At 40.3% G+C, this 130,685-nt stretch overlaps 2 protein-coding genes across 3 annotated transcripts; one reads left to right on the top strand and one right to left on the bottom strand.

Annotated features, from left to right (window-relative positions):
• Positions 1-14,877: 14,877 nt before the first annotated feature.
• Positions 14,878-76,049, bottom strand: Septin10 (septin 10). 2 transcript variants are annotated; one of them, XM_090336262.1, is made up of 12 exons: positions 75,863-76,049; positions 50,097-50,159; positions 44,923-45,040; positions 44,469-44,664; positions 40,929-41,115; positions 31,765-31,926; positions 29,422-29,518; positions 25,682-25,850; positions 21,541-21,673; positions 17,302-17,489; positions 16,657-16,811; positions 14,878-15,829 (listed from the first exon to the last, which is right to left on the bottom strand). In XM_090336262.1, exons 1-11 carry the CDS (start codon positions 75,986-75,988, stop codon positions 16,691-16,693), a joined length of 1,560 nt encoding a protein of 519 aa, XP_090192388.1. In that variant the 5' UTR covers positions 75,989-76,049; the 3' UTR covers positions 14,878-15,829; positions 16,657-16,690. The 2 variants fall into 2 exon arrangements, with proteins under 2 accessions (XP_090192388.1, XP_090192389.1); XM_090336263.1 differs by lacking the exon at positions 16,657-16,811 and having other exon boundaries at positions 75,863-76,048.
• A 567-nt stretch (positions 76,050-76,616) lies between these two features.
• Positions 76,617-80,312, top strand: Sowahc (sosondowah ankyrin repeat domain family member C). The gene has a single exon (XM_090336261.1). It carries the CDS (start codon positions 76,698-76,700, stop codon positions 78,222-78,224), a length of 1,527 nt encoding a protein of 508 aa, XP_090192387.1. The 5' UTR covers positions 76,617-76,697; the 3' UTR covers positions 78,225-80,312.
• The last annotated feature ends 50,373 nt before the right edge of the window (positions 80,313-130,685 follow it).

The raw sequence follows: 130,685 nt of genomic DNA, 5'->3' as shown, positions 1-130,685 counted from the left end.
TGCAGAGCTTGTACTGCAATAGCTGACAAGGGTCTGACCGAGTATGTGAGAAAACTACTCATGGCTAGGTTCACCAGCATGATGTTGGGTCAGGTGGAACTCTCCTGGAAATGACAAGAGATGTAGTATTCACTGGGCTCTCAGAAACCAACAAGAAGCTATTATACCCTCAGAAGGGATAGCTACCATAGCCTGACCCGAGCAAAGCTGCTTGGATCTGGCATAAATACCAATTTCAAAATTATTAAACTGGTTTCAAACAATTTAGCAATGTCTACATAAAGAATAGAACAAACTCCAGTGTGCCATTGCAATAGTGTCAATTTGACTTGGTCTGAAATCCAATAAAGAAATACTTATCAAAGGAAATATTAAAACATGACACACATAATATTAACAAAAGAATCAATCAGTAGGAGAAGGGCCTGGGGGAGAGAAATGGTAGAAAAAGGAGAGAGGGAGTAACAATGTTTGACATGAAATGTATCATTGCCTTACTTATGTAACTGTAACCCCCCTGTACAACACCTTTGCAATAAACTGAAATTAACTTTTAAATTATTAAAAAAATCAATCAGTAGTAACAGCCCAAGAGAGACAATTTATAGATGTAATAAATAAAAATACTTAAATTATTGTGAGAAAAAATATCCTACACATTTAAAATAATAAAGATAAGTACAAACACAGTAGAAAAAGAAATGGAAGGTTTCTTTTAAATACACACATGGATCATACAGAGATAATGAAACCCATCTGAAATGAAAAAGGAAACCACAACCATCTAAGACAAAACAATATTAATTCTAAACAGACTCTCAGAAAGTTGAAAAGGATGTGATAGTTCCCAACTAATTTTGCAAAGCTAGAAAAACACTGATACCAAAATCAAAGTCATTTGGAGACATGAACATTTCAGTCTGATAGTGCTAATAAACACAGATGCAAGAATTCTTTTTTAAAACTTAGCAAAAATTAGATCCAAACAGTACAAAAGCGAGGACTCAATACTTGCATACCCAATGTTATGGACATGGTATTGGAAATAAAAACACAACTACATAGACATAAAAACCTATGACTCTATAGACATGATGTTTTATTTCATAAATTAATATGTATCTATGATATACAAACCCTTAGCCTAATTTTGATTATGTTCTAAAAACTAAGTGCCAGTGATTGTGTACAGAGATTCTGTTCTTGAACACTTTGTTTGTTAAACATGTCATTTGAAATATGATGTAAAAATTAAGGTTAATCAATTCTTTAATTAAAAAAAACAGCAAAAGAAAATCAGCCATCTACAAAAAGAACAGTCCGTGGAGAATAATGACATGTATTCCAGGAATGTACTCGCCCAGTCTCAGCAGGGGAGGTAGCCCAGGACCTCAGGAAGCCAAAGGCAGAGGAAGAAATAAATTAAATAAATAAATGTACGCTGAGGGCCCAGTTCCTGGAAGAGTGCCCTGTCCTCTAGAGGACCAGGTCAGATGCAGGCTCTGTTTTAATTTGTCAGAAGCTGAACAAGTAAATAAGCAAGCCGATGAAAAAATACACTGCTCTTGCCTGATACGTGTGCTCATCGCTCCCATACTGTGGACGTGCTGGGCCAGCCATCCTGATACTGCCTTTCAGCCTCCAAATCCCCCTTCATCACCTGCCCCTGTGACAACACTTCACGAGGTGCACGAGCAGGCTTGATCTTTTTGTGTGCAAGTACCAGGGCTTGAAGTCCATGTGCTGCACTCTCACTTGGCTTTTTTCTACCCTAGACTGACCCAATACCACTCGAACCACACACAGCTCCACTCTCAGCTCTTTGCTGGTTCATTAGGGTAAGAGTCTCATGGACTTTTTTCTTTTCCAGCTGAGCTGGAGTTGGAATTGGCATTCTCAGGTCTCAGCTTTCTGAGTAGCTGGGATTACAGCCATGAGGCATCGGCGCCTGCCTGGGTATTTCATTTTCCCTTCACATTTTTTATTAGCATTCATCAGTTGTTCAAGAGTGTTTCCTAAGAACACATCTGTAAATGCATACATGGCACCTTCGTCCTCCCTTCACGAGCCAGTCTCAACAAGCTTCACTGCCCCAGGTCCACGCATACGTGTCTTCTGACTGTGTTCACTCTCCACCTGCTCGTCACCCTCTTCCTTCTCGCTAGGTCACACCCCGAGACAGGACCTGCTTTCCACTCCTGTCATTCACTGGGTTTCGACTGCAGGCTAACCCCAGGTAGTTTTAGAGAGCTTTCTGGTGCAAGATCTGTGCCAGATGCCCTCAGGTCCTCATGGTGGGAAGGGCCAGGCACTTGTTGAACTCTTACCTCAGGGCAGGAATAATGGCTGCTGCCAGCAGAGCTCTTTCTACACACTTGTGTGTTCTGTTGTACTAGCCAACTCCTCTTTTCTCTAGCAGAGAAATTACTGCACTTGTTTCTGTCTTCTAACTAGTCCTATAATATCTGTTAGGAACACTTTTTCCCCCTCTGGCCATTTGTGGGGAAAAAAAACAAAAAACATTTCTGTCATTTTAAACAGCGGCAGCTTGGTTGCCATTGGCATAGCTGTTGTGAGTGGGCTGTGAGTTGGACCCTGGAACAAGCCTCAGTCTGGCAGAAGCCCAAGAACCCACCTAGACCCCTAGCTGGGCACTGCTATCCCAGCGGTGAGTTCTTTTCTCCCTGCAGAATAGAATCCCTGAGGCTTCTTTCAGGTTCCTGCCAGGACCTCTTCAGCCTTTGTCCTGGTGATGAGGAGCTGACCAGCAGAAGACAAAGGACCAGCTGACATGCATGCATCCAGAGGGGAGGGGTGGTGGCTGGGCAGAGGGACTGGGCGCAGCCTTGGGCCTGTGGGGACAAGCCCCCTTCAGGTGAACAATGAAGGCTGCAGGCTGTTGACTCCTATTTGTCCTCCTGCCCAAGTTCATAACGCCAGAAGTAAAGCTGCCGCTCGGTCCTCTCACACTTCCCCTTGGCACCTAGATCACAGCGGGGTCCCCCTTCCCCTCCTCAGTCATTCCGCCTCCTCCCCCTAGCTGTAATTCTTACCCTGACGCCGCCTAGCCTGGGGGAAGGCTGAAACAAATCTGGACTTAGGAAAGACGAGGAAATAAAAGATTTCTGTGAAAGGGCAGGGCTCTTGCCCTGGGGAGGATGAGCTGACCACAGGCCTGCTGGTACCTCAAGGGCTTTCCGCTGCAGCGTGAGCAAGGAAGGCTGACAGAGTGGCTGCAGGGAAGCAAGGCAAAGAGCAGCAGGAAGAGATGGTTTCCCCCCATGGAAGCCCATTCTCAGGAGGAGGGCTGTATACTACTCAGACTGAGGTATCTGTGATGGTGCCCTAGGGAGGGAAAGGGATTTTTAGATACGTTTTTTGTTGTTGTTGTAATGTACAGAGGGGTTACAGTGATATTTGCCAGACAGGTGCATTACTTCTCACCCACTGATATCCCTTCTTAGGTTTTTGTCCCCATTTTCCTTCCCCCACCCCCTCCCAATCATCTTGTTTCCCCTCCCTTCCCTTTGCTATTTCAAATAAACATATATATATATATATATATATGTAATATGCCAGGTAACAAAGTCAGATAGAGTAACAGTAAGAGATTAACCAAAGGGCAACAAGAGGAGAGAAATAACAGTACATTAAGAAAACAATCGCAGAAGATAAAGCTCTTGTTTCCATATCCTAGAGATCCTTTCATTTAGCCTCATCCTTTATGATCTTTTTCAGACAAGTTTCGTAAGTTAGCCTTGAATTCCACTGGATCTGTGGAGGTGCATTTCAGGTATCTATTTTTTTTTCTGCCAGTCATGGCCTGGACACTGTCCTTGGGCTTTCTCACGTGAGCCACAGCACCACTTCTGTATTTGTTTGTGGTACCAAGGAATTGAACCCAGGGCTTCGTGAATGCTAGACAAGCACTTGACCACTAGGTCACGATCCCAGCCACTCAGGTAGTCATGTATGAAACAAAGAGTTTGGCTTTGGAGGGTCTGTATGCTGGGCCTGTCCGGGTAGACAAGGAGCACTACCTCTTGAGTCTAAGTCACAGGGGGTAGGAAGGCATCAGTCATCTGGAGCCGAAAGGGAGAATGGATTTCTTTCCCTTTGCTATTTTGCAGGAGCAGGGGGCTGTCACTTTTCTCTTTGATGTTCTCTTGGGTGGGAGCCCGTGAAGACAGGAATGGATGGGGAGAGGACTCGGTGTGTCCTGAGTGCTCACAGCCTCACTGTAGCCACTCTCACACATCCCAACACTTTGAGGGAGATTGCGCCTGACTAAGAGCTCACACCTCACCCTAGCTGACCCTAGGTTGAAGTTCTGGCGGCTTCCAGTCAAGGTACTAGCAGAGGCAGATGGACAGGGGTAAGAGAGCCTACAACCCCTTTAACAAAACGCTGAGAGGAAGAAGAACTCTAGAGAATGGGGGAACCAGGTGGATGTGAGGGAGACAACCCTCATCCGCTAGATGAGGGACACAGGAAGAGGGACGGAATGTATTGAATGCCGAGTTGGGACCACTGAATTTCTCCGTGAAGAACATCTGTGGGCCAGCAGATCTTGGATCTTGAAGGAGGGGGAAAGCCTGAGGCACAGAGTAGCTGTTGGCATGGGGCTGAGATGGAAAGCCCAGGAGTGCCGTAGCTCCCCTGACAAGCTGGTCCAGCCCAGCAGGTGGAGAAAGGGTAATTGAGGGGTGATTGAGAATAGGTCTTGATTTTCCTGAACTTGTCTGTTCATCATTTAAAGGGAGAAAAAAGGAATTGCTTTTTGGAGTATCTTGAGAATTACTGAAATCGTCCTATAACACAGATAATATCTCACACATATTGTGTTAACCAGCACTGTAACATAGCAAAGTTGGGAAACAATGGATTTTTCACTTCATTCATTCCTATTCCTGTAAACCCAAGTAGGAAATACACTCCATGAGTACATGAAGTGGGAAGTTAGTCATTGAGCAAACGGATGGCTGGACAATTATTAATCAATCTTGATACATCAGAGAGAATCTTCAGAGTGAATCACTTATCTCCAAGTCAAGATTCATATTAATTATGCATGTCAGGTACTATTTCAGTTCATGTGTGACACTTAGGTATAAAGAAATCATGCATCTGATTCCTATCTAAATGGCATATTTCTCCAACAGTCCGCGATCTCTGAGAATATTCTATTATGATCTGTAACATTTCAAAAATCTCTCTGGTATTATCTGGACAATTTTCAGGTGATTTACTAAAACCTCACCTATCTTAAATTGTCATTATTCTCTCCAACCCTAGAAAACCCGACATCTGTCCAGACATTTTCAGAAATCCTTGCTTCTCGTAGACAACTGCCTTGATGGCCTGAGTTTACAGGCCCACCTGTGACTCAATGCGATCTCTTAGCAACATCTGCTGGTGGGAGTGGGAAAAACCTCAGTTTGAAGAGGGAATTATTTTGGTGATAGCAAATTGTAGGCATTTTCACTAGAAAAATTCCACAAACATAGATCTTACTTTACTGCTTATTGTTGGGAAGAAAGATAACAAGGAAGCTTCACCCTTCACTTAATTCTTAAGCAAATATTAAAATCTACTATATCAACTGGTGACTCAGGCTATAATCCTAGCTACTCAGGAGGCTAAGAGTTGAGGCTGAAGTTTGAAACCAACTTGGGCAGAAAAGACTGAGACTGTTATCTCCAAATAAACAGCAGAAAGCTGAAGTGGAGGCCTGACTCAAGTGGTAGAGCACTAACCTTGAGCAAAGAAGCCCAAGGCCCTACATTCCAGCCCTAGACCAACACACAAAGAAATGTAACATACCAATTCATCTTACCCGTACCTGGGCGGATATCCACACAGCAGTGGGCAAAGGAGGGATTCCCGTTACTGGGCCCTGAACGGTGTACCAACAGGGCAGTAACAAGACATCGATTCAGCTCGTTGGTACTGTATTTTTCTGTGCACCGGAAAACATCTATCTTGTGGGGCTTGAACTCAGGGCCTTATACTCTGGTTTAGCTTTTTCAACAAGGCAGGCATTCTGTCACTTGAGACACATCTTCACTTCCAACTGTTTGCTGGTTAATTGGAGATAAGTCCTGGATTTGTCTTCCCCGGCTGACTTCAAACTATGATCCTTGGATCGAGCCTCCTGAGGCTCCAGTGTCCTGAGAAACATCTGTCTTCTAAGAAGCAGAATTTTGGAGTACAATTCCATGGGCATTTCTCAAGTAGAATTCCATGAAAAATACTGAAAGACCCATAGGCCCCAAAGTGTCTAGAGGGGAAAACTTAAGTCACATGGATGCATTACAGTAATATTCCAACAATATTTTGTCACATTTATAGGTCAATATTTTAACAGAATAAGCTTTCCTAAAGGATTTTTATAAAGGAAAATAAGCTGTCAGCAAGGGGCAATCAAAGGATAGACATTAAGATTCATTATGTTCATATACAACTTCATTGAATGGCAACTCTTGGGTACAACTACTTACAGATAAAAATAAAAGAATTAGTGTGCTTGGAAAAAAAAGAATTAGTGTGCGTGTTGTTCTTAATGTACTATGTTATTTCTCTTCTCTTTTTTGACCTTTGGTTAATCTCATATTGTTACTATATCTGACTTACTGGTGTATTGCATATAAGTTTATTTGAAATAGGAAACAGAAGGGGAAAAACAAGATGATTGGGAGGGGGTGGGAGAGAGACATGGGGACAAAACTCTGAGAATGTGTGAGAAGTAATACACCTACTACCTGGCAAATGTAACTGTAACCCCTCTATACATTACACTGACAATAAAAGAAAAAGAATTAGGGGTACAGCATTAGGAAACCAAGTTCACGGAATTCATGTGAGAGGCAGAGGGGTTCTTAGGGAATCCTGGAACATTACCCAAACATCTACCCATGTTTGTAGTCCCCACGATTATAGTAATCACACGTGTGGTCAGATGACTGCAGACTTTCTCTAGAATCCAGCTAGGGTGGAGGCTGTGCTGGCCACCTTCAAGTCCAGACCAGCTTTCTGGCCTGTAACAGCCTCATATTGTGCTAACTACAAACCCATGCAGTAGGCCTGCAGGTAAGCCCCCAACACTATAGGAAAACAGCCTTTTTTATTATTGAATTTGATAATCTGGAAGGTCCTGGGAGATTTTTCTCAAAATTCCCCCGCTTCCTGGTTTCCTGAAAAATCCCATCATTCAAATACATTGGTCTTAAAAACTACTCAGAGCTCCATGTAGAGCAACAGCTAACACTGAAACGAGGAATTAACTCCTGAGAACTTGGATGGGGTGGAATACACCAGTCAAGGACTGATCTGGTAAATATTGCACGCAGCCTTTGTGCTCTGCTTCCCTTGTCCACTCTGAAGGACAGAGAAGCCCTGCTCCTACATGTCTTCCCTCAGCTCAGCCTGAAGGGGCCCGCCTGTATAAGGCCTATGTAACTATGGAAGACTCACACAGCCACAGTCCGTGGACTGTGGACTACTTTGCTCTGTTGGGAAACGTATGTCTGGTTTGCTTAGCCTGGAAGGGTGACTGGGGAGGGTGATTCTAATTAAGTTCATGCCACTGCATCCAATTCATCCGTGCCCATGGTAACTAAATGCCACAGCCACACTAGAATAAAAAACCACATTTAAGTCAGTGTTACTGTCCAAGTATTTGGTTCTTCACCTCCCCTGAATAACCATTACTTGGACTTCTGGCTCCATGAATTTGGTGCAGGCAGGTGTCCCATGCGTTGGCTGAACTGCAGTTACCTTCCCACTTATTGGCTTGGGCTGCCTTTTCTCACCATGTGGGAAGAAGTACAGGTAGGTTGGGAAGGGTGGTGGGCCTTCGGCTTGGCTTGTGAGTAAAAGGGTAAACCAGCCCGGCTCTGGGCTTCTCACCATATACACATTCCACATCAAGTCTGTTAGGATGATGTTTCTGGCCTCCAGTTGCTACTCTTGTTTCTTTCAGAACCAAGATGAGAAAGATGGGTGCTATGAACAGTTGTAACCCTTAGGGACGAGTTAGGAAGTGAGGGGCGACCAAGGAAATGGAGGATACACACTAGGAGACCTGCAAAAAACAACTTTGTGACAGCCGGAGGGCATGGACTCAGCATCTGGACAATCTTCTCATCTTTATTTCTTCTTCATTCCTATTTTTTAAAAGACAGCGTCTCACTACGTAGCCTAAACTGTTCTTGAACTTGCTACCTTCCTGCCTTAGCCACCCATGTACTGGGACATAGGAAACACTGTATATCTGAGTGGACAGTTTAATGAGTTTTAAACATCAGGATTTGGACATGTCCCTGTACCAGTATCTCCAACTGCCTTCCTGTCCTGCTCATTGCTTAGAGACCTGTAGCTTGGTGTCCCATGGACATTGAGGCCATGTAGGTTGTTTCTGAGTTGTGCAGTAGGCTTCCCACTTCTTAACCTGGGGTAGATGATGATTTGGGGTCCATGCTGCCTTCACCTGTTGGGTAATACCTGCCTGTGCTGACTCCACAGGGAGTGATTAGACCTCCAGAGGCAGGGACTCAAGGCTGGGACTTAGGGGATGCTGCCAGGGCATTAGCAAAGGCAACAGGGTCATACACTGAGGCTATTATTTCGCACAAAGGAATGTAGAATTGTTCATCCCTCACTGGAAGCATCAGTCTTTGCTTTTAGAATATTAGACTTCCCATTAGCTTCTGGTTAGTTTGTAGGATGTATCCTTTCTTATCTTCTTTAAAAACCTATGTATACTACAAACATCTATATTTACATGGCAGTGGATCTAAATCTACCATGACATTCTATACTTTCTGCTTGTTGCACCTGCTCCGTTTCCTGTTTTCTTTTGGATTGTTATTTTGTTGTTGGTAGGTCAGCAGTTCACCATGTTAGAGATGATTTCCTGCCTTGGTTCCTTGGCGACCTTTAGGAACCCTGGAACGTTGGGTTTTCCCTACCCACTCTACTTCTAATTTTCTGTAACTTCAGCTCTAAAAGATATTGTAATTTTTCAGTCATTTATTTGAATTTACTTCACAGTTACGATTTCATTACTTCCGTCTCACTATTTTTTAATAGTCCTTAGGTGAGCATGCTGTGTGTTCAGTATTAACATCGGGACTAGACTAGTCTGCTGTCCTCCAGTGAGTCAGACACTGCCCCAGATTAGATTCCACCTGCTTTATCACAAACAACGGAGGGATAATCTGCCTTGTGGGGTCAAATCTCCAAAGGCTCTTCATAAACATTTTTTTTTTTTGCTTTTTTGGCCAGTGCAGGGGTGTGAACTTAGGACCTGGGAGTTATCCCTGAGCCTTTGTGTGCTCAAGGCTAGTGCTCTATCACTTGAGCCACAGAGCCATGTCCAGCTATAAACCCTTCTTGGATACAGTCCTTATGTACCTATCAAAACTAACCCTTGCTCTCCCACACTTGCTTTTCTAGAGTGCACAAGGTTTTCCTAGCAATATTCTCAAGGTATTGTTATGCTCTAATTCTAGGCATTCATGAAGAAGATTTGGAGGACAGCAGCTGGAGACCAGTCCTGACAGAAAAGTTTGATACCCTCTCCAAAAATAACTGGCCAAAAGCTAGGCTTGCAGTGTGACTCAGGTGACAGAGCACTAGCCAGTTCAGCAAGCAAAAAGCCCTGAGTTCAAACCCCCATTTGACTAAAACATACAACAACAAAAACATGCTGCTTTTTGTACCAGGTCTGCTTTCTTCCTTTCATTTATTGGATAATCTGCCCATACCCCTTTAAGACCTAGTCAAGTCCGTGGATGATTCCCTGGGGAGCTGTGAACAGGCAGGAATGTTTTTGAGAAAATCTTACACAAATATCTGCTCACTTGGCCATATGGTCTGTTTGTTCAGTGATGGCATGGGTAAGTTGGATTGTGTTTGTCCCCCGCCCCCCCCACCCCATTTCCTAGGCCAACAGGAGAAAAACAGGGTCTAAATGCATTCATCTACAAAGATCTCTAATACTAAGCTCTCTACTTTTTTAAATTTATTTCACAGTCTATGTATGAGAACTTGAAACCCAGTGGAGTATATATGAAGATTAACAGCTGTTGGCCACAGTCAATCCTCTTTTGTATGCTTAATGGGAGAAAAAAAAGACTAGATTTATTTTGTTCAGGTTTATTAATTTAAGCATCAGTGGGTAACAGAACCCATTTTTTTAAACCTTGTACTTAAATAGTTGAGAATAAACTAGCTTTATAATGTTAAGAAGATCTTGAACTTTATAGGGTAATAGTTTGAAATGGTTTTCTCTGTATGATAACTCTTAAAACCTTATGTGGAACTTCAGGTATTGAAAGTATATTAGAAATTCCCACTGTGGCTGAAGGAGTGAGGCTTCTGTATACCAGAGTCATCAGTGGTACAAAACCATTGTCTCACTGTTGGGCTTGGACAGGTCTCTATCATTTTTTTCAACTAGAAACTTGAACTAATTGGTTACCATGCCAATATGCCATCTGGCATCTAAAGGTAAACGTAATATGATTAAGGAGAGCTGCTGAACATTCAGCTGGAACTAACAGAGTTATATAACATCTCTGAGTTCTTCCAAGGAGCTTTCTGCTTAGCTACTGTGCACCAAGCACTATGCATTTGTCTGGCTCCATATCACTTACCACTTGCCTTCAGGGAATCCCAATCCATCAAAAAACTGGATGTCAGTGAGCCTGGGGAGAAACTTGTGATGCTTGCTATTTAATTTATTAGAAAAGGTTGAAATATATCTATGGATTTCAACTATAACAAAGACATTTAAATGTTTGTTCAAATAAACTGTACTATGAAATAAAAAGGTTACTTACAACATATACAACTTTATGTAAAAATGCACTGCTAACATAGATTAAGTAAAACATTTTGATGTCTGAAAACACTAGTAAAGTACCTCATGGCTTAAATAATCGAAGTACAGTTTGTCTGGTTATCTGAATTGGTGAAGCAATCTTTACCAATTCAGCTCAGGGCTGGCAGCTATACTAAGGAACTCTTAGTGAAGCTCAAACATAATTAAATGAACTAATTTTTATTAAATGTTTCATAAGGTAATAGCCTGTGCCAAGTACAGGTTCTTATGCTTATAAGCTAAACTATTCAGGAGACAGATCTGGAAGATCCTGACTGAAAGTCAGTCTGGGCAGAAAATTATACAAGATCCCCTATACAAAATAACCAGCAAGAGGCAGAATTAGAGGTGTGGCTCAAGTGATAGAGTACCAGCAGAGCAAGTGTGAGGCCCTGAGTTCAAACCCTGGTACCTCAAAAAAAAAAATAATACAACCAACAAAGCTTGCAAAGAAGGAAAAGAGCAAGGGCAGGGGAGACTGATGAAGAACATTGGACAACATCGAGAATGTGGAAGACTAAGACAGTCCCAGAGAAAAAGGAGGAGTCTGCTTCCTCCACACCATACCCTTTTCCAGGATTAGGTTAGAGCCAAGATAGACATCTCCTTAGCTTTCTAAAGGCCTTCAGAGCTGCTGCAAACAATGGAATCTTATGGACTCACAGGCTAAGTCTGGAAAATTGCTAGTTCGTGTAGCTGTGTGGCTCCAGAGTGGGGAAAAGTACAGTGACATTCCAGATTGATAGTTTCAGCTCAATGTCATTTAGAATTGGATCCACTGCTCAAGTGTGTTCTGTCTGGGGGGCTAATAGCCAACAAAGTAGCTCCATTCTTGAGATTCCACTGTTATTCCATCATGTTCACACAGGGGACACAGCCCAAAATGTCCCCAGAGGTTTCAGTGTAGGCCTATGAGAAAGGATGGAATCCCCAGCTTTCAAACCCAATGGAGCCCCATCCCCTAGGAAGCAGGAAGACATGCAGAGAACACAGCTGTGGCCAGACATGCTAGAACATACATCCATCTACAACTAGGTAGAAGTATGGCCCTGACTGAGATCCTGCTATACAGGTGACCAGATCACAGTGCCTACATGTGCACATGCTAAATCTGACAGCTAGCCAGGCAGCAGTACCACTGAATTCTATACAAATGTTTTGTTTTGTTTTGTTTGCCTGTGCCCTAGATGTTGCCTCTCAGCTTTTTGCTCAGGGCTGGCAGTCTACCATTTGATTTTCAGCTCTACTTCTGGCCTTTTGATGATTAATGGGAGATAAGAGTCTCACAGATTTTTCTGCCCAAGCTGGCTTTGAACCTTGATTCTCAGAAGCTAGGATTGCAGATATGAGAAACTAAGAATATGAGAATCGTAAGAAACTAGGATTATAGATGAGCCACCAGCGTCCAGCTTCTACCCAATCTTTAAATAACTAAAGCCAATTCTCAAATAATTCTGAAAGAAATGAAAGGCAAGACATTTTCCCAAAGTCATTCTATCAAACTGGCATTAGCCTTATATCAGATGTTAACCAACAAAGAAAAGTATAGACCAACATCCTGATATAAAAATTCTCAACAAAGGGGCTGGGAGTGTGGCCTAGTGGTAGAGTGCTTGCCTTAGCATGCATGAAGCCCTGGATTCGAGTCTTTGGTACTACATACACAAAAAAATCCAGAATTGGTGGTGGCTCAGGTGATAGAGTGAAAGCTCACGGACAGTCCCCAGGCCCTGAGTTTAAGCCCCCAGGAGTGGCAAAAAAAAATTCTCAACAAAATTTAGCAAATTGAAGCCAATAGTATATCATAAAGATTATACATCATGATCAAGTAGGATTTATGCCCCAGAGGCAAGACTAGTTCAACAAAAAATGAATAAATGTGATATATCTCATCCACAAAATGAAGAACAAAAATCAAATGATCACTCCAACAGATGGAGAAAAAGCACTTAATAAAATCCACTGTTACTTCATGAAGTTTTACAACAAATCTAGGACTATATCTCAGCACAAGACCACATATTACAAAACATACTAAAAAGATATAGAAACCAAAAACAGCACAGTACAGACCACTGAAACAGATTAATCAGAACGAACTCATATACAAATAATTCAGAGCCAAATGATTTCTTTAAAAAGTAAAACCAGCAACAATATCCATTAGTGAAGTCTCCTTTTTAGTCAGGAAAAACTGAATATCCACATGAAGAAGAAAGAATCTATTTCCCTATGATTCACCATCTACATAAAAGTCAACCTAAGAAAAATACTGAACTTGAAGTTATAAAAACACTAGGAGAAAAAAATAGAATCACTTCAGTGTAGTGTCTTAGCAAACATTTTCATGACTATGACTCCAAAAGCACATGTGAGATAACCAAAGTACAACCAGAAGCAATGCAAGCAAAACAATACAGTTTAAAAATGAGCAAGGAGGGGCTGGAGTTTGGCCTACTGGTAGAGTGTTTGCCTGGCGTGTATGAAGACTCCTCAGTACCACATACATAGAAAAAAGCTGGAAGTGGTGCTGAGGTTCAAGTGGTAGAGCTCTAACCTTGAGAAAGTCCAAGGACAGTGCTCAGGCCCTGAGCTTAAGCCCAGGACTGGCAAACAAAAAACAAATAAATAAAATAAAAATGAGCAAAGAATCTGAATAAACATTTCTCAAAGGAAGCATCCAAACCCAGAGTTCAAGGCCTAGGACCTTGAAAACTAGGAATATAAATTATTGCTGTCCAAAGAAGGAATATAAATCATTAATAAGCCCATGTAAAATTATCAAAATTCCTAATCAATGAAGAAATATAATTTAGAAGCACAGTATAATATTGTACCTTGTTCTAGTTAGAAAGGTGATTATCAAAATAAAATAATAAATGCTGGTGAGAATGTAGGAACAAAGGAACTCACACTACTATTTGTGGAAATGTAAATTAAGATAGTCATTATGAAAACAATTTTCTCAAAAAAAATACTAGAAACAGAACTACCATAAATGAAATACACACTGGAATGTTGAATTTGCATTAATAGGAGTGGCACTGGAGGACATTATGCTGAACAAAGCTGGGCACAGAAAGACAAATACAACATGTTCTTACACATCTGTGGAGACTCAAAGTGAAGAACAGAAGGTTCAGTAGAGAGGAAAGGATACCAGTACGCAGCTGAATAGGAAAAATAATTTCTAGTATTTATAGCACGGTAGGACAATTGTGGTTGACAATACTTACGTACATCTTTTTAAATATCAGAGATGACAGAAAAATTACAACATGAAAACAATAAACGCCATCACTCTGATGAGATCTTCTCATTCTGTAAACAAGTACTGAAATATTTCATTGTGCTCCATAAAAATGTTTAAGTAATGTGTCAAAACATAAAAGGTAACCATGTGGAGTGGCTCAAGCCTGCAATCCTAGCTATTTAAGAGGTGGCATATAGATCTATTTGTTTATTTGAAATAGGGAAGGGAAGGGGGGAAACAAAATGATTGGGAGGGGATGGAGAGAGGAAAATGGGGACAAAAACATGAGAAGGGGTATCAATGTATGAGAAGTAACATACCTACTACCTGATGAATGTAACTGTAACCCCTCTATACATTTCCCCAACAATTAAAAAAAAAAGGAATTAAAAAAAAAAAGAGGTGGAGATCAGGGAATCTTGGATCAAGGAAGCTAAGGGCATAAAAATTTGCAAGACTCCTTCTTAATGAACGGCTGGGTACACTTATGCATATTTGTCAGCCTAGGAACAAGGAAAGTACAAATAGGAGGACTACAGAATAGACAGGCCCAAAGGCTGAGGTGTTCAATTGGTAGAGCATCTGTTTAGCAAGCAGTAAACCTTGAATTTAAATCCCCGTACTGTAAAGAAAAAGAAAAAAAGATAAAGAGAAAGAAGAGGAGGAAAAGAAGAGGAGAAAAAAGAAAAGTTAAAGTAATTTAAACATGACTTAATAAATAAATAAATAAATAAATAAATTTTGTCAAATGTGTCAGTTTTATTTAGAACATTTAAGTACAAAAATGAAAATCTATATACTTCTGACATTGAAAAGAGTTAGGAACCATTAAAACATTCTCAGGTGATTAAGGCACTGAACGCAAATATCCCTTGAAATATGACATCACATTTTTATATATTTAATATTCAGGTATTCAGTTATATTCTTTAAAAATATTTTAATAAAGATGCTTCAACTTTACTATTTTCCCTCAGAAAGAGAACAAGTATATAAGATATAATAATAAAAATAATGGAATAAAACCAGATTTGAAGATACTTTAACAGTAGATAAGAGGGTTTAAATACCTGTATGTTTTAACTCCTAAGCATGTCGTGTTTCATCATAGCACTATATCAAACACAAGAAGGCCTAAAAAGCCATCACGTTATATCATTTGTCAGAAAAGCTCAAGATATCCAACTCAGTAACTGCATCACAAATTTAAAAGTTCTATAATACTTGAGAGGTTAGAAGTTTTAGCTCTATAATATGTTCCAAAACTTTTCCTCAATTTTTTTGTTTGGGATATACACAAAAGAGAGGATGAGCCTGGAATAGAAATACAATCATATACCCACAGTATGAAGGAGATGTGCATTTTCAATGGCACAGGGCCTTTGCCCTTTTGATATAAAGAATGGCAAAGGGACAAGAACTTGGCAGCAGCACAAGTTACATATACAACAACTCAAGAGATTTCAAACAACAGTGAATATGTAAGAAAATGTACTCTGGCTTATGTATTGACCTTATACTTCTAAAATACTTTTCCATAAAAGTAATAACTGTGCCGAGTTGCCAAACAGAGGTTTGTTATAAAGCAAATAAAAACAGCAAGAAAATCAACACATACTTATAACTTTTTAATAACTTTCGCTTGTGATGACTTCTTCGCTCTGGAACTCCTATGTTACATGTAATTGGAGCTGGAAAAACACAGAAAGACCTCTTGATTAGTTACACATTTGTATTAAAAAGCAAATATACTTCTACTATATAATAGTTATGAGCTTTGAGAAAGGAAAGGAAACACAAAAGGACCTACCAAATAATTATCTTGTGTGTGTGTGTGTGTGTGTGTGTGTGTGTGTGTGTGTGTGTGAACCAGCTCCCATTTATTATGACATTTAAGCTTTTGACACAGGCCCTTCTACCCCTAGGACTGAGGATGAACTGTGAGCTTACACTTGGCTTTTAATTTGTAAGGAAAGCATAGCCCTCAAGAGAGTATGAAGACAATTTTTACAAGGTAGATTTTCTTCAATATATGGGAAAACCTGGGAAGTGTAATTTTAATAACACTGGGTTAAGATAAAGGGGTGAGAAGGTTAAAAGATCCTTTAGCAAGCACAATTCTAAGCATGTTGGAAAGCAGTACTAAATGATATTTATAGATTGTTTTTTGAAATCCAATGTTTACATAGAATATTACTGTTATATACTAACATTCATTCTTTCAACGAATAATTACATAGAATATGGGCCCTGAGAAAACTAAAGTAGAAGGCTTTTTCTGTGTAGAATACAGGAGGATATAATAATTAAGGCAGAGGCAGGTACATGAAACAGGAAAGTAGGAAAGGACCCCAAATGTAGAACAAGTTGTGGTGAGTTTTGCTCCAGTCAAATAGGTAAACAGATAAAGGGCATTTGAAGTGAAAGAAAATGAGGAGCATAGAATACAGACAGAAAATATAAAAAAGAAAGAAACGTATTTTCTAGAACTTTGATACCTTTGATTTTTAACACATACCAAAACCTACAAGCTTGAGATTATCATCCAATTGCTACTCATGCTGCCCCCTTGTACTGTAGCCCTCTCTACTTTCATCTGCATCATAACGTCCATCATTGGTTTCACAAGCTCTGACATCAAAGCACAGGAGTTCCAATCGATAGCCTGGTTCCCTTATTAAAATAAAAATTCTCACAAATCAATGATCAGTAGAATTGTTTTTTTAGAAATGAGCCTAAGAATTAGGGGTTTGTTTATCGTATATTATGTCCAAGATTAACCAACAAAGTGCTTATCTCCTACCGCCACAATAGAGAATAACTCAGGTAGGTCATTAGTCATTAGCTGTGAACTTGAGCCATGCTGGGCTATGTAGCAGGAACAGTCAACTGACTTTTTAACACTGTGATTTATTTTCATAGTACTCATTCACTCAGGTTGGTAAATACTAAGCACTTAGCATGTGCCAGATGTTGTTTATCTGCTGAGAAGACTGCAGTGACAGAGTGGGATAAGGCTGTTCTCCCAAGGAGCTGCCATGTTAGTCTCAGGAGTAAGGAAGCAAGGAAACAGAATGAGGAAGGTCAAACAGGGCAAGGACACAGGAAGTTAGGTGACAGCCAAAAAAAAATAAATAAATAAAATGGTTGCTGTGACTCTTACTTCTTGCGATCCTTCTCTTTTCTCATTGAGGTAGCTGATGTCATAAAGGACTGGTTTTGGAATATCTCAGAGGTAGCTTTCTTTTTAGAGAAAGCAATTGTTTCTTCTTCCAAAATTCTTCTTTTTTCTTCCAGTCTCATTCTTTCTTCTTGGTGTGATCTCTTAAGGTGCTCGAATTTTGCCTGCAGCTGTGAAACAAGTGCAGTTCCCCATGACTGACACAGGGTGGCAGTATAGACACAGAAACGAGCTCTGGCTTTGGCAACACACTCCCACCAGACTTTATCTTTTATGCTCAAGTAAAAGCAAGTAATATGGAATTACCATGATGGATGGATTTCATTATAAATGAGTTCTCACACAAAACCACAGCCTCATGAACAAAACAAATTCTTTTGTTTTTTTTTTGGTGGGTCATGGGGCTTGAACTCAGCCTGGGGTGCTGTCCATGAGCTCTTCAGCTCAAGGCTACCGCCCTACCCTTGAGTGGGAAGTCCAACTTCCCATTTTCTAAAGGTGAATTGGAGATAGAAGTCTCAGGTCCTTTTGTGCCCAGGCTGGCTCTGAACCTTGATCCTTAGATCTCAACCTCCTGAGTAGCTAGGATTATAGGCGTGAGACACTGGCATAATTCTTATAGGATTTTTTATTTTCTTGTTTATATTTTATCTACAAAACCTCTTTACTAGTTTCCCAAGTTCGTGCTCAATAAAAATAAGGGACACAGAAGTATAGAAGAAAATTATTAACAAGAGGGGAAAAAAAAACTTTCTTTTTCAAATAAAGATTACATGGGTGAGGAGTCTGGCCTAGTGATAGAGTGCTTGCCTGGCATGCATAAAGCCCTGGGTTCAATTCCTTATTACCACATACACAGAAAAAGCCAGAAGTTGGCTCAAGTAGTAGAGTGTTAGACTTGAGCAAAAAAAAACAAAAACAGGCTCAAGCCTGAGGAAAGAAAAATAATAATATAAACTCTACCAGAAAACATCAGTATTTATGTTAAAAAACTAAAACCATAGTTGATTTTTTGTATAGTCAGTCAACAACTTTGTGAAATTTAAACTAAATTGTAAGTTTGGATAAAGTATTATTTATGAAATATTCCCTGTGGTAAAACTAATAATGGGTTAAAGAAGCCCAAGAATCTAATTGAGATAAAGTAAGAAAAAAAAGATGTGGGAGACCACAATATGCTGATATATATATATAGTATACATATATATATTATATATATATATGATCTACTATAGAAGCTGAAGTTCAGTCACCTGAGAACTACCCTCACAACACAATTTTAACATTTAATACCAACGGACTCAATTCTCTAATCAAAAGACAGAATGCTAAATTACATCAAAAGACACAATACCTGTATTTGACAAAAACAATAGTAGTAACTCAGGCACTGGTGGCTCATGCCTATAATCCTAGCTACTCAGGAACTGAAATCTGAGGACTGAGGTTTGAAGCCAGCCCAAGCAGAAAAGTCTGTAAGACTCCTACCTCCAATTAACTGCCAAAAAAGCTAGAAGTGGAACTGTGGTTCAAGTGGTAAAGCACTAGCCGTGTGCAAAAAAGCTACAGGACAATGCCCAGGCCCTGGGTTCAAATCTAAGTAGCAGAACAAAAAGCAAACAAACTACAAAAAAAATAGCAGAAAAAAAAACCCACCAGAGGTTTAGGGTAAAAGATTGGTTAAAAAGTCTTCTAAGCAAACAGATCCAAAAGCTGGCAGGAGTAGTTATATTCTATCCAATAAAGTGCATTTCAAATTGAAATTAGAAGAGACGAAGAATGTCACTTTATATAAACAAGGAAACTCTCTATCAAGATGTAATTAACAATTCTTAACATCTATGCACAAAATATCAGGACACCCAACTTTGTTTAAGGAGCACTTATTAGACATCACACACATACATACACACACACACACATCGAGAGAGAGAGAGAGTTTTTTTTTTTTTTTAAAGTAGTGTCTTCAACAAATAGTGCTGAGAAAAAATGGATCTCTATAGGAAAAAGACTAAAAAGTGTATGGAAGATGTTAATGTAAAAACTGAAACATTGGAACTACTACAGGAAAGAGTAGGAGAAATACTGGAACTTATTGACATAGCCAGAAAAATTCCAAATAGAACTCTAGTTGCTCAATTAAACAGATTACAGAGTACTGACCATTGAGATTGGATCAAGCTTTCTAGCTTGTGTACTGCAAAGGATTTAGTCACTAAGCTAAAAAGAAAGCCTACAAAATATAAGAAAATATTTGCATTCATTTAAGATCTGAGTTCTAAAAAGAATGTTACATAATAATTAAGATTTCATTTAAAAGCAGAGAATGAAGATAGAAATCAAAGATACGTATAATCCACTACAAATGATGAAATAGGTTCTTTTTTTCCATATATTTTTATTGTAATTAATAGAAGGGGGTTACATTATATTCACCAGATGAAACAGGTTCTAAACATAAAGTAGATCATTCTGTGGAAGTGGGAGATTATGAGGATTATAAGGTTGAAAAAGATGATAAGAAAGGTTGTTTTCAGAGAAGCATTAGCTCCTTAGTATTTGTTTATTTAAGTGGTTCCCATTTTCTAAAAAAAAAAAAGTTAATGACAAGTATGTTTGCTTAGAGTAAGGCTGCCCTCATGGTGATTCAGATCTGTAGACAGGGTTTGGTTTATATAGCTCAATGGTAGATGGCTATAGAAGAAGCTATAGATTTAAGCTTTAGCTTGGAGGTTGGGAGAACAAAGAACAAAATCAAGTTAGTGACATAAGGAGTCCCAGGTCTCTGAGCATATGTGCACTTCTATAATATGGGAGAAGAGAACTCACGACTCAAACTCTGGAAAGGAGCCTCTAGGAAAAGACTGATGTAAACAGAGACAGTTTCTTTAATTATTTATATTGAAGTTACATATTGGTATGCACAGTAAAATATGCTGAAAGAGTATAGTAAGAGAATTTCATATATCATTAATGAGGATAACTAAAATTTCAAAAACAAGAAAGCTTTTGTGGAAAATATTTTTAAATATTGTTGAGAAAATGGCATCCATATTAATTTCCTTAGGTGTAGTAAGATTTACTGTATTTTTTGTTGTCTAAACTTTTCAAAATAAAATATCATAACTCAAATTGTATTTAAATCATACAAATGACTACTATTACTACTTTTGCAAAACCACTTCCTATAATGTTCATTTAATATGTACTGTAAGTACTATAAGTAGTCTAACTCTCAACCTGAATATAGCCATTTCCTTAACTGTCACTTTTGGGTTAGATTTACAGGCCATTAGGAAAACTTAAGTGGAATAAAAACAAAATCAGTACTTGAAGAATGAGGAGCAAAAGAAATAGAAAGTTCACTAATATTGTTTTCGTGTTTCAGGCCTATTCTCAAAGTCATCCAGACTAGCTGTATCCAGAACAAAGCTATTTGGGGGCCGGGAGTTTGGCCTAGTGGTAGAGTGCTTGCCTAACATGCATGAAAACCAGGGTTTGATTCCTCAGTACCACATGCATAGCAAAAAGCCGGAAGTGGTGCTGAGGCTCAAGTGGTATAGTTCTAGCCTTGAGAAAGTCCAAGGACAGTGCTCAGGCCCTGAGCTCAAGCCCAGGACTGGCAAAAAAAAGAAGAAAGCTATTTCACAGCCTTTACAGTTGCCTATTTGCCTATTTAATGCAAACAACTATCTCAACAATTCTAAAACTAACTTTTATTAAAAACAAACTTTTATTAGGGCACATCTAAATGTATATCTTTTTCTTTTTTTCCTTTTTTTCCTTTTGTGGGGCTTGAACTCTGGGCCTGGACATTGTCCCTGATCTGGCTCAAGGCTACCAGCCTACCCCTGGAGCCACAGTGCCACTTCTAGTTTTTCTAGTTGTTAACTGGAGATAATAAATAAACTCACGGACTTTAGTGCCCAAGCTGACTTTGAACCACAATCCTGAGATCTCAGCCTCCTGAGTAGTTAGGATTACGGGCATGAGCCACCATACTAAATGTATATATCTGTAATGTTACTTTTTAGTAACTTCTTTCCTAAAAGTCTATTGTAAATCATTTCTATTGGAAGAACTTCTATTGCAAGACTTTAATTATATTTAAATGATTTGAAAATAGCTGTTTTTAAAATGACACTTCATGTCTCAACTATATTCAAATACATTAGATAGGGCATCTAAGAAATGCAAGTCACATCAAACCACCATACTTGCCTCTCTCTCTGCTTCTTTCAATATAGCCTCCTTCTCCTTTACTCGTTGTACAAATGTCTGCTTCATCTCTTCTTCCTTCCTCTGGCGTTCACCACTGAATTCGTGTCTTTTAGCTTCATATGTCTCCTGAAGACTAAAAAATTATTTGTGTTAGTTTAATGTAAAACAAGATGATGCAACAAATCCGTAAAATCTTATCCATCTTTTTTTAGCCTCAGATAAACAGAACCACATCCCATTATCTTCTAACAAACATCAACCTGAAACAGACCCACTACGACCCATCTATCTCCTCATAGGAACTATGTTCTTGATTACCTCGAACAACTGAGATATAGTCTGACAAGACAATCACTCAAGTTCAGGTCCAGTTCTAAATAAGAAATGAAAACATGACCTAGGTTCAGCCTATTGGACACTTCTGGGTTTATGAATTATTAATGACATGGGCTAGCAAGGATTTCACAGTTCATTCACTCTACTCCAGAGGTAGATTCAAACTAATGTCTACTCTGTTCATCTTTCCTTTTGACTCTTTAACTTCTGTCCTTCTAACAATGGCTCATTTCATTTAATAAGTTATAAATCATAATTTCTGCATATGTATAACATAAAGCTGACCCTCAACTGCTTTCTTGACATAGTCTTCATTTGGTTTCTAACACATACTGGTTTTCTTCTTCTTCCATCCACATCTCCATCTCTTACCTGCTCATTTGGCTGAAAAATTTAATTGATAAATAACGCTGTTGCTGAGGCACCTTTCTTTGCAGATGGGCTTCTCCCTTTAAGCACTCTTGTTCTGGTTTGTATTTTCAATTAATGATCAAAATACTTATGACTCTTAAGTGTATTCTTTGATCCAGACTTTCACCACTGAGCACTAGATAAGCACTTGAAGATGCATCAAAGATATTTATCTGACACTGTCACTTGGATGTTGTAAAGGCCAGGAAAAGTCAAGAGGTCCCAAACGGAGCACACAAGCTCCATTGTGCCTCTGAACCAAACAGCTAGAGCTTTAATCAGATATAGGTCTTGAAGGGAATAATCATCTACCTACCAAAGCAACCATAAATCTGGGAGAAAAACTGTCTTATAGCACCTTCTAAATTCTCCTGCTTTTTTCCTTCTTATATCTAAGAAATCACTAAATTTCAACTGAACATTTTAGTTATGTCTCGAGTATGTCCACTTCTCTTTATTTTTAATTTTGTGACTTTGGTCCAAGAAATATTCTACATACTCTCACCTAAGCATCTCTGCACACTATTTCAATGCCTTCTTCATAATATAGTGATTAAAAAACATAAATATGGTATCTCTCCTAAGACTGCCTTCCTTTAGGACAGTCTTTAGTCCTCACTAAGGCTTCTGGGCTGTGACTCACACCTACCTGCTCAATCAAGCTTATACTGCCCCAACCCTGCTCTTCCAGAATCTTAAACATGCCATTCCTTCTCTGCCTTCAGGCTTTTCCATAGGCTTTGTTCTGTTCTTCCCAATTATTATAGCTCAACACATGCACTGCTGGAAGAAAGTCTACTAACTTTCCTTCTTAAATTTTGATCCCTCTCTCTACCTTGGGCTTTTTGTCACTCCCATTTGGTCCAGTGTAATTTACCATGTAATCTCCAGTTCCATTTCAGTCCCTTGTATCAGCCTGTAAATTCTGTGAGAGTCACCTGTGATTGAAGCACTGATGGGACATTCTCTTGCTCATTCCTGGTGTGCATACTCTGGGTATGTGCTAATAGCCAAGAAAATGACTGAAGTGCAAAAGTAAAATGTAAACGGAAGTTTTACTCTCCGGACTCAAAAGGCTGCTTATCCTAAGTATGCCATGCTTTCCACCTAGCAAAAAATGCTTCAGAATGCTACATAAAATATGGTCAAACTGATTACATGAATAGATTCAGATTTTCTATAAACATGTCTTTAAAAAATCAGTGATATGGGTAGGAATTTGGCCTAGTGGTAGAGTGCTTGCCTAGCATGCACAAAGACTTGGGTTTGATTCCTTAGTACCACATACATAGAAAAAAGCCAGAAGTGGTGCTATGGCTCAAGTGGTAGAGCTCTAGCCTTGAGAAAGCCCAAGGAGAGTACTCATGCCCTGAGCCCAAGCCCAAGACTGGCAAAAAAAAAAAAATCAGTGATATATCCCTATATAAAACTACCAAAGAAATTTACAGTAACACTGAATGTTCTAGAATGCTACATTAAATCAAATTTGCTTTAGTACACAAAGGATTAAGATTTCATGTGAACAGGTCTTTAAAAAATGTCAATAATATAGCACCATGTAAAAATTTACAGAAGAAACACTGAATGCTCTAATGACTCACAAAGCAAGATGCTTTGCTTTGTGAATTCTAAAATTCTCAAGACTATGTTGTAATATAATAAATAATCAGATTATAATAATAATCTGATCTCAGACTCCCTACAAGTGCGTTCATTCTTCCCAACAAAATGCTTGGTTAAGTTTTACTCCTCTAAAACTTGTTTCAGGGCTAAATTCCTACTGATAATGTTTTAGCTCATTAATATCACTCATGAGAAATGATTGGTGGGTGGTTAAAGTTACATGTACTTTCATTTGTTTTACATAAAAATAAAGATAAAATCAAATAATGAGGGTTTTGCTTCAGTTACTGATGACAGCATATATTGAAATGATGGCTTCTTTCTCTCTCTACTCAACTGCTTTTGAGTCAGAAGCAACAGATATAAAGGGATTGGAGAAGTACATTATTTTTTTGTCAGATGTCTACCTCATCGATGGAGATTTCCAAAATCACATTCATGTTACTCTGGATACATAAAAGAGTTATAATCTTCAAAATAAGCTGTGGCTCACATCTGTAATCCTAGCTAGTAAGGAGGCCGAGAAGCCAGTCTACACAGAAAAGTCTCTAAGACTTTTTTTTTTTTTTTGCCAGTCCTGGGTTTGAGATCAGGGCCTGAGCACTGTCACTGGACTTTCTCAAGGCTAGAGCTCTACCACTTGAGCCTCAACACCACTTGTGGCTTTTTTTCTATGTATGTGGTACCAAGGAATCGAAACTGGGTCTTCATGCATGCTAGGCAAGCACTCTACCATTAGGCCAAACTCCTGGCCCCAAGTCTTTTATCTCTAATTAGCCCACCAAAAAGCCAGAAGTAAAGATGTGGCTCAAGGGGAAGAGTGCCAACCTTGAGAACAAAAGCTAATGGTGAGGATTCTGGCCCTGAGTTCAAGCTACAGTTTGGGCACTAAAAACAAACAAACAGCCTCACTAACCTCTAAAGATGCAGAATTACATAAATTTATAATCATTAAAAACTTAGCCAAGCTGAGCCCAGTGGCTCACGCCTGTAAACCTAGCTACTCAGGAGGCTGAGATCTGAGGATCAAGGTTCAAAGCCAGCCGGGCACAAAAGGACCTGAGACTCTTATCTCCAATTAATCTCTAGAAAAGGGGAAGTGGGGCTTGGCTCAAGGGTAGGGTGGCAGCTTGAGCTGAAGGGCTCAGGGACAGCGTCCAGGCTGAGTTCAAACCCCATGTCCCCCCCCAAAAAAAAAATCCAGCTGGGCACCAATGGCTCATGCCTATAATCCTAGTGACTCAGGAAGCTGAGATCTAAGGATGGTGGTTCAAAGCCAGCCCTGGTACTAAAGTCCATGAGACTCTTATCTCCAATTAACCACCAGAAAACTGGAAGTGGTGCTGTGGCTCAAGGGGTAGGGAGGTAGACTTGAGCTGAAGAGCTCAGGGACAGCCCTCAGATTCAGAGTTCAAGTCCTATGACAAACCAAACCAAACCAAACCAAAAAAAAAAAACTTAGCTAGGAGCTGGTGATTCATGATTAGAAGCTGTCCAGGGGAGATTATCCACTAATTAACACCAAAAATCTGGAAGTAGAGCTCAAGTGGTAAAGTGCTAGCTTTGAGCAAAAAAGCTAAAGGATAGTACATAGTCCTTAAGTTCAAGCTCCAGTACCAGCATACATGGAGGTGGGGGGAGGAGGGAAGGAAAGAGGGGGAGAGGGAGAGGGGGAGCCAGGGAGACAGGGAGAGGAGGACAGGGGAAGAGGAAGAGGAAGGAGGAGGAGGAGGCGGAAGAAGAGGAATCCTAACTTCCTCTTTCTTCTTACCTGAGGATCTTGTTCTCTGGGCCAAAATCATTAAAGCCCATCTCCTCTAGTTTGCAACGCCTATACAGCTCGTAGTGTCTAGCGTGAGTTTGCTCCCGCAGATCTTCCATGTTTGTGCATATGAGCATTTCCCGGAGCTTGACAAAGTCACAGTGGTTTTCATTTTCCACTAGCCAGAAAAACATCGGAAAAGACCAATGCTAGCTTTTAACTTCTGGCACACATTAGTCAAGTAGATAAAAGATATTAAGAGACAGCAAAATGTTTAATCAGCTAACAGATACTATATATTATACAAGTAACCTTGGATGAAACTCTTACATTCTACAATGTGTTATAGGCACTGTTAATTAAGAGTGGTGGGTTTACTTTAAATTTAGTAGCTAGAGGATAATGAGAAGTAGCAAAGAAGTAACTGTTATAATGTTCCCACATGTTTGCATTACTTCATTAATATTTTGTTACTAGTTTACAAAATCATACTGAGGATATTTCACATAGTACTTTATAAAAAGCATATAACATTAATTCCTTTCAAAGTAATGAAGTCATATTTAAGAAGACTATCTGTGTAGGCTACAATAATCACATCCATTTTCTGTAATATAGCATTTTTGAACCTGTATTAAATACTAAAAATTATTGATGACACTTACATCATCCTTATGGTAATCAGAAGACTACAAATAAATAAATGCTATGGTGACCAATCGTCTTTAATGTATTTACCTATCTATTTACTCATTCATTTACTTGTTTGCTTATATGAGACAAATTCATTCTGTTACCAAGGCTGCCTCAATTTCCAAAATAGCTGGAAGGGACACCATGCTTAGCTCTTATTCTATAAATGCATTTAAAAAGTTTAGGTTTCCTCAATGTTTTGGCTTTTTTTCATGTTTTTATTGTAATTAATAGAAGGGTTACATTATATTCACCAGATATTGATACCCATTCTCATGTCATGGTCCCCATTTCCATCCGCTCCTACCCCCGCTCATCTTGATTTCCCCGCTTCACTCTCCTATTTCAAATAACCAATTAAGCATATATAAAATATATCAGCTAACAAGGTGAAATATTATGAGATAACCAAGGGACAGCTAAAGAAATGAGAAATCACATAGTACATTAAGGACAACAATCACTCATTATATGGCTTTTGTTTCTATATCCTGGAGGTCCTTACATTTAGCATCATTCTATATAGACTTACTTATCTAGATTTTGTCCTATTGTGAATCTCTGCTAGGAGAGCCCAAGGTTTCTACTGATTCTGACAAATGAGGGAAACCACTGAGCCTATGTTCCTTTGAGTCTGGCTTACTTCACTTAATATGATTTTTTCTAAGTCTTGACATTTCCTAACAAATGGGGCAATATTGTTCTTTCTGACAGCAGCATAGAATTCCATTGTGTATAAAAAAAATACCATATCTTGTTGATCCACTCATCAACTGAGGGACATCTGGGTTGGTTCCATATCTTTGCTATGGTGAATAATGCTGCAATGAACATTGTTGTGCTAGTGGATTTAGTATGTCCTTGTTTCTGGATGGTTGGGTAAATGCCAAGTAGTGGAATTGCTGGGTCATAGGGGAGTTCTATGTTTAGTCTTTTGAGGAACTGCCATACTGCTTTCCATAGTGGCTGAACGAGTTTGCACTCCCACCAACAGTGTAGTAGGGATCCCTCCTGGCCACATCCCCTCCAGCATCTGTTATCATTCGTTTTCCTTATCCTGGCCATTCTAACTGGAGTGAGGTGGAATCTTAGAGTTGCTTTGATTTGCATTTTTTTTTTATGACCAGAGAAGTTGAGCATTTTTTCATGTGTCTATAGGCCATTTTTGTTTCTTCTTCAGAGAAGACTCTCTTTAAGTCTTTGGCCCATCTTTTAATGGGATGGTTGTTACTTTAGAGATTAGTTTTGGGTTGATTCAATTTTTTGAGCTGTTGATATATTTTAGATATGAGGCCTTTGTCCATTGTATGGTTAGTGAAAATCTTCCACTCTGTAGGCTTTCTAGTTAATTTGCTAGCTATGTCCTTTGCCATACAAAAGCTCTGCAGTTTAATGCAGTCCCACTTACCAGACTTTCTCTGATTTGTTGTGTTTCTTATTCCTTATTAAGAAAGTTTCAACCTGTGCCAAGGAGACCAAGTGTATCTCCTATTCCTTCTTGTAAAGTTTTCAGTGTGTCAGCTTTTACCTCCAGGTCTTTGATCCATTTGGAGTTAATTCTAGTGCAGGGTGACAAAGAAGGATCTAACTTTAGTTTTCTGCAGGTGCTTAACCAGTTCTGCCAGCACCACTTGTTGAAGAAGCTGTCTTTCTTCCATTCTATTTTTTTTTTTGCTCACTTATCAAAGATTAGGTGGCCATAGGTCTGTGGTTTAATATCTGGGTTCTCAGTTCTATTCCATTGGTTTTCAGGCCTGTTCTTGTGCTAGTACCAAGCTGTTTTGGTTACTGTAGCTCTGTAATAGAGTATAAGTTTGGTATTGAAATTCCTCCTGCGCTGTTTTTTCTGCTCTTATTATTCCATATGAAATTTTGGATTGCCTCTTCTATTTCTTTAAAGAATGACATTGGGATATTGATGGGTATTGTGTTCAATTTGTAGATAGCCCTTGGCAAGATTGTCATTTTCATGATGTTGATTCTTCCAATCCAGGAGCATGGGAGGTTTTTCCATTTCCTCAGTTCTGTTTTAATTTCCTTTTTCAGGGTTTTCAAGTTTTCATCAAAAAGGTCCTTTACATTCTTAGTTAAGTTAATTTCTAGGTACTTTATTTTCTTTGAGGCTATTGCAAAAGGAGTTACTTTCTTGATGTTGTCTCGTTTCTCTCACTGTTGGCATAGAGGAAGGCAGCTGATTTTTGAGGGTTAATTTTATAGCCTGCTGCCTTTCTAAAGTTTTGAATCAGCTGAAAGAGCTGGGGAGTGGAATCTATAGGATTCTTTAAATACAGAATCATGTCATCTGCAAAGAGGGAGAATTTCACTTCCTCTTTCCCTATTTGGATCCCCTTTATACTTGCTTCTTGCCTTATTGCTCTGGCTAGGAATTTGAATACTATATTGAAGAGGAGCAGAGAGAGTGGGCATTCTTGTCTCTTTCATGACTTAGGGGAAATGGCTTTAGCTTTTCGCCATTAAGTATAATGCTAGCTAGGTTTGTCCTACACAGCTTTTATTATGCTGAGGAATGTTCCATGGATTCCTAGTTTCTCCAGAGCTTTTAGCTCAATATTTTGCCTTTTTAAAAATTAAACAAGTTAAGCTAGGTGCAGGTAGTTCACAAGTATAATTCTAGCTACTCAGAAGGCCGAGATCTGAGGATTGTGCTTCAAAGCCAGCCTGGGCAAAAAAGTCTATGAGACTCTTACCTCTAATAAACTAAAATTAAAAAAAAAAAGAAGTGGTGCTGTGGCTCAAGTGGTAGAGTGCTATCCTTGAGTAAAAAGCTCAGAGGCAGCGTCCAGGACCTGAGTTCAATCCCCAAGGGTGATATGCATATGTGCATGTGTGCATGTGCACTCATGCATGCACGCGCGCGCACACACACACACACACACACACACACCAGCTGGCCATGGCAGCACACACTTGCAATCCTAGCACACAGGAGAATAAGGTAGGAGTACTATAGGTTCTATGTCAGTACACAGTAAGACCCCCTCAAAAAAAAAGTCACAACACAACAAAACAAGAAAGCCATCATATATCTCACTTACCTTGGACAATCCCCCAAGGGTACTGACGAGCTTTGACCATCTTATTTCCAACTTTTACCTCATCCATACTTCCTACAACCGCAAATGGCAGATATCCCTGGAAAAAGAACCAACATATATATTTCATTCTCTCACATAAGTATAATAATTAGCTCAAAAATTATAATAGGAATTCATTAAATAACTAATACTAAAATCAAATGGGGGGAGGGGATGGGAATGTGGCCTAGGGGTAGAGTGCTTGCCTAGCATGCACAAAGCTCTAGGTTCAATTCCTTGATACCACATTCACAGTAAAAGCTGTAAGTCGTGCAGTGGCTCGACTTTGAGAAAGTTCATGGACAGTGCCTAGAGTCTGAGTTAAAAGCTCCAGGACTAGTAAAAATAAAAGTCAATCAGCTAATCAATAGATCAATCAAATGGACTTCCATGCCTCAAAGTTTAAAGCTTGGCTTTACATAACTACTAGCTAATCTACAAGAGTCATTTTTGGGGTCCTACAATGAAAATTGTATCTATTGAGCATCTCCTACTGCAAGATGTTATATTGTTGAATACAAAAGTAAGTATTTTAGGGTAGAGGTCATTTTCATCAATATTATCTCTATCATGAAAGACAAAGATAAAACTGAAGAAATTACCTAAGTAATACATATCTGCATTTAAGGTATGCATAGTACTCATTTAAAATAATTCACTATAGATTATCTCAAGTTTGTTGACATTGGGGAAATGTCTAATGTAAAAGTATAAATATTTAGTAATTAACATGGTTTCTTAGTTATATCTTTCTGGAAAATTTTTCCTAGAGAACACAAGAAATAAAGATAAAGACAGCGGGGCACAGTGGCCTATAATCCTAGCTACTCAGGAGGCTGAGATCTGAGGATCGCAGTTCAAAGCCAACCCCAAGCACTAAAGAATGTGAGGCTCTCATCTCCAATTAATCACTAGAAAACAGGAAGTGGGGCTGTGGTTCAAGGAATAGATAGGGCAGTAGCCTCGAGCAGAACAGCTCAGGGACAGTGCCCAGGCCCATAGTTCAAGCCCCATGACCTACAAAAAATAAAAGAAAAAAATTCAATACTTTGGAATCAAGATCACTTGGTTTATATCATATTATTTTTAAACATTTAATTTAGGTTTTTGAATATAACTAGGATACGAAATATCCAGTTATTGAATGCACTGCTAAACACTTAATCATGGATATATCATTAAGCCTAACAACAAGCCATAAGCTAAGTACTAGTCTAATTTAAGTACCAGGGATATTAATAATACCTACATGTGGTTAAGTCTGTGGATTTTCAAAATACAATCAGACATTTAAAAATGTGGTAGTTTGAAGAAAGAACTTAGATACAGTAAACTAAAAGTACATTTGAGGTGTCAACACTAGCTTGGAGGGACCTCCTTAAAGATTTTATAGCATTCTCAGAGGCTGTTTAGTCTTCACACGTGTTTAAAATAGGACAGAAAGGCATCTTTCCATGGCTATTAAATATGCTTACACAAAGGGTCTATTCCAGTATCACAAATGTATCATCATACTTAGGTAAAAGCAAAAAGGATAGAAAACTAACATGAAAACTTTTCATCTTATCCTTTGTCCAACTAAAAAGTGCTTCATTTTCCTATTGGAATTTTTGATGTTTAACCTTATTTTAAGTCTTTTTGGGAAATGCAAGTGTAACTACATCACAACAGTCCCTAATATTTACAAGGTGAGGCAGGTTACATGCCAACATTCCCACTGGATGCCTGTAAAGGTGTGTATATATTATATACCTTTTATATATTACGCATTTTTCTATTCATGCATGCCTGTGAGTTTGAGTTAGAAAGGAGGCATAAGAAGAAATGAATAACAACATTAAAATAGGACTATGACTATTTTAACAGTATATGAATATGATCTCTTTTCAAAACACAATCAGACATTTAAGAAATGTGGTCATTTGAGGAAATAACTTAGTTCCAATAAATTCAAAGTACATTTGAAGTATCGATATTAGCTTGGATGGACCTCCTTAAAGATTTTAAAGCATTTGCAGAGGCTGTATAGTCTTAGTGTACTATACTCACCTTTCTTGTGATGATGTTAGCTGACGCAATACCTACGTGATGAAAGACTGTCATGCTTTTCAGAAATGACATATAATTTTAAAGTTAGTAATTATTATCTCTGTATTTTTCATTTTCAGTCTACAGTTGGCTACTGGTAACTCAAACCTCAGGAAGCAGAATCTCAGACAAAAAAGCGTATTGCAGCACCAACACTAATCAGATTTTAGGTTAATTTTACCAGCAGAGTAGACTTATGCTCAATGGGGAGCTCACATTCATTGAAGCATTGATCTTAGCAGTAGTGTCGTCATCTGTTGGGAACTGGTATATTTGGACACCATTGCACACCAATTCACTCATGAGCTTGACCTTAAACTTCTGTAATTCAGTTTTAGAAATTGTATCTGCTTTGGCAATCAGTGGAATAATGTTCACCTATTAAGAAAAAAAAGGAAATCACTATCTTATCATAGGTTAATTGATTTTTACCCTAAAACTATAGTCAATCTCCAATAATAAATTTCCTTATCCTATATCAAAGACTGGGAAACTGTGATGCAGCTTGCTGCCCTCTTTTATAAATAAGTATTTGCTGAAAAAAATACATCAATTCATTGAGATTGCTTTCTCATTTAAACATATAAGGTAAGTAACTCGTCATAAGAAACCATAGGGCTGGGGGCCAGGAGTTGGCTTAGTGGTAGAGTGCTTGCCTAGCATGCACAAAGACCCGGGTTCAATTCCTCGGTACCCCACATACATAGCAAAAGGCCAGAAGTGGTGCTGAGGCTCAAGTGGTAGAGTGCTAGCCTTAAGAAAGTCCGAGGACAGTGCTCAAGCCCTGAGCCCAAGCCCAGGACTCACAAAAAAAAAAAAAAAAGAAACCATAGGGCTTAAAACTAAAACTTCAACCTGGCCCTTTACAGAAAAAGTGTGCAGATTTCTGATCAAGATAAACACACACACTTTGCACAATCATTCCATAGATGCTGGCTTTATAATCATTATATCTAAAAAGTAGAGAACATGTAAAACTAATATCCATTTGGATTTAGGCTTGGAAATCTCACATTTTCTCTATCTAATTAATTTCACTGCATACAAAATTAGTAAAATGTCATAAACAATAAGCCAAAATCACCTGCTTAAATTTATTTCTTAATAATCTAAGTACCAAATAATGAAGTGATTGATCCCTCAGGAAGATAAACAGGTGACATCTCTTTTTCTGGTTCTCATTTAAGCCCTGCCTCTATCTCAGCAGTATGTTTATCATTAGATGGCCCAGGAAGAAAACTGCCAATACCAGTAGAAAGTCTTTATGATGCAAAGGAACAATTCCTTAGCATTATTCGAGTCCAATCACTGCTAGAGAAAAAGAGATGTGGGGTCATGTGCACTACTTGTAACTCTGGTCCTGTAAGAAATTAATATACCCACACAAGATTGACATTTCCACAAACCTGGATTTTATTTTATTGTTTTGGTTTGTTTGCCTTTAATCAAAAACCAAAGGTTAACCAAATATATATGCCAAGAAGAATGAGACCACAATGGAGTTTTCAGAATAAAAGTTAAAACTTAAGTTACAATTCCTAGCCATTAATTCTGTCTTCCTTAATTTCATATTAATTCAGTGTGTATATTTGGATTGAACAGTCTTCCATAGGACTCAAAGGAGATTAATGTTTCTCCAACTATCTGTGAAGTTAATTGAGAGAAAACTTTCAAAGAATTATAAAGGTACATAAAAATTCTGATGCTAGGGCGGAAGATGGCACCGAAACAATAGGAACACTGCCTAGCTCTCTCAATTTCTTTCTCAAAGAAATCGAAACGCGAGGACCCCTCCCCACCCCTCACTGCCAGCTCCAAGCCAGGAAAGCCACGGCAGAGGGCGTCGGGCCAGGCAGCCCTGACCGCCACAGAAAACAGTATAGACCGGGCCATCAAGCGGCAGAAGCCAGATGCAGGAACCAGCACAGACCAGACCAGCAAGCAACAGAAGCCAGACGCAGACCACAGGAGGCGACTGAGATCCGAGGGGAGTGAATGACTCCCCAACACCATGGAGCAGCCCACAGCCAAACACAGAGAAGTGAGTAGCCCAGCGGGTAGCCCAACGGGTCCCCAAACCCATCGGGAAAGCAGAGCTGGTGCCAAGCTATAGAACTTAACTCAGACCCCTCCATCCCGCCCAAGAAAGACTGGCAAGGACGGGAGCAAGGAATTTAGAATCCTGTCCCTTCCCCCAACATCCCCCACCCCCAGGCCATTGACTGGAGACTGACAGGCAGCCGGGCGCTAAGACCCAGCACCCCACCAAGGGAGGCAGAGGTGTCCCAGCCCCCACTCTCCCAACAGCCTCCTCCCCCAGGCCTCTGACTGGAGACTGACAGGCAAGCGGGCGCTAAAACCCAGCACCCCACCAAAGGGGGTGGAGGTGTCCCTGCTACCACCTGCCCAACAGGTTCCTCTCCCAGGCCTTTGACTTAAGACTGACAGGCGGGCAGGCGCTAAGACCCAGCACCCCACCAAAGGGGGCAGAGGTGTCCCAGCTCACCCACCCAACAGGTTCCTCTCCCAGGCCACTGGATCTGGAGAGTGGGGGGGCGCTGAGACCCTGCTTTCCAACAGCAGGTGGGGTGCGCGGTAGTCTGGGAACCAGCATCTGACCCACTCAAATCTTGAGCTGGGCACTGTCCAGCTGGGAATCCCAAGCAACACAGCACCAAGGGACCCCCCACAGTCACAGACTTGGCCAAAGGGGCGGAAACACAGCAGGGAACTAAAGGGCAGACCAGTAGCCTAGCTCGCCTTCTGAGAATCAGAAAGGCGCGGCTCCACCCTTGGAGCTCACATCCTCTGCTGGGCCCCACCCCTGGGAACAGAGCAGACACCAGCTGGTCCAGCTGAGAGCCCCTGGAAACTCCAAAACCCCAGACCTTTGGCCGGGGGCCTGACCTTGGAAACAGCTCAGGAAAACCAACCATCCACCCAGCGCGCTGAGACTGAAGCATGCAGACCCATCCCATGGCCCACTGTGAAGCCACTGGTTGGGCTGAGAGCTAGTAGTGCAACGGCACACAGCCTCCGGGAACAGGCCAGAACACCTGCAAAAAATGCAAACTCTGACCTAGCCAGCAGCGGAATCAATCTGGCTGAGAACCACAGGTATACGCAGATTCCCAGAACTACCAGTCCTAATCCAAGTAAAGACTGACACCTACCGAGGACAGAGCGAACTACAACAACAGTTCTTGATGCCTAAAGAGTACAGAGACGAATTACGACATACATAAATAATCAAAGTCCCACACAAAGTCCAAAGGGAAACAAGAGCAAAGGGACGAGAGAGATGTCACCATCCCAAGAAATGACACCTGAAGAGACAAGAAATATGACTCAAATCAAGGAGATGATTTTGGAAATGAAGGCTGAATTCCAAAAACAAAAGTAAGAAATTTCCAAGGAACTCTCCGAATTCAAAACAGAAGTGGAAGAAAAGTTCAAGGCCCTCTCAGCAGACATAATCAGCTTGGTGTCCACACTTCAAGCAAATGACTCTTCGAGAAATAGAAACAGAAGGAGCAATACCAAACTCATTTTATGAAGCTAATATAACTCTCATCCCCAAACCAGGAAAAGACCCAACAAAAAAAGAAAAGTACAGACCTATCTCTCTAATGAACACAGATGTAAAACTCCTCAATAAAATAATAGCCAACAGAATCCAGAAACAAATTTTAAAGAATCATACACTATGATCAAGTAGGCTTCATCCCACAGATGCAACGCTGGTTTAACATTCGCAAACAATCAATATAATACATCACATCAATAGAGCTAAGGATAAGAATCATATGATAATTTCTCTGGATGCGGAGAAGGCATTTGACAAAATACAACATCCATTCATGATGAAAGCACTAGAAAAAATAAGAATAAGAGGTACATTCCTCAAAATAGTGAAAGCCATACATGAAAAACCTACAGCCAGTATTATACTAAATGGTTAAAGAATGGAACCATTCACCTTAAAATCAGGAACTAGACAGGGATGCCCACTCTCTCCACTTCTCTTCAATATAGTGCTGGAACCCTTAGCCAGAGCAATAAGGCAAGAAAAGGACATCAAAGGGATCCACATAGGGAAAGAAGAAATTAAACTATCCCTATTCGCAGATGACATGATCCTCTACTTGAGTGACCCAACAAACTCCACTCCCAAACTCCTAGAATTAATAAACTATTTTAGCAAAGTGGCAGGTTACAAAATTAACCTTCAGAAGTCAGTAGCCTTCTTGTACACCAACATACACAAACAGAAGGCCAAACCAAGAAAATGATCCCATTCGCAATAGCCCCCCAAAGAATAAAATACTTAGGAATATATTTAACCAAAGATGTAAAGGAATTATTCAATGAAAACTATAAAAGCCTAACGAAAGAAATTAAAGAGGACACTAGGAAATGGAAAGACATCCCATGCTCATGGCTAGGGAGAACCAACATAGTGAAAATGGCTATACTGCCAAAATTGATATACAAATTCAATGCAATCCCCATCAAAATCCCAAAGACATTCTTTAAGGAAATAGAAGATATAATCCAACGATTCATATGGAACAAGAAAAGACCTAGAATAGCCAAAACAATTCTAGGCAAAAAGAGCAATGCTGGTGGTATTACAATACCAGACTTCAAACTCTACTATAGAGCCATAATAACAAAAACTGCTTGGTATTAGCACAAAAACAGACCAGAAGATCAATGGAACAGAACAGAAGACCCAGAAATAGAACCACATACCTATGGTCAACTTGTATTTGACAAAGGAGCCAAAGATATACAGTGGAACAAACACAGCCTATTCAATCATTGGTGCTGGCAAAACTGGGCAGCCACAGGCAGAAAACTAAAAATTGACCCTAGCCTTTCGCCATGCACAAGCATTAACTCAAAGTGGATCAAAGACCTCAACGTCAGACCGGAAACCGTGAAACTGCTACATGATAAAGTAGGAGAGACACTGGAACTCATAGGCACAGGCAACAGATTCCTGAACAGAATCCCAGGGTCACAACAGACTGGAAAGAGACTTGATAAATGGGACTATCTAAAAATAAAAAGTTTCTGTACAGATAAAAACATAATCGCAAAGTAGAGAGACAGCCAACCAACTGGGAAAAGATATTCACCAACAATACATCTGACAAATGCTTAATATCCAGTATCTACAGGGAACTCAAGAAACTAATCCCCCACCAAACCCAATAAACCAATCACTAAATGGGCAAAGGAACTAAAAAGAGACTTATCAGAAGAAGAGATTAAAATGGCAGAAAAGCATATGAGAAAATGTTCAACATCCGTGGTCATAAAGGAAATGCAAATAAAAACAACCCTAAGATACCACCTTACCCCAACAAGAATGGCCAAGATTTTGAACTCAGACAATGACAGTTGCTGGCGGGGTTGTGGAGAAAAAAGGAACCCTACTACACTGCTGGTGGGAATGCAGACTAGTTCAGCCACTCTGGAAAGCAGTGTGGAGGTTCCTTAAAGAACTGAAAATAGACCTTCCCTATGATCCTGGCATACCACTTCTGGGCATCTATCCTGAACAGCATGACCCAGGATATTATAAAGACACCTGCTCAGCTATGCTCATCTCTGCACTATTCACAATAGCCAGGCGATGGAAACAATCCAGATGCCCTACTGCAGATGAATGGATACAGAAAATGTGGTATATATACACAATGGAATTCTTCATAGCCAACAGACAAGATAAAATAATGGCATTTGCAGGGAGATGGATGAATCTAGAGTGAATCATGTTGAGTGAGACAAGTCAAGACCTAAGGAACAAAAGGCGCATGGTATCCTTAATATGTGGCTATTAAATCCAAAGAGTACAGAGCGAGGAGTCAATAACTGCATACCCAAATCTATGGACATGGTAATGGAAATATAAACATAACTATATAGACATAAAAACCTATGACTCTATAGACATAACGTTTTATTTTATAAATTAATATGTTTCTATGACATACAAACCCTTAGCCTAATTTTGATTAAGTTCTAAATACTAAGTCCCAGTGATTGTAGAGATTCCCTCCTTGAACACTTGTTTGTTAAACTTGTCATTTAAAATATGATGTAAAAATCAATGTTAATGAATTCTTTAATAAAAAAATAAAAAAGTTAAAAATTCTGATGCTAAGTCCTTTGATTTCAATATTCTATATGCATTCAATAAATTATACCAAAATAACCTACAATTGTATCCACAATAAATTGCAAACATAGATTAAATGTCAAATATCAATGCTTACATGTTTTTCAAAAGGGTGAAATATTGTCAAGGATGGCCACTTGTTACCACTTAAATAAGGCCAAGGGCCTGGAGTGTGGCCTAGTGGTAGAGTGCTTGACCAGAATGCACCAAAACCCAGGTTCCATTCTTGGTACCACATACATTGAAAAAGCCAGAAGTGGTGCTATGGCTCAAGTGGTAGGACTTTAGCGTTGAGAATGCCCAAGGACAATGCTCAGGCCCTGAGTTCAAGCCCCAGGATTGGTTTTTAAAAAAAAAAGGCCAAATATCTTTCCCTGTCAAGTCTTCAGCTTTTAGGAGCAAAAGAAAACTCCGAGAGGAGTTTTATGGGACCCAAGAGAAGCAGCCTTGCCACCTCTGATTTTTATGTAGTATTCTTACATAAACTAGGATATCCCTAGGACTGCCAGGTGGCTTGTGGTAAATAGCTATTTCTACAAAATTACTGTGTTATTTATATTAAATGCTAAATCAAGTAAATGAAGCAAATCTCAGTTATCTTTATAAACTTCTAAGAAAGCTGTTACAGCATTCTTTGACTAGTTTGTATAAATAACTAAAGGCAGAATATTTTATTAAAATTTATCCAAAATTTAAATTTGTCAATGTGTAAGACGGAAGAGAGTAGCTACATCTTTAAATTAGTATATAATGCCAATAACTTTGACTAAAACTGTAAGAAGAAAAATTTCAATTTAGTTTGAAGGAAATGATGCTGTTCAAAAGATAATATTGAATGTCTGAGTGTAACATTCATCTTGGGCTAGTTCTTGCAAGGGTTAGCAAGTTGGATTGTGCAATAAATACTCATTATTTCCTCTGTTTAATCCTAAAAAACCACTAAGGAAACATAAACATGAAATGTTTTTGACTAACACTCAAACATTTTGTTGTTGTTGTTTTGCCAGTCCTGGGCTTAAGCTCAGGGCCTGAGCACTGCCCTTGGACTTTCTCAAGGCTAGAGCTCTACCACTTGAGCCTCAGCAGTATTTCTGGCTTTTTTCTATGTATGTGGTACCAAGGAATCAAACTCAAGTCTTCATGCATGCTAAGCAAGCACGCTACCACTAGGCCAAACTCCTGGCCCCACATTCAAACACTTTTGAAGGCTACCAGTGGCTGGGTTAGCCAGTAACTCTAATACCCACTGTGAATATTATAAGATTATATTTATTGATTAAAAAACAATAAATTTTGTGCCAGAGGTTTGGTCTAGTGGTAGAGTGCTTGCCTAGCATGTGTGAAAGACCTGGGTTCAATTCCTTGGTACCACATACATAGAAAAAAATAAAACCCGGAAGTGGTCCTGTGGCCCAAGGGCAATGCTCAGGCCCAGAGCAGAAGACTCAGGACTGGCAAAATAAACAAGCAGCCACAACAAAAAAAATTTAAGCTAACAGTATTACAAGTAAACATGTTTCTATGCACATGCATTGAGATGAACGTTTTTAAATTTGTCACAGGTGGTCTTCATAGAAGACCCAGTCTTAAAGAGTGATCTCACTAGCTCCATTTTATAAAACACAACACTGGAACCTAGGTAGGGTTGAAGTTGAATAAGGTAGTTATCAAATGTTCCGCTTTATTTTATTTTATGCTGATATGATGGCTTGAACTCAGGCCCAGGAACCCTCCATTAGCTTGTTTGCTCATAACTCCTGTTCTACCACTTAAGCCATACTTCCTGTCTGGCATTGTCTTATTTCAGTTTTTTCTGCACTAGGTATCAAACCCAAGAACTTGGGCAAGCTAGACTTGTGTTCTACTACTTACAAACTAAATATCTGGTACCAACACTGTCATCTTTTTTACTTTTTTCAAGTGAACTATTAGTATTCTCAGGACTTTCTTAAGACAGGACCTGTTTAGTTACCTAGTTGTCCTCCTATATCAGCCTCCCATGTATCTGGAATTACAGGCACTGGTCACTGCATCCAGACTTCTACTATCTATTTTATAATATGACAAAATATTGAGCCCGGTAGACCCCCTACTAACTCTGACACAATCTTTTACAGACAATAACACAAAGCAATGTACACTTTATCACACACACACACACACACACACACACACACACACACACACAAATATCTTTAAACTTTCAACGCTGGGGGAAAAAATCACATAGTACATAGTTATATATGGTTAAAACAAACATCAGTTCTATGACATACAGTTATACTCAAGATGTTGAGGGAAAAATGAATGCAAATCTATAAATTCTGCATACCACATGCATAATATAACAAAAGATTTGTACACCATCGTCTCACTCAATCTTTCAAAGTACTGTAGCAGCTAATTCTTACTATCTATTTATTACTATCTATTCATTCAATCCTCTATTTAAATGGATTAATGTAATTCATTTTCACCTTTGTACCTATTTTGTATACTGAGGAAAAGAAACTGAGGCTCAGAGGGCTAAAGGTACATGTTTAAGATTAAATAGCTAACAAGTAACAAAGCCAGTATTGAAACTAGATACACTGAAAGCAAATTCTATAATCTTTCTACACATTTCACTCTTCCTTCCTTCCAGCTAACAAAAAGTTCTATGTTCCTTTAACATATGAAACTTTATATAAACAGACTAAGCTATGAAAACGACTGGCTTTGTAAGTCCCTAAATGTACACATTTCTTTTAGCTTCAAAAATTAAAAACAGGGGTTAGGGATTTAGCTCAGTCGAGGTGTTCTTGCCTAGCAACTGCAAGGCTCTGAGTTCGATCCTTAGCTCTATAAAAATAAGATAAAACAAATAAACAAATGGTTTTTATGTTGTCGATTACTGTAATCTGTGAGAAAGCATTAACACTTTCATCTTTATGAATGAAGTACCAGAATGTAAAATCGGTGTGAATTCCATATTAAAGAGACATGCAACTGAATCACTTAAAAAGGAACTTAAACTATAATGTCTGTCTCTGTATCTTGTCTTCCAGTTTACCTAGAAAATAAGATAAACTTATCAAATGTTTTAAAGATGGAGGGAATAAAATCTATTATACACATAGCTAACACAGTGACAGTTTAATAGTTCAAAATCATAGTAAAGCTAATTAAGTTGGCTCCTTTCCAAACCCACCTTGCTATCGAGGCTTTTCATGGTCAAGAGATCCAGTGTCCTCAGGGAGTGGCCTGTGGGAGCAATGAAGTAGAGACACACATGGATGCGGGAATCATGGTAGCTGAAGAGAGAACGCTTGATCTTCAGTTCTTCTTGGAGATAGGCCTCAAACTGAGCATCTATGTAGTCAACTATTGGTTGGTAGCTGAAAAATACAACTATGTAAGTATTTAACATGACCGCTCTGATTTAATGTATCATAACATGGAAAATTATATCTATTGTGGGTCTTAGTTCATAATACAACAAAATTTACTTGGCAGATTAAGAATATTGGACCTATATTCAAGTTCACATAAAAATACTTTCATCTGCTGGGCGCGGTGGCTCACGCCTATAATCTTAGCTACTCAGGAGGCTGAAATCTGAGGTTCAAGGTTCAAAGTTAGCCCGGGAACAAAAGGACCTGACACTCTTATCTCCAATTAACCTCTAGAAAATGGGAAGTGAGGCTTAGCTCAAAGATAGGATGGAAGCCTTGAGCTGAAGATCCCAAGGACAGCACCCAGGCACAGGAGTAGGGTGGTAGCCTTGAGCTGAAGAGCTCAGGGACAGTGACCAGGCTGCGTTCAAGCCTCATGGCACACAAAATAAACAACAAACAAACAAACAAAAAATACTTTCATTTGCTGGGAGTTTGGCCTAGTGGTAGAGTGCTTGCCTAGTATATACAAAGACCTGAGTTCACGTTTTGGTTACCACATATATAGGAAAAAAGCCAGAAGTGGTGCTGTGTCTCAAGTGGTAGAGCTCTAGCCTTGAGAAAGCCCAAGGATGGTGCTCAGACCCTGAGCCCAAGGCTAGGACTGGCAAAAAAAAAAACAACAAAACAAAGCAATAAAACATTCATGTAAATATTTTTCTCTAAGATGGCAGTCTTCTTATAATTATGAATAACATTTAAAGCAAGGTGTATTTCGGTCTTTGTTTTTAACATTAGTCAAATGCATTGTACATAAATTGTCTCCATCAATAAAGCTTAGGAAACAAGACAAGAAGGAGAGGGGGAAGGAGAAATGTAGGGAGGGAAGAAAAAAGAGAACTCAAAAAGGAGTGGTCAAAAAGGTAGCCATGATTCATGTCTTTATATTAAGGATTATACTTGAAGGTCGTACTCTAACTTGTATCACAGAGTGTTCAATATATACAGAATGTTTCTTTCTGGGAAATTACTTATGATAACAAAAGTACAAACATTTCAAAAGGGCATTATTAAAATTTATTGTTTCTGCTTATTTAAATTGATAATCTTTATATGATAGGAAAAATATGGATAAGAAATAATGTCATGGCACCTTCTATTTGGCAAATATAACTGTAACCCTTCTATCAATTACAATAAAAATATATGAGAAAAGAAATAATGTCATAAAATGTAAACTAAAATTTCATTATCAAAAACATTCCTAGCCAGGTGCAAGGCCTCAGCCTGCAATCCTAGCTACTCAAGAAGCTGAGATCTGAGGATTGTGGTTCCAAGTCAGTCTGGGCACTAAAGAATGTGAGACTCTTATCTCCAACTAACCACCAGGAAACTGGAAGTGGTGCTGTGGCTCGAGCAGTAACAGTGGTCTTGAGCTCAAGAGTTCAGGGATAGTGCCCGGCCCAGAGTTCAAGCCCCACAACTGACAAAAGAAACAAACAACAACAAAACAAAAAACAAAACAAAACAAAACAAACCTTTCCTATACTGCTTGATAATGTAACTATCTATTTTAGAATTTTGCAAACAAATACAACATGCACAAAAATGCATTAGGATTCCCTTTGGCCATATCTTTACCAGCATCTGTTTACTTGATAACGGCCATTCCTACTAGAGTAAAGTAAAATCTCAATGTTGCTTTGATTTGCATTTTCTTTATAGCCAGCGATGTTGAGCATTCCTTCAAGTGTCTATTGGCCATTTTTACTTCTACTGAGAAGACTATCTTTAGCTCATTAGCCCATTTATTAATTGATTTGTTGGTTTTGAGGATCTAATATTTTAAGTTCTCTGTAATTTCTAGATATTGGACCATTGCCCAATGTCTAGCTGGAAAAAAAATCTCCCATTCTGTAAGTTATCATTTTAGCTTCTTGGCTATGTCCTTTGTCATGCAGAAACTTGCTGTGTTTCTGGATCTTTTCTTAGAAAGCTTATACCAGTGCTCAGAAGCCCTAATGTTTCCTCTACTTTTTCCTGTAATAGTTTCATGGTTTCCAATCTTACAGTGTCTTTAATCCATTTAGAATTGATGCTAGTGCAAGGTGATATATTAGGACCTGGTTTCAGTTTTCTGCATATAGATATCAAGTTTTGTCAGCAGCTTTTGCTGAAAAGGCTTTATCTTTCCAGCCTATCTTTTTGGCTGCTGGTGAACATAAACCCACAAGATGATCCAGCTATTCCACTCCTAGAAATTTACCCAAAAGATTACAAATCAGAATACAGTAAAACCACCAACATAACCACATTCATTGCAGCACTATTCACCATAACCAAGGTATGGGATCAGCCCAGAAGCCCCTCAATGGATGGGTGGACCAAGAAAATGTGGTCTATATGTTCAACGGAATTTCACTCATCCACTAGAAAGAATCTGTAAAGAAATGGAAAGACTTGGAAAAATTATGTCAAGGGAAGTAAGGCCTAGAGAAACAAAGGATTCATGTGTTCCCTTACATGTGGAAACAAGATTTAGCTTAGAAACTCATAAGTAAATATTGTTGGGTGGTATTCAAATGTATTAATTGAAATACAATAGATTCAAGAGACATCTCAAATGGTATAATTCCTTAGAAAGCCAAAATCAAAGTTCAGCAAAGTAAAACATTAGGAAACAGTTACTCAGAAGAAAGAGGTGGGGTAGGTTCAAAAGGAAAGCAGTAGATAAATGAAGAAGAGGGGAAAATGCAGACAAGAATCCAAAATATATCCTACAAAATTAAGAAGAATAAGGGAATGGGGTGGGTAGGGGAGTGATGAGTGAGAATGTGGAAGGGAGTGGTATGATCAAGATATATTGTATTTATAAACTGCTTGTTAAACGACAACTCCTTTGTACAACTAAAGATAATAATTTTTAAAATGCCCCAAATACTTGGCCATTATATATAATTTCCTTATACAGGTTGTAATTTGTTTTCTTCAATAAGAAAAGTCTAAAAATTTAAATTATTCTAAAGAAATAAGACAATTGAATAGAAAAAGAAAACCATCAATTTGTTAATAAAAAAAAATACTACTTGCCTTTCCCATCTCTCTCCCTCTCCACTACCAGAAGGTGAGCAGTCCTGTCTTATCACATTCTCTCTATCACGATGTTCTACCTTCATTCAGACTCAAAGTAATAGAATGAGCCAACCATTTACTGACTGTGAGCCGTAATATGCTTGGGAGGAGGAAAGGTAAGAATTACCAGAGAGGAAAATCAAATCAGGCTCGAAGGGCAAGAAGGGAAATGTTTTGATTTTGAAATAAGAAAATCTGTTTTACTACAAGAAGAAAACACATACCTCTCTTCTTTATTAATTTGGTCACCAAAGCCTACTGTATTCACAACAGTCAATTTCAACCGAACATTACTTTCCTGAAGTTCATATGTTTGGGCTTTCAGTCTGACATTTGGGCAAAAATGTGAGGATTCGTGTTCTTCGAAACTGGTATTAAACAATGTGTTTATCAGTGTCGATTTTCCAATTCCAGTCTCTCCTGAAAGAGATAAACGATGGCTGAGAAAAATATACCTATGAACTCCTAGAGTTGTTTCAAGGGTCCTACATCATTATCAGAGTAGAGAAATGGGTATATACTAATCTACCCAGAACTTTCAAGAGAGCACTGAAATGTTAAACAAGACTGAAAAACAAAATTAACAGTATTTAAGCAAATGATCATGACTTCAAACTGCTACCTGAAGTGAGCACAAAGAATATGAATGAAGAACTCAGGAGAGTTAGTGCTACTTACCCACACAGAGGATATTAAAACAGAAGCCTTGCTGAATGGATCTATCAACTAGCTGGTCGGGCAAACTCTCAAAACCGACATGTCCACACATATTCAAGGCACGGATATTTTCTTTTCTCTGAAGAAAACAAAGACAATAGTAAGAATTAAAAAAACAACTGTGGCTGAAATAATATATGAGAATACTTGAATGATAAATACAACTTATCGAAAGGACAAAAATAATCTCAAGATCTTTATATCTCACCTAAGATACAAGTAATTATATTAATTTGTAAAAAAAAAAAAGGTGTTCAGACCTTCAATAGGTGCAGACCTTCAAACTATACATTAATTATTCTTTCATACAGCAAAATTATAGTACAACTTATAAAATTATGACTTGTAACACTAAAACCAGGATATCTTAATAAGATATCCATGTAAACCATGTCATATTCACTCACAACACCAAGAATTTTTTAAAGTTATTAAATATGTTTTAGACCAGTTTTTTTTTTTTTTGCCAGTCCTGGGCTTGTCCCTGGATTTTTTCTCAAGGCTAGGGCTCTACCACTTGAGCCACAGCACTACTTCTGGCTTTTTTCTACATATGTGGTACTGAGGAATTGAACCCAGGTCTCGTGCATGGTAGGCAAGCACTCTGCCACTAGGCCACACTACCAGCCCCTAGACCAGTTTTTAATAACAAGGAAAACCGTACATTTAAATGTATAGTCATGGTAGAGAAACATATCAGTCCTACAGCCCTGGTATGACAATTATAATCAATGACTTCAAGTTTCAAGTCACTGGAGTGCAGGAAAAGATATGTAGACATTGAAGAGGAAAAAACAAGGCAAAACAAAAATACCTCAAGAGAAGGTAACTTATTTCCTGAGTTGAGAGTCCCCTGAGGGGACTCCAGTCCCTATGACACAGACAAGATGGGGATCAGGAAGGAACTAGCCATCTGACTGGGCTAATAAATCATTTGGGGATTTGGGCCAGGAAAGTGAGTAGAAGAATTTTAGAATGGAAGGAATCCAAATTCTATAAACAAACTCTGCTCCAACCCAGTGAAACTACCTAGCTATAGAAAGAGTACAAAGATCCCAGCAAGAGAAGAGCTGAGCACTTTTTCAGAGCATCTTCCTGAGACTTGGGCAGAATTTGAGTTTTAAGTCTTTCAATTAAAAGGGCTTGGGAAATGCTCAGGATCACTATTGAATCCTCCATGGCTCACATTTTTAGAGTAAGGACCAAATCCCCAGGAACTAGCACCCTAGTACTGAAGGAACTGAAATACGCCTGCCTAAACAAAGACAGTGATAGTGATAAAACACAACGCAATATAATACAATTCCAGTTTGAAAAAGAAAATAATATAAATTGCAATGAATAAGTAACTTGCCATATATTTGTACAATGGGGCACTAACCTAGTGATATTTACCATGACATAGATTAATTTCAAGAATAAGTATCCATTCTTACTATTTACGGTGATTTTTATCTTTACTGGGGTGCGAACACAGGGCTTCCTTCACACCTGCTGAATTCTACCACCCTAGCTATGCCCCAGTCCTCTTTTGTTTCTGTTTTGTTTTCAAATAAGGCCTTGCCTTTTGCCTGGGCTGGCCCAGATCATGATCTTCCAACTGTAGCTGGGTTGAGACTTAACCACCATGCTCAGCTTTTTTTCTTAAGGTGGGGGTTCTCACAAACTTTTTCCCCAGGTTGATCTTAAGCCACAGTCCTCTGACTTCCAACTTCAGAGTAGCTGGGATGAAAGGCTTAAGCCACAGGCATGCAGCTGGCATTCTACCACTTGACCCATGCTCCAGTTATATGTTTTCTTTGTTTTGTTTTTGGTCAGTCGTGGCACTTGAACTCTGGGCCTAGTACCTGTCCTTAAGCTCTTCAGCTCAAGGCTAGTGCTCTATCTCTTGAGACACAGCGCCACTTCTGGTTTTCTGGTGGTTAATTGGCAATAAGAGTCTCAAGGACTTTCGAGCCAAGCCTGACTTCGACCCATGATCCTTAGATCTTAGCTTCATGACTAGCTAAAATTACAGGCATAAGCCACTAGTGCCCAGACAGTTAAATATATATATACACATATATATATGTGTATATATATATATTTAAAAATTTGCACATGTTCTTCTATGTACTCAAATACGAGGGAACATGTCTCAGAGTCAACACAGTGGAGTGGACTTGGAGAATATATGAGAAATAATGGCTTTTTACTGTATACAATGGGCAAAATTATGAAACAGCCCCCCAAACTGATATAATGCACGTGCACATATATATTCTTTCACTTATTTAATGCAAAACTCCAGGGGCAACTTAGATCATTCTGGTAGGCCTGACCTAGTGAGATGAAACTTTAATATGGAAGTAGAGTATCTGCCCCAGAGACCACTCAGCTGACACCTAAAGAGTGAGCCTCTATTTTAAACAATTAAATGCACAAAAATGTGCCATACATTATATTCTCTGTAGTGTCTCGGATAAACATGCTACTGTCATAAGTTTTTGACAAGGAAGGGCTGGGCATACAATTCAAGGTAGAGTACATACTTACCAAAGGTACAAGGTACTTGGGTTGATTTCCGAAACAACACAGAAAAAAAAAATTAAAGAGAATGAAAATGCTCTAGGCTTACCATTAGCAATGTTTAAGATTAGAATATTTGCTACAATTTTTATTTCAGAAACTAGTGTTTCTTAACTAAATGGCCTCTAAGATTACAGATAATAAAATAAATAAATGGAATGAACAAATAAATGGCCTCTAGAATCCCTTGTGATCTAAAACTACATGATTTCAATGTCACAGGAAGAAAAGAAGCATTTCAAAAATGATTTACTTCAAAGTTTGGAAGAAATGAGACTAAATAGCAGTCACTCCATGGAGAAGTCACTGAAGACAACAAAGAACTGACAAGTCATCTAGGCAAAGCAATAGATTAGAAAGCAGAAAAAAAGTAATTCAAAAAGTATAGAAGATAATAAAGATGGAGTGAACATTTATCAAGGATTATCAAAACAGTGAGACCTTTGTTTGTAGAAAAGAGAAAATAAGAGAGACTTATTGGAGCATGATTTCACCAAAATTTGTTAAGAGTAACTGAATTATGTTTGCACTATAATTTTGTTTTAATTAAAATTAATAACATAAATTTATCAAATAAAAATTTCCTCTCCCCTTTTGGCCAGGTGCTTGTGGCTCTCATCTGTAATCCCAGCTACTTAAGAGGCTGAGATCTGAAAATCAGAATTCAAAACCAGCCTGTGTAAGTCCAATTAAGCAGCAAAAAGCTATAACTAGAGCTGTGCTCCAAGTAATAAGATCACTAGCCTTGAGCAAAAAAAGCTAAGAGATGTCACCCAAGCCCTGAATCAAGCCCCAACATAGGCACAAATTAAAAATAAATAAAAATTAAAATAAGCCAGGTAGTGGTGGCTCACACCTGTAATCCTAGCTACTCAGGAGGCTGAGATCTGAGGATAACAGTTCAAAGCCAGCCTGGACATGAAAATCTGTGAGATTCTTATCTCCAATTAACCACCAGAAAACCAGAAGTGGCACTGTGGCTCAAGGGGTAGGGCAGTAGCCTTGAGCTGAAGAGCTCAGGGAGAGTGCCCAGGCTCAGCGTTCAAGTGCCAAGACTAACCAAAAAAAAATAATAAAAATTATTCTGTTTTTTTAAAATGGGGTTACAGTTACATTCATGAGGAAGTGAGTACATTACTTCTTGCACCTTGTTTCCCCTTCCATGATTTTCTCCCACTTTCCTTCCCCCGCTCCTCCCGAGTTTGTGAAGTTCATTTCCAACAAATTGTTCTGTGAACATCAGTTACATTGGTTCACCCTTTGTCACATCATCTTGTTTTTCCCTTTCCCTTCCTTGATTCATATAAGAAAATAGATGTATATATAGAACATCAGGTACCAAAGTTAGATACAACAACAACAGGGGACCTGACTTCACATAGTACACCACTGACCAGGATAAATCTTTTGTTTCCCAATCTTGGAGCTCATTTCGCTTAGGCTCAATCTACATGGCCATATACACTTAAGTTTTTGAGCCATTGCACGCCTCTGCTAGAAAAATTCTAAATGTAAACCATGGGGTCTATATTCCTTTGGGTCTGACTTGCTTCACTTAATATGATTAAAAATATCCTTTTAAAATATAACTTTTAATAAAAGTTATGATCCCTGCTGCCCAGACACACTGAGAAGCACCCTGAAAGCCTGGGTTCTAATCTCCTGGCAGAAAGGAATCTGGCAAGACCCCTAATGGCTACAAGCACTCTGTCATTCCCAGGAGTTCCACCTCTATCACTCTGCAATGTACCAAGAAAATGCAACACTAGTGCCAGATGAAAGAGCACAGAAATAAAATTCTATACCTGTGAAAGCTGAGGCAGGAGGAGATTGAAGTTCAAGGTCAACCTGGGTTACAAACCAACATGATGTCTCAAAATAAATAAATAAATACAAATTTTAAAAAATGCTGGGTGCTGGTGGCTCACACCTATAATCCTAGCTACTCAGGAGGCTGAGATGTGAGGATCATGGTACAAAGCCAGCCTGGGCAGAAAAGTCTGAAAACCAGAAGTGGTGCTGTGGCTCAAGTGGTGGAGGGATAGCCTTGAGCTGAAGAGCTCAGGAACAGTGCCCAGGCCCAGATCTCAAGCCCCACAACTGTAATAAATAAATAAGGAAGGAAGGAAAGAAAGAAAGAAAAAAAGAAAGAGAGAGAAAGGAAGAAAAAAGAAAGAAAGAAAGAAAGAAAGAAAGAAAGAGAGAGAGAGAGAGAGAAAGAAAATAAACAATAAAAAAACTGCACCCATTCTTTCTAGGAATGCTGTTGAAGCACTCTTCAGAGTTTTAATCTGCTTTATAACAAACATAAAGAACCAAAAAATAAGTAACAAAAAAAATTACTCAACACCATACAAGTACATTATGAACATTTCATATCTGAATCAACAATAAAGTTAATTCATATTCAAGTCTCTGCCACAGAAGTCTGTAGGTTCTCCAAAGATTTTGAAATCATAGAAGCACTTAGAGGATAATATGCCAGCTTTCCAAAAGCAAACTCACATCCCCTTTGTACAATTACTTAAAGAAAACAAAAATTATGTAAATTAAAGAAGCAAACTCACTGTTTGTGTATCACAGTCGGACACTTGTGGGGATATGCAAGCTGATTTTTGCACCATATGAAACTGAAAGATTAGGAAGAGAAAAAAAGCATTAAAAACCGATATGCTACCTCATTAAGTCCTGTTTTAATTATAATTAAATTATAATTTATAATTAATTATATTAATATTATTAATATAATAATATTAAGCATAGGTTCTAATATTCTCATTAACTTTTTTTTCTTTTTTTGCCAGTCCCAGGGCTTGAGCTCAGGGCCTGAGCACTGTCCTTTGGTTTCTCAAGGCTAGAGCTTTACTACTTGAGCACAGCACCACTTCTAGCTTTCTCTACATATGTGGTGCCAAGGAATTGAATCTGGGTCTTTGTGCATGCTAATACGACAAACTCCCAGCCCTATCACTAACTTTGACTTGCAGTTAATACTATACTCACAGAAAATTGTGACTTTCTTACTGTATTATAATGGTTAATATATTAATATTTCACATACAAATACACAAATTAAGAAACCAGGAACTCCCATGTAAAAGCAAGAAGACACATAATATTTATATTTAAAAGACCATAGAAGCCAGGCTCTGGTGGCTCACTCCTGTAATCCAAACTACTCAGTAGGCTGAGATCTGAGAATTATGGTTCAAAGCCAGTCCAGGCAAGAAAGCCTATGAGCCTTTTTCTCTAATAACAACTCAGAAAAAAAACTGGAAGTTGTATTGTGCCCAAGGGGTAGACTGCTAGTTTTGAGCAAAAGAAGCTCAGGAACAGTAGCTAGGTCTTGACCTGAGTTCAAGCCCCAGGACCAGCAAAACAAAACGAAGCAAAACAGACTTTTTAGGAGGGAAAGAGGTAAAGTTGTAAGGCTGTAAGGTTGTGAGCAATGAGTGGTAATGATGAAAAGGGTGACAATAATCAAGATACATTACACGTATAAACTTCTTTGTTGAATGGCAACTCCTTTGCACTACCTAACGATAATTGTTAAAAGTCATTGGAAAATCGTTACTTATTTCTATGATTATCTGTGATAATTGTTGAGATGAAAGGAATTATATCATTGATCATTGTTACATTGAATAAATCAAAAGAATTTATCAGAAAAAAACTTTATAGGAAAGACTTTATAGGACTAAAAGAAAAAAAATAAGCTATTTCACTTTAAAATAAAGTCTAAGAGTCAAAGTAGCACTCAAAAATCTGTTCCCCTGGGCGGGGAGTTTGGCCTAGTGGTATAGAGTGCTTGTCTAGTATGCATGAAGACCTGGGTTAGATTCTTCAGTACCACATACATAGAAAAAGTAGAAGAGATGCCGTGGCTCAAGTGGTAGAGCTCTAACCTTGAGGAAAGCCCAAAGGCAGTGCTCAGGCCCTGAGTTCAGTCCCAGGACTAGAAAAAAAAACAAATAAACATCTGTTCCCCTGTAGTATGCCAGAGGAAAAAGAAATGTTATGATTGATGAGGGGTAGGGGTGGGGGGAAGGGAAACAGGGACCAAGACATGAGAAAGGGCATCAATGTATGTGAAGTAATGCACCTTCTATCTGGCAAATATAATGTAACCCTACTATTAATTACAATAAAAATATATGGAAAAAATTTTATGACTGTTCCAACTGAGATATAGCTAGTTAAATAGGGATTTTAACATTTGGTAAGTCAAGTTCCTTAGCTACCCAATTAAAATAAAAATTTAATTTGTCTACCACTGTGCTAACTCATTTAGGTACGTTTTCCTATTTAGTCCTTACAACACATCTGAGTTCTGCATATTTTCATTTCCATGATCTACAGCAGAATATGTATCAGAAAAGCCAATTAATCTCACAAATCTGTAGGCCATAGACAGGGATCTGATCTGACTGCAGAGTTCTTCCCACTGTCTGAACTTGTAAACCAAATCCATAGTAACTGCAGGAGAGGAACAAAGTAAGGCATACATGAACCTAATATCAAAACACTGTTGTCCAACTTTTGATCCCAGCAGTAGAAACTAAGGAAATGAAATATTTTCATATTTTCATTACAGAATGAAAGAACCTAGGCACTGTCCCTGAGCGCTTTTGCTCAATACCAGCACTCTACCACTTAAGCCACAGCTCCACTTCCAGCTTTTTGGTAATTAGAGATCACAGTCTAATGGACTTTCATGCCTGGGCTGGCTTTGAACCACAACGGTCAGATTTTAGCTTCCTGAAATCACACATGTGAGCCACAGGCCTGGCCTAAAAAGTAATATTAAAGGACTAGGAGGCATAGCTTAGTTGTGTAACATTTCCCTCCATAAACAAGGCCCTGGGTTCAATCCCCACCATTGCAAAAAAAAAAAAGATATTAACGCTGATGCAGTGTCAACACAGGACAAAGTCAGTTCCCTTGCACCCTTGATTATCTATCCTATCAGTCTCTTCCTGAGACCATCAGCCTCTTATGCATCCCTCCATACATAGAGTCTGTATAAATGCAAGTACACGTTCCTTCCACACATATAATAGCAATGGCCAGATTTTCTGCAGTGTATTTTCCAGAGGAGACTTCCTAACTATACATTTGTACCATTTTTTCTAGAGCATAATGTTCAATTCTGTGTACTATACAGAGGCAGTCCTTTCACCTGTAATTACAAAGAACTGCAATAAAACACTGCCCCCATGCGAGACTAAGGGAAGACCATACTGCTATGTTCTGTTACATCATCCCTCTATCCTCATACAAGTACACAAGTACACATCACAACTTCACACCGAAGTTTATAGATACTATAACAATCTTCTCCTACATTCTGATAAAACAAACTTTTCAGGGCCAACCTGGTAACTAAACACTACACAAACAAGTTTTCTCAAACCCTTAGTGGCTAACTGAATACATTCTTTCAACATGAAATAGCACTTGTCAGTTGGAAACTGTCCCTGTATAAAAGAATACAACACAAGCTTGTGATGAACACAAAGTACTAGCTATGCTTTCATAATCTGAAAATTATGTACTGGTATAAAGCACACACTAATTTATCTAAGGTTTGTTGTTGTTTTTTTAACTATATGCATATACTTTTCAACTTACACTAAAGTCTCTGTGCAGTACTCAAGTAGTAGGTCATGGAACTAATCCTACTATGTAGGAAAGAAAAGAAGTGAAAGCTGCTAGAAACAAACACTGGTGGTGTCATGGACATTTGGGGAGACAGAGAAGATCACAGAAGACCAGGGTAGTTTTCCAAGCAGACAGTGCTAGTGAACTTAGTTAAGAAAGTAGTAGGGGACCAAATGATCAATTAAAATGTAAAAAAAAAAAAGAAAAGAAAAGAAAAAGAAAAACACATCAGGCACTGTGGTTCACACCTGTAATCCTACCTACTCAGGAGGCTGAGATCTGAGGATCACGGTTCAAAGCCAGCTGGAGCACAAAAGGACCTGACACTCTTGTCTTCAATTAACCCTAGAAAACAGGAAGTGGGGCTTGGCCCAAGGGTAGGGTGATAGCCTTGAGCTGAAGAGTTCAAGGACAACATCCAGGCCAGAGGTAGGTGGTCTCCTTGAGCAGAAGAAAAGAACATCTCTGAATATTAAAAAGAAGAAGAGAGAATTTCTTGTGGAAACTACAAGAGAGGAGTTGATTGGTCTCAGATATTAAAGAAGTTAGGAGGAACCACAGGTAACATACAAGCAATAGATTAAACAAATCAGTGGCCACTTAGAGCCCATTCAGTGCCATAGAAGATGCTGTATGTGGTTAAAAACCTTGGTCAGAAACCTGCACGAGATGACATGGATGAGATAGGAGAACATTTCATGCTCAGTGTCACTTCCTGACATAATACACTACCTGCTCACACTGAGCATGTGACTGCCTGTGCCTGACATGCCCACATCTGATTCTACGAGGCTGTACATGTTCACATGTCAACTACAGAGCTTTCATGACAAACAATGCAAAGATATTGGCAGAAAAGTAGCTTTCTGTTTGTACTTAATGCAACCATAGCATGAGATTAGATTAGTGTGGTTTAGTAGACAGGTTGGAAAGTAAACTTTCAGAAATAATAAGATGGATTTTTATATTCATTAATCATTAAACTCAACAAAATGTAGGTAAAGTTTGTTATTTATACAGCTGAGGATTCTGTCTCTGGAGGTTTACTCTTCTATCCAAGGACAGCCTATAAGCAGTTTTCAGGAATATTTCTCAGTAGGAAAATTGTTAATCCAGAGTCCTGCTAAGAAAGAATCAAATATTTACTCATAGTTTGCTAAGGAATAAGCCATTTCTTCTGAGGGCTTCAGGACAAAGCATGTGCATTGCCCATCTCTCTGTAAACTAAGATTATAAAGATGATCTTTCTCCAACTATCTCAAATGATATCAAATATTCTAGCATTTCTTTCTGTAATTTATAAATACACTTTTACAAAAATGTGTCTAATTTTGCTAATAGTTAATAATGTATCCATTTTAATAGAGATGCTTATGCATATTATATATATATGCATATATATAAACCCTGTCTATAAATAACAAATTGATTATATAATCAAGTTCAGATTGTGAAGTCTTACCTTTGTGCTTTAGAACAACTTGTTAGAAGTTACTGTTGCTCTGAGACACATTTGTAATGTTAAGGGTCATGTTTTAACTGCTTCAGAGCCTCCAAGGTCCAGTATTATCATCTCCTTATGATGTAAGTGGTAAAGCAGATGGAATTCTACTTGCAATATTTCTCTTTTCTTTCTTTTTTTTTTTTTTTTTGCTCATGGGGTTTGAATTTAGTGCCTGGGCAATGTTCCTGAGCTCTTTTACTCAAGGCTAGCATTTTATCACTATGAAGCACAGCTCTATTTCCAGTATTCTTGTGTTTGATTGGAGATAAGAATCTCACAGACTTTCCTGTCCCAGCTGGCTTTGAACCACAATCCTCACATCTCAGCCTCTGAGTATCAAGGATCAGAGTCAAGAGCTACCAGCACTCAGCTCAGTATTTCTTTTAATATAGTGTTTAATTCTATGCTAAGGTCTCTAAGTTGTTTGAGGAATTCATTTAACACTTGTTATTTTACCATTAAATATCTTCTTACTTCTAAAATAAAACTTGTCTTAGAAATTTGACTGCCCAATTCAGAAACTCTGAAATTATTCCCTGCATTATAGCAGACCATGACAGCATAAAATTGAAACTGAACACCAATCTCCACCAAGGAAAAAAAAACTGTAACTCATGAAGACTGAACAACACATTGTTGAATCATCAGTGGGTCATTGAAAAGATCAGAACAGAAATTCAACAGTTTATGATATTTAACAAAAAGAAGAACACAAAAAAACCAACTCCTATGGGACACAGCAAAGGCAGTACTCAGAGAAAAATTTATAGCTCTGAATTCCTACATTAACAAATTGGAAAAATCTCAAACCAATAATTTAATGGTACATCTCAAGCTCTTGGAAAAAGAGCAACAAACCAATCCCAATTCTAGAAGAAGGAAACAAATTATTAAAATTAGAGCAGAATTAAATGAATTAGAATAAAAAAAAACCCAAAACCATAGAATCAACAAAACAAGGAATTGGTTCTTTGAAAAAAAAATAACAAAATTGACAGACCCTTAGCAAATCTTACCAAAAAAAGTAGGAAGCACACTCAAATAAACAAAATCATGGATGAGAATGGAAATATCATGACAGAAATTACCAAGATCCAAAGCATCATAAGGGAATACTTTTCAAATCTTTAATGCCAACAAATTTGAGAATCCTGAACAGATGGATGAATTTCTACCCAATATTAACATACCCAAATTGAACCAAGAAGACCCAAACAAATAGACCTATTTCAAATATTGAAAAAGAAATGGCAATAAGAGATCTCCCATCCAAGAAAAGGCCAGGGCCTAACGGATTCATAGCTGAATTCTCTAAGGCTTTCAAAGCAGAGCTCACACCAATACTCCTCAAACTCTTCAATGAAACTGAAAGCAAAGGCTATTTCCCAAGCTCATTTTTTTATTTATTTTTTATTTTTTTATTGTAATTAGTAAAAGGGTTACATATGATATTTGCCAGATAGAAGGTGCATTAATTCACATACATTGATACCCTTTCACATGTCTTGGTACCCATTTCCCTCCCTCCCAAGCTCATTTTATGAAGCTGGCATAACTCTCATCCCAAAACCAGACAGGTACTCATCAAAGAAACAGAACTATAGACCAGTTTCTTTAATGAACATTGATGCAAAACTTCTCAACAAAATACTGGCCAGTCGTCTTCAACAACTCATCAAAAAATTATACACTATGATCAAACAGGATTCATCATACAGATGCAAAGCTGTTTCAATATACACAAGTCAATTAACATAATTTATCACATCAACAAGACCAAGGACAAGAACCACCTGATTACCTCAATAGATGCAGAAAAGGCATTTGACAAGAATAAACAACCTTTTATGCTAAAAGCTCTGGAGAAACTAGGAATCCATGGAACATTCCTCCGCATAATAAAAGCTGTGTAGGACAAACCTAGCTAGCATTATTCTTAATGGCAAAAATCTAAAGCCATTTCCCCTAAAATCATGAAAGAGACAAGGATGGCCACTCTCTCTGCTCCTCTTCAATATAGTATTCCAATTCCTAGCCAGAGCAATAAGGCAAGAAGCAAGTATAAAGGGGATCCAAATAGGGAAACAGAAAGTGAAACGCTCCCTCTTTGCAGATGACATAATTCTGTATTTAAAGAACCCTATAGATTCCACTCTCAAATTGCTTGAGCTGATTCAAAACTTTGGCAAAGTAGCAGGGTATAAAATTAACCCTCAAAAGTCAATGGTTTTCCTGTATACCAACAAAGGGAAGAGCGAGGCAGAAATCAGGAAAGCAACTCCTTGTGCATCAGCCTCAAAGAAAATAAAATACTTAGAAATTAACTAAGAATGTAAAGGACCTTTATGATGAAAACTTTAAAACCCTGAAAAAGGAAATTAAAGCAGAACTGAGAAAATGAAAAAAAAAAAAACCTCCCATGCTCCTGGATTAGAAGAATTGACACAGTGAAAATGGCAGTTTTGCCAAGGACTATCTACAATACTCATCAATATCAAAATGTCATTCTTTAAGGAAATAGAGGAAGCAATCAAAAAATTCATAGCAAAAACAATCCTTAGCAAAAAGAACAGCACAGGAGGAATGTCAATATTAAACATTAGCCTCTATTACAGAGCTATAGTAACTAAAACAAATGGTACTGGCACAAGAATAGGCCTGAGGACCAATGGAATAGAACTGATGACCCAGAAATCAACCCACAGACCTATGGCCACCTAATCTTTGATAAGGGAGTCAAAAAAATAGAATGGAAGAATGACAGCCTCTTTCTTCAACAAGTGGTGCTGGCAGAATTGGTTAAGCACCTGCCGAAAACTAAAGTTAGATCCTTCTATGTCACCCTGCACCAGGATTAATTCCAAATGGATCAAAGACCTTGTGGTAAAAACAGATATCCTGAAAACTAGAAGAAGGAACAAGAAGTCTCCTTTGCATGGGTGAAAATTTTCTTAATAAAGACCCAGAAACACAACAAATTAAAGAAAGTTTGGACAAATGGGACTTCATTAAACTGCATAGCTTCTGTATGACAAAGGACATAGCTAGCAAGTTAAATAGAAAGCCAAGAGAGCAGGATATCCTCACTAGCCATACCACAAACAACAGGCCTCATATCTAAAATATATCTACAAGCGAGGCAAGGTGGCTCATTCCAGTAATCCTAGATACTCAGGAGGTTGAAATCTGAGGATCAAGGTTCAAAGCCAGCCCAGTCACAAAAGGACCTGAGACTTATCTCCAATTAACCTCTAGAAAATGGGAAGTGAGACTTGGCTCAAAGGTAGGGTGGTAGCCTTGAGCTGAAGAACTTAGGGACAGTGCTCAGGCTGAATTCAAGCCCCATGACTCCCAAAAAAATCAATCAATCAATCAATCAATTACATCTATAGCTAAAAACACTGAATCTCTCCAAAACAAATCTTCAAAGAAACAACCATCCCATTAAAAGATGGGCCAAAGACTCAAAGAGAGTCTTCTCTGAAGAAGTAAGAATGGCCTATAGACACATGAAGAAATGCTCAACATCTCTGGTCATAAAAGAAATGTAAATCAAAACAACTCTAAGATTCCACCTCACCCCAATAAGAATGTCTAGGATCAAGAAATCTAATAACAACATATGCTAGAGGGGATGTGGCCAGGAGGGATCTCTACTGCACTGTTGGTGGGAGTGCAAACTCGTTCAACCACTATGGAAAGCAGTGTAGCAGTGCCTCAAAAGGCTAAACATAGAACTCCCCTATGACCCAGCAATTCCACTACTTGGCATTTACCCAAATGTCCAGAAGCAAGGACATACTAAAGCAACTAGCACAATGATGTTCATTGCAGCACTATTTACCATAGCAAAGATATGGAACCAACCCAGATGCCCCTCAGTTGATGAGTGGATCAACAAGATGTGGTATTTATACACAATGGAATTCTATGCAGCTGCCAGAAAGAATGACATTGCCCCATTTGTAAGGAAATGGAAAGACTTAGAAAAAATCATATTAAGTGAAGTAAGCCAGACTCAAAGGAACATAGGCATACACATCTAGGACTCTGCTAGCAGAGGATTACAATAGCTTAAAACCTAGGTACATAAGGTCATATAGGATGAGACTAAATGAAAGGAACTCTAGGATACGGAAACCAAAGCTTTATACTGCCACTGTTGTTTTTAATGTAGTTATTTATCTTCTCTGTTTTTGCCTTCATAGTTAACCTCATATTGTTAGTGTATTTGACTTTGTAACCTCGTATATTGTATATACATTAATTTATTTGAAATAGGAAAGGGAAGGGGGAAAAACTAGATTGGAATGGGTGGAGGAAGGGAATTGGGGACAAAAACATGAGAGGGGGTATCAATGTGTGAGAAGTAATGCACCTACTATCTAGTGAATGTAACTGTAACCCCTCTATATATCATCCTGACAATTAAAAAGAAAAAGAAAAAGAAATTTGACTAGCTAAGTAGTATCAGTGGAAAATATTAAAAGTAATTATTTGCATTTCTTCTAATACAATTCATTCACTTTTCCCAATTTATGCATTGGGATTTTAACTGGGTTTTAGGCAGATATTTAAAATCACAGAATATGAATAAACACAGACACTTAGTATGATCTTAAACATAAACTTAACCTTTTTTCCCCTTTTATGCCAGTAGCAGGACATTAATTCAGTACCTTACATTCTTGCTTGGCATTTTCAATGAAGGCTGGTAATTTTCCACTTGAGCTAGTCCTCTACTTCCAATTTTTTGATAGTTAATTGGCCCTAATACTCTCATAGACTTTCTGCCCTAGGCTGAAATCTTCAGATCTTAGTCTCCTGAGCAGCTAAGATTACAGGTGTGAGCCACCAGCACCTAGGATCAGGCTTAACTTTTCCTTCAATAATCTTATTCCAATCTTTCTAACAATATAGACCATTATCACTATTTCAGTATGGATTTCATGTATATTACCTTTTTCCTATGTTTTCCTGACTTATGATGGCAGGATAATACTTTATACATTGTCAGCATGATATCAGTAGTACACTGTGATTATAATCAGTTTCACCCACTGTAGTTTGGGGATGTTCCTCCTTTACCACCCATAGGTAGCAGGAGAGCCTGCTAATTTGCCCTCTAGTTTCTTTCCTGTTTATAGTAACATTTATCTAGTGACATTAGTTTAAGACACGTGGGTGGGCTTGTATGCAACTAAGACAGATGGTAACCAGAGCCTTCTGTATTTTTTGTAGTTCTGCGGTTCTTGTGGGGTTCTGTTGTTGTTGATGCTTTTATTGGTTGTGTGTATGCTGTTCTTGCAATAAGGAGGTTCTTTATTATTGCTGCTTTCCAACCATGCCAGGTATGTTTGCATCATTTGTACATGCTGTTTATCCTCCTTTGTTTGTAGGAAAATTCCTACTTCTGCAAAGCTCTATTAAGCCTTTTTTTCTTTCTGACTGGACAGAGGTCATTGTATCCTATGTGTCTTGTCCATATTCTTAGTTACATGCACATGTCCTATGTTTCCTATCTGTGCTAAACTTCTAATTGCAAGATTTATTTAGCTTTGACCCCTCTCACATGGAGTCTGTTTCTCTGATCCTGAAATAGAAAGCCTTTTGGAAAATATTGTATTCATTTGGGGAATAAATAAAATGGGGTATTGACATACTTGCCATTATTTTCACCACAAGTATTGTCCTTTAAAAGTAGTTTCATTGAGAAACTGTTTCATCTGCCTTCCTTTTTCTCCACTTCTGTTAGATAGAACATTCCATGCTCAGCATCACTTCCTGACATAACTTATAGTCTGCTCACACTTGAACAGGTATGCTTCCTGCAATTGACATGCCACACACACCTGATTCTCTGAGGTTGTATATGTTCACTTGTCAACCAACTAAAGAGCTTTCATGACGATATATGCAAAATTTCTGGCAGGCTTTCTGTTTATAGCTAATATAATCATAGCATGTAACTAGATTGTAGACAGTGTGGTTTATTAGACTGTTGGGTTGGAAAGTAAAATTTACTTCAATAAATAAGAGGTTTTTGTACTCATTCAACATTAAACTTTGGCTACTAAAAAACTATATTTAGGGCTGGGTGTTTGGCCAAGTGGTAGAGTGCTTGCCTAGCATGCATGAAGACCCGAATTCAATTCCTTGGTACCAGATACACAGACAAAGACAGAAGTGGTGTTGTGTCTCAAATGGTAGAACTCTAGGCTTGAGAAAGCTCAAGGATAATGCTTAGGGGCTGTGTTAAAACCCCAAGTCTGGAAGAAAAAAAAAAGAGCTATATTTAGTTGTATAGAATTTTAAGGAAAATGTCCATCTTTATATAGCAGAAATATAGCAGAACTATAGGGTTAATGAAAATGTAATTTCACTATTCACTGTGTTTAAGAGTTGCTAGAATGTGGATCTATAATGTCCTCTGCAGTTTGGTTCTACTGGGAAGTAAAAGAACCTTAGCCATGGTGCTCACTGCTTATGTCATTGGGGTAGGTCCTCAAGATACATGAAACACACACCATATATAATTACATAACATACATTATATACTTTATAACATAAAATGCATAACTAAATAATAAAAACAATAACCCAATTTAAAATGGGTTAGAAACTTGAATAGACGCTTTTCCAAGGATGAAAAATCAAAACATTCAAGATACTGAATGTGAAATCACTAGCAAATACAAACTAAGAACATAATGAGATAGCACTACACATCTATGACAGTGGCTTAAAAAGTAAGCTGACAGTATCCATTACAGGCAAGGTTGCAGAACAATCTGAACTCTCATTCAGAATGCAAAACAATACAAACTTTTTGGGAAATAGTTTAGCAGTTTGTTATTAAGTACATTTAGCACACCACTCAGAGATTCTATTCCTATTGACAAAAGAGAAATTAAAATATTTTCACATAAAAGCCTGTAAGTATACTAGGATTGGGAATTTAACCCAGTGGAAGAGCACTCGCCTAGCAAGTGCAAGGCCCTCAGCTCAGTCCTCGGCTCTAAAATAATAATAATAAGAGCCTGGGAGTATAATGTTTTTTATTCCACCACTGTCAAAAACTAGAAACTGCCCAAACACTAAATGGCACAGGAATGAGCAAACTGCATTGTTAAACATTCATACAGATTACTATTCAACAATAGAGAGTGTACAGCATCCACAAACCTCAAAAAGTTTAACACTTCCCAAAGAAACCATCTCAAAGGCTCCAAGTCTCACAAATGACACTAAAAGAGGCAAAACAACAGGTACAAAAAACTAATCAGTAGCTACTCAGGCAGGAAGAGGGCACAATTCAGTTTCAACTATCTCCAGCTGGCTTGTGTAGGTATTCATCGAAATTCACACAACCCTGAATTGAAGATGGTAAAGTGCTTACCTATTGGATAAGGCCTTAACTCAAACACATACACTTTACTATACACAAATTACATTAAAATACAAAGTATCATTAAAATACAACAAAACATTCTCACTAAAATGTTAAGTAATACATTGGAAAGCAGTGGCTAACAGAGTAATGAGTGCATGTGAGAATAAATGAAATGATTTAACATAGCATGTTACATATTGTAAGCAACAAAAAATATCTAAATACAAAACAAAATTAAAGCATTTTCTACAACTGCTCAAATTTAAATAGAGTGGATTACATTCTTCTGATTTTCTAGGTGATGTGGTAGCGTTAAATTATAATTCTTTTTTTTTTTTTTTGCCAGTCCTGGAGCTTCAACTCAGGGTCTAAGCATTACCCTTGAACTTTCTGAAGGCTTGCACTCTACCACTTGAGCCACCGCACCACTTGCAGCTTTTTCTACGTATGTGATACTGAGGAATCAAACCCAGGTCTTCGTGCAAGCACTCTAACATGAAGCCAAACTCCTAGCCCCAAATTACAATTCTTTTGTGTACAACAGAATAATACTATCAGAAGTATCTCATCTTCTACTGAACAAAGAGTCTCTAGAAAGATCTCAATGACTCACACAATGGAGAAATGTAACATGACATCAGTATAAATGTATGCCTCTGAAACGGTTAGAATAATAACAGATACAAATACTGGAATACTACAAGACAAAAAAAAATCCATTTGAGAAGACCTAGGGCAAGGAGGTTCAAGAACCAAAAAACTAGATTTGACATAATTCTTATCTGAAATAAATGCTGTTAGCAGTACTCTCATTGGGGGTTGGACAACAGAACATAAAAATACAAGTATTTGCCACTCTCAATGTACTCTAGAATCTAATCACAACTAACAACCACATTGACAAATTCAGAGAAAAATACATCTTGAAGCCAGCACCAGTGTTCATGTCTATAATCCTAACTACTTAGGATGCTAAGCTCTGAGCATCCCAGGGCCAAGAGCATATAGCCTTGGTAGAGTGCTTGCTTCACATGCATGAAGCCTTAGGTTCGATTCCTTGATACCACATACACAGAAAAAGCAAAAGTGGTGGTGTGGCTCAAGTGGCAGAGCGCTAGCCTTGAGCAAAATATAAGTGTCCTCGGACAGTGCCCAGGCCCTGAGTTCAAGCCCCAGGACTGGCCAAAAAAAAAATCCCAATTCAAAGCCCATCTGATAAAAAGCAGAAAGTGGAGGCATGGCTCAAATCAAATTGCAGAGTGTCAGTTATAAACAGAATATGGAAGAAAGATTATAAGTCCCCAAGTTCAAGCCCCAATACATATTCCTTTAACATGAACAAAGATTCTTAGAAATAACTACTAAAAAGATGAAATTATACCCAAAGCTGAAAAATGTTTCCTTTTATTTTGTAAAAACTGTTATTAACTTTTTAAAGCTGCTTTTATATATATACAGCTTTATATAACTGAAAGACTTAAATTATTATAAAGCTGAGTGTATGTACGGTCAGTCTGAGACAATGAATCTTCCAATCTAAAATATGTAACCAGCTCCTCTGTACTCATCTATAGCCACCTTTACCTCCATATGGAATTGTTGTAAAAAGCCCCTCATTTAAAGCTAGTATGAAACTGTACAAAAAAAAATGTGGAGGGGATAACAACTTACATATGTAACTGTAACCTTTGTATATCATTCTGACAATAACTTTATAAATTTTTTTGTTGGTTGTGGGGCTTGGGAGCTGTCCCTGAGCTCTTCAGCTCAAGGCTACCGCCCTACTCCTTGAGCCACAGCACTTTTTATTTTCTAGTGGTTAATAGGAGATAAGAGTCTCAAGAACTTTATTGCCTGGGCTGGCTTTGAACCACAATTCTTTAGATCTCAGTCACCTGAGTAGCTAGGATTATAGGCATGAGCCACTGCGCCCGACTTAAAATTAACTTTTTTCAAAAAATGCATTTTCCAAAAGTTTATTGCAGCAAGCTTCTTACAGTTTGAATACAGACTCCTTAAGAACTGTATCATAAACACTTAAGGTTCTGAGTAGATTCACAAATGCCTTAGGTGTGAGGTAAAGAGAACTTAGTCTTAATACTGTTTTCAAAGGCAGTAGCATACTATAAAAAGAAATGTGTTTGGACCAGGAGTTCGGCCTAGTGGTAGAGTGCTTGCCTAGCATGCACGCAGACCCGGGTTCGATTCCTTGGTGCCACATACATAGCAAAAAACCGAAAGTGGTGCTGAGGCTCAAGTGGTAGAGCTCTAGCCTTGAGCAAGTCCAAGGACAGTGCTCAAGCCCTAAGCCCAAGCCCAGGATTGGCAAAAAAAAAAAAAAGAAAAAAAGAAATGTGTTTTCCCTATTTCTAGAAAAGTTAGGAATTGTAGATTATGAATTCTTAGTAAAAAGAAAAGTATTCCCACTCCTGGAGGATTCAAAATTTGATTACTGGGAAATGGAAGAAAAAAAATACAATCAATGCTCTGTAGCTTTTCAAGGCTCTAAATTATAGCTGAAAAAAAACTTTTGACTTTTTCCTGCAGGTCAAATTACACAACTATAACCAAGATAAAGATATACACCCCACCCCAGCCTTTTTTTTGTTGTTCCTGTGGGTCATGGGTCTTGAATTTGGCCTGAGCACTGTCCCTGAGCTTTTCAGCTCAAGGCTACCCCCCTATCCCTGGGTCTGGGGCACTGTCCCTGAGCTCTCTAGCTCAAGGTTACCTACCACCCTACCCTTGAGCCAAGCCCCACTTCCCGTTTTCTAGAGGTTAACTGGAGATAAGAGTGGCAGGTCCTTTTGTGCCTGGTCTGGCTTTGAACCTTCATCCTCAGATCTCAGCTTTCTGAGTATCTGGTATTACAGGCGTGAGCCACTGCACCCGGTTCCCAGCCTTTTTTTTTTTTTTTTTTTTTGCCAGTCCTGGTTTTAAGCACTGTCCTTGAACTTTCTCAAGGCTAGCATTCTACCACTTGAGCCTCGGCACCACTTCCGGCTTTTTGCTATGTATATGGTACCGAGGAATCGAACCCAGGTCTTCGTGCATGCTAGGCAAGCACTCTACCACTAGGCCAAACTCCCGGCCCCCCAGCCTTTTTTAAAGTAGAACTGGGGGAATGAAGTTGGGACCACTAACTAGCTTGATAGACAGATACTCTATTACTTGAGCCATGCTCCCTGCCATTTTTTAAAAATAGAGTCTCATGCTTATGCCCAGGACCGCATGGACTGCTATCTGCTTAGTTACACTTCTCATACTGCTAGCATGACAGATGTGCTTTTGTGTCCAACTATCCACTTAGATGGTATTGTTTATGACTTGACAGAACTTGAATAATCCTGATCCTCCTGATCACTGCCTCCCAAGTAAATAAGATTACAGATGTGAGCCACCAGCATACAGAAAATTTTATTTTAGTAATTGAGGAAAAAATATATTATACCTTTCCCAGAGGACAGATATTTAAAGACCTACTATACAGCCTATATCATATTTCAAATCTTCCTGCCTGTTTTACAAGGCACAGTTCATTCTGGTTCTACCACACACTCGAATTCATAGGATGCATGTAACACAGTCAGCCATTTCTTTGTTTCTAAGAAGTTTAAATTAGCAATAATTAACCCAATATGTTTTGTTGCATCTGTGGTACACCGAATTCATCAAGTCATACTTAAACAAATGTAAAGTGAACGATAATGGGAAGGGCTCACTATGCTGATAGTTCGGATTTTATATGGCACATGGATCTGGAAATATTTTCATTTTACTTCATATATCACAATTTCATGTATTTATTTTTCTGCAGTACTGGGGCTTGAACTCAGTGGAGGCACTCTCTTAATTTTTTCACATAAGGCTGAGGCTCTATCATTTGAGCCACAGCTTCACTTCCCAATTTTGTTGGTTAATGAGAGATAAAAGTCTCACAGATTTTCCTCGCTGGGCAAGCTTCAAACTAGGATCTGAGATCTTGGCATGCTGTATAGCTAGGATTACAGGCATGAATCCTTGAACTTCCAGCTTAATTCCTCAACTGGATATATTTCAGAGACAAACTGTTCAATTCATCCTAATTTATTTATTTTTTTTAAGTTTCAGGGTAATGCACAGAGGAGTTGGAGTTACATTCATCAGGTAGTAGGTGCATTGCTTCTTGAACCATCCTATTTTATTCTTTAGAACTGAATTTCTCCCATTAAGGAGAACCCAAAAGTTAAAAGAGGGGCTGCAAGTTTAGCCTAGTGGTGGAGTGCTTGCCTAGCATGCACGAAGACCTGGGTTCAATTCCTTGGTACCACATACCTAGAAAAAAAGCCAGAAATGGTGCTGTAGCTCAAGTGGTAGAGCTCTAGCCTTGAGAAAGCCTGTGCCCAGGCCCTGAGTACAAGGCCCAGGACTGGGGGGAAAAAAAGTTAAAATAATTTGGCCCAGTAAATTTAAGATTAATTGAATTGTTTTAATTGAATTTGGTTCAATGCTTCTTCTGAGGAAATAAGAAAGGAAAAGGTTGGAGAAGTACTACAAGCAGGTACTGGTGGCTCATGCCTATATTCCTAGCTACTTAGGAGGCTGAGATCTGAGGACTGGGTTCGAAGCCATCCCATCTCCAATTAACCACCAGAACACTGGAAGTGGTGCTGTAGCTCAAAGTGATAGAGCACTAGACTTGAGAAAAAAACACTCAGGGGCAGTGCCAGGCCCTGAGATCAAGCCCCATGACCGACCCACCCTCCCACCTACCCAAAAAGTACTACTGGAAGGTAAACCTTAAAACAGGCAAAGTTTGCACTTAGTCTTTCTGTATTTCTTTTTCTTTAGCTCTCCCCATCTTCATGTCTTAATCAAAATGACTGTATTGACCCCTAATAATCCTCTAGTTTTGTTTCCCAGGACTTTACCTGGTATCTGTTAAGATGCCTGCATTTTTTTGAGAAAAGATTTGCATTGTATTTTATTGTTGGGGTGATGTATAAAGGAGTTACAGGTATATTCATCAGGTAGTGGGTACATTACTTCTTGAACATTGATACCCTTTTCCCATGTTTTTCTCCCACTTTTCCTTCCCCAAAAGATCTTCTATGAAGTCATGCAAGGTGGATGGGATGTAGCCCAGTGTCAAGAGAGCTTACCTAGCCCTATTTAATCTCCAGAAATCAATCCATAAGTAAAAATCAACACTGCCAGGCAGTGTGATAATCGTTCAAAGCCAGCCTAGGCAGAAAAGTCCTCAAGATTCTACCTCTAACCAGCTAAAATGTCTGAACTGTCATTCATATGACAGAGGGCATCAGCTGTGCTTGAAAATGCCCTGAGTCCAGTTCCCAATTCTATGGAGGGGTTGATAATTCCATGTGTGCTTCAGCCCTAAAATACTGCCCTGAAACAGTAATTACTGATGAGGATTTCTTGGGACTACTGTTTAGGCCCATCTCCAAATGGAGAGTTCCATTTCCAAATAAACTTTCTCCTATTGGGTGAGGAGGGAGGATTTCTTCTCAGTGCCAAATAAGATGACCTTAGCCAACAATCCTCTCTATAACAAAGATGGCTTTCTATTCAAATTTCCCAAAATAAATCAAGTCATCCTGGCCTTACAGCTCAGAACTAATACCCAGTTGCTGGACACCAGTGGCACACGCCTGTAATACTGGATACTCAGGAAGCTGAGACCTAAGGATCACAGTTAAAAGCCAGATTGGGCAGGAGAGTCCATAAGACTCTTATCTGCAATTAACCATCAAAAAGCAGGAAGGGTGATGTGACTCAAGTGGTGGAGTGACAGCCTTCAGCACAAAAACTAACAGACAGTACCCAGACCCTAACTTCAAGCTTTCAAGCCCCAGTACAGCACGTGTGTGTGTGTGTGTGTGTGTGCACAATCCAGACAAAACACATATAGTGAGAGCTGTTTTCAATAAATAGTGCAAGAGGAATTAAAAACCCATACATCACAAACAATTCCCCAAGTGAAATCTGTTATCTCACAGAAAAATTAACTAAAAATGGATTGTGAACTTAAGTGTAAACCATAAAACTTTCAAGAAGATAAAGAAAAAAGATTGAGGATCTGAAGTTAGACAAAGCTCTTAAAACTTGATTTAAAAAAAGCACACATCTATGAAATGAAAACATAAAAACCTGTCAGACTTAATGACTTTAAGCAGTTTTACAAAGGAGTTATCATTTAACAAAGCAGTTTATAAATACAATGCATCTCGACCAATGTCAGTCCTTTCGACAAGATGATGGAAAGAAAAATAAGAAATTTTCCAAACCACTTACTTGAGAAAGGGCTAGTATAGAACTCATTAAAAAAAAAAAGTACAATCCCTCTATACCAATAACAAAAGTCAATCTTATGGAGGAAAAAAAATTAAGACATCAAACCAAAGATATTGCAGATAGATGGATAGATGTGTAGCATCACTAGCAAGAGGAACATATAATTTAAAATCACAGTGAGCTATCATGTATTAGAATGGCTAAAAATAGTAACAGCACTAAATACGGACAAAAATATGGAGAAATTGGAGCTCTTATATATTCCTGGAGGAACATTCAGCAGTTTCCTATAAAGCTAAATATGCAACTGCCACAGAACCCAGCAATATTCCTAAAACTTTATTCCAGAGAATACATACCATGATGCTGCACTAATAATGGTAGTCATTTTATTCATATTAGCCTCAAATGTCCTTCTGCTTAGGAAACTACCAATACTTGCAACGACTTGGATTAATCTGTTAAGGTATTTGTGAGTGAAAAAAAATCCAATCCTAACTACTGGGTAATTTATATAAATCTAGAGATGATAAAGCCACAGAAATGATAAATTACTGTCAGGGTTGTGAAGAGGTAGAAGCAGAATGTGTGTGTATTTATAAGGAGGCAAGACAAGACAGTGTTGTGGAGACAGAAAGATCCTGCATAAAGCTGCCGGTGCGGCTCATCAGACACAGCACCAGTCTTACATGCGCAGGGCACCGGTGTGCCCTCCTAGTACTAGAGGGGAAAACAGGACGGAGAGATCCTCCGTCTTCCTTGTGCCACAGTCGACATCCCCATGGACGGGATACCGCCACAGGCGGAGGAACACCGGAGAGCGGTGGGAACCGCAGTACATGATTTCTTACAACTGCGTGGGGACCGACAGCCACCTGAAGATCGGAAGCGTGCCACAGCTTTCAACTCTGAACATCACTCTGAATTAGTCGAAAACCAGACGTTCCTCACACAACGCCGGAACTGCACACGACACACACGCACGCGCAAAAACAAAAGTCCACTGTATACAACACAAAAACAAAAGTCCACTGTATACAACACAAAAACAAAAGTCCACTGTATACAACACAAAAACAAAAGTCCACTGTATACAACACAAAAACAAAAGTCCACTGTATACAACACACGCACACAAAAACAAAAGTCCACTGTATACAACACAAAAACAAAAGTCCACCGTATACAACACAAAAACAAAAGTCCACCGTATACAACACAAAAACAAAAGTCCACCGCATACAACACAAAAACAAAAGTCCACTGTATACAACACAAAAACAAAAGTCCACTGTATACAACACAAAAACAAAAGTCCACCGTATACAACACAAAAACAAAAGTCCACTGTATACAACACAAAAACAAAAGTCCACTGTATACAACACACGCACACAAAAACAAAAGTCCACCGTATACAACACAAAAACAAAAGTCCACTGTATACAACACAAAAACAAAAGTCCACTGTATACAACACAAAAACAAAAGTCCACTGTATACAACACAAAAACAAAAGTCCACCGTATACAACACAAAAACAAAAGTCCACCGTATACAACACAAAAACAAAAGTCCACCGTATACAACACAAAAACCAAAGTCCACCGCATACAACACAAAAACAAAAGTCCACCGTATACAACACAAAAACAAAAGTCCACCGTATACAACACAAAAACAAAAGTCCACCGTATACAACACAAAAACCAAAGTCCACCGCATACAACACAAAAACAAAAGTCCACCGTATACAACACAAAAACAAAAGTCCACCGTATACAACACAAAAACAAAAGTCCACTGTATACAACACAAAAACAAAAGTCCACTGTATACAACACACGCACACAAAAACAAAAGTCCACCGTATACAACACAAAAACAAAAGTCCACCGCATACAACACAAAAACAAAAGTCCACCGTATACAACACAAAAACAAAAGTCCACCGTATACAACACAAAAACAAAAGTCCACTGTATACAACACAAAAACAAAAGTCCACTGTATACAACACAAAAACAAAAGTCCACTGTATACAACACACGCACACAAAAACAAAAGTCCACCGTATACAACACAAAAACAAAAGTCCACTGTATACAACACAAAAACAAAAGTCCACTGTATACAACACAAAAACAAAAGTCCACTGTATACAACACAAAAACAAAAGTCCACTGTATACAACACAAAAACAAAAGTCCACTGTATACAACACAAAAACAAAAGTCCACTGTATACAACACAAAAACAAAAGTCCACTGTATACAACACAAAAACAAAAGTCCACTGTATACAACACAAAAACAAAAGTCCACTGTATACAACACAAAAACAAAAGTCCACTGTATACAACACACGCACACAAAAACAAAAGTCCACCGTATACAACACAAAAACAAAAGTCCACTGTATACAACACAAAAACAAAAGTCCACTGTATACAACACAAAAACAAAAGTCCACTGTATACAACACAAAAACAAAAGTCCACTGTATACAACACAAAAACAAAAGTCCACTGTATACAACACAAAAACAAAAGTCCACTGTATACAACACAAAAACAAAAGTCCACCGTATACAACACAAAAACAAAAGTCCACCGCATACAACACAAAAACAAAAGTCCACCGTATACAACACAAAAACAAAAGTCCACCGTATACAACACAAAAACAAAAGTCCACCGCATACAACACAAAAACAAAAGTCCACCGCATACAACACAAAAACAAAAGTCCACCGCATACAACACAAAAACAAAAGTCCACCGCATACAACACAAAAACAAAAGTCCACCGTATACAACACAAAAACAAAAGTCCACCGTATACAACACAAAAACCAAAGTCCACCGCATACAACACAAAAACAAAAGTCCACCGCATACAACACAAAAACAAAAGTCCACCGTATACAACACAAAAACAAAAGTCCACTGTATACAACACACACGCAAAAACAAAAGTCCACTGTATACAACACAAAAACAAAAGTCCACTGTATACAACACAAAAACAAAAGTCCACTGTATACAACACACGCACACAAAAACAAAAGTCCACCGTATACAACACAAAAACAAAAGTCCACTGTATACAACACAAAAACAAAAGTCCACTGTATACAACACAAAAACAAAAGTCCACTGTATACAACACAAAAACAAAAGTCCACTGTATACAACACAAAAACAAAAGTCCACTGTATACAACACAAAAACAAAAGTCCACTGTATACAACACAAAAACAAAAGTCCACTGTATACAACACAAAAACAAAAGTCCACCGCATACAACACAAAAACAAAAGTCCACCGCATACAACACAAAAACAAAAGTCCACCGCATACAACACAAAAACAAAAGTCCACCGCATACAACACAAAAACAAAAGTCCACCGTATACAACACAAAAACAAAAGTCCACTGTATACAACACAAAAACAAAAGTCCACTGTATACAACACACGCACACAAAAACAAAAGTCCACCGTATACAACACAAAAACAAAAGTCCACTGTATACAACACAAAAACAAAAGTCCACTGTATACAACACAAAAACAAAAGTCCACTGTATACAACACAAAAACAAAAGTCCACTGTATACAACACAAAAACAAAAGTCCACCGTATACAACACAAAAACAAAAGTCCACCGTATACAACACAAAAACAAAAGTCCACTGTATACAACACAAAAACAAAAGTCCACTGTATACAACACACGCACACAAAAACAAAAGTCCACTGTATACAACACACACGCACACACGCAAAAACAAAAGTCCACTGTATACAACACACACGCACACACGCAAAAACAAAAGTCCACTGTATACAACACACGGACACAAAAACAAAAGTCCACTGTATACAACACACGGACACAAAAACAAAAGTCCACTGTATACAACACACACGCACACACGCAAAAACAAAAGTCCACTGTATACAACACACACGCACACACGCAAAAACAAAAGTCCACTGTATACAACACACACGCACGCGCAAAGACAAAAGTCCACTGTATACAACACACGCACGCACACAAAAACAAAAGTCCAGTGTATACAACACACACGCACACACGCAAAAACAAAAGTCCACTGTATACAACACACACGCACAAGCGCAAAAACAAAAGTCCACTGTATACAACACACGTACGCACACACGCAAAAACAAAAGTCCACTGTATACAACACACACGCACACACGCAAAAACAAAAGTCCACTGTATACAACACACGCACGCACACAAAAACAAAAGTCCACTGTATACAACACACGCACACACGCAAAAACAAAAGTCCACTGTATACAACACACACGCAAAAACAAAAGTCCACTGTATACAACACACGCACGCACACACGCAAAAACAAAAGTCCACTGTATACAACACACACGCACACACGCAAAAACAAAAGTCCACTGTATACAACACACACGCAAAAACAAAAGTCCACTGTATACAACACACGCACGCACACACGCAAAAACAAAAGTCCACTGTATACAACACACACGCACACACGCAAAAACAAAAGTCCACTGTATACAACACAAAAACAAAACTCCACTGTATACAACACAAAAACAAAAGTCCACTGTATACAACACACACGCACACACGCAAAAACAAAACTCCACTGTATACAACACACACGCACACACGCAAAAACAAAACTCCACTGTATACAACACACACGCACACACGCAAAAACAAAACTCCACTGTATACAACACACACGCACGCACACAAAAACAAAAGTCCACTGTATACAACACAAAAACAAAAGTCCACTGTATACAACACACACGCACACACGCAAAAACAAAAGTCCACTGTATACAACACAAAAACAAAAGTCCACCGTATACAACACAAAAACCAAAGTCCACCGTATACAACACAAAAACAAAAGTCCACCGCATACAACACAAAAACAAAAGTCCACCGCATACAACACAAAAACAAAAGTCCACCGCATACAACACAAAAACAAAAGTCCACCGTATACAACACAAAAACAAAAGTCCACTGTATACAACACAAAAACAAAAGTCCACTGTATACAACACAAAAACAAAAGTCCACTGTATACAACACACGCACACAAAAACAAAAGTCCACTGTATACAACACAAAAACAAAAGTCCACTGTATACAACACACACGCACACACGCAAAAACAAAAGTCCACTGTATACAACACAAAAACAAAAGTCCACCGCATACAACACAAAAACAAAAGTCCACCGCATACAACACAAAAACAAAAGTCCACTGTATACAACACACACGCAAAAACAAAAGTCCACTGTATACAACACACGCACGCACACACGCAAAAACAAAAGTCCACTGTATACAACACACACGCACACACGCAAAAACAAAAGTCCACTGTATACAACACAAAAACAAAAGTCCACTGTATACAACACAAAAACAAAACTCCACTGTATACAACACAAAAACAAAAGTCCACTGTATACAACACACACGCACACACGCAAAAACAAAAGTCCACTGTATACAACACAAAAACAAAAGTCCACTGTATACAACACAAAAACAAAAGTCCACCGTATACAACACACGCACACACGCAAAAACAAAAGTCCACTGTATACAACACACACGCACACACGCAAAAACAAAAGTCCACTGTATACAACACACACGCACACACGCAAAAACAAAAGTCCACTGTATACAACACACGGACACAAAAACAAAAGTCCACTGTATACAACACACGGACACAAAAACAAAAGTCCACTGTATACAACACACACGCACACACGCAAAAACAAAAGTCCACTGTATACAACACACACGCACGCGCAAAGACAAAAGTCCACTGTATACAACACACGCACGCACACAAAAACAAAAGTCCAGTGTATACAACACACACGCACACACGCAAAAACAAAAGTCCACTGTATACAACACACACGCAAACACGCAAAAACAAAAGTCCACTGTATACAACACACGTACGCACACACGCAAAAACAAAAGTCCACTGTATACAACACACACGCACACACGCAAAAACAAAAGTCCACTGTATACAACACACGCACGCACACAAAAACAAAAGTCCACTGTATACAACACACGCACACACGCAAAAACAAAAGTCCACTGTATACAACACACACGCAAACACGCAAAAACAAAAGTCCACTGTATACAACACACGCACGCACACACGCAAAAACAAAAGTCCACTGTATACAACACACACGCACACACGCAAAAACAAAAGTCCACTGTATACAACACACGCACGCACACAAAAACAAAAGTCCACTGTATACAACACACGCACACACGCAAAAACAAAAGTCCACTGTATACAACACACACGCAAAAACAAAAGTCCACTGTATACAACACACGCACGCACACACGCAAAAACAAAAGTCCACTGTATACAACACACACGCACACACGCAAAAACAAAAGTCCACTGTATACAACACAAAAACAAAAGTCCACTGTATACAACACACACGCACACACGCAAAAACAAAACTCCACTGTATACAACACACACGCACACACGCAAAAACAAAACTCCACTGTATACAACACAAAAACAAAAGTCCACTGTATACAACACACACGCACACACGCAAAAACAAAAGTCCACTGTATACAACACACGCGCACACACGCAAAAACAAAAGTCCACTGTATACAACACACGCACGCACGCACACACACGCACACACACACGCACACACACGCGCGCGCACACACGAACACGCACACACACACACGAGCGCACACACACACGCGCACACACACGCACACACATCCAGAGCGGGCGGAAACACTGAGCCTTCTCTAAACATCTAAAATCACGAAGAGGAGCAGGACTGGATCCGTGAGCGCCGCCCAGACGCGCTTTGGACCTCGCTGTCTCTCTGTCTCTGTGTCTGTGTCTCTGTCTCTCTCTGTCTCGCTGTCTCTCTCTGTCTCTGTCTGTCTGTCTCTGTCTGTCTGTCTGTCTGTGTCTGTCTGTCTGTCTGTCTGTCTGTCTGTCTGTCTGTCTCTCACAGCGGCCTGGCCTGGCAGGGGCTGGTCCCGCGGGCCGCCGAGGGGAGGTCCTCCCGGCCGGGCAGTGCCCGCGGGGACCCGGAGCGGGACCCGGAGCGGGGTCCCCGTTGTGGGGTGCCCCGGCCCCGCCGCGGCGGTACTGGAAGCCACATCGCGTGTCCAAAGGACCGTTAGGAGAAGCGAGGTCCCAGCACCACCACCACCTCCCGTCCTGGTGAACGTCCCCGGGTGGGGAGGCCGACCAGAACAACAAACAACCACACAACAACCACAACAAACACCCACAACAGCACCCACAGCACCCACACCCAGAGCCTCCCCGCCGCCCCCCGGCCCCGCGCGCCCCGGCGCGGCCCGCCGGTCACCACCCCGGGCCGACGCACCGAGCGCGGACAGTGGAGAGGCGCTCCCGGCGAGCAGGAGGGTCGCGGGTCCCCGAGCGCGGTCCCGGCGTAGGAGCAGCCGTGCGGCGGGCCCGCCAAGTGCCGCGCCTCGTCCGGGGCGGCCATGGCCCCGCGGAGCGGAGCGGAGCGCGGCCGCGTCCCCCCGGGCCTCGAGCGCGCCGGCCGGCCGCGGCGGAGCGAAGGCGGGAGGTAACGGGAGGAGCGCGGGGAGGAGCGGGGCGCGGGCGCGGGCGCGGCCGTTACGGGGCGGCGCGGCCTCCGGGGCGGGGCGGGGCGGGGCGGCCACCGCGACCCGCCAGGGACGGCGCCGGGGGTTCCCGCGCGTCGAGCCCGGCCACGCCCTCCCTCCGCCCCCCGCCGCCCCCGTCGCCTGGGGCCCAAGACGTTCGGAAGGGGGGGTGGAGGAAAGACGACGCGGAGGGCGGTGGGCGGAGAGACGTGGCACGAGGACGGAGAGGCGAGGACCCCGAGCCGGCCCGGCCCGCCCGCGCAGGCTGCAGCAGAGAAGGCGAGCCCCCGCCAAGACCGGAAGCGGGCGGGGCCGCCGCCGGCCGGAGCACTGATTGACTGGGCCCGCGGAGGAGACCGGAAGTGGGCGGGGCCGGCGGCGGGGGCGGGCCGGCGGGGGGGCGGGGCCGGCGGCGGGGGCGGGCCGGGGGCGTGTCCTCGCGGGCGCGGCCTCTGTGAGGTAGTGACAGCCGCGCTCGGCCCCGCTGGCTCCGAGCCGGTCGTGCGGGTCCTCGCCACCTCCAGGCCCGCCGCCATGGGGCCGGGCTGAGCTTCCTGGCGGGCGGAGAAGGTGCCGCCGCGGCCGATGGAGGGCCCCGCGGCGGAGCCGGGCCCCGCGGCGGAGCTGGGCCCCGAGGCGGTGCTGCGCTTCCTGGCGGAGCGCGGGGGCCGGGCCCGGCACGCCGAGCTGGTGCAGCACTTCCAGGGCCACTGGGGCGGCCAGCCCGAGCAGCGCGCCCGCGCCCGCGCGCGCTTCAAGGAGCTGGTGAACGCCGTGGCCGCCGTGCGCACCGACCCCTCGGATGGCGCCAAGTACGTGTACCTCAAGAGAAGGTTCTGCCCGGCGGCGCCGCGGCCCGCGGACGCGGGTTTCGGGGACCCGCCCCGGATCGAGGGGACGGCCGACCCCGAGGCCCCGGACCCCCGCGCCGAGCCGAGCGCCCGCGCCCCCGGCGGGGAGCCCGGGGACGGGGCATCCCCGGCTGCCGCTGAAGGCGCGGACTCGCGTGCCCCGGTCCAGGCCCCGGCCCCGGCCCCCGGGCCTGTCGAGGACCGGGAGCCCCCGCCCCACGGCTTCCCGGACGCGGACGCTGCGCACTGTCCCGCCGGGCTGGCCGCGCCGAGGCCGGCTCGCCAGAGCCTCCGGGACGTGGCGACGGGGCAGTCCCCGCAGCTGAAGCGGAGCGGCTGTGCGGCGGGCGCCGGCCAGGGCGGCGGCCCCGGGGGGGGACGCGGCCGAGGCGGGGGAGACTCGGACAGCGCCTCGCTGGCTTCCTCGTCCGCCGAGGAGGAGAGCAGCGGCGGAGGCTCGGTGACGCTGGATCCCCTGGAGCACGCCTGGATGCTCTCGGCCTCCGACGGCAAGTGGGACGGCCTGGAGGGCCTGCTCACCTGTGAGCCCGGCCTGCTGGCCAAGCGGGACTTCATCACCGGCTTCACCTGCCTGCACTGGGCCGCCAAGCACGGCAAGCAGGAGCTCCTGGCCATGCTGGTCAACTTCGCCAACAAGCACCAGCTGCCGGTGAACATCAACGCCAGAACGAGCGGGGGTTACACCGCCCTCCACCTGGCAGCCATGCACGGGCACGTGGAGGTGGTGAAGTTGCTCGTGGGGGCCTACGACGCGGACGTGGACATCAGGGATTACAGTGGGAAGAAGGCCGCTCAGTACCTGAGCCAGAGCATCACGGAGGAGATGAAACACTTGGTGGGGGCACTGGATGAGGAGGACAGCGAGAGCTCCGCGGGCAGCGGAGGTGGACGCTGGAGGCTTTCGAAGGTACTCCCGGCTCACCTTATCACCTACAAACTTTCTCACGTCCTGGAGGATGGGGTGGACCACCACCACCACCACCACCACCACCAGGCCGAAGGCTGGCCTGGAGGAAAAACAAAAGATCCAGGTCGCAAATCCTCAGGCAGTTCTAGTGGAAGGATAAAACCCCGACTCAACAAAATCCGCTTCAGAACCCAAATCATCCACACCACGCCCTCTTTCAGGGACTCGGAGCAGCCCTTGGAGGAAGGGGACGAGGAGGAGGAGGAGGAAAGGTCTCTTAAAGGCCACTCATCCTCCTTCAAATTGAGACCGAAATCCAATGTATTTGGGTAAAAATAATGCTGGTAATTTAATGCTAAGGTTTTTCTTCACTGTAGATATTGGGTGTGGGTGTAGGTACAGACAGGTAGTGGGACCAGAAGTCCTAGGTCAGACTAGGCCTTCCACGTTGAAATGTTTGGAATTCCCTTAGGACTAGCTTTCTTCCCGGAAAGTGGATTTGTTTTTTACTGGGAAGTGCATTGACCCTTGCCTCTTCCTCAGTCCTCCCTGGAGACCTGAAGTCATTGTCCCGAGGGTGTATCTGTTTAGACACTACAAATCTAAATCGAGAATTGATGACCCAGAGTTCCTTTGCTTAACCATTACCGATACACTTAGTATAAACAAAGTAACGGAAATAGTGCTTTTACATAGCTGTTTTTCTAAGTAGTTACTTTTCCTAGAGCAAGGAGGAGAGTGGGAGAGTGAGTGAATGTAAATTGTGATGAAGCCCGCAGATTTTAAGTGTGAACAAAACTATGTGCTACCCTGTGTTTACCCACACTAGTTGCATTTGCTTTTTAAGGTACTACTGAAGATCATCCATTGAAAGTACTAATGAGAGCAGATAGTAATAATGTGAATAATATTGGAATCCTGTTTGCATTGTAAGTAGTTCAGTTGCCTTTTTTTAAAGTTATGTTATCTTATGGTACATTGCAAATAATGGCACAAAGAACACAGCGGCCTGTGGTACTTTTGCATAAAATATTGCCTCTCTTGATTGTCACTAACTCGTTTTGCTAAGGTTTTTATTGTGAGGATCATACAAACCTTGGCTCTATTTCTTAGGTGCTTAGAGCTATTTAATAGAAACCTTTGCTGGTTTAGACAATTAGTGAAAATTGACACAAACATTAGTAAGCCCATGCTTCTGTGAAGTAATTATTAAATCAACTTAATGATTCTCATGTAAGAGACTTTTTTAAAAAATATTATGAATACATTCAGTCTTACATTTTGTAACAACATTTAGCAAGTGTTTTAATTCCAAACCTTTTAATTTTCCCGTATTTCTTTGAATTCACTCAAAGAGCTAAGATGTAGTTACTGAAAAGCTGGGTAGTAAGTCTGCCCGGTTAAAACTAGCACTTTATGAGAGGAAGAGTAGATGGAATTATGTCTATATTTAAATGCTGCTAGCTATTGAATTGCGTTATATATAAATGAAAAACATCATTGATTAGAAACTTGTATGGTGTGATTCTTACATTTCATTCATTTGTGTTAGAGTAAATGACTTCATAATTATTTTAAAATGTAACTCACAACCATATTAGGTCTTCTGTGACAAGATGAGAAACTTGTAGGAGAATAATTTGACTGAGTCCTGCCTTATCTTTTTGGTCTAATTGCTGAGGTCTTAAGTTGCTACAGTGTATAGGGTAGCTTTTACAGAGCCAAAGCTTTTGATTCATAGATCTTTAATTTTCCAGCTCACAAAAACTTGTAACAAGTTTGTCATATCTCTAGATGACAGTTAAATTTGTTTAAACATGGACAAAAGTATATAAGCTATTATTCATTATGTGACTTTTACTTTAGGATTTGTGTGTTTCAGAACCATCTAAAGATTCTGTTGAACAATAAATATTAAGCCTTTATAACCAGTTGCATAAAATCTATAATTTGTTAGATCTTTACATACAAGTATATCATTTAACTTGCATTCACACTAGAGGTGCCAATTTTGTAACAGGTTGACTTTTTCTTTTCTTTTTTTTTTTTTTTTTTTTGTGGTGCTGGTTATTGAACCATTTGCCTTAAGTATGCCTGGCAAGCTCTCTACCACTCTAGCCACACCTTGCCCTTTTTTGTTGTTTTCTTCTTGAACTACTACCTTTGTTTGTGCTGGCCTCAAACTTGAAAGCCTCCTGCCTCCAGTAGCTGAGATTTCAGCTGTGCATCACCATGCCTGGCACTAGGCTCCCTCTTTTCCAATAAAATGTTAAATATTCAAGTCATTCCTAGGGATAACTCATAGCATTCATTCCTAGTCATAACTTGCTATTTGCAGAAAGTGTCACATTTTCAACCGTGTAACCATAAATTTCTCTTGTTTTTTACTTATCGAATCAAGATTATATATATATATATATATATAAAATAAAGTGATGTGAGTAACTTGATATTCATAAAGTTGTGCCTACCAGTAATGAAAATACATGTGTCAAATACTTAGATGTTAATGGGCATGAGACTAATTGAAACAAATATTTCTATGTGCTTCACATAAGTCCAGTGGGAACTGATGAATGTCACTGTTTTTATGGTTTGTCAAATGCAATGAGCCTGATGTGATACCAGTTTATGTCTGAAATACTAGAGTCTTTTCCTTCACTTTTGTAAGTGAGAGTTTCAAAGTTTAAGAATGTAGAATCTGATTGTAAAGTTCTTTTTTTGTCAAAATAAAAAGGTTCACACTATACCTTGCCTCCAAATTGTCTAAATGTCAGAAAGGACTCTAGTCCTTTAGCCTTTTTGCATGTACAGTGCTTTATGGTTCACAAAATGCTGTATTTTAGACAGTGTGAGTCCTGGGGCTTAAATTCAGGTCCTGGACACTGTCCTTTTTTCACATAAGGTTGATTCTGCCACTTGAATCATGGTTCCACTTCTGGTTTCTTGATGGTTAAATGGTGATGAGTCTAAAGGATTTGTCTTGCTCAGCTGGCTTCAAACATATCCTTATATTTCTTGAGTAGCCAAGGAGTATGAGCCACTGGTACCCAGCTACAAAAATGAAATTTACCAGACCCTTTCACTCTATAAAGTTACTGGCCATATGTCCCTAAAGGACAGAAGATTGATAACTGTTCCAGGTCACATAGTAAGTGTCAATAGGGTTTTAAGAGCTTATCTCCTATTATTTAAATTGCCAAATTCTAGTGAAACTGGAGTTTAAAGCTGCAATAGTGAAGGAATCAACTTGAAGAGAGGTAGCCTTTCCATCACTCGCATACAAGAGGACAAATTGCTGGGATTTAGTTCTGTGGCAGGGCATTTTCCTAGCCTGTCCAGCGCCTTGGTTTCTAGCCCGAGCATGGCAAAGTAAAAGGAAAAAAAGGGAGGTGTAGGAAAAGAAGATGAGAGAGATAGGTTGAATATACGCAGTTAGCCATATACTCTCCCTAACTAGACTTTGTCTCAAGACACTGGGAATGTCTTTTTCCGATTTCCTCATGATTGGATGTTAATGAATTTGTTTTCTCATCAAGGCTGCTTTTGAACTACAATTTACAAAAGTCATCTGTCAAACAAACTTTACCTGGCCTTAAATATTCTTGTAACTGAAGCCTATGTGACACTATGTGTCTCCTTTACAACTGACTATTGTTCCTGATGTTTCATTTTTTTTTTTTTGACAACTCACAAAATGCTGGAGGACTAGTAAGTAGTTTGTCTAGAATGACATCTTTTCTTAGAAATATCTCAAAAGGATTCATTGAGCAGTTAAAGCAGTTTGAATTTTTTTTTCTAATTAAAAAATACCTTGTGAAAAAAAGTACCATTCTTTGGAGCTCCTTGTATGGCTCATCTCAAAATTCAATACTTGGGAAATTTCCTGCAAACCAATGTTTTTTGACAATCAGTCAAATCTTCACTTTTTAAAGATCCTAAGATTTTAGTTCAATTCAGATCCTTGAGATCTACTCTAGGATCCTTGATCTCTTGGAATTTGACAATTTAAATTGCAAAACAATAAAGGTTGGGCCAAAAGAGTTGGATTTTACTGGCAGATCAAAGCAGAGTTTCAGTAGGAAAGGAAAAGACAAACATGCCTACAAAGGAAAGGAGGCTCAAAAAGACTGAGCTCTAGGGACTTGTCTGGGCATTTCATGAAGATTTTTACTTCTACATAGTGGTACAAGATATACACATATATACGTATGTATATATATATATATATGTTAGACTTGTCCCTCACCTTAGTTTCTAAAGTAATTGCTTTAGCTCTGAATCTATTTTTTTCAGAATTGACCAATTTGAAATTGGAATTTAGTGCCCTTTCTATATATTAGGCACAACTTTTCTACTCTTCCTTTAGTAGTTTTCAGGGCCAAACCAGCACTTTTAAGGTCTGTGCATTCTTTTAAGATTTCTATTGATTCTGAGAATCAATAAAGGTTTCAACTTATTGATTCTCACAATATTCCTACATGTTTTGAAGTCCAACATGCCTAATATACCCTGAATCCTATGAATACTGTAAGTCTTGCATCATCCTGTATACTAACCTTTTAGCATACAGAAAAGTCCAAGAGGAAGAGGCCTCAATTGCTATGAATCTATAAGTGATCCACCTTTAGGATGAACTCTGTTAAACTCTGAACATGGCTCCTCAAATACAATTTTTATATGATTTCCCCCCCTTCCTAAGGTTGTGTAATCAATTCTTATTCCTGTTTCAGTATTAGAGAACTGGAAGATGATTTCATGTGAACTGGTTTCTCAAGACATAGCACTAGGAGTTTTTACATAACTGCTTCCCTCCTCCCTCAAATCTGAAAAAACAATACTCTCACGATGCCCTTTTTGCCTTTGTCTTCTCTAATATCTGTTTCAGCTAGGAATGATGGCTTAAGTGGTAGTAGAATACTTGCCTAGCAAACCTCAGGCCCTGAATTCAATCCCAGAAAATAGTTTCCTACTTGTACGAATACAGTTTCTATTTTTCTACATTGGCAAATACCACACAATCTGTTCTATTGGTGGGGAATTGAAGCACAGTGACCCAAGTAGCAGATGTTTGCTCAAGTTCATAAAGCCAATAACTTAGCACAGCCTTGAGCTTGTGTATGTACCATGTTTCAGGGCAAGAAAAGAGATTGTACATTATATTTTTATTCAGGTCTGGCATGTACAAGGCATCTCATTGAGTCCTTAAATAATAATATTCAGTATTTTATAGCATTACATAAATACGGATAATTCAAAAACATGCATCCATGCTAAGTGAGTAAAATTAAGACTTGTTCATGCAATTCACCTTTTAAATGCCAGCCAACCACCTCATCTATAAAACAGTGGTAATATTCCAATCTTGGAAGTAAAATCTACTTTATTTGGATTTTATTTGTGATTTAAGAGATTTTTTTTATCATCAAATTTGATTATAAGTGTTTTGCCTTACAAGCTGATGCAAGTAAATAACCCCTAGAAGAACCTACCCTACCTAGGGGGAGGGGAGGTGCCAATATGGAGCCTTGAAGTCAAAAATCTGAGCGCTGTCCCTTAGAAAAAGCTCAAAGCCAGTACTATACCACTTGAGCAACAGCTCCTCTTCTATTTTTTTTTTTTAGTTTTGTTTTTTTGCTAGTTATTTGGAGGTAATAGTCTCATGGCCTTCCTAGTCTGGCTTCAAACCTCAATCCCCATATCTCAGCCTCCTTGGTAGCTAGGATTACAAACATGAGCCACTAGTGTCCAGCATAGAGTACTTTCTAATAATCACTTTGCATATTGCAAGAATCACTTTAAGGCCGGGAGTTTGGCCTAGTGGTTAAAATACTTGCCTAGCATGCATGAAGACCCGGGTTCAATTCCTTGGTACCACATACATAGAAAAAAAAGCCAGAAATGGTGCTGAGGCTCAAGTGGTAGAGCTCTAGCCTTGAGAAAGTCCAAGGACAGTGCTCAGGCCCTGAGCTCAAGCCCAGGACTGGCAAAAAAAAAAAAAAAAAAAAAAAAAGAATCACTTTAAGAGACAGAGAACTCAGCCTTTGGAAACAATGAGTCAGAGGTTATATGAGCACCTGAAAAGTTTAAGTAGGTCATTTTAAAGCACTCTTCATAGAGATATTTTTTTTGTTGTTAAGGAACTGGTTCATGCCATAAGCTGCAGTCAAAGGTGGTCTGACATGGAATGAAATTAACTAGTTCTTCATCAACTAGTTGTTTTGTTAGTCTCTTTTTAACCCAACTTTATACTATGTGGATCCAATTCTGAAGAGTTGTATATAACACGTGTTGGCCTGGTATGAGTCTTCCTGTTTTTCCAGAAGGTAGGTTCCAGAGTGCAGATGAGCAACCTACAAAAGAATGGCAGTGATCTCATTGCTAGCCTTCCATGTGACCTCTTTGTGTTGACCAAGTTAAATATCATCTGGCTTCTGCTTTCAAACTTGTGTTAATAAACTCAATACCTGATTGCCTATGTGATCCATTACCAAAAAGCACTGGTCTGTGGGGAAAAAAAAATAGTGAAACCTCAACAACAGGCCTTCAGTTATTCAATTCTTTTACATATTTCTTCAGTGACTCATTCATAAGGACAATTTTAGCTACTAGGACTAGAGTTAGGGGTGCAACAAATGGTGTTAAGTGTTAAGAAATTGCATTGTAGAATTGGTTTGCATATGAGATGCTCTGGTTCTTCTGCCAACCCTCTAAGATAATTATTTTGAAATAAATAGAAGTTGAGTTCTGGCCACCCTCCAAAGCAGATGTTGCAACTGGCTTCCTACCTACATGGCAGAAATGATAACAATGTGAAAAAAAACAAAACCTGGATTTTCTATCTAATACTCATTGACAGAAGGGACTAGTTTTCTAATAATTAGAGTGCTTTGTGCTATGAAATTCTTTCACATGTTGAGATAGTGTGATCTCTTCATTTGTGGCTATTTGTTCATATTCCCTCCTTTTTTTCATTTTCTAATTTCTAGTTAGAGAAGTAACCTGATATATTTAAGCTATCAGTCAAATCTTCACTGGAAAAATAAAACATTTCCTCATATAGCTGGACATGGCAGTGAAAAAAATTCTAAAATCTTCTGTAGGGAATATCAGTTATAACTGTGATGCTTTGCCTTCTCTGCTTTTGATAAAAGATCATTATAATGTCATTCATGTTTCTATCAATACTAGATTCACATCAAAAGAAAGCCTGAGTTATCAAAAAGATGGAATTTATCTTCCCTTCTGTCCTCTTCTTTTTCTTCTGGAGGAATGCACTAAGCAGATAGGAAATTCAAATGAATGCTTAGGAATTGCAGGACTCCTTTTGTTTTCAAAGCTCAAATTGTATGGCTCTGGACCAAACATGGCTTGCAACAGTCCTTTTCAAATACAGGTGAAAGGCTCAGCCAGCATCAATGTGACCTTACAACAAGTTCACACTGTGATGCCCTCAGCTGCTAGCTTTTGCTAGCTCCTATGAATTCAGACCACACTTACCATGGCCCTTTTGTGTGTGTGCACGCGCGCGCATACGCATGTATATGTGCACTAGTCCTCAGGCTTGATCTCAGCACCCAGGTACTGTTCCTGAGCCTTTTTGGTTAGCATTCTACCATTTGAGCCACAAATCCACTTCCAGCTTTTTGGTGCTTACATGTAGATAAGAGTCTCGGGCTGGGAGCATGGCCTAGTGGTAGAGTGCTTGCCTAGCATGCACAAAGCCCTGGGTTCCATTCCTTGGTACCTCATACACAGAAAAAGCCAAAAGTGGTGCTGTAGCTCAAGTGATAAGAGTGCTAGCCTTGAGAAAGCCCAGGGACAGTGCTTAGGCCCAAAGACTGGCAAAAAAAATAATATATATATGTATATATATGTATATATATATATATACAGACATACATACATATAGATAAGAGTCACACAGACTTTCCTGCCCAAGCTAACTTTTAATAGCTCTCCTCAGATGTTAGTCTTCTGAGTAGCTAGGATTACAGGCATGAACCACAGGTGCCCAGCTAGCTCCGGCCATCCTTTCAATCCAACCAAATATCTTCTGGCACTGAAAGGCTATTTTATGTGGTGGTAACTGAAGACAGAAATTGAATATAAGTCATCTTAAAGTACTTTAAAAATAAGAGGAAATAAGTGATGCATTCAGATGTTTAAATTTTAACTAAATAATGGTTTCTAAACATGGAGCATTCTGCTTATATACTCCCCCCAAAAATCAGAACTAGGGACCTAAACAAACATTAATGTGCATAAGTAGTATTTTTTACAGTAGTCAAAAGACAGGCACTATGGATGACTGAATAAACAAAATGTAGCCTGTATATACATTAGACTATTAATCCATCTAAAAGGAAACTAAATCCTGTTGTAACCACCCAGTGAATCCAAGTCAGAAAATGACAGACTTTATCTCTAACTTTCTGGCTAATGCACCAAATATATTATCAGGAAGTTTAGGGTAGCTAAACAATCTTGATCCTTGCATCTGGAAAGATGCAACTTCAGACAAGATTAAACATAGGATGATAGAAAAGTTTATTTGAAAAGAACCATGGCCATGAGCGTGTGGCGTTACATGCCCTGAGGAAGACAGCAGCTTAGCCTATGTCCCCATCTTCCCTATCTTTAGCTTCCTTATTACAGAGTTTGGCTTCTAGTTAATAATTGAATTGGATGGCTTTCTATTTCCAGAAAGGTTATGACACCAAATATTTAGTGCCTAAGTCCTTCGTCATTCTGGAATTTGGGGGGTTATTTTTATTATAGTTTTTGTTTGTTTGTTTGTTTGTTTGTGGGTCATGGGGCCTGAACTCTGGGCCTGGATGTTGTCTCTGAGTTCTTCAGCTCAAGGCTACAACCCTCCCACTGAGGCACAACCCTGCTTCCCGTTTTCTAGTGATTAATTGGAGATGAGTCTTCAGTACCCTGGCTAGCTTTAAACCTCAGTCCTGCAGGCACGAGCCACCCCACCCCGCCAGTAGTTGTTGTTTTCTACTTTTTGTTTAATGTCCTTTTTCAGGCTTGAACTCAAGGTCAGAGCACTCTCTCTTAGTTTTTGTTCTCAAGATGGGTACTCTACCACTTGAGCCACAGCTCTATTTTTGGCTTTTTCTTTGTTAATTAGAGGTAAGACTCAGACTTTTCTGCCTTGGCTGGCTTAACTATGATACTCATATCTCAGCTTCCTGAGTAGCTAGGATTACATAGTTGAGCTCATTCTTTTTCTTTGGTTCTTTTCCTTCCTTATTCTTTTGATTATTTATTTATTTATTTATTGTCAGTTGTGGGACTTGAATCTCTTAGCCTGGGCATTATTGCTGAGGTCTGAGTTCAGCTCAAGGCTACCGCCCTACCCTTTGAGCCAGAGTGCCACTACCTTACTTCCTTATTCTTTTTTAGCTCCCTGCCCCTATTTCTTTGTCAGGCAGGTTTTGGTTATCAGCTTATCCTGCCATCTCCAAGCTCTAAGTTCTGCCGTTCCTTGATTGGCTGCTTTTCTATTTACTTATGTCAGTATCACATGCTACTTCAGGGATGAACCTTGAGGACATTGTGCTGATGAAATAATCCTGTGATCCCACTGTACACAAAACCATCAGATTTACCAACAGAACCTCAGTTGTTGTCAGATGGGAAAAGAGAGAACCAGCTGTGATCTCTAGTGAGAGTATACTGTAGTCTCAGTTTGGGGAAATGAGAACAGAGAATTTACACATACACAAATCTGTGAGAACAGAGGTGTAATGTGCTAGACAGCAGTATAAATGATAAGAGATTACTTGTTTCTCAAGTAATCATTCCCTTTTGTCTGTTTGACATAAATTTAATTTTTTGTGGTGCAACAGACCAAACCTAAGTTTAGCAAGAGTTCTAAGCTATATCCTCAACCCTTCCAAAAAGAAATTCGGAGTAATGAAGAGAGATGAGTAATGGCCAGTCAGAGGGTAGCTCAGCAGATGGTGTGCTTTGGCAGCAGAGCATGGGACAGGCGGTACTATTATGCTGTTAGCAGGAAATACTAGAAGTCTCTTGCCTGTACAGAAAATGGAACTTCGTTTAGGATCCAGGGGATGATCTGTCAATATCCTCTAAGAGGTCATAAGACAAAAATCGTCCCATGGGAAGCCCAAAATATTTAGCATCCACTATGTTATAGTTCTCTCTTCTAAGCAAATTATCTCCTTTCTAGCTTTCTTTTTCCAGATTTTTCTTCTGATATCTCTTTTCCTCTTAAACTCAAGGCTCTTCTAGTAGCACTTAGCTCATTACTGTCACTTATTTAAATCACTTCATTTGGGGCTACAAAACAGCAACCAGATTCTGAGCTTAGATTACCAGCTAGACTTTCCACAGGATCTTTAAAGCTTCAGCACCATTCTATTATTTTTACTAGAAAAGGTTTTGTGTTGTTGACCACAGACCGAGGACAGTTGAGACATACTTTCAATAAGACTAAGACTATGGACATGTGTAATTCCTAGTCTAGTAAGATGTAACACACCACCTATAGTGTTCTAGCCATGCAAATGGAACCTAAATCTAATTAAGCCTGAAGAACCAACCAGGGGAGAGGTAATAGCAGTGAACAGTAAAATAATGTTAAGGTGGTGATGAAGATTCCTCAGCCACAGGACAAGTGACTAGGTGCCTCCAAAGCAATTGCATCAAAATCAAAGGGAAAGGTGGTCACAAAAGAGGCTTGAGAGACATATTATCCTAAGAAAGGTTAGCAGGAAAGGAGACCCAACCACAGGGTTCAGGCAGAAAAGAGTTTATTGCGGGGTGAGCAAACTGCAGGCCTACACAAAATGTGTGGAGACAGAGGGAATGAAAAGGGGAAAAAGGAAAAGAGAGAGGGGAGCTGGTGTTGAGCTGGATTACACAGGGAAAGTCAGGAGATGGAACCACAGTGAACTTGGAAGTGATCTCAGAGCACAGGGGATCTCTCACTGTCTGAGGGAGCTGTGACCAGGGAGGTTCAGGAAACTACCTCAGTGGATGAGGGCGTGACCTAGAGCCATGGGATCCTTGGCTGACTCACAGCAAAGGATGGTCAGGTGATTACTGGTCCCAGGTAGGTGAAGAGCAAGGCAGGAGGGGCTGTTCTCCAAGGCCAACCTAAAATTAACCACATGTAATATGGAGAATTGTTTGAATGTTGATACCAAGAGAACAATGGTAAGAATGCATTTTAAAGTCCTATGACTTTAAATACAGGGAGGTTATAATACTCTACTACCTTTTTCTTTTTTTCTTTTTGGGTCATGGGGCTTGAACTCTGGGCCTGGGCACTGTCCCTGAACTCTTCAGCTCAAGGACACCTCCCTACCCCTGAGCCACAGCCCCACCACCCATTTTTGAGATTGATCAGAGATGAGAGTCTCACTGACTGTAGTGCCTGGGCTGGCTTTGAGCCTCCATCCTCAGATCTCAGCCTCTTTGAGTAGCTAGGATTACAGGCGTGAGCCACCGTACCTGGCCTACTACCTTTTATATGCTTGAAAGTTCCACAATAAGTTTTTCAAGCTAGATGCTGGTGGCTGACACCTGTAATCCGAGCTTTTCAGGATTCTGGAATTTTAGGATTACAGTTCAAAACCAGCCTAGGCAGGAAAGTCTATGAGACTCTTTCCTCTAATAAACAATAGAAAAGTTGTTGAGATATGACTCAAGTAACAGAGTGCTAGCTTTGAGCAAAAGAAGCTTAGGCCCAAGGTTCAAGCACCAGGATGCACATATGCACAAATGTTTTTTTTTCCTTAAACATAAGAAAGAATAAAAGTAATAAATTGAAGACAAGGAGAGAAACTTTGCAATGTAATCTAGGCACCGAAAAATACTTTTTAAAGAAGCCATTTCAGTTTTCTCTTTTTTGATTGGGGGTGTGGGTTGTGTCAGGAGCTTGGCCTGGAGTAGAGTGCTTGCCTAGCGTACACAAAGCCCTGGATTCAATTCCCTGGTACCACATACACAGAAAAAGGCGAAAGTGGTGCTGTGGCTCAAGTGGTAGAGTGCTAGCCTAGAGAAAGCTCAATGACAATGCCCAAACTCAAGCCCAGGAGTGGCCAAAAAAAAAAAAAGTCTTTTATCATCCAAGACCATCTGTAATGCTGTTTACAGAAAGCAACCTGGCTGGAATTTAAGCTTCAGGTCCTCACTGAGCTGTTCTAAAAGGTGACGTTGTGAGGTGAACCTGGACTTTGTTTCCCCGCCTCCCTTGGGGTGCTTGTCAATAGTTGATTTCTAGGTTTCAGGACCCCATCTGTTGTTAAAACCCAGGCCCAAAAGAAGAAGTCAACAAAAAACAGATGGTGAAACTATCTACTTTTAGGGACTTTTCCCTGGTAGACTTGTTCCTGTGCGTTTTCACCCCCAGAAATAGCACTGCAGTTGCTGACTCTGAGCAGCTTTTGTTTGCTTCTGGACTTTGTGGCTCCGAAGCACAATACTAGGATTCACAAGCCAGTGGGATTCTAAATGTCAGTGTGAAAATCGGGGGCCAGGTTACTCTTCAGTGCCCTGGCGAACTTCTTCCATAGCATTTTATATCGAAGGCTCAGCCCTCCTTATTTCCTGGATCACAGTCTCCAAATCTTGATTACCATAAAAATGGAAGATTACTGAAGTAATGTTTAGTGGCAGATTAGAGACTAAATTGTCTCCAATTTAGTGAGTACTTAGGGAGAAAGAGGAACTCTCAGGTAGATAGGGATTAAAAAGTGGCAGATATGGGGCTGAGAGCATCAAGTAGTGATAGAGTGCCTGCTTAATGCACACAAAGCCCTGGGTTCAACAGAAAAGATAAAGAGCCAGAAGTGGGGTGCCATGGCTCAAGTGGTAGAGCGCTGGCATTGAGAAAGCAGAGCATAGTGTCCAGGCCCTGAGTTCAAGCCCCTGCACTGGCAAAATAAAAAGTGGCAGATATAATGCATGGGAGGTACTTCCAGTTCCCATTGTGTCTTGGATGCTATTCCTTTTTTTTTTTGCCAGCTCTGACCTGAACTCAGAGCTCTGGGCTCAGAACTCTGAGCTGGTCCCTGAGCTTTCTCAAAGCTAGAGCTCTCCCACTTGAACCATAGGACCACTTATGGCTCTCTGAATGTGGTACTGAGAAATTGAACCCAGGTCTCATGCATGTGAGGCAAGCCCTCTACCACTAGGCCAAACTCCAGGCCCTTGGGTGCCTATTCGAATGCTTCTGCTTCCCATAATGCCCTAAGTGCTCCCTCAACACATGAAAAGACCTGGGGCAGGTGCATGTAAAGCCAACAAGCTATCTGTGCAAAGACAAGGGAAGGAGCTATGGGAGGAGCGCTGTACTATAACTATACCACAATGAACTGCGCTGGGGACTCCTGCCTTTTCCCTTCCTTCTCCCTTCCCTTCTTTTCCCTTTCTTCTTTCCTTTCTCCCTTTCCTTATTATGAGTACTACACTCATAAAGTGAAGCAGATTGTATTTCTTTTCTAATTTAGCTCATTACTTCCTCATTTTTCAATTTTGGAAACTCTAGGGTTTTTTTTTCCTTCTGTATTCTATTTTCTTTAAACCTAATGTCTAGTATACAACTTGGAAAAAAAAAACTTTCCTCTCTGGTGGTTTTAAAGGAAAAGGGAGGCTTCTTAGGCAACGATGAACACTGCCACAATAATAGCTTAGCCCTTCAGAGATCACAGACCTGAATCAGCACATTATACTAGACATGATGAAATGATAATTGTAGGATGTAACCATTTGTTGCGAAACAAACATGACCTTATCTTACAAGAGACTTTGATGATCAAAGTTTAGCTCTGGGTTTTAGTTGAGGTACAAACATGGGTGAGCAACTGGGTTTTGTAGGGGAAAATGTCATTCACAAGATGGAATTTTTCTATTAAATATTTTTATTTTTACAACAAATGGGTTACCATTTCATTAGTCAAATGATGAGTACATTTCTTTCTGGACAATGTCACCCCTTCCTTTGCTCTCTCCTTTTCCCCTCCTGTTCTTGTTCACAAGTTATATGGTTCATTTTCAACATGTTTATGAGTAGCACTGCTGCATTTGTTTACCCTTTGTCCCACCATTTCTGTGCCCCTCCTTATTCCCACAAAGACAGATAAATGAACAAGACAAAAAGAAAAGAAATAAGCAACTCTGGTTTTCATTTCCTGGAGTTCATTTTAATAAATAATATTTTATATGATCAGAAGAAGAGGGAAATTCTTGTCTCCTTACCAGGTATTCTGGAAGAGTAAGTGCCATGAGTCAGGTCCTACAGTAACAGAGACAGGAATTTAATCTAGAAAACTAGGGGAGAGGCAAGAGCTGATACAGTAAACAGTGGAAGGAAAGGCATACTCAAGATTAGTAACTACAGGAGACCACAATGGACAAACAAGGAGGTGAAGCTAGGTGCCTGAAGCCAGAACTACCTGGTTGCTGGAGCCAAGACTGAAGAGGAGCAGCCTGGCTAGAGTTGAGCACTTGAGACACAGAAAGGTGGTACCAGTCTATCACCAATACCTCTCATTGGCCAAACTCAACTGGATATTGGCAGAGAAGATCTGGGAGGCCCCAGGGTATGGAACAGAATGGGGATGGGGAGGCAGGGGTAGCTGAGAGCAGTGGCGCCTTTGCTATCCAGAACCCATTTTCATAGCATACCAATATTTGAGGCAATTTTTCCTCGAAAGCAGAGGCATGGCTTTCCTTGCTGGCATCATTCTCAATGGAGTTAGCAAATGTTTTATTTATCATCCTTGTATTCTGAAAAACCTTTCTCTGTCCAAGGAACTCTTAAACTTCAAAAGGAGGAATCTCACTGGCTGGGGGATTCCTGAGGCACATATACAGCCATGTGGCCTGGAGGATGAGAGAGCACCAGTATACAGCAGTATGGGATCTCGTATCCCTTGGTTACACCTTTTATGTCTATGAAAGCCTAGTAGGAAACACACACACACACACACACACACACACACACACACACACACACCTTCACAAAAGAAATGACAAGTGCCTATTCATGAGTTCAAGCCCCCATGTTGGCACAAAGAGAGAGGAGGAGGGAGACAGCAAGACAGAGATTACACGAAGTTCAAATGAAAGAAAAGTTTCTGATTTGTGCTTTGTTTTTGTATGTTTCAACTACAGAGAGGCTCTAAAGGGATACATACGAGGATTCGGTGCAGACTGAATGCCCACTGGGGCGATGCTGACCATAGACCGAAGTGTTGTTGCCTCCTCATTATCTCCTATTCTTTTTTTCTCTTCTCCATTCTTCCTGTGAACAAATCACACTGTTTCTTCACCTGCCCGGCCATAGCCTGCAAACTCTTTGAAACTCAAAAAGCTTATCTATTTCATTTTATTCATTTGGCGGCGGGGGGGGGGGTGGGGGGCTCAATATTTTGCCCAGTCTGGACTTGAACTCCTGAACTCAAGTGATACACCTTCCTGTTTCCCAAGTCGTTCCCAAGTACAACAGAAACTTACAATCCTCAGATACTCACTTCCTCCAATAAGACAGGTGATTGGATCAGTTCTCTGGGAACAGCACTTCACTGATGGGTGTTTTACCTTTTTGATTTTTCTAGTGCAACTACCAGAAATTGAACTCAAAGCGTCATGCTCTTGTTTCAGCTTCCTTGCTCACTGCTGATTGAGTCAAACCTCCAGTCTAGCATTTTGCTAATTGATGATAGAGTTTCTTGAGCTTTTCTGCCTGGTGTGGCTTTGTGATCCTCCATATCTCAACCTCTGAGTATCTGAAACTACCTGTGTGAGCCAGTGGGGCCCAGCTAACTGCTAGTCATTATTAAGCAGTGGTCAGATATCCTCCTAGTTCTAAAGAATTGTGGTTAGAAGTAGACATGCATGATTTAAAGTCTCTCGAAAGAATGTCATAAGCCAAATAAAAGCACTTCTCATTTACAAAGAATATCCCCAGATCACTCATGCAGCGTTCTAAGGATCATGCAGTTGAGAACTCAGTCAAGTACAAAACTCTACAAACCATTATTTAGCAGAAATGTATCCATTCGGTGTCAAATGTGTTCCCTAACGTGATTGGCTCCTGGCTGATATAACTGAGGCACTGAAGTGCTTGGAGGAATTCTGGGCTTCTGGGATCAACCTGCTTGATCTTGAATTGGACCATGAACTCTCATTCTATGCCATCACAATGATCTGATTTGTCATCCCTGCTTGAGATGAAGGGGCAGAATGAAGCAAAGCTTTGGGACATAAGCCAGTCACTATACTAGATAGTTGTTGTGGTACTAATAATGATGGCAGTAATGATGAGCCAGGCAATATTGCTGTGTGGGAGCAATGACTATAGCAATTGGTGGGTATGGTACTAATAATGATGATGTTGGGAATGATGGCTATCATGATGGGATGATGATACTAATGGATTCATTTCTTCAAGTGGTACTAGATCACTGATGGATTCAAAAAATAGTCAGATCATGGTCTGAAAACTTCCATGGTGGATCTCACTTAACTTCTGAATAACTGGTAGAGGACTAGGCTCAAATCTAGTTACAAGGACTTCTAAATTAGACATCCAAGCTTTTGGCTTATCTGGTCTCTATGTTAAGTTTAGGGTATTAGTAAGATAACTGAGACTTTGAGATTTAGAAGAAACAGTCAAAACCAAAAGAACAAAACAAAGCCATTTTTGTGTGTTTTCTCATTGTCTCTCTGTGCCAATTCTGAGGCTTGAACTTAGGGCCTGAGTGATGACCCTTAGCATTTTTGCTCGAGGCTAGAACTCTACCACTTGAGACACAGATCCACTTTTAGATTTCTGCTCATTAATTGGAGATAAAAGTCACATAGACTTCCCTGCCAAGGCAGCCTTAATTCTCAAGGCAATGATTCTCAGATCTCAGACTCCTGAGTAGCTAGCTAGGACTACAGCCATGTATCAATGGCATCTGGCTTAATCTCTTTCTTAAAACTCAAAAATTCTGAGAACAAAAAGAACAGCTTTCACATATGTCTGTGAATAGTAAATGAAGCTGTTTGTACAAATCTGTGTGGGAGGAAGGGGGACTTATTTTCACAGTCAGCTTATGGTTCAAATTCCAACTCAGCTACTTATTACTAGCCTCATGGCATCAACAATTTTTGTGCCTCCATTTCCTTTACTATAAAGTAAAAGAATTCCATCTGGAATATCCTTCTAGACCTGTCAGTTTTGATTTATGACTGATAGCTATTCTACACAGTCTAGCTCAAGGAGCATCTCCATAAAAATAGGGGAGTCATCTTCCTCTGCCTCAGCAGACTGATGCTATTCTGCTTCAAACAATTCTAGCTGTTGACCTCTCATGCCTGCCAATACAGCATGACGAATGTGCTCTCCCGGTTCATGACCAACCACCTTGAATCTGGTGTGCATGCATCTCTGCATACACACAAGCCAATTAACTATAAAATGGGGAGGCAGGAGGACAGGAGGAAGGGTGAACAAATACAATCATGGCATTTAGTAGACACTATATGGAAAATAAGCTATGGAATTTGTGGGCAGGGACAGATGTGGGGTGGAATCTGGATGAAAATGAAGGAAGGGGTAGTGTTGTCTAAAGAAGAAGCGTGCACATTGCCGAAATTGAGAAATGGTAACCATTCTGTTCGGCACCTTAATACTAACCATAAAATTCTGTTTAAAAAGGAAAAAGACCAGGATGGGAGTCGGGTCTAGTAGTAAAGTGCATGCCTAGCATTCATGAAGGCCCGGGTTCAATTCCTTGATACCACTACACAGAAAAATCCAGAAGTGGTGCTGTGGCTCAAGTGGTAGAGCTCTAGCCTTGAGAAAGCCCAAGGACAGTGCTCAGGCCCTGAGCTCAAGTCCCGGGACTGGCAAAAAAAAAAAAAGGAAGGAAGGAAGGAAAAAAGAAAGAAAGAAAGAAAGAGAAGAGAAAAAAAAGGAAAAAAGAAACAGAAAAAGACCACATCTTGAATCATGTCTTGACTTATTAGTCTAACAACATCTTATTGTTTCCGAGAAAATCTGTGATACGGTTTGAAATTTGAAACATCTGGTTTCTCTGCTTTTCTTAGTGGGTAAAACCTAGGCATCACCCAGCTGTGATACTGTTAATGCTTGTGCTTGGGGGGCACCCAGTCTAGCATGTGAATTCTAATAAACTGAAGGAGGTTGTTAAAGCAGGAGATGCACTCAACCATGTTTTCTACATTCCCAGAGAAAGAAAATTGTAAAAGTGTGTCAGATAGAGTCCAACTTGAAATAAACTTTTAAATTGGCTATACATGTCTATTAGTGTGTTACCATTTTCATAATGAAGAAGTAATGCATTTTGAATTAGCTGAATTTGTCATCAGGCATTTCATGTGGAGCTCTTATCCTAAGTTCCTCACTTTGAGCTAAACTCACAACAGCGTTCACAGCACGTAAGCTTCTTCTTGCTTCTTTTCATCAGCAACATAACTTCATTCCTCGCAGGTAGAAATCAGAACCATAACCTTCTCTTCTTATTTGAACAGACCACAGTGGATACTAGGGAACATTCTTTTAGAACGATGTTGAGTCATAGTAAAAGCATCTTATGAAACTCTTCAAAGATCCAGCAGTAGGCCAAGAGGAAATTAGATAACTAAATCAAATAAGCTCCCATAGCAGCGCCTCAGTGGTCTTGGCCCTCTTTCATCTCAACCAGAGCCCTGTCCTCTCACGGGGAAGCGCTAGATTTGTCTGGAGACAGCATGAGTATGGCAGAAGCTTGGAGCGAGCTGATGGGAGAGGAGCTATGAATGGGACACATGACAGACTCGGGTAGGAAGGGGGTGGTTTTGAAAGACCCTGGCGGATGTGCTAAAGGCTGAAGAGAAAGAAGGTTTGGTCCAGCAAACTGCAAAAGTCCAGTCAGAGTAAAATAAATCCCAGAGTCAAAGGGAAATCAAAATCATTTAGAGGCAAGTCTCAGGCACAAGAAAATGCCCAGGTAGCTAAACTGACATAATGCATAGGCTTGCACTGGTCAGGATTGGTGGTAGGACAGGAAACCAGTCCGTGACTGAACATGTTCACGCATTCCTGAGAGATAAAACACCTTGGAAACACAATCAGCTTGGCGGAGCTTTTTCAGGTCTGTACTGTCTGCATTTCTCTTCCTCTGTGGCCCCTTCCTTCTCTCTCCTTTGAGGTCGGAGCCTACATGCAAACCTGAAGCTCATTGCATCTTCCCTTGTTCCTCCACCTTTATTTTTCACACTTTTTTTTTGGACAGTCCCTGGCCTTCAACTCAGAGCCTGAGCACTGTCCTTGGGCTTTCTCAAAACTAGATCTCTACCCCTTGAGCCACAGCACCATTTCTATGTACGTGGAACTGAGGAACTGAACCCAGGTGTTTGTGCATGCTAGGCAAGCACTCTACCAGTAGCCCAAACTCCCAGACTCCTTTTCACAGGTCTTTACCTTGTTAAATCTGTTGCCAGGATAGGATATAATTTAAAAATACAGCACTTGTTTAACATGCTGAAGGGTCCATTTAAATCAATACTACAAAGAAGTAAATCTTTTTCAAATAAAGTGATTCCATGTTGGCAGCTGCTTCTTAGAGAAACCCCTCCCCCCCCCCCGCCCTGTACTGGAGTTGAAACTGTGTGTGTTTCATGCCTAGTTGCTTGCTAACAGATACTCTGCTGCTTATGTCACAGTCCCAGGCCTTTGGCTTTAAGTTCTTTTCTTGAATTCTGCCTGGGATGGCCTTGGATATGAACCTCTCATGTAGCTGGGGTTACATGTATGAACACCACATCCAGTTTGTTATTGAGATGGAGACTTACTACCTTTTTTTCTTAGCTGAACTTGATTCTCCTGATTGCCTTAAAAGTAGCTAGAATGACAGGCTTGGGCCACTGTGCTGGCATGTCTCCTATTTTTATTCCCAGTGCCATACCCATCTCTCATTGTCTGCATGTGCTGCAGGGACTTTCTGACCCATTCCCCCCAGTCTGCCATGCGTCCCATTCCTGTCCACCAGCTCTGCCATACTCACTGCATTCCCCACACAAGCCACCCCACACACAAATATTCCCACATTGAGAGCATCTTTCTGCTCTCTGTCCAGGACTGGATGGGGCTCTTGCTTTGTGGGTATTATTAAATAATTAAAAGGACACAAAGGCAAAATGCCTGTGTATCATCTGACTATTTGTTGAAATGAATTGAAAGTGGAAATGAGGTTTTTCCTTTGTTGCTGTTTTGCTTTTCTTTTTGTTCTGTTTGTTCATTTATCTGTATTTGGGAGGGTAATGGGGGCACAGAAATGGGGGGACAAAGGGTGAACAAATGCAGTAGTGGTGCTGACTGGACACTGTACAATTTGTGGGTGGGGATGGGAGTGAACATCTGGAAGAAAATTGTACTCATGGGCTGGGAAGGTGGCATGGTGGAAGAGTGCTTGCCTAGCATGCATGAAGCCCTGGGTTTCATTCCTCAGTACCACATACACAGAAAAGGCCAGAAGTGGTGTCGTGACTCAAGTGGTAGAGTGCTAGCCATAAGCAAAAGAATCTCAGGGAGCTGGGCATGGTGGCTCACGTCTATAATCCTAGCTACTCAGGAAGCTGAGATCTGAGGATCAAGGTTCAAAGTCAGACCAGCCACAAAAGGGAAGTGGGGCTTGGCTCAAGGGTATGGTGATAGCCTTGAGCTGAAGAGCTCAGGGAGAGTGCCTATGTCCTGAGTTCAAACCCTAGTATTGGCACAGAGAGATGAGAGAGAGGAGAGAGAGAGAGAGAGAGAGAGAGAGAGAGAGAGAGAGAGAGAGAGAGAGAGAGAGAGAGAGAGAGAGAGAGAGAGAGAGAGGGAGAGAGAGAGAGGAGAGAGAGAGAAGGAGAGAGGGAGAGAGGAGAGAGAGAGAGAGAGAGAGAGAGAGAGAGAGAGAGAGAAGGAGAGAGAGAGAGAGGGAGAGAGAGAGAGAGAGAAAGGTGTACTCAGTGCCTTATTTAACTGTAACCCTTGTGTACATCACTTTTATAATAAAAATTAAAAAGAAATTGAAAAGAAGCATGAGTCAACCTTAAAAGATGCTTTTGCTAATTTTTCTAAATTAGCTAAAAGTCCTCCAGTTGTGTATCTGTGCCTTTGATCTGAGCCATACTCTTCTGAAATCCATTTAATACTTTAGCTTCCAGAAGGAAAGAGAAGATTCACTGATAAACATCTTGTATGGAAGGCAAACTACCCTTTTAACAGGCAAAACGTTTTTCTTTTACTTTTTCTTTTCTTTTCTTTTTTTTTGTGGATCATGGGGCTTGAACTCTGAGCTCTTCAGCTCAAGGCTACCACCCTTCCCTTGAGCCAAACCCCACTTCCCATTTTCTAGAGGTTGATTGGAGATAAGAGTCTCAGGTCCTTTTGTGCCTGGTCTGGCTTTGAACCTTGATCCCCAGATCTCAGCCTCCTGTGTAGCTGGGATTACAGATATGAGCCACCTTACCCGGCTTAAAGCTTTTTTCTTAACATCTTTAAAAGCACAGGCAAAAGCTCAAGAGATCACCTTGCTTCTGTTCCATACTAATCATAAAGAGAATACGGTTCTTTAGAACTTCTTCAGGGACAAAAACTGTGTTCATGGGCAACCAGGCCTCACCTGTGACTTGAAACTGTTTCAACTGTGCATACCCTTCATATCCTTTTTATCCTCTGCTCCAATTCTTCTTTTCTCTTTTGTTAATCTTGGAGTCTGAATCCCACATCTGGAGGCTGTCTCTATGCTGTTTTTTTTCAAGGACAGCATTCTACCACTTTGAGTCATGGCTCAAAGCCCCAGCCAGCACCTGGCTTCAATTGTTCCTGTTTGACCTAAGACCAATGTCTGTACATCTGAAGAGGGCTGAAGATGTACTGAAGAGCTGTGTTTCCATGGCTGCTGTTTTATAAATCTTTGTCTTTCACCATGTCTTTATATTTGGCATATGAATCCTGGACTTTGGGCCTGGGATTTAAAACCCAATTTCAGGAGCTCATCATTTTTAAATTCCTTGCTGCTCACAAAATAATGGCAATGCTAGAATTCTCAAGTATATTAAAAGGATAAAATGAAATTGTGGCTAGAATGTCTGCAGAAATGGAGAACTACATAAACCTAAGTCAATTTAGCCCAAATTCAGGGCAGGAACACTTGAGGCAAAAGGAGCAGGGCTGACACAACACCTAGATTAAAGGGTACAACCTCCCTGTTTGAAGTTAGCAAGAACCTACATGTCAGCTGAGAGATTAGACACACCCAGGCGTCACCTCCAAGAATAATCCCTGCTCCAGGTAATGTTGGGGGAAACGGGCTAAGAAGTGGTAGTGCCTCCCAGTAGCTGCCACACAAGTACAGGCAGGATGCAGACCCAGGGACTCAACTGCAAAGCACTAAGTAGATAAACCCTACATCGTTTACAGCTTGGACACCTCCCAACTTCATTCAGTCTTTTCTCAGTAGACTGCCTGGTTCTGAAACTGGATGATGTTTGCTATACGTACCCCTTTCCAATCCATGCTGAGTTTTGCCTCATTTTCTCATTGATCCAGATCTTTTGGCTTTGTGGTACAATAGTTGTACCATATTCCTATAGAACTAAGGTTCATATTCTAGAAATTTAAGCAATTGTACAAAGAAAGTAGAAAATCACTCCTAATCCTACCACCTAGAAAGAGCCTTCATGAATGTTTAGTAAATATCCTAACAGAAATCTCTCAGGGTATATCTACACATAGAACAAACCATACGAAAACGAAGACTTCACAATTCTTCCATGTATGTATGTATGTATGTATGTATGTATGTATGTATGTTGGTTATGGTGCTAGAACTCAGGGCCTAGGCACTATCCCTGAGCTCTTTTGCTCAAGGCTAGTTCTCTAACTATTTTGCACCACAGAGCCACTTCTAGTTTTCTGGTGGCTCACTGGAAATAAGAGTCACATTCACTTTCCTGTCCAGGCTGGCTTTGAATTGCAGTCCTTAGAGCTCAGCCTCTTAAGTAGCTGGGATTACAGACCTGAGCCACTTTGCCTGGTTAATTTTTCGTCTTAGTCTTATCATTTAAAAACTTTATATAGAATGATAATATATGCAACAGAACAAAAAGTGTAAATGTAATAATTATCACAAAGTGAACACACTTCCGCTGGGCTCAAGAAGTAGAACATTGCTAGCCTCTTCATACTGCCTCTTTCCTCTCCCCACTCTTCTCTCCTTCCCGAGAGAACTGCCATCCTGACTTCTTTTTTAAAAACGCTACCTTGAGCGGCCCAGGTGGCTGTAATCTTAGGTACTCAGGAAGCTGAGATCAGAGGATCAGGGTCCAAAGCCAGCCCAGGCACAAAATGACCTGAGAATCCTATCTCCAATTAACCTCTAGAAAATGGGAGGTGGGGCTTGGCTCAAGGGTAGGGCGGTAGCCTTGAGCTGAAGAGCTCAGGGACAGCGCCCAGGCCTAGTTCATGACCATGACCCAGGATTGTAGTTCAAAGCAGGAAAGTCTGTTACACTCTTATTTTCTATTAACCACTAAAAAGCCAGAAGTGGAGCTGTAGCTCAAGTGGTAGAGCACTAGCCTCAAGTAAAAGAGCTCAGAGACAGCGCCAGGACCTCCCTCAGAGCAATGTGGTCTTCCTCTTTCCTTCATAGTCTTTCCTCTCTCCCTCCTTCCAGGTAAAGTTGTTATCATCAGTCCTGGCATTCCTAGATCCTAAGGTGAATGGCTCAGAGCAAAGATAGAATACAAAATGGAGAGAGAGATGACAATTTTTTCCTTGTTTTTAGCTAATTGATAGGCCCAAGTAAGGAGACAGTACTTTTCAGCAAAAGCAGTTTCTGAGTTCGTATCATTACAGTACCATTTTTGTCTCCTTTATCCTTTCTTCTGCCTCCACTCCTCCCAAACAGTTCCTTTTTTAACTCTTCAGTTTTGTTTCTGTTTAAAAACTAAGTTCGGGGCCGGGAGTTTGGCCTAGTGGTAGAGTGCTTGCCTAGCATGCACGAAGACCTGGGTTCAATTCCTTGGTACCACATACATAGCAAAAAGCCGGAAGTGGTGCTGAGGCTCAAGTGGTAGAGTGCTGGCCTTGAGAAAGTCCAAGGACAGTGCTCAAGCCCTGAGCCTAAGCCCAGGACTGGCAGAAAAAACCAAACCAAAACAAAACAAAAAACCCCTAAGTTCCACATATCATCAACTCCACATATCATCGACATATCAAATAGGATATTTGTCTTTCTCATTCTGGCTTATTTCACTTAACTTGATGATCTCTAGTTTCAAACAAATGACATAATTTTGTTCTTCTTTATTGCTGAATAATACGCATATGTTATGCACCCATTATATATATACATATATATATATATATATCAATTTTTTATCCACTTCTCAGTTGATGGTCATCTATTCTGATTTCATGGCTTGGCTACTTTAAATATTGCCACAATAAACATGGCTGTGCAGGTATCTACACTGTATAGTGACCGGTATCTTTGGATTTGGTTATTGAGGATCTACAGGCATTTTTGAAGGAGTTGTGTTACCTTTAATTTCATGCTTTTTTTTTCTGTGCTGTGGTTTATGTATCTGTTAGGATAGATATCATTTTTTAGGTTTCTTGTGGGTGTCTTTTTAGTAGGCAGCCTTTTCTTGGAGTTATAATACCTATTACTAACTCAAGGAGAGTAGACAACAGTAACAAAAACAAAGTTGGAGTTTCAATGTAGTAAAATTAACTGAAAATAATAATAAAAAATAACACCTCTCCCCTTCATAGGTTTAGAAAGAAAGAAGTAGTATACTTACTGGATAAACTAAGAGTTTAAACTTTATTAAAGCTAAATGTATTAATAATTGAATAATAAAAAGGAAGAATTGAAGTAAGGTAGAGGAAAATTATATGAGATGAAGGCATATGAGATAATAGTGAGGGTGAACACATAAAAACAAGTGTAGAGATAGGGGGAGGGAAATGGAGACCAAGACACGAGAAGGGCATCAATGTATGTGAAGTAATGCACCTTCTATCCGGTGAATACAATGTAACCCTTCTATTAATTACAATAAAAATATATGAAAAAAACAAGTGTAGAGAAAGATAAAACAGCCAGGAAAGAAAGTTTCTTCATCAAACCCCTCCTCTTCCAACCCCATCATCTTTTGTAGTTTACTTTGTGCTTCAATCAGAATTTTGTCCCCCTTTTGGAAGTCCAAACAAGTTAGACTAGAAAGGGCAGAACCTATTCTACCTTCCCTGCTGGGCTGAATTCCTACTAGTGTTTTTGCATAGGAAGGCCTGTCAACACTGGGTGTATAGAAGCTGTCCTCTTACTGATCTCTAGCTAAGCTCAAGAGCCTTCCTGCCCACTGTTGAATACCTCCATGAACCCTGCTTGTGTGGGTTCAACATGGGAAACTCCTGAGTACCAGCTGCTTTTCAACCCCTCTCCAACCCTCTGAAAGATATGAAGCAGTTAGGTCAGTGGTCTGCACTGGGTGGGACAGTCTCAGGCTCTGATCCTGCATTCTCTCTCCCTGCCCTACCCCTCTCTCTCTGCCTTTCTCGTACTGTGATTTGAACTCAGGGTCTTGTACTTTCTAGGTAAATGCATTACTTGAGCCACTCCCCCATTGCTTTAGTTAATTTCCACATACCATATGGAACTTTTTTTGCCTAACCTGCCCTTGAACTATGATTCTCCTAAGTATGCCTTCTGTGTAGTGGGGATTACAGGCACAAAAGCTATGTCTGATCTTTTCCTTCAGATAGGATTCACAAACTTTTTATTTAGGCTAGTCTGTAATCTCTACTTCCAAGTAGTTGATGTGGAGAAGCTCCCCTTTAGGAGACATAGTAAACAGGAAAATTAAAAACAACAACAACAACAACAAAAACCCACAACAACAAGGAAAACCAAGTATTTAGGTCTGGAGTTTGGTCCAGTGGTAGAGTGCTTGCCTAGCACGCATGAAGACCCAGGTTCGATTTCTTGGTACCACATACATAGAAAAAGCTGGAAGTGGTGCTGTGGCTCAATTGGTAGAGCTGTAGCCTTGAGAAAGTCCAAGGACAGTGGTCAGGCCCTGAGTTCAGGTCCCAGGACTGGAAAATACACACACACACACACACACACACACACACACACACGCACACACACACACACACACACAGGCAAGCACTTGAGGTGGAATGGGGAGCCTAACCAAGAGCAACTGGCTAAAAGGAATTTGAAAATGAGTCAAGTGCTTGAGATGGGCCAGATGAAATCTGAAAGCCAGACGAGTGAGCATGCATTAGAAATTTAAACAATGAGTCAAAGAAGAAACACCTAGTCATCAAGGCCATAAGAAAGAGACAGCTAACCAGTAAAATTCCAAGTAAATGCCATAAAAAACCTGTCCTGTTCCCAACTTGGAATTAGTGCAGCAGCAGCAGGAGCGACGTGTTACTTGGGCTTGTCTGCAATCTTTTCTTGTAATAGATGTTGTTATTAAACCTACTTTCTCTACTCACCTTTGACGTTCCTAAAAAAATCATCACTATTTTTACTCTTTTATCTCACTAAATTATTTTACCAAGATAAAGTTCCAAAAACCCTTAACAGCTGGGATTACAGGTGTGAACCACTGTGCACAACTTGAGGTCTCTCTTCTTATCAAAGTTTGGTCTGTAGGCCCTAGCTTTCACCCTCAAGTAAATCAGCATCTGAGTTTTCCTGGGCTCACAGTGAGCTATTGGTGATTGCTTACTCAGCCTGTAGAGAAGGGGAGAGGCCTTCAGGGCTTGGAAATATAAAAGCGCAGGATCTTCTGCTATTATCAGCTAGAAAGTGTGAGATGTTTTCAAAGATGATTTCCTTAGTGGCCGCAGTACAGGGAGAAAGTACAGGCGGCCCCTTCTCCTACAACAGCTTTCAGTGGGAGATACAGAGTACTAGCTTATGTGTCTTTGGAGCTTCCAAAGGCTTTCCTTTTCTCTTTGGCTTGCAGACTCACTTTGGCCAAGGGGGAAAGTCTTGCCTTACATCATGGTTTCATTTAGCTCTCTGTATTAGTGTCTGTTGTTGCTTTTATAAATCTGAAGTTCTCTAACTAGAGCTAAAGGTCTCTAATTGTCTCCTATGTACCTTTGCCTTTCTACTCACTTCTCCTGTGGCCATGCATCTGATATTTTGCTTCAGATTGATGGTGATCCAAGAAAGTGAACCTTTAGATCCCAATCCCAAATTCTGGGAGTTCTGTGTGTCAGCTGTGGCCCTAGATGCCAAATGAAGGAAGAAGGTCAAAAGTGGGGAACAGATTTATCACAAGGCAGTCACTGGAAGACAATACTGCAGTACTTACACCTTCAGCCTTATTCAGGGTACAGATGAGTTGTATGCCCCAGGGAACTGGAGGTGAAGGGTTAAGTAGTTAGAGACCTAGGCACACAACCCCTGCTTGATCATTATCTCCCTCTTTGTTTCTGGAGAGGTTCTGGCATTGTTATGTTGCCAGCAATGGTCTGGATAAACAAATGACCCTTGTGGGGTAGGTAGGTTTGTGGGATGTTGTTGCTTTGTTCTTTAGGGTAATTGCTGTCTCTAAAAAGATGTTAGCTATTAGTCCTGTCCTTCCAGGATTCTTATGTGATTGAAAAGTGACTTTCAGCCAGGCACTGGTGGGCAGTGTCTGTAATCCTAGCTATGCAGGAAGCTGAGGTCTGAGGATCACAGTTCAAAGCCAGCCAGGGCAGGAAAGTCTGTGAGACACTCTCCAGTTACCTCCAATGAACCACTGGAAAAGTAGAACTGGAGTTGTGACTCGAAGTGGCAGAGAAAACAGCTCAGGGATACTGCCCAGACTTGAGTTCAAGCCTCATGACTGACCAAAAGGAAAGAAAGAAAGAAACTAAGAACAAGAGAAAGAAAGAAAGAGAAAGGAGTAAGAAAGAGAAGAAAGGAAGAAAGAAAGAAATAAAGAAAGAAAGAAAGAAAGAAAGAAAGAAAGAAAGAAAGGTGACCATGGTTTAGTGCAGAGACACTTGCAAAATAGAGCAGATGTTAAGCTTTATTCCCGATTTTAGTTAATTCCTGGGCTTCGGCAAAATCAGCTTTTGGGCACCACTTATACATCCTATTTTAAATAAATTTTCAAATATAATTTGACTTAACAGGATAAAAAGGAAAATAATTCAGGTGCTGGTGGCTCATGCCTATGATCCCGACCACTGAGGAGGCTAATACCTGAGGATCAGTTTAAATCAGCCCACGAAGGAAAGGGTGTGAAATTCTTAGTTCCAATCAAACAGCAAAAAGCCGGAGGTAGAGGCATGACTCAACTGGTAGAGCATAACACCTGAGTGAAAGAACTGAAGGACAGAGCAAAAAAAGGTGGGGGCGAGGATAAACAGAAGGAATTACGGACTTTTACTTCTGGCCTTTTCTGTATACGTGGTACTGAGGAATGGAACCCAGGGCTTCTTGCATGCTTGCCAAGCATTCTATCGCTAAGCCACACTCCCAGCCCCCTCATGAGACTCTTATCTACAATTAACCACTCAAAAACTGGAAGTGGAGCTGTGGCTCAAAGTGGTGGAATGCAAGTTTTGAGCAAAAGAGCTCAGGAACAATGCGCAGGCCAAGACCCATGGCTGACAAAAAATACATAAATAAAAATAAAAGAAAATACTAGTTAATAAATAACTGTAAAATTAAAGTGTTTATGAAAGCAAGAAGTGTCAATTATTTTTTTCATATATTTTTATTGTAATTAATAGAAGGGTTACATTATATTTGCCAGATAGAAGGTGCATTAATTCCCATACATTGATACCCTTTCTCATGTCTTGGTCCCCATTTCCTTCCCCCCCACACCCACCCCTCATCTTGTTTTCCCCCATTCCCTATCTAATTTCAAATATCTAAATACAAATATATCCGATATATCAGGTAACAAAGTGAGATACTGTAACAATATGAGATAACCAAGGGACAGCAAAAGAGATGAGAGTTAATAGTACATATAAGAAAGAATGAAAAAAGAGAGATAAGACAGTATTAGAAAAAAAGAAAAAAAGCATTAATATGATTATGTTACTATATACATAGAAAAGGTACCAATATTAAATTTAGCAACTAAATAATGACCTTATGATATCAAGGACATTTGCTCAATTCTTGAACTCTCTGCTAGGAGCCTACCAGGTTTCTACTGGATCTCATCGACAAAGAGGCCAACACCCACACTCTTTACACTACAGAGCTTTGTTCTATCCTAGGTCCTTCATTCTTCCACTAATAGGCCTATGTATCAAGTTTTGCTCTAGTCAAATCTCTTCTAGAGCCCACAGTTCACTGATTATGACAAAGAGGACACCATTGAGCCTAAGTTCCTTTGAGTCTGGCTTACTTCACTTAATATGATTTTTTCTAAGTCTTTCCATTTCCTAACAAATGGGGCGATGTCCTTCTTTCTGACAGCAGCATAGAATTCCATTGTGTACAAATACCACAACTTGTTGATCCACTCATCAACTGAGGGACATCTAGGTTGGTTCCATATCTTTGCTATGGTGAATAGTGCTGCAATGAACATTGTTGTGCTAGTGGATTTAGTATGCCCTTGTTTCTGGATGGTTGGGTAAATGCCAAGTAGTGGAATTGCTGGGTCATAGGGGAGCTCTATGTTCAGTCTTTTGGGGAACTGCCACACTGCTTTCCATAGTGGTTGAACGAGTTTGCACTCCCACCAACAGTGTAGTAGTGATCCCTCCTGGCCACATCCCCTCCAGCATCTGTTGTTATTAGATTTCTTGATCCTGGCCATTCTAGCTGGAGTGAGGTGGAATCTTAGAGTTGTTTTGATTTGCATTTCTTTTATGACCAGAGATGTTGAGCATTTCTTCATGTGTCTATAGGCCATTTTTGTTTCTTCTTCAGAGAAGACTCTCTTTAAGTCTTTGGCCCATTTTTTAATGGGATGGTTGTTACTTTGGAGATTAGTTTTGGAGTGATTCAAGTTTTTGAGTTGTTGATATATTTTAGATATGAGGCCTTTGTCCGTTGTTTGGTTGTTGAAGATCTTCTCCCACTCTGTAGGCTTCCTGATTAGTTTACTAGCTATGTCCTTTGCCATACAAAAGCTCTGCAATTTAATGCGGTCCCACTTATCCAGCCTTTCTCTGATTTGTTGTGATTCTTGGTCCTTATTAAGAAAGTTTCGACCTGTGCCAAGGAAGCCTAGTGTATCTCCTATTCCTTCCTGTAATGTTTTCAGAGTGTCAGCTTTTACCTCCAGGTCTTTGATCCATTTGGAGTTAATTCTAGTGCAAGGTGACAAAGAAGGATCCAGCTTTAGTTTTCTGCAGGTGCTTAACCAGTTCTGCCAGCACAACTTGTTGAAGAGGCTGTTTTTCTTCCATTCTATTTTTTTGGCTCCCTTGTCAAAGATTAGGTGGCCATAGGTCTGTGGTTTAATATCTGGGTCCTCAGTTCTATTTCATTGGTCTTCAGTCCTGTTCTTGTGCCAGTACCAAGCTGTTTTGAGAATTATAGCTCTGTAATAGAGTCTAAAGTTTGGAATTGAAATTCCTCCAGCGCTGTTCTTTTTGCTAAGAAGTGTTTTTGCTATATGGGGTCTTTTATCATTCCATATGAAATTTTGGATTGCCTCTTCTATTTCTTTAAAGAATGCTATTGGAATGTTGATGGGTATTGCATTGAATTTGTAGATAGCTCCTGGCAAGATTGTCATTTTCACGATGTTGATTCTCCCGATCTAGGAGCATGGGAGGTTTTTCCATCTCCTCAGTTCTGCTTTAATTTCCTTTTTCAAGGTTTTAAAGTTTTCATCAAAAAGGTCCTTTGCATTCTTAGTTAAGGTAATTCCTAAGTACTTTATTTTTTTGAGGCTATTGCAAAAGGAATTGCTTTCCTGATTATTGCCTCGTTCCTCTCACTGTTGGCGTAAAGGAAGGCAGTTGATTTTTGAGGGTTAATTTTATACCCTGCTACCCTTCCAAAGTTTTGAATCAGCTCAAGGAGCTTGAGAGTGGAGTCTATAGGATTCTTTATATACAGAATCATGTCATCTGCAAAGAGGGAAAGTTTTACTTCCTCTTTCCCTATTTGGATCCCCTTTATGCTTGCTTCTTGCCTTATTGTACTGGCTAGGAATTCTAATACTATGTTAAAGAGGAGTGGAGAGAGTGGGCATCCTTGTCTCGTTCCTGATTTTAGAGGGAATGGCTTTAGCTTTTCGCCATTAAATATAATACTAGCTGTGTGTTTGTCATACACAGCCTTTATTACATTGAGGAATGTTCCATGGATTCCTAGTTTCTCCGGAGCTTTTAACATACAGGGGTGTTGGATCTTGTCAAATGCCTTTTCTGCATCTATTGGGACAATCATGTGATTTTTGTCCTTGCTCCTGTTGATGTGTTGAATTATATTAATTGATTTGCGTATGTTGAACCAGCTTTGCCTCCCTGTGATGAATCCAGTTTGATCATAGTGTATAATTTTTTTGATGAGTTGTTGTAGACGGTTGGCCAGTATTTTGTTGAGAAGTTTTGCATCGATGTTCACCCTGGGCTTTTCTTAGGTGGAAGTTCTCTAACTGCCATTTCTATTTCAGTGCTTGAATTAGGCCTGTTGAGTTGGCTTAGTTCTTCTTGGTTCAGTGTGGGTATGTTAATATTTGCTAGGAATTCGTCCATTTCTTCTGGATTCTCAAATTTGTTGGTGTGAAGGTTTGAGAAGTATTCAGTGTCAACTATTTTAAGATGCTTTAATTTTAAACAGCTCTGTACGTAATTACTTTTTATGAATGAGATTAGCTTTCTTATATTTCCCCTTCTGAGTTTGTTAGTTTTCTACTGTGAACATTTGTATTGATTTTGAAACTTGCATTTCTTTCATAAAATGCTGCTAACTCTTTGCATGAACTTATCTGTCCTCTTTGCCCAAGCTTCTTTTTCCAGTTTTCATTTTTTTCTGTCTCTTGGTTTGCTAGACTCCATTTTCAATCATATTTTTAAAGGCCCTTAGGTGGTATTTTTTCTTATCAGTAAATACTTAGCATACATAGTCAACATATAAAATGTTTGGGCTGTGAAACTCTTATTTCCAATGAACCACCAATAAAGCTTGAAATACAGCTAAGTCTCCAAAGATAGAGTGCTTGCCTTGAGCAAAAACAATGATCAGGGATAGCTTTGAGAGTTTAATCCCTGAGACTGTCATTAAAATAAGAATACAAAATAAACACAAAAAGGATTAAAATGAGGGCAGGGAATGAGAAGGTGTGCGTATTTAAAACTTAAATCTTAGGCAAGCTGGGAAGTAATGTCAGTCTCAGGACTTGTCAGGTGGGGCTTTGCTGTGGTAGGAGTTGGTGAGACTTGGTGAGCCAACCACGCGTCTCTAGATTACAAGATGGCTGCCAACTAACTGGGCAGAAAACGGCCTGGGGTGGGGTGGGGGATATCTCTCCCCAGAAGCAGCACAAAGGGCAGAGTCATTGTCCAAGGGTGGGAGGAAGTTTATTAAATTAAATTTGACCTTTAGGTCATGGTTTTACTGGCCTGTTTAAATTAAACATCTTTTGTTTTACAACTATTAACTTCAGGCTGGAATGAAGTCTATCGTTAATCCTTAGGTCGGTAAAGTATGTAAAAACGACGTCATTTTATTACCTCCATGTCCACAGAGGCTGGTTATAAAGCTTAATTAAAATGCTTTCTCTCAGAAATCTTTTGAAGCTCTCTGTTTTAGGTTTTCTTTGCTTTTTCCCAGCACTCATGGCTAACTGCTGTAACTTTTAATTATCACCCAAGAGGAAGGCTGCATTTTCATATTCAAGGAATCTATGCATTTATTCCTTAGAAAAACTGTTTACAAGGTGGCTCGCTATGTATAATACTGATCATAGCTTTATGTGTGAAGTACAGGGTGGGGGGCAGGGAAGGCGTCTTTTACAGCTTATGTCTCACAACCCTTCCTGGTACCTTCTGATGCCATTCACTGGAGCCATTAATAATGGGTCCTGTATGACTTCTTACCTCTATGTACTCAGCCCAGAAGGTCTGGGAGAAAATGGGTCCTTCCTCAGCAACTTTCCTGACTGTGAGTAATAGTCACAAAGCTGTAGCAGGGAACCAATACCACAGATAGACATATGCAAACACATTGAGTTACTCACCCATCCTGCAAGGGCTGGGCTAGTCAGTATTGAGGAGCAAACAGAAGCAGAAAAGACAGGCAGGCACAGTCCGAGGAGATTCCGGAAAAGGAGAGTCATGTTCTTCCCATGGGAAGAAAAGTAGATTTTTTCTCTCTCTCTCTCACCAAAAAGGAGGCAAATGAGATATTAGTACCACAAGGGCTTTTCAAGCTCTTACTTAGGCAGGCAAGAACACAGTGTGCTAATTTCAAAGGTTGAATCCTTCTGTGCACAAGTGCTGGGCATGCCCACATTTAGAGGCTTCTTCTAGAACATGCTCTTGACTTTCCTCTTAGGAATGAGTCATGGATTTTTTTCCTTGGTGTCCATCTGCCACCTGTGTATCTGTGAATCTATGCACCTATCTATGCATGCATGTATGTGCACAGTCTGTAGTTTCGGAGTTGGCTTGCTGATTAAGTCCCCATCCTGTGTCAAAAATCCGTAATGTTTCTATTTCCCCAATGCTGTGTTTTCCCAGCAAGACATCCAAATTCCTGCCCCAATTGCAACAGTCTTGTTACACTGCTTCCCAGAAGGGGACTCTCCCTTCCATTCCTGTAGTGTAACACCTTTGCAATACCTTTCCTAGGAACTGACTCTACCTCCAAATTCCTGTGGTGTACGTAATGTGACCCATGGGACTTCCCCCTAAAATATCCTTTGATCCCCACTCACATCTGTGCATTGCTGCTGCCTCCTCTTTGGAACAGCCCAGCGGGTCTTGAGTCCTGTAGCCTTGAGCCCTATAGGTTGCTCGCCTCTCATTTCTTACACATACCTGTTTATCTGTCTGTCCCTCCACTATCTATATCATTTATCTTTTTTTCATCTTGTTGATCAGTTAAAAGTATCTATCCCAAGCATCTCTTTATCTCTCTACCTTCTCTGTGTAAGGTGGGCTCTGAGAAGCCAGTTCTGAAGCCCCCGCTCCCACCTCAGGTTCCTGCTTAATCCTGTGAAAGCCTCCACCCAGTATCTGTGTTACCTAGGCAAGTGGCACACGCGGAGGCAGCTACCTTCCCTTTTCTGAATTCACATCTGGGACCACCCAAGTCACACCATCTCCTGCCCTCCCCCCATCCCTGCTTAAGCTCGGACCCAGCCATGGACCCTCACTGCAGTCAGGCAAGCAATTTGTTCTCTTACAAACTCTCTTCTGCCTGGACCATGTGGCGATTTACTCTCAGAAACCTTATACTCTGCTTATCATCTATACCTGGACACAGGGTCACTTTTGAAACAAGACAAGGACATTATGAAAGTTGAATTTGAAAGAAAATATGGTTGTTGTTTTTTCAGGGGCTGGAAGGTTAATTATGAATCTTTCTAGACTCCTTACTGCCTGAGTTTCATTTGTGTTAAGACAAATGCTCCATTTTCTGAGGTCTACCCAACTGCAGACAGTCCTTGGCATTCTGGGTCGCTCCCCAGAGGTAGGCTACCTCTGGAGACCCTTTCCTGTCTTCTCAGCTCCCTTACAGAACAGTCTGGGGTCTCGCCACACTTCAGATCTGGGAAAGATCCATTCATACTCTACCACCCAGCTTCTCAGACTGATGTCTGTTCAAGACACCGCTAACTTGTGGAGGCAGGGCTCTGTCTTCTCAAGGTCACTTTTGTGGTGACCCAGTTGCTCTTTTCTTAGTGCCTGTGGTTATTCCTTTACTTCTGTCTGGCAGTGGCCCAGCAGGAGTCACAGAAGACCACTCTATCCATGGTTCAGGAAAGCGGGGAGCTGCAGTTTTTCTTGAATTTTTGGAGTGTTGAGGGTGATTTCAGCAGAGCTCTCAAGATCTACATCATTCTTTACATAGGTTCTCCAGTAGAGTCTTTCTCAGCTGAACCACTGGCCTTATCTTCTCTCTCCCGTTTCTAAGAGCTTTCAACCCTATCTCATCTGACAACATTCAGCACCCCCCTCACACACTCCCTGCCAATGGGGGCCAAATCTTCATTTGGCCAGATAAAGCCAGTTCCTTCTTATTGTAGAACTGTGATGCAAACTGACTGAATCAATTTTTTCTCCTTACATTTCTTTATATTTTCAACCACTACATGATTGATTTTTTTCTGTATTTAATTCTAAACTGGGATGGACCCTCACTGAAAGCCAAGGCTTCCTTTGTCTTTGAATGGGGACTCATATGTGTTCAATAAACTCATCAGATGCAAAAAAATAAATGACTGTGTTCAGGGGAAGAGAGAGAAGCTGTCCTATTACATTGCATTGAGGTCATGCTAGGCAGCCTGGTGCTAGGAGACAATGTACTTTCCAGAGGCGAAAGATGTACAGTGTTGCTTAGCAACATCTCTCCACTGTTCTATTGCTCAGAATGGACAGGACCAAACGATACAACAAGGATCTCTCTCAACCTGCTTCAATTAAGAACTTTCCTTTTCTCATAGTTCAGGATATGTAATTTTTTAAAGGTCCATAGGAAAAAAAATGTTGGGGATCTCAACTATTCAGTCAAGAGTGTACTTTGTGAGGTCAACTGTGACTCAGAGGGACACTGTTAAAATGTTCATGAGTCTGCAGCCTGACTTCAGCTCCTGAGGCAATATGTACAGATGGCGGGGGCTGTGATCCTTCTGTGCCTGGAGTGCTGTCCCTGGAGTGTTGCCTATTTTGTGGGCTCCAAAAAAGTGAGCTATTTGGCATTTTCACAGATCAAGAAGTCACCAAGGCTAAACATGATTGTGGGTTGTGGTTGATATTTCTCTAGCTTATCCTGGGAAGAAGAAAATTCATGTATGATCCATCTAGAATATCTTTGCATGTATACAAGTTTCTTGAAACGTTTGCACTGAAAAATGTGCGTGTGTGTGCACGTGTGTGTGTGTGTGTGTGTATGTATGTATGTACGTGCATGTGCTTGGCATGTGTGTAATCCTAGCTACTCAAAAAGCTAAGATTTGAGGATTACAGTTTGAAGCCAGCCTGGGCAAAAATATTCATGAAACTATTTCCAATTAACCAGCAAAAAGCTAGAAGTGGAGGTGTGACTCAGGTGCCGAAGCTCTAGCCAGAAGTAAGAGAAAAAGCAAAAGTGAAAAGCCCTGAGTTAAGTCCTAGTAGCAGCACCAAAACACTAAAACTAAATAAGAAAAGGGAAAAAAGAGATGTGCATAGTTTAAAGAATAATAAAGAATGGGCCCGATTTCTCTTAGTTTGTGCCAGCGAATGTACTATATTCATTCTGTGACGATTTTTCTTCCTTTGCTTTTCCTATTGGTTCTCACAAAGGGAAGAATGTTCTAGTGGGATGTAGGCCAGTGTCTGTGAAAGCCTGGTAGCTGCAGAGCTCTGAGAAACTCAGTGAGAGCCCTGCCCTCACTCATTTCACAAAAACTTGTGAGATGCTACCATATGTTCAGGGTAGACAGTGGGGTTGCAAATGCACAAAGAAAAAACTATTCTAAGCTGTTGGATTGACCAGCAGCCACATAAGTTGGTTTTTTTGTTTTATTTTTTGTTTTTGCCAGTCCTGGGCTTGAGCTCAGGCCCTGAGTTCTGTTTGGGCTTTCTCAAGGCTAGAATTCTACCACTCAAGCCACAGCACCACTTCTGGCTTTTTCTATGTATGTGGTACAGAGGAATTGAACCCCGGTCTTAGTGCATGCTAGGCAAGAATTCTACCACTAGGCCAAACTCTCGGCCTCAACTTAGATTTTTTTTTTTTTTAAATTGTTGGGGTAATGTATAGAGGGGTTACAGTTACATTCATCAGGTAGGTAGTAATACATTACTTCTCACACATTGGTACCTTCTCTCCAAGCTAGCTTCCTTTAAGAAGCCTTTTGCAGAGCTATGTGATGAGGTCCCATTGAGTTACTGTGAACTCACCCACTGCTTCTAGGTGAAACACAGAGTTACATTTGGAAAGACTATGGTCACAGTACTTTTTTTTTGCCAGTCCTAGGTCTTGAACTCAGGGCCTGAGCTCTGACCTTGGGCTTTCTCAATGCTATCACTCTACCACTTGAGCCACAGAAAACACTTCTGGCCCTTTCCATGTATGTGGTATCGAGGAATCAAACCCAGGTCTTTGTGCATGCTAGGCAAGGACTCTACCACTCGACCAACCTCCCAGCCCCTGTTCACAGTATTTTTGTCAATAAATACATCTTTGTGTGTATGTGAGAGACATTTTGTGTAATATCTGTTATTGATCCTTTAACATTTAACTCATTGACTTTTTTTTGTACTTGGTACTGAGGCTTCAATTTAGGGTCTGGGCACTGTTCTGTAGCTAAAGTACTTTATTTTACTAAAGGCTGGCTTTTTACCATTAAGCCACAGATTCTCTTCTGGCTGTTTTGGTAGTTAATTTGAGATAAGAGTCTCACAGACTGCTGCCTGGTCTGAGTTCAAATCATGATTCTCAGATCTCAACCTCCTGAGTAGCTAGGATTACAGGTGTGAGCCATCAACACTGGGCTTCATGCAATGACTTCCGCCTGTATCATCATAACATGAGCTACACAGATATTTTCTTCATATGACACATCATAGCTTTCTTGAACTCAGGAACACTAGATCCTGCACCATACAGTATTAAACCATCACCAACCCCCTCCAAAAGTGTAAAACCATAGCACTGCATAGACCAAGAAAGACCCTGTTTGTAGGAATAGTAGGCAAGCTGGAGTACAAGGCAGGTTGCCTTGCTGGACCTCAACATGTGTGTTAGTCAGCTTTCTATGACTGTAATAAAGCACCTGAACAAAGGGAGACTTATCAGAAGAAGAAATAAGAAGGCCAAATAAACACACAAGGAAATGCACAATAGTCCTGGACATAAAAAGTACAAAGCAAAATAATTTTGAGATTTCATCTCACTCCAGTTAGATTGGCCACCATCGAGAATATTAAAAAAACAACCAATGCTAGTGGGAATGGGGTGGGAGAGAGGGAGAAGGAACCCTAGTGACCGTTGGTAGTAAAGTAAACTAGTAGCACCACTCTGATAGAGGGTTTGGAGGTTTCTTGAAAAACAGAACTTCCCGATGACCCAGCCATACCACACTTGAATGTTGTAAGTCAGAAGGGCCAGAAGGGTTGGGAGTTTTGCCTAATGGTAGAGTGTTGCCTAGCAGGCATGAAGCCCTGAGTTCAATTCCTTGGTACCACATACACAGAAAGAGCCGGAAGTGGTGTTGTGGCTCAAGTGGTAGAGTACTAACCTTGAGAAAACCCCAGGAGAGTGCTCAGGCTCTGAGTTCAAGCCCCAGAACCAGCAAAAAAATAAAAATAAAAAAATAATTTTACAAGTCAAAATACACTTGCACATCCATGTTTGTTGTTACATTATTCACAACAGCCAACTTATGGAAACAGCTTAGATGTCCTAGAGTGGATGCATGGATCAAAAAATATGGTATACAGTTCAAGTCCCACAACCAACAAAAAATATTTTAAAAAAAATACGGTGTATATACACATTCGAATTTTACTCATCCATGAGAAAGGATAAGATTATGTCAGGGAAATAGATGGACCTAAAACAAATCATGTTAAGTGAGGTAAGCCAAACTCAGAGAGACAAATAGCACATGTTTTCTCTCATATGTGGAAGATAGATCTAAATATAACAGGACATGATAACTGAGGCACAACTCCAGGCATATATATGCAGTCACACCAATGGAGGATAGCACTAGGAGAGGAATCCAAAGATACATCTCCACTGAACATTTAAAACACTATTTATTGAAATGAATTTCAGAAAAGGAAACATGGGTTATTTAATATTGTTGCTGTTTTGTATACTTTTCTTTTTCTACTTTTCTGTGGGGGATAGGCAGAGGAAGGATCAGAAAGGGAGGGAAGAAAGGTAAACATGGTATTCAGTCTACACTATGTAAAAAATGAGCTATGTATTATAATAACATGGTCAGGGACAGGAGGAAGAACTGGAGGAGAAGGGGTGACATTATTCAAAGAAGAAATGTGTACATTACCTGAATTATAAAATGGTAACCCTCTCTGCAGCACAATAATAATAATAACATATTTAAAAAGAAACAAAAACCCCTGGGAAAATAAACAACGAGGAAATGTTTATTTTAGCTCACAGCTTTAGAGAACTCAGCCCATAGTGGTTTGACCCTGTTGCCTTTAGACCTACATGGAAGAGAAAGCTGCCTACCTCATAGCAGATGGCAAACAAGAGAGAACAAGACAGGCCAGACCGAGTACCAAATCTCCTTCAAGAGTACGGCCCTGTGACCTAACTTTCTTCTACTGGGCCCCACTTCTAAAAGGTTCCATTTCCCCCAACAGTACCACAGACTAGGGACTGAGACATTACCATATAAAGCCTTTAGAGACATTTGAAATCCAAACTATAATAATAGCCATAAACATGCAGGTCAGGTAATTCAGATTTTTTGACATACTTCCCATGTCTGTTGAAGACCACAAAATACCATTGTGTGCTGAGTATTATTGATCTTGAGGTTACAAATAGTTTTATAGAGTAGATGACTTTGAAAATACAGAATCTATGACTATACATATGACCTTATCTATGAAAGTTGAAAGTATATGTGAATGTGTATATTTCTACTTGGATGGCACTGATCCCTGGAGTGCTGAGGTTGGAGATATAACTGAGAAGCAGAGTCCTGGGTAGACACAGTGATAAGTCTGCCCCGTGATCTGGGAATTGCTTAGGGAGGTCAACTGACCGTACATTATTCCATAGCATAGGATATGCCCAGTCAGATTTGGAGCAATAAGGTGACCTGTTGTTGTTTTGCATTTCCTAGACCTCCCTTTCTATAGGCATTATCTACGGCACTTGCCTAAAACATGAGCTCTTAACCCCTTCTCTGGAGATTCTGATCTGGTTTGTTTGGGTTGGGGTGGGGGGTGCTAGACTCCAGATTCTTTTTATCAGATAAGTTTAGGAAACAGGGCTCTAGTGGAAGGGAACATTATTTTGAAATAAACACATTACTATAAATAGTGAGATAATGTTTTGAAAATAATCCAAAGAATTGTGAAATCTTATCATTTATAGTGAAAAAAGGGAAAAAGGAAACTTGATAATGATTCTAGTAGTAAACTTTCTAGATAAAACACAGGATTTCAGGGCCTGGAGTTTGGCCTAGTGGTAGAATGCTTGCCTGGCATGCACGAAAGACCCAGGTTTGGTACCACATATACAGAAAAAGCTGAAAGTGGTGCTGTTGCTCAAGTGGTAGAGTGCTAGTCTTGAGCTGTAGAGCTCAAGCCTCAGGACTGGGGAGAAAAAAAACACCCCCCAAATAAAAACAAAACCTCCCACCATGGTTTCAGTTAAATAATAAATAATCGATTTAAGATAATGAGTAACAGTCTAGTAGACTTTTATCTTTCTACAAATATTGTGGTTGGTGTTACCCGACAAAATCCTACGAGTGGTCAGGAACGTGTGAGAGACACTTACCTCCAACTATCCTCCAAAAATCTGGAAATGGCACTCGCATTCAAGGTGATAGAGTGCTAGCCTTGATCACAAAAGCTGAAGGACAGTGCCCAGGCCCTAGGTTCAAGCCTCAAGACCATCACAGGAAAAGAAAAAAGAAAGAGAAAGAAAAGAAAATATCCAGACATATGTGAATATATACTATATGAAACAGGGCGATTGGGTCTGACCTGCACCATCTTGGCCACGTAGTGAATGGCAGGGTCTGGTATCTTGTCTTATGGTCTGAAAGGTGAAGTCTCCACATCCCAAGTTATGGGTGTGCCTGCATCCCTGGAGCCAGAGGTGGGCACTGGAAGTTTCCTGTGACCTTGCCCCCTGACCTGACCCTGTACTAAACAACATACAGAAAGACTTCCTAATGAGTGCCTGGAATCCTAGAACTCAGAAGGCTAAAGTGTGTTTACTCTGCATTTGAGACCAGCAGGACTACATAGCAAGATCCTGCCTCCAGAAGCTAAACTCAATGATAACAAAGACCCCAGATGTCTAAGGATATAGAATTGCTCTTCTCCCATTTCTAACACAGAACTTATAAAACTTATGGGATTTCCTAAGTGATACAAGTGAGAGGAATGGCTCCTCCTCCTCCTCTTCTGTCTCCTCCAGCCGTGGCATGGTTTAGAGGGGCCACAAATGGGACAAGGTAGTCCGAAGAAGGTGACTCGGATGTAGAAAGCTTGACAATCCAGAAAATCAGGGGTGCTCCTATTGTACAAACATTGACTCACGTATCTGTGTCGCTGTGGCTGACTGGTAGAATTTATGATGCTGCTTCAGTAACACCCTCTCTCCACCCAGCTATGCAACTGTTATGAATCATGAGCTAACAGCTGGCACAGTATGATTGGACACAGAATAAATATTGCTTCCAGAACATTACTTTATATTTCTGTTAAGGCTAGTGGCCTGGAATCCCCTATTAGCAACAGTTCTGGTTCTTGAGCAATGAATGCTTGGTACCCCAAGAGCAGGATTCCTGTCTTCCTGGTGTTACTGGAAGATTTCCTCAAAGTACCCAAGAATAATGTGTAGGGACTGTTACATGGGGGTCACACTTTTCATTGTTATTCCAGGGATTGTTTGGCAGTGGTTACATATTTTTCCTCTCAGTAGACACTATTTCATGTTCTTTCATATTTCTTTGGGAAATAAGTAAAGGACTAAGCCTGCAAATGGTTCCAGATTTACTGACATTTTTTTCTCCCCTTGAATGTTATTAGAGACAAAAACACTAGATGTGTTTTTAGTGTTTTTATCATTATTTTACTATTTTTTATCCTGCTCAGGATCAAACCCAGAAGCTCACATATTTTTATTTTATTATAATTTTTTTAAAAATGCCAGTCCTTGGTCTTGAACTTAGGGCCTAACATTCTTGCTTGACTTTTTTTGCTCAAGGCTGGCACTCTATCACTTGAGGCATACCTCTAATTCCAGCTTTTTACTGGTTAATTGGAGATAAGAATGTCTGAGATTTGTCTGCTCAGCTGGCTTTGAACTGCAATCCCCAGATTTTATTCTCCTGAGTAGCTAAGATTATAGGCATCAACTACTGGTAATCCACTAAATATTTTATTAAAAAATAATGAAAGCCAGGCACCAGTACCTCATACCTATAATCCTAGCTACCCAGGAGGCTGAGATCTGAAGACAGAGGTTGTAAGCCAGCGCAGGGAGGAAAGTCTGGGAGACCCTTATCTCCGAATAACCACCAAAAGGCTAGAAGTGAACCTGTGGCTCAAGTGATAGAGGACTAGCAACCTTGAGCATAAAAGCTTAGGGAGAGTGCCATGCTCTGAGTTCAAGCCCCAGGACCAACCCAAAATCCCCCAAGGGAAAAAACTGTATACATTTACATGCACAAAACTTCGAAAGATGTGAAAGGAGAAGTAAGTTTTTCCCTCTGCCTTTCATTCCATCTAATTATCCTCAGTCAATTACACCTAGATTTCTTGGATATTCTATGAGGAATGTTCTGTGAAAATATGTATCTGTAAATATGTATTCATAAAAATACAGTATATAATGCTTTTGTAATATAATATAGTCCTATTATACACATAACATTCAGTATGTGCTTGTCACATAGCTTATACTTTATGAATAACAGATGGTTTCCCCCCTTTCTTTTTAAATAGCTACATACTATTCTACTGTGCAGGTGTACATATTATCTATTTAACCAGGCTATTATTGATGAACAGATAGGTCAAACAACATTACAAGAAGCATGCTCATCTACATAGTTACATGCTTTTGTACTCATGCCAGTCTCTCATTGAGATCATTGCTGAAGAACACAATTCCTGGGTCTAAAAGGGTATATATTTCAAATTTAGGCAAATGTTACCAAATTAACATAGAATTAACACACCTATCAACAATGTATGAGATGTCATAGTTTCTTACATGAGAAACCTTCAACATATACATTTTTAAATCTTGAGACAACAAAATATTTACTAAGCACTCAGCGTACGTACAGCACACTGCTTGGCGCTAGGAATTTGTAGGAAGTTAAAACAGGAAGCAGCTTGACTTCCCATGGGGCCTGCCAGGAACTCAAATTTGGGCAGAACAGCCGAACATAATCACCAGTGATACACAGCTTAGGAGGTGTGCAGAGGTTTGTTGACCTACGTGTGCCTGGTTGTTGTGGTTCTGACCTGTTTTAAATGACCTATAGTTAGTGGAATGGGTGCTGTTAAGGTCACACGAAGAGGAGGACATGGTTCAAAGGTTAGGGAAAGGACAAGGTTGGTGACAGAGGGGTGGGGATGGCAACCCTCTGGTAATCAGGTGGTAGAAGAACAAAAATGAAAACTGAGTAGGAAAGTTCAAATATGGGGCTGAAAGAAAATGCATAGAGGAAATGGAGGTGTGGCTCATGTGTCAGAGAACCAGCCTTGAGTGAAAACGCCAAGTGAGAGTGTGAGGCCCTGAGTTCAAGTTCAGAGCCAGAACACACTCAAAAATCAAATAATAAAATAAGATCACAAAATAAAATAAAAATGCCTTGAAGAATTTCACAGATAATTAATTTTTAAGGCAGATTTGTGGAGCATTTAGTAAAATTTGAAATTTCATTGTCTCCCAGCCTCTAGCCTTCCCACATCGTCTTATGACTACTTTTAGATTGTTTCCACATTTTTATTTCAGACACATAGAGATTGGCTATCAAGATCCTTGAGACTACTAGTAATGAAGAGGGGATTCAGGGCAAGAGCCTTGAGACTACTAGTAATGAAGAGGGGATTCAGGGCAAGAGCCTTGAGACTACTAGTAATGAAGAGGGGATTCAGGGCAAGAGGTGGAGAGGCCTCCCGGGCTCATGCTGAGTCCACAGAAGCCCAAGCCAGTAACAGTCAGGGGAGGGGAAGAGAGAAGGCTATTTTAGGGTGGAACTGCAACAATATTCTCCAATTTCATTGAAGTCAGTTGGCATTTCTAGAAGCTGAGCATTATTTTTTACTTACATGAGTACACGTATGGTATATGTTTTTGTTGAAATCAGAATGTTTTTCGAAGTAGAAATGTAAACATTATGTATCTTAATCTATGAAGGGTCGGGGGAGGGAATATCCAGGTCCTCAAAAGCATTTTGTACATGAAAATCAGAGACATATATTTCTCTAAGGCTGGAGAGCTTGAGACAGACTTTCAGAAAGACTCAGAACAGAATTGTTTTGGCATGTAAGGGGCATGTAAACTTGCAGAGTAGGAACGCAGGACAGGAACTGCTAAGATGAGCCTTAAATTCTAATGTTCATCTGTTTCCTTTTTACACTTTTAATGATTATTATTTTTATTATCATTAGCTGTATAAAAGGGTTACACTTCAACATGCCAGTTTGTGGGTATACTGCATCTTGACCAGTGTCACCCCTTTTTTGATTTTCCTCTATCTCTCCCCATTCCATCTACTCCTCAATTTACCTAGTTCCATTTTCACACTATATATCAAGTATTACAGCTGCATTTACCCTCCCTTTTTCCATACACCTGCTCCTCTCCCCTTGATCTTACCCCTCCCCAGCACATTTTCCAACTTCCTGGTATTTGTTTTGTTAAATGGTGAGTTACATGTTCAAAGGAGTTCCACCACTAGAATCCTCTCCCATATATGCTATATCTTGGTTAGTATGTTTTGTGTGTATGTGCATAAATATTATTTTTCAAAGCCACTTGGGACAAAACAACAGGACAGAATTTAAATTTAAACCAGCCATCTTCATCCTGCAGCATCACAGGTTGGCAGGCACAGAGGAGTAGAAACTCCTGCAGGAAACAAGTTCTAGACAGATTTTCAACTGGCTATAGTGTATCTGCAGTGTCTGCTTCTAATTAGCAATAACAAAACCCAGCCATGCCTCGGATTTCTTAAAAATCACTCCCCCTGTCCCTGCCACATTCTGGCTGAATAAACTCTGAAATTCCTTCTGCCAAGTGTTGTCTTCTTCCCTTCCTCCCATCTTGCCCCATTTTACAAAGGATAGTCAAACATTTACAGGCAGATTTCATCCATATGGGTTGTATTATCTACACACAACTCCCAAATACTGCTTTTGTAAGAGTTATCCCATTGCCAAGTATTTCTGAACAATTAAATATATTTTTCCAAGAAAAAATGATAAAAGATTCCCCAAAGTAATATTTACACTCACTCATACTCTCTCCTAAATGTTCATTCAGTTTAGTCAGCATTTATGATCTGATCATTGAGGGTAGATGGCTGACTGGTTCCTGTTGCCTAGGAGTTAGTCTAATGAGAGCAGAGAGCTAGATAGAGACTGGGTGGAGGGAGCCTTGCTGGAAGACTGATGGCCTGGTTTGAGTGATTCCCCAGGTTCTATCCCCCGATGCTTCAGAAGAAAAGAACTAAGGCTAATACCACATTCCTTATAGGACTGAACCCAGTGCCTCACGCGTTCTCACTAAGCACTCTACTGCTGAGCTACAGCCCAGGGAATTCGTCACTATTCTGGCAAGTGCAGTCAAGGAGGTGTCCAGAGGCAGAATTTTCAGAGGCCTTGAGACTAAGTAATTAAACTCAAGGTCACACTCCATGAGAGAGGTAACCTAATCACCATCAATACAGCAGTGTGGTAGGCATAAAGCCCTCGAAAGTGGCGAAGGAAGAACTTTTTGAAACCCACCCTTACCCGATCCCATTTGTTCCCCTCATCTCACCTTCTTCCTTCTTGTACACTTAGCAGTTGGCAGTCCTGAACCTTGACCTGGTGATTATTCCACCTCAACCCAGCCCCAGCTTTAGTCTCTCTTTTTCATCCTTGCCACAGGGCACCTCCCAGGCCAGTCTGCATCCAGTTCTGCAAGTTTTTCAGTGCTCACCATAAACACTGAAGCAATCTGCTCCGTTCAGGCAGCAAAGACAGCAAAGACCCCGGGTTTCTCCCAGCTCTGCAGAAATGGAGCTAAAAATACACAGGAATGAAGGGAAATGTTTACAAAAACCCTTCCAGACGCCTAGCAAATGTGTTTAAAGTTGCAGGTTATGGAGAGAGGAATTTCCCTTAAATTGCAACGTTTTAATAGCTATTCCCTAACAATGATGGTTGGTTTCAGTCCAAACATAGGGACCTGGTGGAAATCCACCAAAGCACAGCTCAGTGATGGATCAGGGGTGCTAGGCTCTGCTTGGCTGTGCTGGCCACAGGGAAAGGGCCTGGCAGGGCTGCTCTCAGCTCAGGCTGTATACATGACTCAGCTCTGCGCTGGATCCCAGCAGGCACATTTGGCACTGTTTATCCTCAGTGGCCAGTTTGGGTCCAGAATGGATTTCAAAAGTTGCATTAAAAATTCTCCCACCTTTCAGAAAGCACTTAGTGCTACCTCAAGTGATCTTTTGGGTTTTTGGCTCTTTTCTTTCTCCTTCCCTTCCTTCCCACTGAGAGAGAAAGGTGGAAATGGGATTGGAGAAGCCATGCAAAGGAAAATACATACACTGAAACAGAAACCTTCGTTAGGGTCCTAGTATACAAAGCCCTATATCTACCTCCAACTTTATGCATCCTGGAAAGTATGGGATCTGTTTTCAGTTTCCACTTTTCAACTTTCAGTCCACTTTGTGTATGTGTTATGGATCTGTGTTCCCAAACAGATCTGGATAAAAATTGGCAGGAGAGTTCTACACAAGGTCATATGTCCTATGGTTCTATTTCTATGAATTGTCCAGATTGGACAAGTCCACACTGATGGAAAGCAGATGGATGGGTGCCTAGAACTGGACAGTGGAGGGAAGGAAGCATGGGTCACAGAAAACAACAAAGGGGTCTTGGAACCATGCTGAACTTGGAGGGATTGTCCTATTCTCCCCATCTCCCCCCACCAGCAGTATCTTGTTAGGGATAATAGAACGTTATATATAATTGTGGTGGTGGAGGGCCCTTTTATTTGCAAGTCAATAAACTCCAAACCACTAAATTTTAGTCTTAAGGGTGGGGTTTATGACATTCATATTATATTTCAGTAAAAAAATAAATATGATGGTTGAACCGAGAGAAACAATATGGAGCCAGGAGGCCTCATGCTTTTCTCTACTCATTGGGAACGTTCCTGGGTCAGTTTTTACTTGTTTGTTTTGTTTTGTTTTGCCTGTTTTTAGCTCAGCTCGAGGCTGTTACCATGGAGGAAAACCTAAACCATGCAAGGAGTAATGTCTCTCACCCTGAATTGGCCCTCGGCCTTCCTCTTTCCTATAAATCAGCAGCTAAATGGCTACTCTTGGGAATTCTGTAGTTTCCAAGGATCTTGCTCAACCAATATCTCTCATCTATTGACATTTATTCAACATGTATTTATGAAGAGCTAACCAAGGTCTAGATGTTGTATTAGACAGTTTAATACAGTAATGTGCTGGAATACATCATATCTTCATCCCAGGAGCTCACAGTTTGGTAAAAGAAGACAGAAACACAGAAATCAGCAAAACAAGTGAATTCTGTGGCATTTGGGAGGGTAATAGATCCTAAGGATTAAAGGAAAGATAGTCCCAGGAAGGGCCGAGGTGTAGGGCAGGGCAGGGTAGGTACAGGTTCCACTTAGGGTGGGCAGAGTGATACAGCTAACTGTGGACTGGAGGAGCCTTGGAGGCCTTGCCATGCCTCAGACCAGGACACCCAGGGTTGAGAGAAGAGGCAGGACAACTTGGGGGCCTTGCTGATTAGAGGAGGTCAGATGTCCTAATGGGTTGCTCATACTTAGAAATGGTTAATATGCAAATGAGCCAACAAACTGTCAGTAGCCTAGACCCTTCCTCTCTTGGGCTCTCACACTCTGGGAAGCCAGCTACCTTTCTAGATCTCCCCAGAGTCAGATACTAGACAAAAAGGCTCAGCTCTAGATCTCAGACCTATTGAAATGTTGCAAACTGGCCAATTGTGAGCTCGCCTGAGATGTCTTTCCCTTTCTTTCATGCAGAGACACAAAATGGCCCGTTGCCCATCTTAATCCATTCCAAAGATCCTTGGTGGATTTCTTTTTTAATTGTTATAAAGGTGATGTACAGAGGGGTTACAGTTACATATATTAGGTAAAGAGTACATTTCTTTTTCTTTTTTGGGGGGGTTGTATAATGTTTAGAGAGCTTACAGTTACATTCATCAGGTAGTGGGTGCATTCCTTCTCACACATTGATACCCCTTCTCATGTTTTTGTCTCCTTTCCCCTCCCTCCACCCCCTCCCAATCATCTTGTTTTCCCCCTTTCTCTTTCCTATAAGAGTGCCTTTCTTTTAGGATGAGGTCACCCCTTCCCTTGCTTTCTCCTCTGGGTGGATCTTGATGCTTCCCTGAATATCCCTGATGGCACTGGCCTATCTAGGGAATCTTTTAAGTGTGACTTTCTTTCCATGTGTGTTTCTTACTATTGCCTAATTAAAACAAATCTTGTAAGTTTGGTCTTTGGTTTCTCCCCTGAGAGGGACATAGACCACTGGGTGATTTCAACAAGATCTGAAACACATTTTGAAGGACTTCTCTGGTGCTATGGAAAAGCAACTAAGGGCACACAGATAGACTTTTGTCCCACAGGCAGATAAAAGCTACTTCATTTAGGGGAAAAACAGGGACCAAATGTTGGTTATGGAGGTGGCAAGATATGCAAGTATAGCTTCACCAGTTAGATGTTAAGTGTGAGGGGAAAATATAGTCTAAGAAGTCACCAAGTTATTCCTTTAGCAGGAAGAAATGGCATCATGTAAGGTGAAAAGGCTATGGAAGGAGCAGGCTTTGGGGGAGGGCACGATTAAGAATTCCGCTTTGGAGATGGCCATCGGTGGCTCAAACCTGTCATCCTACCTACTCAGGAGGCTAAGATCTGAGGACTGTAGTGCAAAGCCAGCCCAGGCACAAAACACCGTGAGCCTCATCTCCGGTTAATCACCATGAGACCAGAAGTGGCACTGTGGTTCAAGTGGCTAGCATTGAGCTGAAGGGCCCAGGAATAGTGTCCAGGCCCAGAGTTCAAGCCCCACGACAGATTAAAAAAAAAGGAATTTAGCTTTAGCTAGGTTTCCATGGCGATATATTTAGCAGCTGGGACACAAACCACAAATGTTTGAAGTGAGGAGAGACAGGCTAGCTAGAGTTGACTTAGAGTGGCCAGTCAGTGAGCAGGCACTATTCAATATTTAAGGCAGAGAAGATTGCTCAGGCCAAAAGAAGAGTGAACTGGGATGACTTGGACACCCGACAGTAAGGAGTATGGGAAAAAGAATCTTCTAGTCCTCAGTGAGAGGAAGAAAATTGCACTCCTCTCTGCTCCAAAGAGGCCACAGGGCAACAGGCACAGAATGTGGGAGTTTAGCAGCAATTCCATGGAAGTCAGAAGGCCAAGGAGGATCCAAGTGATTGACACAGCGAGTGGAACAGAATGGAAGGTCTGCAAATAAGCTCCCTGCTTTCTAGAGGCTTGTGTCTAATTGGGAGTAGAGTGGGGAAAAGTCAGAGATAAACAACATTGGATATGAGGATATGAAATGTTAAAAGTTAGTGGAACAGGAATGAAACAGTGATGTAGCAGGGTAGAACTGGCAGTTACTTTAGATGAGGAGAGAGGAGAAACACTCTATGGCTGGGCGATAAGAAGGAACCAAGGAGCAACAGTCTAGGTGAAAGGAACCGTCATTGTTAAGGCTCTGAAACGAGACTGGATCTATCATTGTCGGACAGAAAGAATCAAGGTAAGTGTGACCAGCACTTCACGAACATCTACTTGGAATATGTTCATGGATTCCACGAATCACACTTCACTGCAGTTGTTCTATGTGTATTTGAGACAGCATCTCATGATATTGCTGAAGCAGGCCTCAAATTTTTCCTTCTCTTTTCTCAGTTTCTCTGAGTAGCTGGGATTACAGGTGTGCCCCATCTCACCTGCCATCCATTTGTGATGCTTCAATAGACCGTAGAGGACAAGAACACAAATGGGGAAATGAGCTGGAGGAATACCAGAATGGGAGATGGTATGTGGGTTTGGACAGTGTTTAGGAGAAGGGGCCATTGGGAGATAACTGAAGCTTGCTACAAGATTAAAGTAAGTGGGTTAGATAAGGAAAGGAGGGGATGATCACTCCTGAGTGATCCGGAGTGGGGAAAATGTAGGCAGAGTAGGCTCTGGTAGGAAGCCAGCCCTATGTTCTGAGGGAAGGATTTTTTACATAAGTGATTCCATAGGAGATGCTGGATGTGCCGACGCAGTGAAGAGAAAGTAGATACCTGCAATTTGGAGGACTGCTCGGTAGCTTTATAAAGGACTAGTCTAATTTGGGAAAAGTATTCATGGGAGATTTTATTCACAAACATTGGCATCCCAGAGATGGGTGACTCAAGCCTGTAATCCTAGCTACTCAGGAGACTGAGATCTGAGGATCCGATTTAAGAGATCATGATTTGAATGAAGCCATCCCTGGCAGATAAATCCAAGTAACTATCAAAAAGTCAGAAGCAGAACTGTGGCTCAATTGATCGAGCATTAGCCTCCAGCAAAAAAGTGGAGGGACAGTGCCTAGGCCCTGGATTCAAGCCCCAAGACTGTTACAAACAAAAATTTGTGGACTCAGAATGTATAAACATAGAAAAGTATGAATGGCATAGGTTTAAGTTATTTCTGAGGTTATCCAATTATAAGTAGGGAAAACCATAAACTGAAAATCACTCAAAGTAACTCATAGTATCCTATGGTAAATTGATTTTGGTAAATTGTTCATGTTAAATATCAAGACACATGATCATATTTACTTACATAAATTTATTTTCTCTCTCTCTTTGCCAAGTAAATGTAGGATACATGCAGAATGTGATTTTGAAGGACTTTTATGTTTTTTTTTGTTTTTTTTTTTTTGCCAGTCCTGGGCTTGAGCTCAGGGCCTGAGCACTTTCCTTGGACTTTCTCAAGGCTAGAGCTCTACCACTTGAGCCTCAGCACCACTTCTGGCTTTTTTCTATGTATGTGGTACCGAGGAATCGAACCCTGGTCTTCATGCATGCTAGGCAAGCACTTTAACCACTAGGCCAAACTCCCAGCCCCTGAAGGACGTTTCTGTTTTATGTCTTAGTCCTTTACTTTAGAGCAGACTGGCCTTAAGAGGTGTGCTTTTGTTTCAAGAAGCGGTGATAGAAAAAGGAGGTGCACGCTAGGTGCAATGGTATATACCTGAAGTCCCAGCTTCTTGGGAGTCTGAAGCAGAAGGTTTGCTTGAGCCCAGGAGTTTGAGACCAGGCTGAAGAATTTAGTGACACTGAACTCAAGCAAAAATAGTATACTATCCGCTTCAACAAACAATTACAAAGAGAATAAAGGAAGGCATTCCAAACTTGATCCTGGGCACATTAGCCAAGATCAGTGCTGCTTAGCTTGCTGTAAATCCATACAGGAAACTGACTAGAGAGGGAAAGAAAGGCCAAGTCTTTAGGACCAGGGCAAGGGAGCCTGAAGAACAAAGTACTTTGAATAGAAAAGTGGTATGATCAGACATCTGTATCAGATAAATACAGTTTAAATGTATCTAGGGATCTGCATCCCCTAATTCTTAAAGGTATCTCACAAATGGCATTTGTGTTCTAGATTTTACCCTGGTACCTCACAGTTGTCTAAGTTTTTGGACATAGGTTATTACAGATGTTCCTCAACCCTCAAGAGGTATATGCCAGTAAACCCATTGTAAATGGAATCTATCATGTCAGAAATGCATTAACTATGTAGCCTTGGAGTATGGAAATATTGGGATATTTTTCCTTGAAAAAATCACTATTGGCTGCTGGCAATTGGGGCTCCAGTACTGTTGCTCAGCCTTGTGAGAAAATTGTCCCCTATATTGTGAGCTTTGAAGAGATCCACATACAAAATACTCGTAGAGTTTCTACTAAACTTGGGTAACTTTTATACCATCATAAAGTTTAAAAGATCATCTAAATCTTACCTTTGGGTATTGTTTGTGTCGTGTCTGGAAAACATGCTCTTTGCTATCTATTTTTTACTTTTACTTTTTCTGAGGGGATAGGGATTGAACCCAGGACCTTGGTACATGCTAGGCAAAAGATCTACCACTACCGTACCAGCTGCCATCTTTGTTTTTATTGTTAAAACATGTTAAAATAAAAATAATATTTTCCAAACCATGCCTTTACACAGTTTAGATTTGTGTGTGTATGTATGTGTATGTGTGCATATGTGTGCTTGTGTATATGTGTGTTTGCTAGTTCTGGGCCTTGAACTCATGGCCTGGATACTTTCCCTAAGATTTTTCTGTTAAAGTCTGGTGTTCTACAACTTGAGCTACATTTCCACTTCTGGCTTTTTACTGGTTAATTGGAAATAAAAGTGTCACAGACTTTTCTGCCAGGGCCTGATCTTTAGTCCTCAGCCTTGTGAGTAGCTAGGATTATAGGCATAAACCAGCAGGTGTCTGTTATATCATATTGGCTTCCAACTCATGATCCTCCTGCTTTAACCCCTTGTGTACTGGGATTACAGGTGCATGGCACCAGCTTTAGTTTTGCATTCAGAGCATGGGAAAAGATGAAATATAGATCAGAATACTCACTGTGAAAATGTATATTTTACGGCA

This window comes from Megascapheus bottae, chromosome 7, assembly GCF_031878675.1.
Source record: "Megascapheus bottae isolate mThoBot1 chromosome 7, mThoBot2.hap1, whole genome shotgun sequence".
NCBI lineage: Eukaryota > Metazoa > Chordata > Mammalia > Rodentia > Geomyidae > Megascapheus > Megascapheus bottae.
The sequence above is the reverse complement of the archived record's forward strand: the minus strand, read 5'-3'. Positions and strand labels throughout refer to the sequence as shown.

Excerpts from the sequence above, each read along its gene's own strand:
- Septin10 (XM_090336262.1), bottom strand. The coding sequence starts at position 75,988 with ATGGCCGCCCCGGACGAGGCGCGGCACTTGGCGGGCCCGCCGCACGGC. Across the intron at positions 29,519-31,764 it reads AGATCAATGCTTCAATGAAT|GGATATCTGCCATTTGCGGT; the intron begins GTGAGCTCCCCA and ends TTCTTTTTCCAG. Across the intron at positions 16,812-17,301 it reads AAAGAGAAGGATCGCAAGAA|GGAACCAGGCTATCGATTGG; the intron begins GTAAGAGTCACA and ends TATTTTAATAAG.
- Sowahc (XM_090336261.1), top strand. The coding sequence starts at position 76,698 with ATGGAGGGCCCCGCGGCGGAGCCGGGCCCCGCGGCGGAGCTGGGCCCC.